The 144,179-nt window shown below is 37.8% G+C and overlaps 2 protein-coding genes and 1 long non-coding RNA gene across 5 annotated transcripts in view; 1 reads left to right on the forward strand and 2 right to left on the reverse strand.

The window, feature by feature from the left end:
• Nucleotides 1–31,239: 31,239 nt before the first annotated feature.
• On the reverse strand, nucleotides 31,240–40,493 carry LOC114044240. Its single transcript, XR_003569196.1, has 3 exons — nucleotides 40,447–40,493; nucleotides 37,147–37,276; nucleotides 31,240–32,716 (listed from the first exon to the last, which is right to left on the reverse strand). It is a non-coding gene; the product is annotated as an uncharacterized LOC114044240 (long non-coding RNA).
• Nucleotides 40,494–40,705: 212 nt separating this feature from the next.
• On the forward strand, nucleotides 40,706–73,823 carry HMGCR (3-hydroxy-3-methylglutaryl-CoA reductase). Of its 2 annotated transcripts, none has more exons than XM_027863442.1 (20): nucleotides 40,706–40,874; nucleotides 51,760–51,947; nucleotides 52,682–52,793; nucleotides 54,274–54,361; nucleotides 54,739–54,823; nucleotides 56,054–56,159; nucleotides 59,018–59,124; nucleotides 59,239–59,355; nucleotides 59,929–60,089; nucleotides 60,485–60,732; nucleotides 60,850–61,016; nucleotides 62,763–62,957; nucleotides 64,422–64,580; nucleotides 64,719–64,876; nucleotides 67,278–67,383; nucleotides 70,105–70,275; nucleotides 70,586–70,726; nucleotides 70,840–70,998; nucleotides 71,456–71,610; nucleotides 71,743–73,823. In XM_027863442.1, exons 1-20 carry the CDS (start codon nucleotides 40,787–40,789, stop codon nucleotides 71,795–71,797), a joined length of 2,766 nt encoding a protein of 921 aa, XP_027719243.1. In that variant the 5' UTR covers nucleotides 40,706–40,786; the 3' UTR covers nucleotides 71,798–73,823. The 2 variants fall into 2 exon arrangements, with proteins under 2 accessions (XP_027719243.1, XP_027719245.1); XM_027863444.1 differs by lacking the exon at nucleotides 40,706–40,874 and adding an exon at nucleotides 46,636–46,743.
• Nucleotides 73,824–94,471: 20,648 nt separating this feature from the next.
• COL4A3BP (collagen type IV alpha 3 binding protein) overlaps nucleotides 94,472–144,179 on the reverse strand; it is a 160,863-nt gene continuing 111,155 nt past the window's right edge. Inside the window, exons 8-18 of one of the 2 annotated variants that reach the window (XM_027863358.1) lie at nucleotides 142,186–142,278; nucleotides 134,369–134,455; nucleotides 130,467–130,562; nucleotides 129,800–129,877; nucleotides 116,426–116,521; nucleotides 109,803–109,935; nucleotides 106,020–106,090; nucleotides 101,995–102,123; nucleotides 101,150–101,279; nucleotides 96,916–97,052; nucleotides 94,472–96,104 (exon numbers count right to left, since the gene is read on the reverse strand). In XM_027863358.1, the coding sequence (XP_027719159.1) occupies nucleotides 96,925–97,052; nucleotides 101,150–101,279; nucleotides 101,995–102,123; nucleotides 106,020–106,090; nucleotides 109,803–109,935; nucleotides 116,426–116,521; nucleotides 129,800–129,877; nucleotides 130,467–130,562; nucleotides 134,369–134,455; nucleotides 142,186–142,278 (1,041 nt within the window). In that variant the 3' untranslated portion in view covers nucleotides 94,472–96,104; nucleotides 96,916–96,924. The remainder of the gene's footprint in view (nucleotides 96,105–96,915; nucleotides 97,053–101,149; nucleotides 101,280–101,994; nucleotides 102,124–106,019; nucleotides 106,091–109,802; nucleotides 109,936–116,425; nucleotides 116,522–129,799; nucleotides 129,878–130,466; nucleotides 130,563–134,368; nucleotides 134,456–142,185; nucleotides 142,279–144,179) is intronic. The other variant, XM_027863357.1, reaches the window with a different exon arrangement.

Below are 144,179 nucleotides of genomic sequence, written 5' to 3' on the forward strand. Positions count from 1 at the left end.
TTAGTTGTGTCCCTCACCAAGCTTTCTTTACACTTCTTTTGTCTTTCCATAGCTTCTTCCTATTTTATGAGGCAATATTGCTCATAATCTCCCACCATCCTTATCCATAAGAATTTTACAAAGAAGTGTCACTCTAAATTTGCTGTTGCTCCCAATTGCTATATCTCTGCTTGGCAAGTAGATCAAATATTTGTTGACTAATGGAGTTTTTAGGTTCTTTGTTCTCCTCTTTATAGTAGTTAATTTATATACATTTAATGTCAATATGAAATTATTGTAATTCATGTCAATGTCCTTTCCTCCTTGGATTTTCCATTTTTTGATGCTAATAACTTGTTTAAATTGGGTAGTGTGGAGTTGCTTTAATTATACACCTTATCTTTTTCTCATTTTTATTCTCCTTTTTTATCTTTTCTCTGACTTTGTCTAACTGTACATGGATGATTCATTCAGGGATATATTCCACAGCAATATCAAGCCTTTTAATAATATCAACCCTCATAGACCTGGTGGTTTCCTTAAAACTCTCCTGAGAGGCAAGTAATACAAATATTACTGTGTTCCCTAAATGGCAAAGAATAGCTTCAAATAGCTTGAGAAATTCTGGATCCTAGAAGGTGAAAGATCTGTCACCCTGTTAGATTAGATATCAATGTCATGATTCCACTCTTCTATCAGATTCTGGAGGTAACTTATCATCTACTACTGGAAGTCAAGGACAGTGACTACAGCAATAAGACGATACATTTGCCTAGAAGAGATGACAGTGGCAGTAGTCAACATGTTCTGAGAGGCAAAGAGAGCTAAAGCAGTGAGAACAGGGAAGAGCAAACTCTGACCTGCCCCTTGCTGGAATCCCTTATAGGGTGGTACTATAAATCAATGGTATCACACCAAATAGAAACACTAAACCATATGCAAGGATCACTTCCTGATGCATAATGATGTAGAAAACTGGTTATTAACATTATCTTTCTAAATATTATCTTGCTAAATATTTCCCAATTGCAGTTTAATCTGGTCTAGGCTGACTTGAGAGTATTCTGGGTCACATGTTGCCACATGCTTGACACCCTTGCCATACATCACAGAGACTATAGAGATCCTGGGGGGGGGAGGAGGAAGTGACTCCTTTGTGGACTATAGTTTGACCTTCTAGAAGCTGGGGTAGGAATCCTTTCTTAGTCTATTGCTTTGTAAATAAAACTGTTTTATATCTTTGGCCTTGTAAGCCTGAGTGCATTTAAGGGGGAACCTGGTAACCTACCCTTGAGGGAGTGCCAGATGCTGAATTCTCAGGTTTTCCTTGGTAGTGGCAATTTTCCAGAGAAGTGAGAAGTCCTAAGAAGGAATTGAGTGTTTCATATCATGAAGGAATCTCTGACACAGGAAATGAACCTTAATACTTCAAGGATCCACGATTTTGTTATTATTATTTACATGAGGTAAGGCCTCCATTGATGTGTAGTACCTCTGCACCCTAGTAGACAGTTCCATGAGTTACTGGGGATGAAAAAACTCCAGTGATCAACTTTTCTATATTTATCTAGGTTAGTCTTTGAACAACAGACACAATCCATCCTAGGCTCACACTTGAAGACTTTCAGCTTGTTAAGGCCTGCTAGAGCTTGAGCTCCACAAGGTTACCTATCCCCACACCATTATAATAGGCTTTAGGGTTTAGTTCTATTAACCCCATTCTTCAGGTAAGGCTCATCAAGGTTAAACGTTCCCAACGTTACACATCTAGTAAGGGATGGAGAAGGTGCTGAAACCCAGGTCTTTTGGCTCCAAGTCTAGTCTTCTTTCCTCTTTACCACATGGCTTAATTCATTTAGTGTCATAAAGATACAGAATAATACATTAAACTGTGAAAATATTCACAAAATAGAATTTTCTTCCCTGATGTTCTCCCCACAGCTATTATTAACCCCACATCATTATTATTATTTTGAGAGGCAAATGGGGTTAATGATTTGCCCAAGGTCACACAGCTAGTAAGTGTCTGAGGCCATATTTGAACTCAGATCCTCCTGCCTCCAGGGCTGGTGCTCTATCCACTGTGCCACCTAGCTGCCCTGGCTCACCTGTATTATTGCAGTTGTTATCTCATTGAGTTCATTGACTCCAGATTCTTGCCTCCTCCCAACTTTTATACACACAACTGCCAGAATAATCTTTCTAAAGCACCCCTTATATTTTGTAATTCCTCTGGTCCACAATATAGTATATTTGTATACTTGGCATAATGGAAAGAGCGCTGGATTTGAAGTCAGAGCAATTAGGTTCAAACTCCGGTTTTGCTACTTACTACCTATGTGATCTTGGGCGAGTTCCTTCTCCATTCTGTGAAATTTAAGAGGTTGGATTAGATGAACTCTAATACTTCCTGCAGTTCTTAATCCTGTTATCTTTTAGTGCCTTTCCTTTGCCCGTAAATAAATTTCAGACTTCTTAGTCTGGCATTCCCAGACGTTCACCATCTTTCCCCAGTCTACAATTTTATCCTTAACATTCTATTCCAGTCTGATTGGTCTCACCATTCACAGTAGATCATCATACATTATTGCTCTTACTGTGTGCAATGGTCTCCTGGGACATGCAAAACAAATCTTAGCAAACAAGATTAGGTGCTTTATAACCCAGAACATACCCCATTTTCTTTAAAAAAAAAAAAAAATGGAAACATGGTAAATGTGCACTACTTTTGTTGCTGAAACAATGAGAATCACAGCCATTCTGGAGAGCAATTTGGAACTATGCCCAAAGGGCTATAAAACCATGCATACCCTCTGACCAAGCAATACCACCACTAGGTCTGTATCCCAAAGAGATAAACAAAAACCAGGTCCTTTGTTGCGGCCTTTTGACTGAGTCCAAGTTCTTTTATTAAGAACCAATTCTTTTATTAAGAGGATGTGTTCCGTGAAGTTTGGATTCAAAGGGCCAAAGCTGAGGACCTAGAGGGCCACATGTGGCCTCGAGGCTGCCCACCCCTGAACAAAAAGGAAAAGGACCTATATATACAAAAATATTTATAGCAGCTCTTTTAGTGGTGGCAAAGAATTGGAAATTGAGGAGATGACCATCAGTTGGGGAATAGCTGAACAAATTGTTGCATATGATTGTTATGGTATTATGCTATAAGAAATGATGAGCAGGATGCTCTCAGGAAAACCTCGAAAGACTTACATGAACTGATGCAAAGTGAAATGAGCAGAACCAGGAGAACATTGCACACAATATGAGCAATAATGTATGATGATCTACTGTGAATAACTCAGCTGTTCTCAGCAATGCAATGATCCAAGACAATTTTGAAAGACTTATGATGAAAGACATTGTTCATCTCCAGAGAAAGAACTGGTGGAGCCTGAATGCAGATCGAGGATACTTTTTCCTTACTTTCCTTATTTGTCTTTGTTTTTTTTTTTTTTGTCTGTGCTTTCTTTCATAGCATGACTTACATGGAAATGTGTTTTGCATGACTACACACGTATAACCTATGACAAATTATTGCCTTCTGAATGAAGAAGGAAGGGGAGGGAGGGAGAAAATTTGGAACTCAAAATTTGAAAAAAGAACGTTAAAATTGTTTTTGCATGTAACTGGGAAAAAATAAAATATTAAACTAAAGAGAAAAAATAAAATAATGAGAATTGGAGAAGAGAGATTTTTTTAAAAAAGGTGGATAGAAACAAAGTTTTGTAATAACAATTATATCAAATGAGATAACATCTACAATGCTTTGCAAACCTTAAAGTGCCATACAAATGCTAGTTACTCCTTCTCATGCTCCTATTGCCATCAGGGCAGCTAGGTGGTACAGTGGATAGAGTGCTGGGCCTAGAAGTCAGGAAGACTCATCTTTCTGAGTTCAAATTTGGCCTCAGGCACCTTCTAGCTGGGTGACCCTGGGCAAGTTACTTCACCCTGTTTGCCTCAGTTTTCTTATCTGCAAAATGAGCTGGAGAAGGAAATAGCAAACCGTACTAGTATCTTTGCCAAGAAAACCCCAAATGGGGTCACAAAGAGGTGGGCATGACTGAACAACACTACTACTACTGCTGCTGCTGCTGCTACTACTACTGCATTGAATAACATATTTTTAAAATACCAGCCAGTAGTAGTAGTAGTAGTAGTAGTAGTACTGCTACTACTACTACTACTACTGCTACTACTAAATTGACTAAGTTTTCTTTAAATCACAGCTAGCAGCCTATTTCTTTTTAAGTTTCATTTAAAAATTTTTAAAAATCCATAATTTGATGCTTTTTACTTTTACCTTACAATTTTTTTCTTTAGATACCACTCCCAATCTTCCTTTATAAAAAAGAAAAAAATAAAATCAAAAAGGAAATCCATCAGCACGATGCCCAGTGACAGCATAAGCAACATTCCATAATCCTAGCTCATAGGGCCATATAATTAGAACTAGATTAAGACCTCAGAAGCCAGCTAGTTCCACCTCATTTTACAGATTAGGAAACTGGAGTACAGAAAGACTAAAAGACTTGCTCACAGTCCCCCAGGTAATAAGTGGGAAAGTCAGGTTTCAAACCCACATCCTGTGCCTCCTTCTCCAGTTCCTTTTCTACTGTGTCATATGGCTTCCTAGACAAGGTCCTCATCTCTTATGAAAGGAGAAAGGTTTATTTCTTTATTTTTTCCCCAAAGATGAAGCTTGGTCATTGTAATTATATAGCATTCAGGTTTGTTGTATTATTCTTTTCATTTACTTCATTATCAACATTGTGTAAATTGATTTCCTGGTTCTCCTTACTATACTGCATCAGTGTATACAAATCCCACCTCCCTCTGAATTCCTCATATTCATCATTTCTTATTCAAAATAATATTTCGACGCATTCATGTACCACGGTTTGTTGAGCCATTCCCCAATCAATAAGCATTCCCTCTGTTTCTTTACTACTACAAAAAATTCTACTATGGATATTTTAAAATTTATGAGATCCAATAATTTCAAACAATATTCTATAGCAAAATTATAATAAATAAATAACAGATCATTTTCTGGAGTGTTTGTTTTTGTTTTGAGTTTGCTTGTTTGTTTCTTTGTATAGGCATACCTCATTTTATTGTGCTTCATAGATACTGTGGTTTTTTTTTTATAAATTGAAGGTTTGTGGCAATCCTGTGTTGAACAAATCTATCTGCACCATTTTTCCAATAACGTGTGCTCACATGTTGTCTCATGTCACATTTTGTTAATTCTCATGATATTTCAGATTTTTTCATTATTATTATACCTGTTATGCTAATGTGCAATCTGTGATCTTTGATGTTACTACTATAATTGTTTTAGGGCGCCATGAACCAGGCTGATATAAAATGGCAAACTTAATCAATAAATATTGTTTGTGTTCTGACTGCTCCACCTATTCACTATTCTCCCATCTCTCTCCCTCTCCTGAGGCCTCCCTATTCCCTGAGACACAACAATATCAAATCAATAACCCAATTAATAACCCTAGAATGACCCGTAAGTGTTCAAGTGAAAGGAAAAGTCAATAGATATGGCAAACTTCATTGTTATCTTATTTTAAGAAATTGCCACAGCCACCCCACCTTCAACAACAACCACCTTGATCAGTCAGCAGTCAGCAAAATTAAGGCAAGACTCTCCACCAAGCAAAAAGATTACAAGTCAATGACAGCTCAGATGATGGTTAGCATTTATAGCAATAAAGTATTTTTTAATCAAGGTATATACTTTTTTTAGATATAATATTATTGTACACTTACTAGACTACAGTATAATACAAATATAATTTATATGCACTGAGAAATTGAAAAATTTATGTGACTCCTTATTGTGATAATCACTGTATAACAGTGGTCTGAAACAGACCGTAATATCCCTGAGGTATGCTTGTAATGAGATTTAGTTTGTAATAGGCTGAAAGAGTGATAGAGCATGGTCTACGGTTAGAGCTATCCAAGATCCAATCTTGAGTCTCCACCTATATGATCCAGGACATCTCATTTTGTCAATCTGGTTTCAGTTTCTTCCTCTGGTCAATGAACTTTTAAGAATACAATCCTCTTCACCAAATAAAGATCATGAGACATTCTTTTAGCCTTTTAGATAAATGTCCTGCCTTATGTCATTCTGTGGGACTCTTGCCAGGTACCTATCTCCCTGCAAAGTAGGTACTACCAGGACCCTCGTTCCTGAAAAAATGTTTTATTTAGTAGGAGTGTTCCTGAAGGCTACATGTAATGATATTTTTATAAGCTATTTTAATCTATTATTTTATTGAGATGATAAAATTAGAGATGATAAAATTATTTTAATTTAAATATTTAATTGGTAGGTCAGAAGAATTAGGTTCCAGTCCCAGGTACTAAAAAACTAATTGTGACCCCTTGGGTAAGTTATTTTATCTATTTTAAGGGAGTACAGCACTGTGGAGAGAGCTCTAGATCCTGTTTCCTCAGTCCTTCCCTTGGGTGGGGCTAGGATCATCTAGTTAAGGGCTGGAAGGGGTTGAGAGAGTTCTATGGTTCTAAACTAATCTTCTGTTGTAGTTTCATGTACAATCATCTTTTTTATTGCATTATGTTATGGAAATACTTGTTTTATTCCATAAATTAAAAATAAAATTATAAAAAGAAGGCTGGGAAGAGTTTTAACTGTGAAGTTAATACCTAGGGAGAGGTATAAAATTGCAATGTAAACAAACCAAGGTCAGTGCCTGGGCATATAAAAATCATGAAACTGAAAGGACCAAAGATGGAAAGGCTTGTCTGGAGAGAAAGCAAAAGAGGCAAAAGCAGAAATTACAAGATTCAAATAGGGGCTAGCAAGTGTTGATGTCTGCAACAAAGGCTGCTTTAGTTTGGTACCAAGGGGGAAGCGCAATGGTGGTGACTATCCACTGAGTGGATGAGTAAGCAGGCAGGGTTGCCTATCAATCACTCTTACCCTATAACCCACTCCTCTCATCTTTTGTGAACTCGATTACCCTTTCTCTTAGAGGTAAGGCTTTATTTCTAGCTTGGCCCTCAGCTAAGCTTTCCCACTGGATGAATAGTTTTTATTTCTAGCCATGCTGCAATAATAGCAAATACTGCCTCAATGCAGTCCAGCCAATTAACTGCTCAATCACCTGCTGCTAACCCATTTGCCCTGGGTCCTTATTAGGAGTATTTCCTCTCTACTAAGAAGCTGCAAACAAACAAATAAGCAAATAAATTAATAGATAGATGAATGAATGAATGAATGAATGAATGAATGAACAAATAAAAAATAAACAACAAATAAATGAATAAATGAATTCTTCTCTTTTTCAGCCTCGGACCACCAGCCAGAAATTTTCCTCTGGAAAATTTAGCAGTTTCAAATCTTTCTCTTCCCTCCTAGGCCATTGGCAAATACCTCACTCAGTGCTATATTCAAGCAATAGAACACATAGTTTAGCAATTCTTTGATTAATAACTTTATTATGTGTGCTGGCAAAGAAAGCAAAATAAGCTTTTAAACACAAAAGGACAACTAAATTTTTCCCCAATTTTTTAACATTTTTATTTAAAGTTTTGAGTTCCAAATTCTATCCTTCCCCAGTCCCTGAGATGGTAAGCAATCAGATATAGGTTATATATGTGCAATTAGGTAAAACATTTCCACATTAGCTATTTTGTACAAGAAGACTTAAATAAAAGAAAAAGAATGAAAGGAAGAAAGTGAAAAATAGCATGCTTCAGTCTATATTCAATCAATATTAGTTCCGTCTCTGGAGATGGATAATATGCTTCATCATTAGTCCTTTGGGATTATCAGATCATTGTATTGGTGAGAAGAGCTAAATCTATCAACATTAGCCACTGCACAATGTGGCTGTTGCTGTGTACAACATTCTCCAGGTTCTGCTCATTTCACTCAGCATCAGACCATACAAGTCTTCCCAGGTTTTTCTGAAGTCCACCTGCTCATCATTTCTTAGAGCACAATAGTATTCCATTACATTCATATACCACAACTTGTTCAGCTATTCCCCAATTGATTGGCATCCCTTTGATTTCCAATTCTTAGCCACCACAAAAAGAGCTGCTATAAATATTTTTCTTTTCCCTTTTTTTGGATGTCTTTGGGATATAGACCTAGCAGTGGTATTGCTAGATCAAAGGGTATGCACAGTATTATAGTCCTTTGGCATAGTTCCAAATTGCCCTCCAGAATGGACAACCAAATTTTTAAGACACGTTGATAACATTTTCTACACCTTAGGTAAACATGAGAATCAGGCACTCACCCACGCAGGAGACAGGGAAATGGAAGGGAAAAAAAATATTTGCTGGCCTTGCTCTGCAGCCCAGACTGATTTGGATAGTATATACTCTGCTCTGATGTGTGATTCATTTACACCTGCTTGTGATCAGAATCCTGGGTCAATCAACCTTCCAAGCCTTCCTCTCCCTGGCTGCTGAGACTCTACTTCACCAGTCCAAAAGTCAGAGGGGAGATCCTGCCAAAGTCAGGCTCTCTGAAGGTCCCAAGGTCAAAGCAAAACTCTTCAGGGTGGTTGAAGATGCTGGGAAATCTCTTCTTTAACTACCATCTTTTTTCTCCACTTAAAAGTATTTTATTTTTTCCAATTACTTGCAAAGACAGTTTTCAACATTCATTTTTACAAGATTTTTAGTTCCAAATTTTGTTCTCTCTCCTTTCCCTCTCCCCTCCCCAAGACAGCATGAAATTTGACATAAGCTGTGCATCTACAATCATGTTAAACATATTTCCATATTAGTCATGTTGTGAAAGAAGAATCAGAACAAAAGGGAAAAACCACAAGAAAGAAAAAAAGAGAGAAAATAGTATGCTTCGATCTACATTCAGACTTCATAGCTCTTTAAGTTCTTTCTCTAGATGTAGACAATATTTTCCATCATGAGTCCCTTGGAATTGTCTTAGACCATTGCATTGCTGAGAAGAGCTAAGTCTATCAAAGTTAGTCATTGCACAATGTTGCTGTTACTGTGTACAATGTTCTCCTAGTTCTGCTCACTTCATTCAGTATCAGTTCACGTAAGTCTTTCCTGGTTTTTCTGAAGTCTGCCTACTCATCGTTTCTTGCAGCACAATAGTATTCCATTACATTCATAAAGCACAACTTGCTTAACTAGAATCTTGATCTCCTTGGTGGCACCCATAGAAAGCATGGCTAAGACATAAATAAGAGTGGACATATTTTGCTTCACTCATTAAGTCTATGGGTATGTATGTGAATCTTTTTGCCTGGCCTGGGGGTAATGGTTTCTTCTGAAGTTCCTTCAGTTGAAGAACTCCTGTCACCAAAGTACACATTCCCATCATTCCTATCAATGGCAAAGGCCAAGTCCACCTACGGATCCCTTTTGGGACCAAAAGTCTTGGTCTAGCATCAGTAAAAGGCCTTCCCTTTTAAGGAGATGAAGGTGGTAGGTTCATTCCTAGATCCTTTTAGTAGCCCAAATCTTTCCATCAAGCACTGGAGGAAACCCTTACATCATATCTTAAGAACTCAATGACTTCCTTCATGAAGAATCTTTCCTGCGCCTCCACCAGCACCAGAGAGGACATGGATCCAGTGCCAGAATTTTTAGTTCTATCTTTGTCCTGTAACCCTCTGGAAGTCCTGTCAAGCCTATGGATCCCTTCTCAAAATAATGTTTCTAAATGTATAAAATAAAATGCATAGTATTACCCCCCCCCAAAAGCCAAATTATATGGAAATAAAGATGTTGTTTTTTTTCCCAACTAAGTTCATAGATCCCCTGAAATCTATCCATGGACCCCTCCAGGACAGAGGGGGGTGTTAAAAACCCCTGACCAATTGGGTATAGATCCAGGTCAGTGTGTTCTTAATCAAGTGGGAGACAGTAAAATCTGGGGTGAATGTTCAGAGATAGGGAATTGTAGTCAGTGGGCCACCGCTGTTACTATCTTGATGTCCTGCTACTAGTGACCCAGATTCTCTGAAGGCCTATTCTTCTAGAAATTATAGATAGCAATCTATATCAATCTATATCAATATATTAATCATACCTAGTCTCCTATTTGTCGAAAAGCAGGCAACTAGCTTATGACTCTATAGTTCTTTAAGTTCTTTCTCTGGATGTGGACAATATTTTCCATCATGAGTCCCTTGGAATTGTCTTAGATCATTGCATTGCTGAAAAGAGCTAAGTCTATCAAAGTTAGTCATTGCACAACGTTGCTATTACTGTGTACAATGTTCTCCTGGTTCTGCTCACTTCATTCAGCATCAGTTCATGTAAGTCTTTCCTGGTTCCAGCTGTGACTGGAATTCAACTCTCTTGACCTACCAATTTAATGTCAACCAGAAATCACAATAAATCATTTCTTAAATTATCATTTCATAAAACCATAAACTATAAGTTTCATAGGACTTTATAGTTGTCTGTATACCTTCTATATACCCATTAACCACAGATGTCCCCCAAGATTGTATACTGGACCCTTTCCATTTTCCTTCCATACCAGGGGTAATTAACTTTTTGTGTGTCATGGGCTCCTTTGTCAATCTGGTGAAGCCTATGAGCCTTTCTCAGGATTATGTATTTAAATGTATAAAATAAAATATATAGGATTACAAAGGAAACCAATTATATTGAAATAGTTATTAAAACATCTTACAAAAACAAGTTCATGAACCCCAGATTAAGAAACACTGCTCTATACTCTCCTTCCTGGAAAGATTATCAGTTCCCATGGATTTACCTTCATATAGATGACTCCCAGATCCACACACCCGGCCCTAATTTCTCTCCTGAGCTCCAATCTCGAATCACTAACTACCTTTTATACAACTCAAATTGGATATTCTGTAGTCATTTCAAACCCAACATATCCAAAACATTGGACTCTTGTTCTCTTTCCCTTCTCCCTTTCTGGACTTCCCTAACACTGTTGAGGGTACTACCATCTTCTTGGTTATCAGGCTCATGACTTCAGTGCTATCCGTAAGTCCACCCTTAGTAACACTGTACATATGCAATTTATTGCCAAGTCTCTTCATTCTTCACATCAAATCACACCTATATCCCTTCTTCTTCATTCACATGGCTACCACTCTAGTACAAGGCCCTTAGCACCATGTGTCTGATCTATTGCAAGGGTCTAATAATTGGCTTCCTTGTTTTTCTTCTCTGTCATTGGCTGTCACTCTACGTCTTTCTATCTCTTTTTCTTTGTGTCTCTGTCTATCTCTCTGTCTCTATTTGTGGCTAGATGGCACAGTGGATAAGGTGCCAGACCTGGAGTCAGGAAAACTTATCTTTATGAGTTCAAATCCAGCCTCAAACACTAGCTGTGTGACCCTGGGCAAGTCACTTAACCCTGTTTGTCTCAGTTTCCTCATCTGTAAAATGAGCTGGAGAAGAAAATGGCAAACCACTCTGATATCTTTGCCAAGAAAACGAAGAGTCAGACAAAACTGAACAACAATTTTGTTTCTCTCTCTCTCCTTCCCTCCCTCTTTCTTCCCTCTCTCACCTCTGGGCTATTTATAGAAATGTTTGCAATAAACAGCAGACCATTCACTGAACTAATGATAAATGGATGGTGATGATGATTCATGATATTTGGACAAACTGACTTAACGGGTTAATGCTCTTACCAGGTCCAGTTACATTTTAAACTCAAGATTGAAGGCTATTTCTGAATGACTAAAAAGGTCTGTAAACAAGAGGGGATTGACTAAATGACCTGTAAGATAATTTTATTTTTTTAACCAAGTCATGTCATTATGTAAAATGGAGATTTTTCCTACTATAGGGAGGCCCTTTTGGGAAGGAAGAGTTTGGGCACATGCAGTGAGTCAGTTAGGTAGGAAGCAGCTGGACTAATGGGGGGTGGGGGCGAGAAGAAGGGGAAAGGGAAAGGACAACCATATCAACCAGGAATTGATAAATGTTACCCTGTCTCAAAAAACAAAACAATCATTAATATTCAGTAAGTCTTTTTCATATTTCAATAGCTTAATGGATACAGGAACTCATTAGTATGGGTAAATCCTCTACCTGTGCAGATTGCAACCTATCCATTAATACTTTATCATAAAGGCAAAAAAAAAAAAAAAAGCAACACCTTATGCCACACCATCAGTCAATTATATTCACAATTCATTACACTTGTCTGGCAAATCTGTTTGTAGATCGAATGTTAGTATTCTCAGGTCTTAGTCAAATACCAGATACCATAGTAGTGGTGTGTTTCAAAAGGGCACTGAGGCAGAAAATCACAGCAGCCTTACCTAAAAATAGTGTTTACACTACTATGACCAATGAAATTAGACTTACCTGATAACAATAAAAGAGTGCATGGCTCAGAAAATCAAAAAGTTTAAGACTGTTTATTTAGCATTTTTATCTGAAATGTACAATGTGGAATACAAAGATGAACAGGAGGCAAAACCTGATCTCGTGGATCTTAAAATCTAGAAGGAGGATGTTCAGTTGTGTCCAACTCTCCGTGACCCCATTTGGAGTTTTCCTGGCAAAGATACAAAAGTGATTTGCCATTTCCCTCCTCGAGCTCATTTTACAGATGAGGAAATTGAGGCAAACAGGGTTAAGTGACTTGCCCTGACAGTAAGCATCTGAGGCTAGATTTGAACTCAGGAAGATGAGTTTTCTTGACTGCAGGCCCACAGCTCTATTTATTGAACCACCTGGCTGCCCCCAGAGAACTATGGTATAAGGCAGAATGTCATGGGAACCATATGAGGGTTGCAATGGAGGTTAAGATATAGGAAGATCACTTCCACTTATATGAACTGATGTGGAGTAAAGTGAGCAGAAACAAGAAATTTATACAATAACAATACTGTAAAGAAAAACAACTCTGAGAGACTAAAGAATTTTGATCCATATAATAACCAACTGCCACTCTGACCTCCTGACAAAAATGTCATAGTCTCAAGTTGTAAAATGAGACATACCCTTTAAGGACATGGCCAATGTGTGGATTTGTTTTGCTTAACTATACTTATTTGTTATAAATGTTTTCTTTTTTCTTTTTCAATTTGAGGAAGGAGGGACTAGCAATAGTATTGTTTTTTTTTAAAAAAAGAGGGTCATTGAAGTTTTTTTTTAATGCACAGAAGAAAGTTCAGAAGGCAACAAAAATAAGCAAGACAACTCTGAAAAGCAAATATTGAATTCATTATTACTTAGAGATGTAAGGTGACTGAAATTGAGATTTACAATTTCATGTCCAATCCTCAGTGCCTACTCCACTCTATACATGAAAATGTTCATTTTATTGTTCTTTTTTTTTTTAGTTCAAAATTTGGATGGAAGGATGGAGGGAGGTAGTCAGTCCTCAATTAACAACTGCCTTTTGGACATCTCTACCTATAGGCGTCTCAAACTCAGCATGTCAAAAGAAAACTCATTATTTTTCCATGAAAACTCTCCTTTCTTCCAAATTTCCCAGTTACTGTTGGGGACACTACAATTTTTTGGCCACTAGCTCCAAACTATGCCTCTTCCACTTTAGACATCATCACAACCTTCTCCTAAGCAGAAACTTGAACCCCTCCTCCCCAATCCCCCAGGGCTTTGATGGGTGAGTTTTCATTTTATCTTGTCCAGAATCAAGCTTCCCCTCACTTCAAGGCTATCAGCTCCAAATCATGCCAAGGACAGAGTAGTCTCCTCTTCTTCCCCCAGCTCCTCTGTATGTGTTGTCTTTCCCATTAGAATGTAAGCTCTTTGAGGGCAGCCAATGCCTTGCATGCTTGCATTCCCCAGAAATTTAACCAAATGGCTGTTACATGGTAAGCACTTAATGATATCTCTGTCTACCTGTCTGTCTCTCCTCATTATCTATCTATTTATCTATCTATCTATCAGTCATTCTCCCAACCTCGGTGTCATCTTTGATAACTCACTCATCCACATCACAAATATAATCCATTGCTAAATCATATCATTTCTATGTTTACAAAAATATTTTATCTATGTTCTCTTCTTTCCATTCACACAGTCACCATCCTAATTCAGATCCTCATAATTCCTTGCCTAGACAATAGTCTTTTTTAAAAATAATTTTATGTATATCTTTTGCTTTTTACATCATCATAATTTCCTCTAGTATCCCTCCCCCTCCCTCTCCCACAGAGCCATCCCATATAACAAATTGTATTTTAAAGACAAAAGAGAAAAAGAAAAAGAGGAAGAGTCAGCATAACTGACCTGTTGGTCTGAAAATATGTGCAATGTGCAACACTTGTAGATTTTCTACTTTTGCCAAGTGGTGGGGATACCTTCTAATATCTCTTCTTTTAAGCCATGCTTATTCTTCATAATTTTGCAACATTCACTTTTCATTTTGTGTGTATATGATTGTTCTGTTTATATTGTTGTAGGCACAGTGTATGTTGTTTTCTTGGCTCTGGCCACTTCACTCTGCATCAGTTCATTTATGTCTTTCCATGCTTCTATGTATTTATCAAACTCATGATTTTTACTTCACAGTAATATTTCATGAGGTAGCTAGGTGGCTCAGTAGATAGAATACTGGACCTGGAGTCAGGAAGACCTGATTTAAAATCCAACCTCACAGACTCACTATCTGTATGGGCAAGTCACTTAACTTCTATTTGCCTTAATCTCCTGGAGAAGGAGATGACAAACCACTCCAATATCTTTGCCAGGAAAATCTCAAAAAGGGTCACAACTGAACAACAACAAGAAGTTGTTTACATGTTGTCTCTCCTATTAGGATGTGAACTCTTTGAAGGTAGAAGCTGTTTTTAACCTTCCTTTTTTGTCCCTACTGCTTAGGAAAGTGCTTGACAGTAGTAAATTCTTAATACTTTCTGTATGATTTGTCAACAAATGGCAGCACAGGGAAAATGTAGCTTAGGCAGAAGGGACGGTAGTGGAAAAAATTCAGAAATGTAAAAGCATGAGGCATGCTCAGGGAACAGTTAAGCTGGAACATAGAGTTTGTGTTAGAAAGCAGTGGCAAATAAGACTAGAAAGACCAGTTGGATACAAGAGAGGGCTTCTTGGGGAGGCTTGGTGGCACAGTGGATAGAGCACTGGCCTTGGAGTCAGGAGGACCTGAGTTCAAATCCAGCCTTGGACACCTGACACTTACTAGCTGTGTGACCCTGGGCAAATCACTTAGCCCCATTGCCTAGCAAAAAAAAAAAAATGAAAAAAAGAGAGGGCTTCTATTTGTAGGGGTAGGAAAGGGTGTTTGTGGGTAGTGATAATGATGAAAAAAAAGAAAGCATTATAAAAATACATATGTAATCAAGTGAATTCTGTCAAACATTTAAAGAATAATTGATTCCAGTATCATATTAAACTGCTTTTAAAAAAAATAGGAAAAGAAAAGGTCCTACCAAATTCTTTCTATGAGAAAAGTATTTTTTTCATACCTAGGCCAGGGACAGTCAAAACAGAGACCTGGTACCTTAGGGGGGTTGGGGAGAGTATAACTCCCTGTCCATGGCTCTAACCCCCATCGATGTTGTTGTTCAGTTATGTCTGACTCTTCATGACCCCATTTGTGGTTTTCTTGGCATGGAGTGATTTGGCACTTTCTTCTCCAGCTCATTTTACAGATGAGGAAACTGAGACAAACAGGGTTAAATGACCTGCCCAGGGTCACATAGCTAGTAAGTACCTGAGGACAGATTTGAACTCAGGAAGATGAGTCTTCCTGACTCCAGGCCCCACTCTCTATCCACTGGGCCACCTTGCTGCCCTCCCCATCAATGATGTTCCCTCACTTGTAAGGGTGGGTCCCCTGGACCTCCTTTCCGTTTAGCTACTTAACAGTCAGATTAGCTTTTACAAAGGAATATTTACTTCAAAGGTATATTGACACATAGATTTACCCCCCAACACAGGAGAGGCTAAACTCTTTTCCTCCTTTGCACCACTTTAGCCTCTAGGGAAGAGGAAGAGCATTAGCTTCATAGTTTAGCTTGCTTTCTATAGAGCACAGTCCCAGTTCCACGTCCCAAACCCCCTCAAGGCTCCAGTCATAGGCATCCTGGTTTTATGCAAATTATTATGGAATAATAATTATGTAAATGTTATGGAATACTATTGTGCTATAAGATGATAAAAGGTTTAGATTCAGAGAAACCTGGGAAGATTTCTATAAACCAATGCAGAGTGAAGTGAGAAGAATCAGGAGATTTTATACAATGACATAACATTACAAAGATTGTGTGGTTTGTCCTCTCTTCTCAAAGAGGACCATGACATCAGGAAGATGATGCCACGACTTGCAAGTGAATTGGATTTGAGTGAGGGAGAGCTGTGCAAAGTCATCAACCTTACTTTCTCTTCCAGAGTCATTAAAAAGATAAACAACTCTGAAAGACTTAGAAACTCTGAATAATGCCATGACCAACCATAGTTCCAGAAGATGCATGATAAAACATGCTAGCCGTCTCCAAATACTAGATAGACTCAGTGTGCAGACTAAACCCTTTTTTTTTTTTTGTCTCCAATTCTGGAATTTGTTTTGCTCACCTATACATGTTTGTTATAGAAGGGTTTGTTTGTTTGTTGCTTTCTCAATTAGAGGGGAGAGAGATATGGAAGGAAGAGAAGGCAGATTTTCAATTAAGCACATATTGGAATCTTTGGGCCAGAGGGTAGACATTTTAGTCACTTTATCATTTTATCATTTATTGCATAATTCCAAATTGCTTTCCAGAATGGTTATACCAATTCATAGCTCCACTAACAATACATTAGTATATCTGTCTTTCTACAACCCCTCCAATATTGACTATTTCCATCCTTGAACACTTGTTAAATATAATGCGAAACTTTAGGGTTGTTTTAATTTTTGCTTCTATTATTGGTAATTTGGAGCATTCTTTCTTTTGGGTTTTAATAGACTGTAATTCTTCTTTTTAGAAGTGTTTGTTCATATCCTCGGACCACTTCTCTACTGGTAAAATGGCTTTTGGAGACCTAAGGTTTTTTTTAATTATTTTGGTTTGTTTTAGTGTTTTATTTGGTTTGGTTTGTTATTTATCAAAAATATTTTTGTTCGGAACTTAAGCATCAAAATGGTTTTGTTCTGAATTTAAACTTGAACTTAAACATCAAAAAAATAATATTTCCATACACATTTCAGAACATAAAAAGAATATCTTTATGAAAATCTTGGATCTTCATTTAATTCCTTTTTTTAAAGTATATAATAAGTTTTGCACATTATTTTCAAACTGTCTTGCTTATCTGTGCTTCCTTCTGAATATCCTTCAGTTTTCTTGTGTGCATTTAAAAAAGTTTCATTAGCCATCTTTTTCTTTTTGGCATCACTCTTGCTATCCCCCTTCAAGCCTTCTTCCCACCATTAAATATTCAGAGACAGAAAGATGAAAAAAACCCTTATAAGGAAAAGTAAAAGAAATAAACACAGTAGCATCCAAAAATATTTGCTGCTCCTTGTGTCCATCACCTCTCTTTCAGGAGATGGTTAACCTGCTTGAAGAACTAAATTCTTAACATAAAATTATTAAAGTTGGTGCTTCTAAGAGCTTAGTTTTCCTTGAGGAGGGTGGATACATGACTTCCATTAGTCCTTGCCTACCATCTTCCAGACACTGCGGAGCCAACAGCTAAGTAGAGATGGCACTGATTAATAATTCAAGGCATCATCTCAAAAACTCTCTTAATACATCAAGTACCTGGAAACACCGGGTTGAATCTTGAGAGAGAGATTGAGAGTGGAGAAATAGAACTGAGTCATCTGCCATGGAGTGATCATTACAGACTAGACAGAATTGTTGAAAGAGAGAAGAAAGCTCAGGGCCAAGCCTTGGGGAACATGAACTTATTAGGAGCAGAAGGATTAGGAACCAGCAAAGAAGAAAAGTAGGGGAAAAATCTCTAGGATATGTAAGGGTAGTAGGCAATCTGTCATCTACCCAGATGGATCAGAAGACAGAAGATTTCATGAATATCTCATTTTAATCCAGGACACCTAGGTGGCACAGTGAATAGAGTGCTGAGTCTGGAGTCAGGAAGACCTGAGTTCAAATCTAGCCTCAGACACTTACTAGCTGTGTGACCTGAAGCAAGTTACTTTACTTCTATTTGCCTCAACTTCCTCAATTGTAACATGTGATAATAATAGCACCTACCTCCCAAGGTTGATATGAGGATCAAATTAGATAATATTTGTTAAGTACCTAGTACATAGTAGTCACTATATAAATACTAGCTATTATTATTATTGTTGGGCAGGTAGTGGATGGAGCACTGGCCTTAGAATCAGAAAGACTCATCTTCTTGAATTCAAATCCAGCCTCAGACACTTACTAGCTGTGTAATCCTGGGCAAGTCACTTAACCCTGTTTGCCTCAGTTTCCTCACCAGGAAAATGAGCTGGAGAAGGAAATGGCAAACTACCCCGGTATCCTTGCCAAGAAAATGGGGTCACAAAGAGTCAGACATGACTAACTGACTAAACTACAAGACACTTAGTAATGCTTGTCTTGTACTCCAGCTCCCAGAGGCTCACTATAAATGCCAGCAATAGTGAGGATATCCAATCGGCTTTGGTTCCTATTGCAGTTCAGAACCTCTGACCTCAAGAGATCCATCATACTCAACCTCCACAGTAGCAGGGATTACAAACATATACCATTTTAATCTAGAACTGAGAAATGGACATGGGGTCCAGGAACAAAGGCATTTTATTCCTCCATTATCAACAAAGCTGCCTAAAGGTTTGGATCTGTTCACTTCCAGGGCCATGCTGGAGCTGCCTTGCACTGGTCAGGGCAGATTGCTAATTTTTCGGTTTGAGCATTTACACTGGTGAAATTGGCAGCACATTGTTGGGAGAATTTTCCCATGGGAGTTCTAGCTTCTCTTGGCAGAAGCTGAGGGTCACAACCTGTTGCATGGCAAAAACAAGGAAGTCTCACAAGACCTCTCCTTTGCTGACACGCAGCTCCCACGGTTGGCTCGGCTCTCCTCTCATTGGGAGAAAAGCCCTACTCATACCCCTGACACGAGGGCTGCAGGTGTCCAGCAGACTTGGTGATTGGCTATCACATGGAGATCATGCTTTGATCAGTGTTACCAGGGATATAAAAGAAAGCTACTAGCACTTAATAAACGGAGCTTCTGCCATCTTGCTGTCTCCCACCTCATCAATGCGCCTCCGGGTTAAGAGTATTGAGCTGGTCTCATGCTCCCACTGCAGCGGCCGCGTCAGCACATAAATCTGGATTTTATTTATTGTTTTGTTGACTGCCTCTATAATTAAGAAAGATATCAAGAAAATAGTAATAGTGAAGATTAAACTTAAAAGCCTGCCATTTTTTTTTCCAGAGACCTAGTTTTTCAACATTTGCCAGCACATCTCTGTAACTAAGATTCTATAAGTATGAGGTGTTACAAAATATAGCTCTGGTATGGCAGCAGATATAAGTAATAGAAACAAAGGAATTGTGAAAGATATAACTCATTGTGTACCCAAAACTTACCTAATATGTACGTAGTCCATAGCTCAAGTTTCCCCATAAAATTTTCCTCATAAAGTAGTTTGTGTAACTGAATTGATGAACTGAACACATAGCACTTTAGTAGAAACAATGGGGGATGGGGTGTAAGAAAAGGCCCATGGTCATAGCATTTAGAGGTGAAACAGGCTTTAGAGATCAGCTAATTCATCACCTCCATTTTACAAATGAGGAAACTAAAGCCCAGAGAAGTTCAATGATTTGTGTAAGGTTACTCAGGTCACAAGGAGCAGGGCTGGGGTCCCCTGTCTCCAAATCCAGTACTCTTCACTGAACCCACACTGCCCTTTTTTTCTTTTTTTAATTTTTTTTTTTTTTTGGTGAGGCAATTGGGGTTAAGTGACTTGCCCAGGGTCACACAGTTAGTAAGTGTCAAGTGTCTGAGGTCATATTTGAACTCAGGTCCTCCTGACTCCAAGGCCAGAGCTCTCTCTACTGCACCACCTAGCTGCACCGACACTGCCCCTTTGTATAATAATAATAAGGTCCTAAAACAGTATCCATGAATAGTGCTGCCATCTATTGAATCCAGCTGCTCTTTCTGGGAAAGGTCCTAGTAAAACCTGTCCAAGCTTATCAACATAAGTTAATCAATGATGCTACTGCAAACACCCAAGTTATCATGACTTTGGTTCAGAAATTCTGTTGTCCTTGAAATTTTCCAAAGTTTCATGGAGACTCTGTTTTCTCAAATTTCAAATGTAGGATATAATATTTCAATGATTAGGGATGAACTCACTTGAAGAAATATAATGTTGTTTTGATACAGTATCAAAGTTTAAAAAAATGAGAAATAAGAAATTAAACATTCTGTCATCTTCTTAGGATTCTATATCAAACCTAACAATGATAAGTTAAGTATGAACAGAATAAATTCCCTAATAAAAGGGAAAAAAATCAATGTCAGGGGGATGGATGCCCCCAGTGAGTCTTCAGTGAAAACTGAAGGACAAAAGACATCTTTAGGGGGCAGCTAGGTGGTGCAGTGGATAGAGCACTGGCCCTGAAGTCAGGAGGACCTGAGTTCAAATCTGGCCTCAGACCAAACACTTGACACTTTACCTGTGTGACCCTGGGCAAGTCACTTAACCCTAATTGCCTAAAAAAAAAAAAAGACATCTTTAGGTGTAAAGAATATTTCCCAGACTAGAAAGGGTGGGAGGCTTGAAAACCTTAATTGCATATGAAGAGACCAGAAAGGCAATGAACATGCTTCTGGAGCACAGACTTCATTCCCATCTTTGTCCCTAGCCGTTCATCTACGTAAGATTTCCAAAGAAATATGTGAAGTGAAAAATTACTGAATTAAAACTAATTATCCTAAGGGAACATGGTGTAGCAAGGGGCTTTTGAGAGAGAAAAAAAATTTCCAAAGGAAAGGCAATGCTTCTCCTGTCTCCTATCAGAAGACGGAAAACAACCTCAAGGCTGAGTCTCTGAAGGAGTCAAAGATGTTCCTATTGATTCTAAGCTAAGAGGAGTTGTCCTAGTTGAAAGAGCTTTGTAGCACTCCTCGTCCATCAAGCCAATGGCTTAAGATGGGGAAAGATTCCAGCTATCTAAGAGTTAGCCCTGAGGACTAGCAAAAAGACCCATCTAGCAGAATTATCATATGCTAAGATGAGCTTGGAAGCTAAGCAATTTGCCTAAACCAACCTGGGAGTAGCTACCCAGCCACAGAACAGACTGCCCTGCCCGATTTGCGGCAACTACTAGGCTAGCCCCAAGCACCTGGAACTGTCCAAAGGGAGAGCGCCTTGTCCAGCCCCATGCCCAAACCTGGAGCCTGGTGAGGGTGCAAAACAGCCACTAAGGCACTGGTTCAACCCAGCCTAGACTGGCCCATCCAAGAAGTCCGGCTGAGACATTGTGCCCTGCAAAAAAGCCAGATGGCCAAACAACAGAAAAACTCATAGGACACCATGGGCAGTTCTGGAGCCGTGAGTTGCCTTGGTCACGTGTGTCCCCTAGGCATCTGCCTCACCACTACTACCACAGTACTTTAACTCCACGGCCACTCTCCTTTCCTATTAGTCCCTGGGCATATTTGTGGGAAAGTCTATCAATGGTTTGGGGAAAATTATTTGTAACTGTTTTGTAACTGTTCTTGTATCATTTGAGTAAATGCCTTTTCTAAAGAACTGGGTCTATTGGCTAATTGCTAAGGTGAAGCACACCAGTGGTGGTTTATGAGCTACTGTTTAGGAGGACAGACACCCACAGTGTTGCCCCTAGAATCCTGGGAGTAATTACATCCATCCCTGTGGGAATTCAACCAGACAGTGGTGGCATGTGTTGGGCAAGTAATTCTAGATGGGGCATTACATTTAAATAAAAAGGAGAATATAACTTTAAATTGTTTAAAAGAAATATTCTTAATCTAGAAATACTTAAATAGATTCAAAATAATATGGTGGCCTAAAATTTACTGGCAATTTAAAAAAATCCATAGTGGCACTAAGCCAGAAAATATTAAAAGAGATAAATAAGGATATTATATAAGGATAAAAGGGTCTGTTAAAATGAGAATACATAAATATATGTGCAATAATTTAAGTATAATTAATAAATGAAAATCTTCTAAGGAGAAATATTTAAAAATCCACAATAGCAGATCATAGCACCTCATTATTAGAATATGATAAATTCAACAAAAAGATAAATAGAGAACTGAATAGAACGTTAAAGTAGATCTTAAATCAAAATGGAGACAACTAAAAAAGATAGGGAAAATATCTGTAGTAAACTTACCACATAAAGGTCTGACAAAATCTGTGAAGAACTTCACAACTATAAAACTAAGAGAGCAGGTAGGAAGAAGGGAACCAGCTCAGATGTCCAAGCATCCACGCAGGAAGTGTAAGGTGCTAAGGTGTGGGTAGATACCTCATGCACCACACAGGCATTATATTTAGACAAAGGTAAAGGAACTTCAAAGATACTTGAAAGTAAATACAAGTAAAGTACATTTTGAGTTATTTATTGTCTGTTCATTACTTAGGTTCTGGGGCAGCTAAATGGCACAGTGGATACAGCACCAGTAAGGAAGTCAGGAAGACCTGAGCAAATCTGGCCTCAGACAGTAGCTGTGTGACCCTGGACAAATCACTTAACCCTGTTTGCCTCAGTTTCCTCATATATAAAAGGAACTGGAGAAGGAAATGGCAAAAAAAAAAACCAAACTCCAGTATTTCTGCCAAGACCCTAAATGAGGTCACAAAGAGTTTGATGTGACTGAAATGACTCAACAACAATTACTTTGGTTCTACTGTGTAAATACAAAGAATTTTATGTACATGTCATTCTTTGTTATGTATGTTTATTACTTTTTGTTGGTTTTAAAGTTTAAAATTTCAAATAATTAAAAATAAAGTACATATAATCCATGATATAAAACCTCAGAGTGGGGAGCTCTTCACAGGTGAAATTACCTCTGAATCCACTGAATACTTAAGAGAAATCTGTAATATCACTGATAAATCATCATCAGATCTAGTCTTGAAAGTGTCCAGGACTTATGAAAAATGTCATATATCTCTAGAGAAAGAACTAGTTGAGTCTGAATGTAGATAGAAGCAAGCCTTTTTTTTTTTTTACTTTATTTTTCTTGGGGGGGTTTTGTGTTTTCTTTCACAACATAACTAACATGGAAATATGTTCTGCGTGACTGCACATGTATGACCTATATCAAATACTCGCCTTCTCAATGAGGGGAGAGGGGAAGAAGAGGGAGAGGGAGAGAATTTGGAACTCAAAAATTTTTTAAAACAAATGTTTAAAATTGTATATACATATATACATATAATTGAGGGGGGGGCAAAGAAAATATTAAATTAAAAAGAAAGAAAGTGTCCAGGGACAAAGAACTCACTGTCTCCTGAGGTGGTTCATTCTGCTTTTGAACACTCTGTGAAGGTTTTTGTCATATAAGAAGAAAACTGACCTCTCTAATTTCCACCATTCTTCTAGTTCCACACTTGGGAATCAATCAGAACAAGTTTAAATCCTCCTGTACATAACATCAGTTCCTATATTTGAAGATAGCTATCAAGTCATCTCTAACCCTTTCCTTTTCCAGTCTAAACATCCTCAGTTCTTTCAACCTATTTTCACATAGCATAGTCTCCAGTCCTATCACCATCTTGCTTGCTCTCTGTGATAGGAACAAAATGTACTAAGGCCCTGACTTGTAGTTTGGGCTAATGTTTCCTTAAAAGGCAAGTAAGGGACTGCGAGATTTAATTGGTCCAAGGGGCTAAGGCTTGAGCTGTTTATGCAGCCTCTTTGACTCATAGAGCATTAAAAGTCCAGACTAAGAGGGATCAGAGCCTCTTAGACTTAGAAGATAGCCCACTTGTATGAGTTAGCATACCCATCTGACCCATCACAGATGCTGGCCAGCCATGCTTCCACATGGAAGTCAAGTGAGGAGCCAGCGTTTACATCAACCAGAGCCAATTCTGTATTCTTGTAGTGTGTCCTTTCCAGGCTGTTATAAACTAAATTTATTTCTGGCAGATGTTGCATGCCTCATTTTGTTCCACACCTGAGCCTGTATCACCTGACACTCAGCACTGATCACAGCATTTCAGAAATTGTCTGACCACAGCAGGCAGTGTAGGAGGTACAAACATCACCTCTCTCCTTCTGGATGCTACTTCTGAGACTGCATTAGCTACTACCTGTAGTTTTTGGTTCACATTGAGCTTAAAAGCTATGAGGAGATACAGAACTTTTTCTCTCCTTCTTTAAGTTTTCTTTTTCATTATGAACTTATCACCAAGTGCAAACATTTCAATATACAAAGAACAAAGTCTTTTCGCACACATTTCTAACCATGTTTCTCCTATGTTGATTTGTACAACTGATTTTTTAACCCCAAATGTTGGATTTTAACATTTTATCCCTATTAAATTTCACCCACTAAAAATGTTCTGGCATAGCAGCTAGGTGGTACAGTGGATAGAGCACTGGGCCTGAAATCAGGAAGATCTGAGTTCAAATCTAGCCTTAGACACCTACTAGCTGTGTGATCCTGGGCAAATCACTTAAACTTTGCCTCAATTTCCACATTTGTAAAACGGGGATATTAACAGTACCTACCTCTCAGGGTTATCGTGAAGATAAATGAAGTAATATTTGTAAAAGTGCCTCAAATATTGAAATTGAAAAAAGATGGGTCTTTGTTTCCAGTATCAAATGAGATAACATTTGTAAAGTGCTTAGCACACTGCCTGGAATATAGTGGATGCTATATAAATGCTGGTTATCATCATCATCATCATCATCATCATCATCACAGACAGAATCCTAGGCTTGAAATCAGGAAGACCTGGATCAACGCCTGCCTCTCACACTTGCCAGCTAAGTTGTCACTCAGCAAGTCACTCAGATTCCATGTCTTTCTGGCAATTTTCTAGGACTCAGCTACTAAGTCACAGAGGATTACAATAATGGAAAGAGTTCTCACAGGACAAGATCTTTGTAATGAAGAAAGGAGAGATCCTTTGCCTAATTGTATAATTTTCATCTTATTAGCATCAGGTGATTATTTTGTTGTCCAATGTGTTAGCTATTCTGGATCTGTGTTATTTGCACATTTAACAAGCATACTACCGATGCCTTCATCAAAGTCACTAATAAAAATGTGGAGCAGCACTGGAACAAGGAGAGTTTTCTGAAACATTCTGCTAAAGACCTCTTCCAGGCTGACGTTGATTGATTAATGATTACTTCTTGTGTCTGGCCGTTCAACCAATTATGAATACATCTAACTGTACTATTATCCAGCCCACAGTCTACATCTTGTTCCCAACAGTCTCAAATGCCTTTCTGAAATCCAGATATAATCTATACGGCCTTGTACTGATCTACCAGTCTGGAAACCTTTCGAATAAAGGAAACGAGGCTAGCATGACTCGTAGTTGAGGAAGCCAGGCTGATTCTTAACGATTACCACTTCCCTTTGTGAATGTTCAAGAATTATCCCTTTCATTGAAGTCAAGATCACTAGCCAATAGTTTAAAGGTCATTTGCCAATCTCTAATCATGCTTTACCTTTCCCATTCTCCATGATTTTTCAGAGATCACCTGCAACAGCTAGATGATCACATCTATCAGTTTTTTGTTTACGCCCTCATTCCTCATCCTTTCCATTACTGAACCAAAAAATAAAGTGAGTAATGATGCCTTCTCCAAGAAAGACTGAAGTTTAGTGTTCAAATTAGTTCTTCTGTCTTCAACCATATATTCTGTAGACATGGGACTTGGTCCCTCAAATATTAGTACTTACACAGTGCTTGAGGTTAGTACGCTCAGGAGTTTTGGCATCAGTAGTTCTGACAACCTTAAGGTTGGTGGGTGTGATGATCTTGGGGCCAGGTAATGTTTGGTGGCAACTTTGGGGTCAGTGCACTTGATGGTGGTCTTCAGTCTGATACATGTGCATACAGTTTTAGGGACAACAGTTTTGTTGATCATGTGTCTAAAAATCTAATCCTAGGGACCTTTGTGCTGAAGACTTTGATGGCCTCTTCCTGGGTGTTGATGGCTATGGTGTTATTGATCTGCATTTTTGTTGGCTATTTATTGTTATTCTTCTTAGCACAGATTGTGTCTTCCTCAGAAACCTGGGGTTAATTCATTTTAGAGACTCCTGTTTCTGCGACTTGGTTTCTTGATATCATTTCTGTGTCACTTGCTCACTCCCACCATGAGCCCTTTCTCCAATGTCCTTTGTGTGGTATTTATTCATTTTCAATTCTTCAGGGACTGTGGGGCCATATTTAGCAATCATACAACACCAGTAGTATATTGACATTTTGAAGAGTCTTTGTTTTCAGGATCAAATGAGATAATATTCCTAAAGTGCTTAGCACGGTACCTAACAGTAGTAGGCATTTAATAAATGCTTATTCCATTACATTCTATTCCAGGAGATTATCAGGGTCATTAAAGGAATTATGCAATTTCATGAAAGCAGTCCAGACAACTCTCCTCCTATTTAATCATGGGTCCAACCCAATGTCAATTTGTACTATCTGTTCCACACACGTGTGTGCATATGTATCTGTGTACATACATATGTGTGTGCATGGTTGTTCATCCAACTGCCTGTCATATTCTGGTAAATAAACATTCTTCATTTGCTTGGTCTTTCAGCTGTGGATAGTTAAGCCAAATTCTTATATTATGGGTTCCAGATATTCATACTGATAGACAAGGTTTATAGGCTGTTTATCCAATTGCATGGCATAACCTAGTAAATAGATATTCTTCATCAGCTTGATCTTTCTTAATGTGAATGGTCAAGCTGAACTCTTGAGTGGTTATGGATTCTTTCAGGAGACTCAACAGCATTTCATGGATTGATTCAACCAGCACAATGGCATTCACAAACAGGAGCATCTGAAGGATCTCACCCTTCACTGGGAATCCCTTTCAACTTGGACCCTGCGCTGAATCTCCTCCATCATGGTGGTAATTATACATCTCGCTATTTAATGCTTTGCCTGATGTTTATGATCACAGAGTTATTGAACAAAGTTATTTCTGCAGTTACAGCTTTCAAGGAATCTTTAATAATTTTGCTGTATGTATGGTAGACACTGTGTTAAAAAGAAAGCCTTTCAGGGAGCATTCTGTTCTACCCAGTCAAATGCTCTTTCAGAATCAACAAAGAAGCATAATAGGATCTATCGTAATTTCAGTGAACTATGAGATGGTAAAGATGTGGCTCACTGCAGAATATCACTTGGAAAAGTCTACCTGTTCCCTACTAATATTCTCATTAAAGATGTCCTCAATGCATATGTTGATGATTCTCATGAAGATTTTGTAGAGATGTCAGCACAGGTTCCTCTATGGTTGTGGCTCAGTTGTTTCAGTTGTGTCTGACTCTTTGTGACCTCATTCTGGGTTTTCTTGGCAAAGATACTGAAACAGTTTGCCATTTCCTTCTCCAGCTCATTTTGCATATATGAAAACTGAGGCAAGCAGGATTAAGTGACTTGCCCAAGGTCACGCAGCTAGTAAGTGTCTGAGGTCACAACTGAACTCATAAGATGAATATTTCTGACTCCAAGCCCAGAGCTGTATCTACTGTGCCACCTAGCTGCCCCATCTAGCTGCTTTCTCCATCTTTGTTCTTTTTAGTGACATTTTTACCACTCTATAAGCCCATCTAGGGCTGATATATCTGAGTTCAAGTGTGATGACTACTGTCCTTGGTGGTTAAAACAGCTCATTACTAAAAATCTTTGAATATCTTTTCTATTTTTCTTCTGTTGGGCTCCTTTCATTTTCATCCTTAAGTGCTCTCAGAATAACTTTACTTAACTGGAAACTTTGTCAAACTTTCTTTAAACTGATTTGACCCTCCACTCCCTCTATTTTATGAGTGGATAGTGATTATTATAATCTATCATCCTTCTAGGAAGCTAGGAGGTGAAGTGAACAGAGAATTGGGCCTGGAATTAAGAAGATCTGAGTTTAAATCCCATCTCAGATACTCATTAGCTATGTGATCCTGGGCAAGTCACTTAACCTCTATTTATATCAGTTTCCTCAAATGTAAAAAAGGGGGGAATAATAGTACCTACCTCCCAAGTTTGTTATGAGGATAAAAGGAGAAAATATCTGTCTCCAAAACAACAATCTCCAAACTTCACAATGGCAAGCTGGCTCACATCTACTCTGTCAACTAACTACCTGTTTTCTTCTCACAATCAATTTAAGACACAGTGGAATAAGTTCCTGCATTAGGATGCTGCTGGCCATGCAATCCTAAGCATTAATCATAACACACAGTTTTAAAGAAGCGACAGGAATTGGACTGGAAATAAGAAGTTCATGAGTTTGTGCCCAAATCTCCCACAGACACGATGTGATCTTAGGCAAGTTCTTTTGCCTAGCATATAGTAGGTGTTTAATAAATGCTTGTTAATTATTTTTCTTCCCTCAGGTATCTCACAAGGGGCCACAGCCTGCCTCACAATGGTAAGAACACTGAGCTAAATCTGATCATCTGTCAGTTAGTGATTTGAGACTAGGGTTGATTATAGGATTTCCCCATACAGATAATTCTTGTTTTATGTAAATTCTCATTACACGAATTCGACTTTACATAAACAATTCTGAAAGAAATCTGCATTCCAAAAAACCACCAATGTTAACTTTACTGTACAGTACTGTGATTAGCTCCCCTCTCCCCCAAAAGAAAAAGACCCTAGAAAAAAATCCTCCAAATAAAAGCAGAAGAATAAACACTCAGAGAGACCACTACCATTGCCACTGCTGGACTGGTGGCTTGGCTTCAGATCTTTGGTACCAAGAGAGGAGATCTCTCCTCCATCTGTGCTTGGGTACCTCATGTGTGTCCCTGGCACCCCCACCCTGGGTTGCCCATCTTCTCCTGCCTGTGTCTATGTCCAGCCCCCAAAGAGTTGGCTCCTGCCTGTGTATTCCTCCTCCTGCCCTCATTTCTCTGTCTCCAGTCCCCACATGTCCTTGAATAGCGTGCCAGTCCCCTACCCCACATCCCTAGGTAAATTAGCATTATATAAAAAATTGCTGCGGAGTGGTCTGCTTACCTAAAGTGAGAACTATCTGTACTGATACATATCTTTCCTGTATCCTATAAGGCAATTAAGAATGTCTGCTAAGGATGTCATATGAATGCTAAGCAGAAAAGGCTATGTAAGTGTAGTACAGAGTAAAAAAAAAAAAAGTAAAATTATTTCCCAGTTTTCAAAAATTTGGCTTTTAAGTAACAATTTAAAATGTTTAAAATTTTTTTTCAATGAACCAAGTATTTTCTCTTCCTTCTACCTTGGAAAAAAAAAGTGAAAGCCTTTTAACAAATATGCATAGTCAAGCAAAACAAATTCCTATATTGGCCATGTCCAAAAATGAGCACCTCATTTTGCACGGAGTTCGTCCTCTGTCAGAGGAGGCGGGCAGCAAGCATCACCATTGTTCCTCTGGAATCACGGTTGGTCCTTGCATCGATCAGTGTCCTTAAGTCTTGAAGATACTACTCATAACACAGGTCCCCATATAATATAATGTGTATGACATGGTAAAAACATGTTAGTGTGGATGAGCCCAAATACTGGACTTGGAGTTAAGAGATATCCTGTTTCAGGCTTTTACTAGCTGAGTGACGACAAGCAAGTCACTTAACTTTTCAGAGTTTCCTCATCTGTAAAACTAGGGCAGCAAGGTGTCAAAGTGGATAGATTCCTGGGCCTGGAATCAGGAAGACCTGAGTTCAAATCAGGCCTCAGACACATACCAGCTGTGTGACCTTGGGCATGCCACTTAACTCTGTCTGCTTCAGTTTCCTCATGTGAAAAATGAGCTAGAAAAGGAAATGGCAAATTACTCCAATATCTTTGCCAAGAAAATCCCAAATGGGGTCACAAAGAGTCAGACACAACTGAGCAACAAAAATACTAGCTATCATTATCATTTTGTTATCATATGTGGGTGATTTATGCTTATTACCTATGTGACCTTGGGCAAGTCCTTTAATCTCTGTGGGCTTCAGTTTCTTCATCTGCAAAATGAGGGGGTTGGACTTCCGTAGCTTCTGAAGTCAGATCTATACCTATGATATAGATATGATATATGAAGTTCTCTATACCAGGTTCCCACCATGTGGGTATGTTCACACCTGAGCCACATGCTAGAGAGGAGAGACAGGCATAATACAATCATGGCTACTATGCACACAATTTTTTCTTTTTAGTACCTGTACCACATATTTAGCTTCTGAAGTCATTTGCCACTAGTCCTAGATCCATTTCTGTTCTGAGACAGTCAGATAATCTGGATGGTCAAAATCCTTTCCACTGGCCAGAAGAATGTATGTCATGCTGGCCGTGGAACAGGGAAGGCAGTTTTCAATCCCACCAGCACCTTCATGCCACAATCAGCAGTCCAGTAGGAGAACATTATTTACTGACCATTCACTAGATGCATTGTACTCTCAGTAAGTCCCACTTGGCCATACAAAAAAGGAGGATGTAAAGTAAATAATCTCCACAGACTTTGCCCTCTGGGAGTTAACATCTCAACTGGAGGAGTACAGCCCCACATGTGAAAAACCATAACACATACTAGCTCCCATTTACAGAACACTTGACCTTCTCTAAATTTCAAAACCACTGCCCAGTGGAGGAAAGGTGGGGGCTAACCCATTCCCTCCTCCAGTAGGGGGCTCCTCAGTTCAGGACTTATGAGTTCAGTCCAAGGGGCTTAGTCCTGGAGAAGCCTGACCCAAAATAGGAGGTGAAGTAGGGTCCCTTTTGTCATACTCTTTGGTTTTTCATGTCCCCATCCCATCTCTATGGGGCAAAATTGCTTAGAGTTTAGATGTGGACTCATGTCTAGGGTCTCCAAAAAAGACAAGAAGTAGAAGGCATACCGTGTACAACAGTAGTCAAGTATGGGACATGTAGTGCAGTGGATAGAGCTCTGGCTTGGAGTCAAGAAGACCTAGGTCAAATCTGGCCTCAGACACTTATTAGCTTGGTAACCCTGGACAAGTCACTTAACCTTGTTTGTCTCAGTTTCCTCATCTGTAAAGTGAGCTGCAGAAGGAAATGGCAAACTACTCCAGTATCTTTACCAAAGAAAACCCCAAATGGCGTCACAGTGACACACAACTAAACAACAAACAACAATGGGACAGGTTTTTATTTCCTTCACACAAGAGAAATGCTAACCGCTGAACATTCACAAGCAGGCATTTGACAGAAGCAAACTCAACAAGTAGTAGTACTAACTAGGGCTGGGAAGGTTAACTGCTGGACAATTAAAACTACCTAAACATGAAGCAGTTTGCAGTGCTGCTGATTTGGCATTTTACATTTCACCACAGTTCTGTATTGCCTCCTTAAGTCCATGTTCTCTAACAAATTAGGCCAGAAATTGAGCTACTTCCCCTTCCTGTGGGTATCTTCCCTGATGCAGAAAATTCTTTTACACTGCTAAAGTAGGTAATCCAATTTAATATCATCCCATTTTTAAGAATGAACAGGATCAGAGAGATAGCATCTTGCCCCAAATCACATAGCACATAATAAATAGGGGTGGGATTTGAACCCCAAGTTCTCTAACTACAGATTTAGTTGCTGTTTCCTCTATACCATAATTGCCACACAAGAAAGAGGTTGCAAACAAATACAAACTAACTTAACATAAACAAATGTAGGAATAGGGTGTTTGTACTGCCTTTGTAGTTTGTCTATGTCCCCATGGAATTATTTAAATGTGGCCCACAGAGAGGCTTAAATGGATATCTCAGAAGTCTCACCCTCTAAAAAAATCTTTGATTCCTGCCTAGAGGGGAGTAGGAGAAGGGACCACCAGGTTTCTCTGCCTCCTTAAGTATTGGTAGGCTAGGAGAAATTAATTTATTTTTAGGTTCAAGCTGTTTTTGAAGTTACTATGCCCTAAAGAGAAAGAGGTATCTGAAGATTTAGCAGCTTTCCACCAAATTTCATTTACACAAAAGACTATCACAAATAGTAAACAGTGAATATACCCATTTATCCAAGTAGATAGCAAACAAAATTAGAGTTATACAGATCAGAATACAGTAAACAATAAAAAAGAGTGAATGAGCTCTCTCACTAAGGTCAACATAACTTGGCTCAGGAGAGAGAAAGAGAGACAGAGATAGGCAGGGAGACAGACAGAGAGACAGACAGAGAAAGAGAAACAGAGACAGAGATAGAGACAATGAAAGACAGAGACAGAGAGAGACAGACAAACTGACTCTGATCTCAGCCAAGGGGAAATGCCCCAAAGGAGAGAAATAATTAGAACATAATGAAGCACCTGCTCCTTAAAGTTCTTTGCACATTTGCCCTCTCTTGGAAAGGAAACAAGAAGAAAATCTCTCTTCTCCCAAACTCTGGTGCCACCTCCACCTTTTTTGCAGGCATTCAGCTTCGAGTAATTCTTCTTTCGACCAATGAGGAGAATCTTAGGCAAATGCACCAGGCCAGAAACTCAGGTTCCACACATAAGTGCTTCCATGAATAACACTAGTAGAGTTTTTCTAGTTAGGCTTTGTGGAGGAAGTAAGTTTTTGGTTGTGATCTGAAGAAGCAAGATGATTTCAGGTCAGTCTTTAGAACTATGTTGCCCCAACGGTTTAATTGCTGTACCGAGAGTAGAGATAAGAAGTCAAATTCTATTTCCTCTGTGAAGTTTTCCTGACTGGCCCAGCCTACAACAATCTTTCCCTTCTCTAGATGCCCATAATAGCTGCAGTCTGTACCTTAACAATCTAGTCCTGAGAGGACACCAAGATATATCCTGCCCTGGGCCCTGGACTCTTCTCTAGTTTTCATGCATGACCATCTTCTGAATTATGTTGTAACCTCCTCAAAAAAAAGGTGGGGTGGGGGGAAGCTGGCCCTCTACTTCTTTGGTTTGCTCTGCAACCTCTGTAACAGTTCTTAATGGGGAGAGGGCATGGGGTGCAACGCTAAATTCCCATCTGTTAACTAGCTCATATCCTCCAGCCTAGAAGTTTTTCTCATCAGGGTATTATCACAAGGCTAGTCTCACCATCATTCAGCCTCATTCATGTGGAAGAAGGAAGTGAAGGAATGAAGGAAGAAAGAAGTAAATTTGATTGCAGTGAGTGACATTCCAAGCATTCAAATAAATTCTTGTATGCCATTAAGCAGCACTAAAGATTGATACTGTCTTTACCAACAAATATATAAAGTGATTGGCAAACCTTAAAGCACTATATAAATGTTAATTGTTATAATTGTTATTATTATTGAGTATTGTTTATTTAAATTGCTTGCAATTTCACTATGTTCTGATCCAGTTCTTCCTTTATTGTCTCAACTGTGTAGTTGATGCAAAAGAGGTTGAAACCCCTACGGGAAGGACTTCTGGGATAGTTTACCATTTCGTTTATTCATTCTTTCAAGAAACATCTGTCAAGCTCTTGTGCACTGTGTTTTGAAGCAACTTAATAAGCTATAGTACCAAATTAAAAAGGACAACATGGCATAGTGAATTCAGTCAGGAAGTTCAAAATCTGCCATCAATACTTATTAACTATGTAAGCTAGGCAATTTACTTAAACTCTTTAAATTTTAATTTCTCCATTTGTAAATTGGAAATGATAACAATAGTATCTATCTCATAGTACAGATGGTTAATAGTTCAATGGACTGAATGAGATGTATGTAAAATCTTTTGCAAACCTTAAAGATCATACATATGTGTATAGTCACTATTTAAGTGTAACAAAAGAGTAAACTGAGGCACATCTCCAAGCAAGGTAACATTAGCAGGGATATGCTGCCTGTCAATAAACAGGTCAACATCTTGCCTCCATTTACGCCACAGACCTTGAACAAGAGAATAGTTCCCCTTTTATAGGTTTTGGGGGGTAGAGAACAAAGAACAGAACAAGGCAAATGAGATCATGGGATTGAGGGCACTGGTTGGTTACAGAGCTGAGCTTCAGGGAATATGACTGGTTAGAAGTGTGGTAATGGGGACTAGCAATGCCCCCCTTCTTTTCTCATGAGACTAGCAAGAGCTTATTATCTGAGTCCAGGTTCGAGATAGCAGGCCAGACATTTGTACAGCAAACCAGACATCCTTGAAGGATAGGTTGGTTGCACATAAAGATATCAGGCCCAAACTCCTTTGTGTTCCCACACATTCTCAAGGTCAGTTAAATTCCTTGAGGTAAGAATAGATCAGTGATTAGCAGGAGAGCTGGATTTCTAAAATTTACTCATTACAAGCCAGCTGAACTCCAAATGAAGTGCAGAGACAACGAACCATGGCTTAAGCAGTTACAGGACAAAATCAATTACTTGTAAGTAGGAGCAATTAGAAAATGATACGGAACTAATCTTAATCCTCTCAATATATGATATGTAAATATATTTCCATATAAATATAAACTATTATTATTATTACTAAATGGAAAAATAGGTTTGGTATTCTCACACAAACGACTGGACTAATTGAGTTGTCTAGGTGAAACAAGTATTTTTGCTTAATACATCTTGAGAATGTAATATTTAATTCTCTTCTTGGCTTTTTCTGAGTGCTAAGGAGTCCCATCAGATACTAGATTTTGTCATGAAATGAAGATTAGTTAAATTATTACTACTCTGGTACAGATTATGAAAGCATTTAATAACTGGTATTTAAAAGTAATGAATGGAGATAAATCCATAGATTAGGAAGTTGAGGCACAGAGGTCAAACTAATTTGCTTATGCTGATACTCTTTGTCCCTGATATGCTATCTGAAACAGAAAAAGAATAACACCAACAATTGGAGTTATCAAAGTTATGGCAACAAGAAAAACTAGGGAAAGCAGACCTGAACAGATAAGCTCATAAACCTGCATGGCCCTTTCGATTTCAAAATACATTTTTTGTATGTTGATTTCTTTTTATTCTTTGAAGTTGCAACTAAAATTTGCCTTTGAAAGCAATGAATAAAAGCCAGATTACTCAGAAACATCTGAGAGGGACCCTACATGGTTTTAGGGCTGAGAGGAAATGCAAACATCACCATGCAAATAAAACAGTCCCAGCCTGCACCAAGTTCACAAATAGGCTACCTAAACTAAGGCAGAAATGGCATGTACAGAACTAACGATAATACAAAATTGTGTGTAAGTGTATAATTCTATCCAAGATCTAAAGGGGTAGGCGGAAGGATTTTTTTTCTCAGCTTTATTACTTTTTAAATTTAGTATTTTATTTTTCCCCAGTTACATGTAAAAACAATTTTAACATTCATTTTTAGAACTTTAAGCTCCAAATTCTCTCCCTTTCTCCCTCCCCACCTCCCTTATTAAGAAGGAAAGCAATCTGATATAGGTTATACATGTGTGATCACGCAAAACATTTTCATAATAGTCATGTTAATGAAAGAAAACATAAACAAACAAAAATAATCCTCTAGAAAAATAAAGTGAAAAAAAGTATGCTTCAATCTGTATTCAGATACCATCAGTTCTTTGGTAATGGATAGCATTTCTCATAAGTCCTTCAGAGTTGTCATTGTATTGCTGAGAATAGCTAAGTCATTCACAGCTGATCATCTTACAACATTGCTGTTACTTTGTACACAGTATATTTCCTTTTTCATCAGCCCAGGTAAGTCTTTCCAGGCTTTTCTGAGAACATTCTGCTCATCATTTCTCATAGTATTGATGTGGTTTAGGGGTTCAGGGGTGCTGGGACCCCAAAATCACAACATAACAGATTCTGCCCAAAAGAATTCGACCCAAGCCTTCTTTCAGCCAAAGACAAGGTTTATTACTACATCCATCATATTGGGCAAGACTCTTATGGAGTCTGAAACCTGGGTAAGCAGTGGTTAGATCAGATAAGAATCTGAGTGGTGGCTAGATTTTAAGAATCTCAGCATCTTAATGGAGACAAGATGGACCTTATATACAGAAAGCCTATGGGAGGGATCTAGGAGTGGTCAAGTAGTCTATGAGGCAATAGAATTCCAGGGACCTGGACCACATGGCCAAGGGAGAATGGAGAAATGGCCTGGGGCCATAGGGAGGTCCACAATGAAAGGACAGTTGATGGGATTATAGCCTCAGGGTACCACCAGAGATTTGGCCATGTGGGAAGGGGCCCAGATCCCACCCCCATCAGTATGACCTAACTTGGGTGATACCAGTTCTACGTCAGAAACATAGAAGGTAACCAATGAGAGGAATTTTGGAGGTACAGTGTCCTCCCAATTTGTTTGACCTTGCCCTCCTTTATGTGTCTATCAATAAATCAACCAGAACTTTAAGCACTGACTAGAATTTTTATCAAAATACTGTAATTCCACCTAGCAAAAACCATGTCCCTGCAAGTAAACTGGAAAAACTAATCTCAAGAAAAAAGAAATTATAGGATGCCTGGCACATAGTAGGCATTTAATGGCTGTTCATTGATTTCATTAATGAATATTAGCATCTTGATTCTTAATTAGGATTACTCAAACAATTTTTAAAAATAATTAACATAGGAACATGTTGCTCTGTTGCCAGATATTTCTTAGGCATAAAATTTATTAGTCTACTTTTTTTTTTTTAAGGCAATTAGGGTTAAGTGACTTGCTCAGGGTCACACAGCTATTAAGTGTCAAGTGTTTGGTCTGAGGCCAAATTTGAATTCAGGTCCTCCTGACTTCAGGGCCGGTGCTCTGTCCACTGCGCCACCTAGCTGCCCCAATTAGTCTACTTTTAAGATGAAAAGTGAGGACCAAACTGAATCAGAAAAGGCCTATCCTATGTGTGTGTGCAAAGAGTACAAGACCTCCGTTATATCTTTCACGACGTAACTAGGGGCATAACTGAGGCAGGTTGATAATACTGTCTCACTTCGTAATCAAGCTTTTTTGCTCACTCAAATGTCAAATAAAAAAATCAACTTTAATTTGAATATTTGTTTTTCTGGTATGAACAAACTTTGAAATAAAAATTATTTCATAATTAAAAAATAAATAAATCAACCAGGTGGTTTGCTACATCCCCCAATTCTCTTTCAATCCCACATCTCCTCCCACCCAGCTTCATTCTCACCAAACCTATGTCCTCCTAGCATCTCAGACACCACACTCTTCCAACTTCTCATGGTCTTCCAGCCTCATGGCCACCTACTATTTCGGTCCCATGCTCCTCTGCTCCTCTGCTCCTCCCTTCAGAGCTACCCCTAGAAAGGGAATTGGGAGAGAAAGAGAATGAGGGAACTTTTTTTTAAATACTGAAAAGAGACAAGGCCCACAAGATTTAATTTATCTTTGCAAAGATAGAGAAATTGAGAGCCAGAGGGGAAACAATTGAATTACACAGCAAATTAACTGAAAAAAAAAAAAAACAACTGAGATCAGAATCTTTATCCTGGGTGTTGGAGATTAAGATTATACAAAGAGGTACACTGGCTTGGGTCAGGTGGGGCTAGGTGTGCCAAGACACACCCAGCCCACAATCTATGCTTGACTCTGGAATTATGGTGTAACACCCCATGAATGGTGTCCTAAAAACATGTTGTTCTTCATAGTGCTGTATACAAGGAGAAGATAAAATTCCTGATTGGCTGAGAGAATGCAGAAACTGATGCTTCAGTTCTGGGTAAGGGACTTACCTAACTAGTTTGCAGAACACTGCTGGGGAAGCAGTTCAGTGAGAGACTTCTGAATGGCAAAGTAGAAGCCTTGGAGCCTTGCATGTGTATGAGAACCAGCCCCTGTCAATATTCCTTGACTTTAAGAACTTCCAGTTCTAGAGACTGCTGAGAGTAGACCTTCTCTGAATCAGATAATTTTCTTTCTCCTGGTTTGAGATGAGATCTTAATTCCCCCCAGGCTGAAGAGCCCAGATACAATTCTAGCCCAGTTCCCTTAGGGGAGGGAGCCTGGAGGAGAGACTGACTAGTTTCCATGGTCCTAGAACTTGCCTGCCCCTCCCCCCAGCTAGGCAGCTGGTGGTGATGAGGTCTTGTCTTCCTCTCAGACCCCCAAACAAAGGAAAAGCCATCCCTTTGAAGATAGAGTGGAAGAGATCAACTCTCAGATCATTTTTTGTTGTTGTTGTTCAGTCGTTTCAGTCATGTCTGACTCTCTGTGATCCCATTTGGGGTTTTCTTGGCAAAGATACTGGAATGGTTCACCATTTCCTTCTCCAGCTCATTTTACAGATGAGGAAACTGAGGCAAATGGGATTAAGTGACTTGCCCAGTGTCACACGGGTAGGAAGAGGCCAGATTTGAACTCAGGTCCTCTGGACTCCACTGCAATACCACCCATTCCCAAAGTCACATGACCCACATGCACATAGTAAACAAAATAAATAAAAATACAGTTGAACATATATAATGTTGATATGTGATTTTACAATATGAGGCCTGCAGGCATCCTTATATCTGGTTTAGTGACCCCCGTTTCTATCTGAGTTTAATACCACTCATCTGGTTCCACTACTTCATTTCTCAAATGGGGTCTCTGAAACCCAGGGAAGTGAAATCACTTGCCAAATAAATGTCTCACGATTCATCAATAGAAGGATCAAGATTAAACCCAGCTCCTCTGACTCAAAAATTCAATAATCTTTCTACTACTCCATACTCCCCTAAAGAACTGGCTCCAATGGTATTTGAACTCACTCCTAGAGACTAGAACCTCAATAGCTACTCTTTCTCATCACCTTTGCTTTCCCCTTCCCTCCTAGACAAACCATCTGTGCTCATCCTTGGGCTAGGGATTTTTTTCCCCAAGTGAGTATACACTAATTCTAATTTAGAGAAGGAGACAGCAGGTGATGATAAAGGGGTCTATAACTTCTATAACAAAAGCTTGAGATCTCAGTTTAAAAAAAAACAGAAATGAGAGATAGAAAAGTCAAACACCAATATTTCACATTTAGGCAACTGGATAAATGGTCAAGTCACTGATGGAAACAGGCAAGTCAGAGGGAGAATACGTTTTGGGGAAAAAATACAAAATTCTGTTTGTTCTACACCTATAGTGTTCACAATTCAGGTGACTACCAACCTGGCCAATGTGGTAAGCATATTTTCCAAAACAAAAATTTGCACACATGTTCTAACAGAGGACATTCCTTGTGCAAAGCCTTGCTTAAAGGGGGAGAAAAGATAAGTACATTTTCTTGTGAAACTGGAATGGGGTGGAGATGATCTTCATTGGTGGAAAGTGTCTCCACAATGGAAGTTCCCTGAACTGCCTAAAACTCAGAGCATTCACAAATATGTCTATATTCATTAGGAATTTCAGGCTCAGCCTGAAGAGAAACAGTAATCCTCCACGGACCCAAGAGTATGTCTCCTAGATGTAAGGTAATAGATTCTTGCTGCATCTGTCTTTTGCTTAGCACTTACAGTGCTAAACATCAATATTTAGCAAGCATTTCTCACAGCAACTCTATGAAGTTAAGTCAGTATTGTTGACCAAGTATCTTATAGATAAGGATAACATCTCCTGTTGCCTTAATTTGAACGTGTTTTCAATATCAAAAAGCTGGTGGGAAATGTGCTGAAATTAGGGTAACAAATACCCCCTGTTCAATGAAATTGTTGAGTATTTGGAACCTTCTCTCCTACCTAGAGGCACCAGGTAGCACAGTAGATAAAGCTCTGAACCTGGATTCAAGAAGACCTGAGTTCAAATCCAGACTCAGACACATGCTTAGCTATGTTACTCCTGGGCAAGTCACTTAAATTCTGTCTGCCTTAATTTCCTCATCTGTAAAATGAGGATGATAAATAATAGCATTTACTTCACAGAATTACTGTAAAGATCAGATAAATTATTATTTGTAAAGCTTTGCAAACCTTAAAAAACTATATAAATGTATGCTACCATCATTATTATTATCTTTAAGGTACCATGAACTTCTGGATATCAGGTAATACAAGGCAAGGCAAGACAGAGCTAGAAAGGCAAAAGCTTCTAGATAGGGGACAGCTGCCCAGTGATTTTGGGAATGGAAGAATAAACAAGCAGAAGGGAGAAAACTGAGTTGTATTCAGGAACTGTACTAGACAGTAGCAAGAGCAACGGCTTACCAAAAAAAATGCCCCAGAAAGAAAAGAGGGTGACTGAATCCCAGAATACCCTGGTGCTTTGTTTATTCTCTAACAGACTTGCACTACTTTGGGTATATTAGTGTAGCAGCTTCCTTGTTTGCTGCTGCTTATGAGGAAAGCCAGGGGCAGGGCAAACAGGCAAAAAAAAGGGAGGAGCAGAAAGAAGAGAAGAACACATAGAAAACTATGACAGAAAGAACGTCACCCCAGTGAACAAGAGGAAAGAGTAGCATGGTGGTACAGTAAGGAGTTCTAGAAATGACTAGCTTTGCTCCTCTTACCGTATGACCATGGCCAAGTCCTTCACCAACCTGTACCTCGGTTTCCTTCTCTGTAAAATGATGGGATAGGACAAGTTGACATCTAAGGTCCCTCCTAGCTCGAAAGCTACCAGCCAATGAAAGAAAAACAACACCCACAGATGTCCTCCCATTTTTCTTGAGACATGTCTTTATCATGATTGGTGTTCTGAACTACTCTACTAGGATTTGCGTGGGTGGAGGGTGTGCCTGTACTTTAAGCAACATCCTTTCTTTCTCTCTCCTGACACTGTGGGATGAGAGCAAGAACTAAGCACTTTCTATCTTGGCTGCCGCTGAGATCCAAGACTAAGAAGGCAACATGGTGCTGTGGAAAGGGCATTGGATCTGGAGTCAGAGGCCCTGGGTGGAAATTCAAACTCTACCACTTACAACTTATCTCACCTTGGGTAAGTCATTTAACCTTTCTTTGCCTTGTTTTCCTCACCTATAAAAGGAATAGGTTGACCACAATGTCAGAGTGAGAACCTTCCAACTCTTAAGTCTATGATTGCATGATCCCATTTCTCTCCCCGCCACCTTCAGATCAATCTGGATCGATGGGTCCCCAGGCTCTGTGCTACCATAGGGCTCATCCTGCTGCTGAAGGAAGGACATGTTATCCTGAAAAAGTACATGGTTTATATCCCTGTACTGTAAGAAGCCTCAATATATCTTGAGCATGTCCCTTGGTTTTTACTGTAACAAGATGTTCCTCTCTGAAAAATTGCGTAAGGACCCTCTAGAGCAGGGCTTCTCAAATTGGGGTGTGAGAAAACTTGGCAAGATAGTGCCATCAATATTTGACAATAATTTATTATCCTATTAAAATATTAGAGAAAGTTCAAATTGATCTTAGTGAGCTGATGGAGAAGAAAATTAATTAATCCATCTGGTTTATTTTGTGCATTTGTATTATAAACTCTAGAATTTGTTTCCTTTCATATTGAATAGGAGTTACAAGAAGGTTTACTGAAAACTCAATGGCTTAGGGGACCAAAAAAGTTGGGGATTTTTGCTATAAAGAAAAGCAGAGACTATCATTTTCCATTAGGGCCATTCATTGATTCACATTACCTAAAAATTACTAAGCAGCTCAAGTTGTAGGTTCACATCAGATTTAAGCCACCAAATGACATAGACAGGGCTTACGCCTTTTGTTAATAATATAGCTGATGCAAATGCTTAAACAAGTCCTACATGCCTGAAGACTGTCAACCTCAAAAGGTAGGGCTGAGATACTTAGATAGTCACCTTTCATTATTCAGATGAAAGCTGCACAACCTAACTTTCCAGCCTTATAGCACCCTATCCCTTGGCCCCCTTCATGTACCTCCTCTACTTCTATGTCTCTGTTAACAACATCTCCCCTATGCATGAAATAGGGATACCCCACCACCCCACCTGACATACATACACCTTTCCTACCTCTTGAAATCATTCTCTTCCATCAATGCCCAGCTTATAGGCTACTTCCTCTAGGAAATCTTCCCTTATCCACCCAAAAGAGAAGTGATCCCCCCCCAAAAAAAACCCAACCCTTCTAGCACTTTGGTTCTTTCCAAAGCAATTATCATATTCTGATTCTCTTGGAGTTAGTTGTGTTTATAAATTACATCTCCTGTTAGATTGTCATCTTCTGAAGAACAAAAATTATACCTGATTTTATCTTTGTATTTGGGTCCAGAATTGAAAAGAAGTGAGGTGGAATGGATTGCTTCTGGGAAATTGCACCGCATTTTTGAGACTCCAAGTTCTTCCCCAAAAAAACAAAGACCCATCTTTTTTTTTAACATCAGTATTTTTATGTCTTTTTTTATTATTTTTTTTAAGGCAATTGGGATTAAGTGACTTGCCCAGGGTCACACAGCCAGTAAGTGTCAAGTGTTGGTCTGAGGCCGCATTTGAACTCAGGTCCTCCTGACCTCAGGGCCAGTGCTCTATCCACTGCGCCACCTAGCTGCCCCAGTGTTCTTATATCTTGCAAGATATGGAATACTTAAGTCTCTAAAGCATTAAATTTGCAGATCACCCAAGGGTATTATAGAGGGGTGTAGAATATTAGCAATGAAGAACTGGGCAGGAAAAACAGCTTAAAGGATGTCATCAGAGAGCAGTAAGACCAGAAAAGAAGATGGTCTCATCATGTACTAGAGGGTTGACCTATGAACAACCCACATGCTCCATTGATATCTACATCTATTCAATGTCAAGAGCTCTAAAGAAAGGCCACCAGTACATTCAGTGAACTCCACCTGGAGGATTTATACAAACAACAATGTCATAGGATGAAAAGGTAAGGATGGGTTGCAATTTGCATTGTTGGAAGAGGTACCCACAGCAGTAACATCAGAGCTTTACTTAAGCTATACCTAGCACAGAACTTTGCACATGGATCGTAGATCCTTTAAACTACTGAATTTATTGAATAGCAGGTATCGAGTGCCAGTATGCATTGGATCCCTCTATGCCCAACCAAGGGGGATTCTGAGTAATCTAAATTTTAGTCCACATGAAACGTCTTTAGTGTTGTTGACTCAAGACCCTTTGTCGACTTGCCCCCAAATTGCTCTATAGCAACTCTGTGAAACTCTCTGGCCTGCTTTTTTGTTCTAATCAAGCTACACTTGCTTCTCCTATATCCACCTCATAGGATCATAGATTTAGAGCTAAAATGAACTTCAGAGGTCCATGAGTCCAACCCCTCCAATTTTAGGAAACTGAGAACTGGAGAGGTTAATCAACTTGCCCCAATTCTCTCTCTCTCTCTCTCTCTCTCTCTCTCACACACACACACACACACACACACACACACACACACACACACAAGGGGCGAGCAGGGACTTGATCCCATATCCTCTGAGTCCAAATCCACCATTATTTTCACTGCTTCCTAATCCCTGGTATCTATCATGCACAAAACTTCCATTCCCTTGGTCAAAATCTACCCAGAAGTTTTAAAAGGATGAAGACAAAGGGAAAAGGAAATATTCAATATCTATTAAAAACTAGGATTTAGAGCTAGAAGGTTCTTAAAAGGCCACGTATTCCTGCCTCTTTACAGATAAGTAAATAGGTATGGAAGGTAAGAATATGAATAAAGTGCATAAGAACAATCCATACAAAGGGAAATTACTTGACCAGGCTCATGCAGTTAGCCAGTACATAGCATAACTGGTACTTGAGTCCAGTCTTCTCTCAGTTCAGTACTCTTTATATACCATATTGCTTCTTGAAATGTGAGAAATCTCACTGACATTGTTAGACAAAAAAAAAAATACCTAAAGAAATAAAAGGATATTTTTACAGGTTAGCAAGAGGTAGAGAAAATTGTGTGAAGGTGGAGGCTATATCTTTGATATTATCTGGTATCTGTGGGTAAGGAAAATATTTTAATATGAAAATAATTGCTGCAAAGCAACATCAAAATATTTGCAGGATTATATAACGCATGCTAATACAGTTGCCCTAGAATTGAGACAGCATTATCTGATCATAGTAAAATGAACAATTTGACCAGTAACATGCCAAGAAATGAGACAAGTAAAGTCAGGACAGCAATTGCATTTAAGGGTAGATTAAGAGATGAAATTTCAGTGTCACTCATTCCTTAGAAAGAACCATACTAAATGAAAACTTTATAAATGCTATGTTCTGAGGCTTTTAGGTCAACAGACACTTTTACTAAATCAAGACGAATATGGTATTAAATTCCAAATGGAGGGGAAAAAAAAACAAAATGAGTAGTGTGCAGTTAATTTTTTCAGAGGTTATGTCTATGTCCACAATTAGAGAGTTATACTATTTTTGAGCTGGAATTTCCAATTAGTTTATCTCCATAATTTGAGAGACAAGGAACCTGGGGCCCAAGGAGGCTGACTTGAACCAGATCAGAGTAGTGGGGCCAGGGCTAGTATTCAAGTCTCCAGCCAGATTCCCCGCAGAATGGATTTTTTTCACTCTACTCCACTACTTCTCAAATATGCTAGTTTCTATGTGGGCTTTTAAAAAATACATGTATATAGTAGTTTCATACATTTCACAAATATTTCATAAATTTCTGCTAAGCGCTAGCGCTAAGCACTGTGCTGGAGGGGAGGCTAGAGACAAAAACAGTCTCTAATCCCAGAGATTACATTCTACTGGTGGTGGTGCAGCGCAAGAGGTAGGATGTAAACACAGGTAACTAAATGCAAAATATCTACACAGTAAATCAAAGTAATTCCAGTGGGGAGGTGGGAGTTGGGAAGAAGCACCAGCAGTGGAGAATAGGCTTTCTGTAGGCCCAGGTGAGGAGGGAATACATTCCAGGGGACAGCTTCGAGCAGAACCACAGAGAAGGGAGATGGAATGCTGTGGATCGGGAATAGCAAGTAGACCAACTGGGCTGAAACACGGAGGGTACGAAGGAAGGTAAAGTGTAATCATTCCATTCTGGAAGGGTAGGATGGGGCATATTCTATCGCACTGGAGCTCCTCGAACAGTGCAATAATGTGGCTGGGCTATGTTAAAGGAATATCCATTTAGTAGCTGTGTGGAAGATGGATTGGAATTACAAGATCACAATTTTAGAGCTAGAAGGGTCCTACCTTACAGGCCACTGCCTCCCACCTCTTCGTATTACAGATGAGGAAGCTGTAGGACAGAAAAGTTAAGTGACTTGCCTAGGGTCCCACAGCAATCAGATGCCTGTAACAGGATGTTGAACCCAGGATCTTTCTGACTCCAAGTCTAGTACACTATATGATAGCATGCTGTTTCTCAGGTAGAGAGGAGAGAGACAGGAGAGGGGACTAATTAGGAAGCTATTAAACTAATCCAGCCCAGACAAGATGAAGGGCCTGACCTAGAGTGGTTGCAGAGTGAAAGGACTTTTCAAATTTGATATGCAGGTCAAGAGGCATTTATTAAGTATCTATTTATGGGCTAGTGAGACAGTGCCTGCCCTCAAGAAGCTCTGCAAGAATATAAGAGACCTAAAAAGTGACTGGATATTGAGGTGAGGGGTGGGGTAAGGAAAAGGACAGAGTCATGGATGACAACTCCAGGTTCTGGAAATCGGTGGTGCCTTCAATATAATGAAAAGTTAATAAGTCGGTAGAAATGGGGGGAAATGAATTCTCTTTTGGATCTGTTGAGTTTGAGATGACTTAGAGTAATAAATGTTAATTAGTTACAACTGAGACTGCAAGGTACTGGACCAGACAGAAAAGTTATTTTAAATGCATAAATCTAGGTAATGATAGCTTACCTATTGATACCTAACTCTAATATATATTGGGGCTCCAACTTAAATACACATAGGAAAAGAGAACTGTAATTTTCAGTTCCTAGTCTATAATATACAATTCACTTTGCTCTCTTGGGTCTCAGTTTCTTCACATACCAAAGGATTGGGGGTTGGGCCAGACGTTCTCTAGGGGCACTTCTGGCTAACATTTCACTGTCTACAACCTAGCTTTAGTTTTAGCATTCATTGTGACAGATGCTCATTATCCCCAATTGTCCTTAAATCAAAGAGTTTGCCAATTCATATAAGTCTGGCTTTCCACTCCTCTTCGGTGACTGGGCCATGTACAAATTATCCAACTGCTTGGCTAAGACCTTCCAGGACAATTCTTTGGATGGAATTTTACCTGTTCCAATACTTTGATCCTTACGTCCCTCCTCTCCTTCATCCCTTTCTCTCCTTCAGTCCCTCCCAGTGCCCTTCAAGTTCCTTCCACCGGTTCTGCAACATAAGCCTTTTTCTCCTCCTCCGTTACAGCCCCTACCTGTATCTTCACATTCCAGACCTGAAATGAGGTCTACGTCACAGTCACCATTCCCCCAGCCAAAGCCCAATTTCCCCAACCCCATCTTCACCTCCGCAAACCCCTCCCGACCTCACCCTTCATATCCTTTATCCCTTTATACTAGGCTCTTTGATGCCTATACTCCCAGGGCCCACTGACCAATGGGCTCCGGCGGCCTCGGGAACCAGGCTCCCCATTGGTTGGCGAGCCATGGTGAGAGATGGTGCGTTCTCCCTTCTCTGAACCGACTCAGGGCTGTGGGCGGTTGTTAAGGCGACCGTCGGTGAGGTAAGGCCGTCAGGCCGGTAGACGCCCCTGTGATTGGCTGGGCGATCGGACGATCCTCTCTGATTGGCCGCGACCTCTTCAGCTCCCTGCGTGCGTAAGTTGGTAGTTCCTTCCGCCCCGCGTCTCCGTTGAAAGGAGACTGCTGTCCGAGCGCCCAAGCCTGGGATCCCGGAGGCTTTCCAGGGCGGCGGTGAGGTGAGGAAGGAGCCTGCCCCGGGTCGGGGGCGGGATGGGCGGAGAGGGAGCCGGATGGAGATCAGGGTCTGCCCCATGGCCGCGCTCAGATGTCTTGGCAGAGCCCAGGAGGCGCCCCGTCCGCGGCGGAGGCGGCGGACAGGAGCCGGATTTGCCGGTGCCGTCCCTCGGGGCCCCGAGGACGCGGAGGGAACCGCCCTCCGTCCTTGAGGCCAGGGCGGTCTGTTCCAACCGCTGGAGCCGACGCGGTGGGTGCGTGCGGCCGAAGGTCCCTGGTCCGAGCGGTCAGTGCCGTCCGTCCCCGCCCTTCTCTCCCTCTCCGGGAGAACTGCACTGGGGCTCGCTGCGGCCCCGAGGAGGGGGCTTGGCCGGCCCGGGGGGAGCCGCGGACGGAGCTGAGCGCGGAGGGGGCTGTGGGAAGGGGGTCCCGGGCGGCGGCGAGGGCGGTCACGCCCTGGACGTCCGTCCGCACCCGCAGCAGCGCCTGCCGGACCGGGGCCGAGGGAGCCCCGAAAACGTCTGACTGACAACGAGCAGTAACCCCCGGGCAGGTGCCGGTGACTCTCCGGGGCAGTGAAGGGGGGATGGGGTGGAAGAGGATGTCTACGGGGCTGCCCGGGGACCCTAAATGATTTTTTCGTAGGGAGACGTGGGGGGGGAGGGAGGTGGGGTTTGAGTAGGCTGTCAACCCCTGCATCTCCAGTTCTGCTGTTGTAGATTTCCTGTAATTGATTAGGCACAGGGGGAAAGGGAAGGCAAATGAAAACTCTTTTAAAAGTCCCAAAAACCGGTGTCACTTCTTTTGGAAGAAAGATTTCTGCACCTGCCTTGTCTTTGCTTTCCTTTGTATCCGTTGTACAGTGCCTGGTGTGGTGTAAGAACTTAACAAATGCTTGTTTGACTTACTGACTTTTACATGTCTAGTTTGGAGCTCTTGATGGGCCGAAAGCCTAGGCAGCATGTTTCGTCCCTAGGTCAGTCCTCATTTCAGCACGGATTGCCTATTAATAAAATTGGAAATGCTGTTATTTAAGTCCTAGTTCTAAAATTAATGTATGCATGCCCATGTCACAAAAATCAGCCTTTTTGTATCATAGTGATACCGATTACATTAAAGATCATTTAATAGGCCAGTATCTTCATATTAAAAGTTAAGGAAGCTGAGGACAAGTGACAACAGCTGACCTCAAGATGATAGGGTTGTCGGCTGAGCGAGTCAGGATGAAAATCTCCATCTTCTGTCTTTCTAGTCTGGTATTCTTTCCATGCATCCAGATTGGCAATCTCAGCAAATAACCAAGTGGAGCCTGCTTTAGTCTCCTATTAGGACTGGTGCATTAATGGAAAGTTTGAAAGATCCATTGTCAAGATAGTAGTATTCAATACATCAAATACTTATTAAGCATCCACAACCTGCTGAAGTAAATCTAGCAATATATGTTAGATGATATGGGGTTACTAAAAAACATAGCCCTCCTTTCCTCAAGGAGACAAGGTACGCACACTTTAAATAATCAGAACAGTAAGTATAGAACTTGTTTGATGGGCAACACTATCATTTTTGTATTTGTAGCGCCATAACCTAGCATAGTCCCTAGCCCCTAGTAGGTGCTTTGGGAGGATGAAGGTTGGAGAGGAAACGGAAGGAAGGCCACTGGAAATGTTTGACTAATAGGGTGGGACACAAGTCAAATAACTTGCCTGTGATACCAATAGTATGCCTTAAAGGAAAGCTTGAACTCAGACCTTTCTGATGCCAAAGGTAGCAGTTTATTCCATATGCATTATGCTCATGCTACTTTTCTTACTATATAAAGCCCTTTACAAAATATTATGTGAATGTAAGCTTTATTATAGGTGCTTAATGAAAATTTATTGAATTTAATGTTTGGTAATAAATGTTAGGAGAGATAAGAGATGGAAGAAATCAATTTTGGCCCAAGTGCTTGGAACTGCATTTCATTATAGCAAAATACAGTTTTATGCTATTGAAAGACCATGCTTCAAGGCTGTTCATCCCTCTGAATGAATAAACCGGGGCATGTACTGTCTTTTGAATAAAATCGCTATTCTGAATTTCCTTGATTCTAGTTTTCTGTAGTTTTGTAGACGTGGTTATTGTAAGTTTGAAGATTAATTCTTTGACATATAAATGCATTAATAGTATTGATAACAAGGAAATAGTAGTAGCTTGTGAGAAGTGGATGCCAAAAAGGTGGTTTTCAAACACACACACACACACACACACACACACACGAATATATCTGGTTAAGTGTTTTACAAGGTTCTATGAGAAGGGGTGGGGAATACAGAGTGTGGGCTGGATCAGGTTTTTTTTTTTTTTCCGTTACATGTTATAAAGACTCTAGCCAGAGAAGACAATATTGCAGGATTATGAAGGATTGAAAACCTTTTTCCATTTTGGAAGGCTCCCATGAAATTTTCTTTGTAATGAGTGTGCCTTAAGAGTACTAAAGAAGTTGTGGCATCAGATGATTTTTCTCTACTGCTTTCTTATAGTTGAACTAATTTTTATTTTTATTTTCTGAGGACTGGGAATCATTTTGATATGCCGATTTCAAAAAAAAAATAGTTAATTCACTTCAAAGAACATTCTTATAAGGTGCTACATTAGGCTAGATCCCCCAGTACATGATTGCAAATACAAAGGAACTTATATAGTGTAGGTATCACGCAGCACACTCTATTGTAAATTAGGCCAGAATCTAAAGCAAAGTTTTCAGATTGATTTTCAACCTATTTCTCTTAGGTCTTGTTCACTGAATAGATTATAAATTTCTAAATCTAACTGATAAGGTGTCTTGCCCAGCATCATTGTGTAGACAAAGTGTTTAACAAATGCTTTTCAGTCATGAAAACAAATGTTACAGTCATTTTTAGAGTCTAAGTTGTAGATACATCATACCTATATGTAGATTACTAGAATCTATTACTTAAAAGCATAAGAAAAGAACTGCCTGCAAAGCAATTTTTAAAGGTGCCTTTCTTAGCATTGATATGATGTAAACAGTATTTCATGATATAAACAATAGGATGTCTAGGATGTCAGAAATTAATGTGGGCTAAAATGCTATGTGTTTCATTGGGTTATATGCACTAGTTGTTTCAAACTCAAATAGAAACAGAGGGGCCACATGTTTACTTAGAAAATCACAAATTAATTTTCTCTGCCTATTGTATTTTAATTTTTTCTGTTAAACATTTCCCAATTCAATTGACATTTGGTTTCAGCTGGAGAGTTTTGGGGCAGTAGTTTGACACTTCTGCTGTAGGGTAACTCCTTGCTTCAAAAGAGTGCTGTGAGATTCAGATGAGAGAGTATATGGCAAAATACTTTGAATCCTGTAAAGGCTTTTAGACATGCTTTCACTTTGTTTGCATTATGAAGTGTGTGACATAAATGTGTGTATATGTGTGTATGTATTTCCATATCCTTGTTTCCTGAGCTATAAGATATGCACATTGTATTCATTGATTTTAGATTGTCCTTGTAGCTTGGTGGATAAATTAGATCTTTATAGCAGTATTTTGTGTTTCTCTGGATCTGTGATTTCATTGGTATAAAGAACTCCTGGTGATTTTTATTAGAGTTGCTAGGACCCGGAGAGTTTAAATAATTTGCCCACAGTAAACAAAGTCAGCATGGGTTAAAGGTGGGAATTGAACTCATGTCTTCCTGATTATGAGGCCTGTTTTGTATCCCCCAAGCTAAGCTGGTTGTGGCAGGTATATTATATGCTCTTTAAAATTCTTTCAGTTGTTGGAGAATTCTAATGTTATTGACCATGTAAATCACTGCCAGCCTTTAAATGGGAAGTAGTTGTATATTTTTGATCCAAGTGACTTTTTTAAAAATTATTTTTTTTGACCAGTATCTAAAGTTGCTGACAGTTCTTCAGGAAACTGCCTCTTTTAACATATTTTAAGCTTTCTTTTTATTTTTCCTTTATTTTAGTTATGGAAAAACTTTATTTCTCTACTGGGACATACTGCCTTTATTTCACTTTTTTCTTATTGATCTGATGACAATTCTATTTGCTGCTACAAATGTCACTGTTTTACATTTAGAATAACAACAGTGAGCCTAGTGGCATTGTAGTTGTTATTTTTTTCCCTGGGGGCATAATTTTTCAACCTTAGTTTTCTCTTAATTCTCATGTGTGATTAATGTGCTCGTAATAAATGTTCATTTTAGCATAGAAAATTTTGTCTCCAAGATTACAAGTCCTAAATTTAGTCAGTCTTGAGATTCTTGACTTGTACAAATCATCGTGATCAGCATTTCTTAGTTTTAAGGTAGTTCTTAAATTCCCTATGAAATATGAGTTAATCTGGGTGGCTGCTTAAGATATTTTTTGTCAGAAAATCTCCACGCACATTGGAGGAAATCCTCTGTGGGAGATTCATAAAGGGAAAAAACTGTATAAAGTTTCTTGGGGATTATGAATTGTGTAGACATATAATATGGCCACCCATGCTTTTTATTCCACTTCTACATGCTACAGTAGCTGTTTGTAAGTAAAATAGAATTTATGTAGTTAGAACAGAAGACAGCCTTCTAGAGGAAGCATTGGTTTCTTCGTCTTTAAAATGAGAATGTTAGACTGAATATAGTAGAGTCTCTAGTAGGGACTAGATGTGTGGAGTCTTTTCTAGCTCCAAACTTCTGTGAGTCTGTGGATAGCAGTCTGGACAAATTATAGTTAAATGAATGTAATGGAATATTATTGCACTCTAAGAAATGGCAGAAATAAAATTCAGAGAAACATGAAAAGAATCGTATGCACTGATAGAGAAGTGTACCAGAGAGGAGTCATTCTTTTTGATTTGTACACTTCCACTTAACTCAGAGATAGTCAGGTAATATTTTATTAATGTTACATATACAAGATACCAGGCTATACTAAATACAAGGCAATTACAGCTTGTTTCCTCCAAATGTATCTATCAATTAGAGCAATGAAAAATAACTAATACTCATTTGATGTCTTTCAGAATCAAAGGACTCAGGGGCTACAATGTTGTCAAGACTCTTCCGAATGCATGGCCTCTTTGTGGCATCCCATCCTTGGGAAGTCATAGTGGGGACTGTGACTCTTACCATCTGTATGATGTCCATGAACATGTTTACTGGTAATGACAAAATCTGTGGCTGGAATTATGAATGTCCAAAGTTTGAAGAAGTAAGTTAAATACATTTTGATACTTTTTTTTTTAGGTTAAAAAAAATATTGTCTAATGGTGTTATTGTTTAGTAGTAACAATCTAAAAATTTAATGAATACAATAGTTTTGCTATTTTTTGAAAAAGTAGACTGAAGTCCTAGACTCCTTAGTGTAGGGAATTAATTACTGATATGGTAATTCCTTATTTCCATTAATGCAAATAGGCAATTTACAGTCAGATAAAATTAACTGAGGCCTTGAAAGGTTACATGATTTCTCTGTGGTCACACGGGTAGTTTGTGGCAAGGGCAGGCCTTGAACTTTGCAAAGTCTTCCTTACCCTAGGGCACTTTCTTTCCATTATGCCATTGTGGCTCACTTTCACTATTGTATGCATGCATTTGTATTGATACTCTGGAAATAGGTAACATTTGGGTGGAGATGAAATTTTCTCCAGTATAAGAAAAGAATAACATTTTTCCTGGAGTATACATAATTTAGTTTCTGTGGCAGAATGACTTGTAATGCTTAGCAGTAACAAATTGCTGCTGCATTATCATAGTTAAACTGATTGAATTACACAAAACAGACCTTTCTTCAACTGGCTTTTTGTGTAATTTTTTTATGTTTTGGAAACTTGATGTATTCATTTGATCATACTAACGTGCAGAATAGTGAGGTGTAAAAATTACCTTTTTTGGCTATTTTTAAAAATAATCAATATTTTCTTTTTTTCTCTACTCCCGTAACAGGATGTTTTAAGCAGTGATATTATCATTCTGACAATCACACGATGCATAGCAATCCTTTATATTTACTTCCAGTTCCAGAATCTGAGGCAGCTTGGATCAAAATATATTTTGGGTAATCTTTTGTTTGTTTTTAGCTTCTCTTTCCTCAAACATCTTCTGATCCTGTCATGTTTTCTACTGTGTTTTACCATGTAGGCATACATAACCTATTACTCTAGTTTCACATATGTTATGTGTGTATTTTACCTGTACATATGAGAAGTATTTGCTATTCTCCTTTTCTTTATTGGAATGAACCAAAGATGTTTATTGATACTTGGAAAAATTGCAATACCAAATTTCCCTTTGTAGCTTTTATTACTGTTGCTACCCCAGCTCTCTCTTCCTTTGGATTCCTTAACACTACTCTGTCTTGGTTCTTTTTGCTAATTACTTCTCTCATTCCTCCCCCCTGTGAAATATGGGTGTCCCCCAAGACTTTGTTCTGAGCACTCTTTCTTTATAGTTTTCCTTGATGATCAGCTTCCCTGGGCTCAGTGATTATCTCTATGCAAGTGTCTTCCAAATCTTTCTGTCTCTCCCTAATCCTTCTCCTCAGTTACAGTCTCACATTACCAATTGCCTGCTGGATGTCACCAGGGCTTCCATTAAGTTTCTGCCTTTTGGTTGAGTACATCATCATCTTTTAGCCACAGGTTAATAAGTCACATCAGTCACGTCATCTTTCAGTCACAGGTTAATGACCCATGGCATGATCCTTGACTCTTCCCTCTCCCTCACACTCATACAACTTTTAATTATAGCTCCATAGCATTTCTTGCATTATTCCTACTTTCTCCATTCATATAATTATTCATTGCCTGGACTATTGCAGTAGCCTCCTGATTGGTCTGTTTCCAGCCTTTTTCCCTCTCCAAATCACCCTCCGTACAGTGGTCAGAGGGTGAAACACAGATCTGACCATGTCACTCTCCTGCTCTTCAGTGACTCCCCTTTGCTTCTGTTATAAAATGCAGACTCCTCAACCAGGCATTTAAAGCCCTTTCATAGTCTGTCTCTCCACTACTTTTGCAGTTCTAATTCATGTAATCCTTTTTGTATACTTCCCTTCCTCTCAGCTGTTCCCCCTACACAAGATTTCATCTTCTGCCTCTGTGTCTTTGCATGAGTGGTACCCTCTCACCCCCGACCTGAATTGCATCCATTATCACCTCTGCCTTTTAAAGTGTGCAGCTTTGAAGAATTCAAAGCCCAGCTGAGGCTCAAACTCCTACCCAAAGCCTCTCCTGATTCCCTCTCCCCAGGTATTAGAACTCCCCTCTTGATGAAATTATTTTTGTATTGCTCTGTATATACTTTGTATTTACTAACCTACATACATTAGGCCTTCCAGTAAAATACCTAATCTCTGTGAGGTCAGATACCATCTCATTTTTGCCTTTGTATCCCCAGTGCCTAGTACAGTGTCTTGCATATAGTAGGTGCTTAAGAAATAGTTATTGAGTAATTGCATATAATACACAACTAGTTTTGTGGATATAATTTTTAAAAAGATGTGTCACTTTCGTTTTGTTCATGATTTTTTATTTTAGGTATCGCTGGCCTTTTTACCATCTTCTCAAGCTTTGTCTTCAGCACAGTTGTTATTCATTTCTTAGATAAAGAGTTGACTGGCCTGAAGTGAGTATTTAATACTTAAACATACTCTGTGTCTAAATATAAGTTAATAATAAGTTAATTAAATAATAAGTTAATATTTTAAAATTCATTTTTTGCTACAATAATCCAAAGATTTGGAAGATGGCATTGGAGGGTAGCACTTCCAGACAACATTTCTCTGAATCTAGAGTCAATCACACATGAATGGGTGACTGCACATATATTCAATAGATGTGAACAGGCACTCACTGTATGCAACTTGAGAAAACTGGATGGAAATAGGACACAACTCTTGCACTTCAGGAACATATGCTTATAATATATTGGTAGCATAGTGTCTTTGAAAAAAAACCGTTTCAACAATGATTTTTTATATATCCAATCATCTTGTTTTTCAGTGAAGCTTTGCCCTTTTTTCTGCTCTTGATCGACCTTTCCCGAGCCAGTGCTTTAGCAAAGTTTGCCCTCAGTTCTAACTCACAGGTAAGTGCTACATAGGACCACAGAGTATGTATTATGATTCTTTGGTTTAGCATGTGAATTAACAGTCAGGGCAGTAGAGCTCCTGAGTAAAGGAACTTTTGGAGTGACTCTGTGATTTCAGTGGTTATAGAAGCCCAGACAGCTCCTATGGATCAGCATTTACTCTGCCACTTAATAGTCTTAGAAAGTTATCTGGCACACTGAGAGATTACATGACTTGCCTAGGGGTAACAGCCAGTATGTGTCAGGTGGGACATGAATTCACTATGCCGTGGTGCTTCTCTACGAAAGGAATAGTAGCTTTAAATTCAGGAATTGCAAAAAGTAACAGCTGTTACTATAAAAATTCAGAGACTGATTTCAATTTGGAGGGTTTAGCTGGTAAAATCACTCTCGTTGCTTTTTATAGTCAGACCATAGATGTCACAACTCATACTTTACTATAATTTGGAATCTTCCACCTTCTCATAATGAAGAATTTGGAATTTGAGAACAGCTTATTGAAAGGAAACCCTTTATGGGGTTGATTCATTTCCAAACTATTTCATTCTTTCCTGTCCAAGTGTAGCATATTGGATACACTAGTGACTTCAGATAATCTGACACTTTAAACCATTTTATGTCAACCTAAACAAAACTTTAATTTACTTAAAAAATAACAAGACTACAAGAAAAACTATTTACTCTCCCAAAATTTAGTTCTGGTGTGATTTATGTATATGGTTGATAGAACCTATACACTCTATCTTGGTGTGTTGACAGGGATATGATTCTGGTTTTATTATAATAATGAATATGATGTCTCAAGTATAAAATTGGAAGTCAAGTCCTACTACTGATAGAGAAAATATAAATCTGCTAATGCTGTATTATCACCTCCAGTTTCCCTCCCATTATCCCCTACCCCCAAAAAAGTAAAAAATAAACTTGGAAGTTGGCTTAAAGGACTAATGCACCTTTAGAAGAAAGATTATACTCAGAAATATGTTACCTCTGCTTTGTTCAGTGGAAAGGAAAGCAGTGTCTGTATCTTTTCCTCTTCCACACAGCATTCTGAATTGTAATTTCAGCAGCCTTATAGTTTTCCATTAGTTCATCATGACTCTATTCTTTTTCTAGAAGCAGTAAAAGACTGGGTTTAGATTTTTTTGTTGTTGGTACCTATATAACACTTAAAACACTCACTTCTTTTGCCTCTAGCTAACATTAATGGGGTATTTTGTATTTTAGGATGAAGTAAGAGAAAACATTGCCCGTGGAATGGCAATCTTAGGCCCAACTTTCACACTTGATGCCCTCGTTGAATGTCTTGTGATTGGTGTTGGTACCATGTCAGGTGAGTAGTTCTTTCAGTATATTTTAGAATAAATGTACATGGAATAAGTTAAGTTCTTAACTTTAGTCTGGCCAAATTTTGTCCCTGTCTGGTGTCTAACATTTAGAATTTGATTGCATATCAGCATGCCTTGAAGTAATAGGTACTTAGTAAATATTCGTTCAGTTTGATAGGAAATAGGACTAGATCTGTTGAAGGATTGGTTCTTTAGAGTTTATATGTGATGAACTCTTGTTTATTCGACCCAATGGAGAATTATTTGCCTTAGAATAGATTGTTTTTAGTAGTTAACTGCTTTTCTCTCCCTTTTCCTTCATCTGTTGCTGTAACCATTGACTATCCAACTAAGTCCTCTTCCTACCACTCTCCTGCCTGAGAACACTAATTGGCATTGATTAGAGAACCATTTGTTGGCTTAAGTTCTTGTGTTAAAAATGTTGACTTGACTGATAAGCTGGCATATATGGTTAGGCTTGGATAGTAGCTATCTATCTTACGCTAAAGATAAATACCTCTGTGGCTGAATTTTGAATGCTATTTGATGAGAATTAAAGAAACATCTTTAAAATTTTGCAAGATTATGCTTTCATAATTTCTGATCCATTGTCATTGGGCCTGAATTTTTTTTTCCCACTTAGTTAACTACTTGGCATTAAAAGTTTCCCTATACCTTCAGAAAACAGAACTAGAACAATTATTATTACTTAATATTCATTGACTGCAATTCACTAGGCACTGTATTAAGCATCAGTTTCTTTTCTTCTTTTGCCTTACTACTTGTATGAACATAGGCTTTTATACATTCACCCACCAAACATCTATTGGTCACAATAAATGTTCTGTCCCAGCCAAAAAGTGCTTGAGTGGATTTTGTTCTGTTAGAAAGGCCTTGAAAGGCCAAGGAAGACTTAAAGGAAATAAAAGTACACCAAGAGAAAATGATAGGGAGTGAAATTGGACAGTTTGGAACAGGGGCTTAGTTGAGTACCTTAACACCAAAGATTGCTTATTTGAATTTGATTTAAAAAAAAAAACTGTGGTAGCTAGTGTAAGAGTTTAAGTTATGTGATCAAAGCAGTGGGCAAGGAAAATAATAGGCATTTTGAACTTAATGGAAGGGAGAACCTGAGAAATGAGGAGAAAGTACTTGTTACCTAAACAGGCTAATCAGGAAAAGACAAATTTTAAAGATGTTAAAACTAGAACCAGCAGGATTTTGTAACTAAAGGTAAAAAAAGAGTGAATGTAGTACTTTCTTCGAAAAATAAGGCATTGGTGGAATATATGGCAGTAATGAAGTGGTGCAGAAAGGCTCAGGACAAGAAAAATGAGCTCATTTTGTTAATAATCACTTTGGAGAAGGAATATTCAAATGAGTAGGATAGGAGAGGCATTTGGTATCAAGAGCAGAAAAATGGCTATGAAAATATAGTAGTGTTTTAAATAGTAAGTGGCACTCTCACTTTCTGATAGTTCTAGTTTTGAAAAATGATGGCTTTTGGGAATGCCACTTTAAAAGAATTGGTTGTGTATGATATTTAAGTTATATCAAAAGCATTCTCTTAAATTTGCCCACAATTCAGGTCAAGATTGCAAGTGAGAGCTTAAATATAGATTTGCCTCAAATTTGTATAAGGTTTTGTTTCGTACAACAAAAATTTTGAGTAGATGAACTAATTCTCAGAATGGTAAGCCGTAAAATTTTGGCATGTAATAATAACATGGACATTTGCAAGCATTCCTTATGATACCTTATATCAGCATCATATTTTTTTTTAACATTTCAAAGTATTTTCACATGCTTCAGTTTGTAAAGGACATCAAAACAAGCTTTTTTACATAACTACAATTTTTTTTTTATTTGAGATTGTCATATATCAAAGCAATTTGTAGCAGAAACTTCATTCTTAATTTTAAGTAGCCATTTACCATGACTTTCCTTGGAGTTTATCACATAATAACTGAAATGGAAAGACTTTTAAAATTACATATACAACATATTGAAATTCAGCTTTTCATAATAATAAACCTCATTTATTTTTATGATGGTGTACATTTCATACGGTTCCTGTAAGTAACTAAGCTGTACTTTTGATTAAATTCAGTAGTAAAGGTTTCTCTAAAATATCTGTTCTTTTCGGTTTGTCATATTATCTTGATTTTTTGTTTTCAGCGACTTATAGGAAGAGTTAGATAAATAATGTTTGTGGGGTTTTATTATCTCAATTGAATGACCCAGAGGCAGAAAGTTTGATAACTCTTGTTGTGAAGGAGAAGATCAAGTGTGCTATTCATTGAAAGGGCTAATGAAGTTCATTAATGAATACAAAAATTATTCATTCCATCTTGCGAACATTGGCATTTAGACTTGAGTGACTAGTTCCTCAGTGAAAAAGCTTATTCTAAGACTTTTATTTATCTTTAGCTGCAAGGAAAGCCTTTATCTTTAGTGTATTATGTAATTTAACTTAAACTTATTAATGTTAAAAGAGGCATTTGTTGCATAGTGATAGAGACCAGACATCCGGAAGACCTACTTTCAAATCCTGCTTTGGACATAGACTATACAATATAGTCTGTGTCCTAGGCCAGTGGTGTCACACTCCTACAGCTACACATGTAATTGGAAAATGTTTAACAAAATAAATAAAAATACAAAAACCATAAATAATGTTAATTTGACTTTGAGTCACCAAAAATGTGCTGATCTGCATTGTTAGAGAGTAAGGACTTATGGCTGACTAAACCAGATGAAATCATAGGTTCAGTTTAAAAAAAAAAAGTCAAAACTCTGAGACCTCAGAATCCATCTAGTATGTTACTTTCTAAATACAAACTTTTCCCTTTTCTCCAAACAGGTGTTCGACAACTTGAAATTATGTGCTGCTTTGGTTGCATGTCAGTCCTTGCCAATTACTTTGTGTTCATGACATTCTTTCCAGCTTGTGTGTCTTTGGTACTGGAGGTAAGAGTGGCTGCTGTGTTGATGGCAGGAAGAGATTTCTTATAGCTTTAGCTGCAAAAATAGAATCTTTTCTGCGTAGTGTGACCTGATGGGTTGTTTTTTTTTTTTTTTAAGCTATCTCGGGAAAGTCGTGAAGGTCGTCCAATATGGCAACTCAGTCATTTTGCCCGTGTTTTAGAAGAAGAAGAAAATAAACCAAATCCTGTAACTCAGAGGGTCAAAATGATTATGGTAAGTTTTTCTTTTTCCTTAAAAGAAAAATGTTCTGTGTTCCATACAGTGTATTTTTTCTTCATCTTCTGCACCATTCCTGTTTTTCTTTCATTTCCCCCCATATACTTGCCCTTTCTTGCTTTTTTTTTCCTCTTTTCTGTTCTGTTTTTTCTCCTTCCTGCATTTATTAATCTTTCTGTGTCACTTCTTTCATCATTCTGTCAATTCTTGTTATATTTCGTATGGCCTTTTTAGTAGCTTGCTGGTACAAATTTTTTAGATAGCATATAGCTGGAGTCAGGATGAGGCCTATTGGTCTGAGGACTATTATTTTCCTTTCATAGGAGAGAGGTGAGATTAGAAACCTTCCTGCTTATTCATTTATTGAACATAGGAAAAATTTAATCTCCATCAGCGTGTAGATAAGTGGGAGAGTATAACATTTTGGCAAAAACTACTTGGAAAAACCTTCTTCGGGGCTCCAGGGACCTCCATTCTGGCAGTGTTCTGGCAAAGAAAATTCTTCTTTAACTTTGCTGCATAGATGAAGCTAATCTCACTATCGAAACAAATTTTTTTTTCCCATTTCAGTCTCTAGGCTTGGTTCTTGTTCATGCTCATAGTCGCTGGATAGCTGATCCATCATCTCAGAACAGTACTGCTGAAAATTCTAAGGTTGCTTTAGGACTGGATGAAAATGTGTCCAAAAGAATTGAACCTAATGTTTCTCTCTGGCAATTTTATCTTTCTAGGTAAGTTAACATTTACTGGAATTATTATATTTCTTTTGTTTTGTCATGTTTGTTCACAGAGGTAGCGTTTATGTTGAATAGAGTCTTGGGCTTGAAGTCAGGAAGGCCTGGGTTCAAATCCTACCTATGACACTTATTAGCTATGTGATTTCGATCAAGTCAGTTAAGTTCTGCGCATTTCAGGTAACTACTTTGAACTCCATAAATATGTTCTAGATGGATTGTAGCTTGTGTTGGTAGAGGGAACTCCCACACTAAGAGTTCTTTCAGGCTGATGCAAATGACAGCTCATATAGCCACTTGTTTTTATCATATCACTACTGTCCTAATATTGCACTATTAGTTGGAACTTTATACTAGTGAAGATTAACACTAATTTTCTTGTTTTTATTTAGGATGATCAGTATGGACATTGAACAAATGATCACCCTTAGTTTAGCTCTCCTTTTGGCTGTCAAGTACATCTTCTTTGAACAGGCAGAAACAGAGTCTACACTCTCTTTAAAAAACCCCATCACATCTCCTGTGATGATTCAAAAGAAGACTCCAGACACCTGTTGCAGACGGGAACCTGTATTGGCCAGAAATAAGCAGAAATTCAGTGAAATGGAAGAGGAATCTGGGCAAAGCAAGGAGAGAAAAGGTATAAAGAAAATTACATTCTCTCAAGTACTAAAAGTAGTTGATAAGTTCTGTATGCTACTAATTTTTGTAAACTAAACTTGAGTTTTGTTGGACTTTTTCTGGTATTTTTAAATAGCTGAGGTTATAAAGCCCTTTTTGGCAGAAACTGAAACATCAAAGGTTACATTTGTTGTGGGTAACTCTGCTGCATATCCAACATCATCAAACACTGAGCCTGAAATTGAACTACCCACTGAGCCCCGTCCTAATGAAGAATGTCTCCAGATACTTGAAAATGCAGAGGTAAGAAAAAATACCACCAGTTTCCAATCTTGTTTTAGGCAGAAATTCCTGATTTCAGGATAGTTGAGTACATACTGTGTGATCATCCTCACACTGTGTTGTTTAGAAGTGTGAGTAAGATCAAACGTTTTTAAAGCCTGAAATGATAAAAATACATTGCTTATTGATAGTGGTGTACTTCTCTCATCCTACTGCCCTTGGAACACAATGTTTTTCCAACGTGATCTGAAGCTGGCCATGCGGAAGAGAGAAGATTGTGTTCTAGCTAAATTGTGGGGCTGATATTCAATATAGTCTTTATTTTTTTGTGTGTTTAGTTGGGGGTGAGTTTCTCTTAAACACAAATCCTTTTTTCTTTAATACATGTGTAAGTTATCTTTCCTATTTTATCTCTAGGCCTAAGAAAAAGCTCAGTGTAAATATTCATTGCAGTTATGGTACTTAAACACACACACATATGTATAAGGTAATAATACCCTACATTTACTGTAATGCTTTAAACTTTTCAATTTTTTTTCCACATTCACAGTCTCATTTGATCCTTTAAATTAAATCAATTCTATTTACACATTTACTCCTTCTTAAGTTATTACATGTGAGAATTTTACCCATTAGCCTGGCATGCATTAATAGTGTGCACCTAACTATCTGGTCTAATTAGTAGAACATGAGTTTCCTTTACTATTTTGATCATATGAAGGGGCACATTTTGAGATTTATGACTTCCATAATATGAATAGTGTGTTGATTGTTTAGCTGCTAGATTTGTTTTCTAACATGCATACATTTTGGTTAAGATGAAAATATGCTGCCTGATGAATATACTTCAACTAGTTGTGTCGCCCATGACGTGTGAAATTGTATTCATTTACATCATTATGAGTCCGAGGTCCAACTCCATTTAATGGCTATCTTGATGTTAGCCAGAAAAATCAGGCTATTAAATCTTGTTAAGATCTGATAGAGGATGTTCTCCTTCATAATTCCTACAGGCATCACCCATACATTTGAAGTGTGCTAATAACTGTATATCTTCAGTGCTACTGATTTAGTGGAAATGTAGATTTCTGTGTTTTCCTTCTGTCTTCTTCCCCAGACCTAACATTAACCAGGTCACCTTGGATTAAGTCTACACTCCAGAACGTACATATGCATTTCTCCACTAAAGTCTTTTTTTCTGGAGCCTTTTCATAGTTGGAGGTGACCCTAAATTCTGGAAGGCTGTGCCAGCAAAAACGGGTAAATTCTGCTGAGCTAGTAGCAGATAGGTCCAGTGATTGACCCTAAAACTTGGCATCTTAGCTAATTTTGAAGAAGGTTATTAGCACGATTTTAGGGTCCAGTGATTGACCCCAAAACTTGGCATCTTGGCTGATTTCAAAGGTTATTAGCAGGATTTTAGACATAGAGCACCTTGCAAAGGCTGAGTTCTCTTAAAGTCTCCCTCAGTGCAGGGAATACACACAAGAATGGCATCACAATCCTTTAAGCATAGCCTCACCTACAACTGCCAAGCCATGAACATTTTTCTTCCTTAAGTATAGTAATATAACCATGGCCAGGTATTTCCAAAATTTCAGTGATATTTTTATGTGTTTTATTATCACTTTTCATTTTGTAAGAACTTTATACGTCAATATCAGATGCCTTGCTATTGATAACATAAGGAAAAAGAGGTTTAAAGTCCTTTAGTGTAACTTAGGAGTTTCACCCCCTCCCTTTTTTTTTTTTTTTTTTTGTTCAAAGAAAGGTGCAAAATTCCTCAGTGATGCTGAGATCATCAGATTAGTCAATGCTAAACATATTCCAGCTTACAAATTGGAAACTTTGATGGAAACTCATGAGCGAGGTGTGTCTATTCGCCGACAAATGCTGTCTAAGAAGCTTCCTGAACCCTCTTCATTAGAGTATTTACCATACAGGGATTATAATTATTCTTTGGTAAGTAGTTTTCACAGAGATTTTCTATACTTTGTAGGTTTAAAAAATGTTTTTCCTTAACTGGACTGCATAATATAAATAATAGGTAGGTCTTTTTGTAAACAGCTAATGTTCTCCAAGTTATTTTTAATGTCATTTGATGCTGTATCTATGATACAACTTGAAAAACTCAGTATTTCTTTTCCCCCAACTATTATATATGGGTATATACATATCTACATATACACACATCCAGCAAATATTTCCCTTTATTGAATAACAGATATGTACCTGTGTGTATATATGCTAACTGATGAGTTGTAATTATCAGTTATGTGTATATATACTGATATTAATATATATGCAAATATTCCCCTTTATTGAGTAACTAGTATGTACATCTATGTTATGTTCCTCAGTTACATGTATGTATCTATTCATTCATACACATTTTCTTCAATAAAGGAGAATATTTACTTATATATGGATATCTATCTATACAAACATACACATATGTATTTTAAATAGAAAAGCTTAATTTTGATCCAAAGATATTTATTTAGCCTTTTCAAAATCCATTCTGATTGTTCTAGCTAGATGGAGCTCTAGGATAATCCTTACTGATTCTGGCTGTCTGACCAGATAAGAGAATCATTGAGCTTTTGTGCTTACACTTCCTAGAAATGTGAGATTGTTAAGGTTTAGAAAAACCCCACATGAATGAACAGCTAACTGTGTGAAGTTTAAGTTGAAAGAGAGTAGTTAGGAGATCACACCTGTAGTAATCCCTTTTTTTTCTTCTCTACCTGTTCTTACATAGTTAAATTTAGAGAGTTAGTTTACGTGTAAAATGGTTTGGAATTGGACAGTGAAGCGTGCATGTGTCATTGACTTATAGATTGATGGTTTAGAGAATTTAAATAGCAGATGACTCAAGAAGTACCTAAATTTGAGAAGTGAGGAGGATTTTTGGTTTATTTGATTACAGTGTATTATTTTGCTCTACAACTGAAAAGAATACTGAATTTGGAATTGGGACCTGGTTTTAAATCTCTGGTTCTGCCACTTATTACTTACAGGACCTTATATAAGTCCCTTAACTAACTTGTCTGGGCCTTATTTTCTTCATCTACATAATGAGGAGACTTTGGAGTTACTAGGGTGCAAATCCTACCTCTGTCATTTACTACTTGTATGTTGAGCAAATCATTGTACTGGACCTCAGTTCATCATCTGTATTTGGAGGGGAGTGCTCCTCTAGATTGCTGAACAGCTTTTTTACTCTCTGGAGCCATCTTATGATATGTAAAAATGAATGTACAAATCCTCTATTTCTGTTTTATATATAGAATAACAAACTAAGAAAATGAATGTAAAGAGTTTAATTGAAAAAAGATGGTATGTATTGAGAAAATAGCAGTAGTATAATTGAATGTGTGTAACTATAATCCCGTTAGTATTTCATTGCATCTTTTGACCTTTTAGGTGATGGGAGCTTGCTGTGAGAATGTTATTGGATACATGCCTGTCCCTGTTGGAGTAGCAGGGCCCCTTTATCTGGATGGAAAAGAATTCCAGGTCCCAATGGCCACCACTGAAGGCTGCCTTGTGGCCAGTACCAACAGGGGTTGTAGAGCGATATGCGTAAGTAGCTTCTTCATTTGTCCCTGGCAAGGCAGTCAGGGCAGTTTGGACACAAGCAGAAGAATTATTTTCCTTATTTAACATGTGAATCTTTAATAATGATAAACTGTCTAATTGGCTTCTTATTTCCTGATTTAGCTTGGTGGAGGAGCAAGTAGCTGTGTTCTAGCAGATGGAATGACTCGAGGACCTGTAGTAAGGTTTCCCAGTGCATGTGACTCTGCAAAGATGAAGACGTGGCTTGAAAGTCCTGAAGGCTTTAAAATAATAAAGGAAGAATTTGACGGTACCAGCAGGTGAATGAGAGAGAGTGGCGGGGGTGGGGGGGGGGCGGGGGGGGGGGCGGCGGCGGTTGAGGGTTGAAGATACTTTCATTAGCTGCCATCATAGCTGCTTTAAGATTGTATGATGTTAATCGTTTTTGGAGATGGATGCTCATATAAACTTGGTAATAGTAATTGAAAGCAAGGGAAAAGAAGGCCAAAGCCTATTTATTTCTCTGGAAGTAGGCAAGCAAGTTTTGGGTTTTTTTTTTTAATTGTTACATGTGATTTGTAAGTGTTGTTTGGATCTATTAATTATTTTGTTCTGGGAGAATCTTGACTTTTAGAATTGTTCTCTTTGGGGGGCACCTACCCTACAAGATTTTATATTAGGTTCTAAAGACAGGTTGGGGCTATAATAATAATAGCTCATGTTTTTATAGTGTTTTAATGTTTACAAAGCACTTTACGTCCTTGGAAGTTGAGTCAGGTATTCCCATTTTGTGTATGAGGAAATTGAAGTTTGCAAGGTGACACATGACATAATATAGACCTTTGAAACATAGGCTGAGGAATTTTGACCTTATCGAATTGGTAACATTGTGAGGATCATGGGAATGGTTTAATGGGGAACAGCACGATGACAGTTGTGCTCAGGAAGATTAATCTTGCAGCTCAGCACGTGATGAATTGGAGGTGTTGGGAGAGACCAGTTAGCTTTTGTACCAGACCAGATGAGAGGGAATGAAGGTCTCGATGATGGCTGTGGCACACTGGGGGTGCCAGGAACAATCAATCAGTAGAATCAGTATTGGTATTTGCAACTAATTAGTGAGGTGCTTCATCATTTCTAAACAGTAGAGCTCTGCTCAAAGAAACTGGGCAGAAGATTTTGAAGTTACACTAATCTCAAATAAGATCGTGAAGCTAGGTGACTCCAGGAAAGGTAAGGAGAAGTCAAGATGAGAAGCTGGTTTGTGAGGAAAGCTAATAGGTTCATAAGGATATTTACCTGGAAGAGACTTTAGAGTTCATCTTGTCTAGCTGCCTTATTTTACAGATAAGGAAATTTAGGCAGAGAGGTAAATTGACATCCGTTGTCACACAGGTGGTAACAGCTTGGTATTCTAAATCAGGTTCTGTAATTCTAAATTTTTTCTTCTATGCCTTAAATACTACAAGCCTCATTAACTCAAGAATGGTGGTGCCATCAGCTTAAATAAATGTTAGGTAGAGAGACGGTTTTGGGAGGGGGGCAGGATTATTTCAGTTTGGGGCATGTTAGAGGGTGTCGCTGATTTGACTAGGTGAAGCTAGCTAACAGACACTAGGAACTATGGATTGGAATTAAGGAAAAAGGTTGGGGAGTCATCTGCATCTTCATGAAAGTGATGTTGAAGTTCTGGGAGAATACCAAGTGAGAAAGGATAGGAAAGAGAAGGAGAACCAAAACAGACCTTGGAGGACACCTATGTTTAAAAGGCAGGAGGATAAGGAGCCAGGAAGTGAGTCAGCAAAGCGCCTCTTAGAGCTAGTAGAAACGTGGAGTACATGAGGGGGTCATATAGGCCCATAAGGGAGCAAAGGGTGGGAAGAATAATCTGAAACGTCTAGCCGCCACCCCTTTGAAGACTTTGACGTTGGAGTGGGAGTAGTCCTACATGGGGGTTGGACCATTGCATATAATGTCAGATTTTTTTCCAATGTATTGATTGCTTTTGTTTAATTTTTTCTCTTCAATTCTTTGTTGCAAGGGATAGTTCTCTGGGAATGTGGAAGAGGCAATGATACAAGGAGAAATTTAGGCAATAGTAAAACAAAGGATATCAGTAAAAAATTGTTTTTTAAAAGCAAAGTATAGTAGTCAGCAGTGTCATGTTGCAAAAGTCAAGGAGGATAAAGAGGGTGGCCAGGGTAGGGTAGGAGGAAGAGTACATCAGATTTGGGAATAAGAAATCCATTCGTGGTCTTCACGAAAGCCAATACCAAAGTCTTACGGTCTTTCTGCAGCATGAATCTTGACATCACCAAGAATGATGGCAGGGAAAGCGCTATTGGAGGTGACGGCTGAATTTGTACCGTTTAGTGTGGGCAGCTTGCTTGCTTTTTAGTACTGAGAATGGAAGTTAGAAAATGAAATCTCTGTACAAGAGCAAATTACCTAGGAACAAAGCAGGCTTGATGCCAGTATGTTTTAGTTTTCATTTTTTTTGTTTGCTTCCTGTTGGTACATCTGCTTCTAGCCCGTGTGTCATCTGTGAATGAGACACAGTTGAGGCAGTCTCTTGGATTTCACTTGGTTACAGAAGAGGAGCTTGTTAATGATTTGAATTTCTCTGGGCCTCAGGTGACTCATCTATAGAATGAGAGTTTGAAGTAGATCAGTCCTCAGACCTCTTTCAACTCTAATGTTCTTTGCTGATTTCATTTATAGATTTGCACGTCTTCAGAAAGTTCACATTAGTCTGGCTGGTCGCAATGCCTACATCCGTTTCCAGTCCAGGACAGGGGATGCCATGGGAATGAACATGATTTCAAAGGTATGTTCTGGAGTTACGTGTTTGACTTCAGTACTGTGTACCCATCACAGAGTGAGGCACATTTCAGTTTGATTTCTTTGCGGTTGTTCAGTTTGACTTGAGTTTTGGTGCTTCATCATTTCTAAACAGTAGAGCTCTGCTCAAAGAAACTGGGCAGAAGATTTTGAAGTTACACTAATCTCAAATACATCATCTTAAGAATGGATCCTTCCTTCTGATGACTACATAGATTCTCTTCAAGACATCACTCAAGCACCATCTTTTGCATGAAATCTCAACAGCTAGTGCCCTTTTTCCCAAATTATCTTGTGTTTAATCACTTTGTTATAGATTTGTATCTAATTTTCTCTATTTTTATAAGTACTTCTCCCCTCCATTAGAATGTAGACTTCTTGCAAGTAGGCTTTATTTCATTTTTTGAAGTATATCCTTATATCCCCAGCACTTAGCACAGTGCTTGGCATAGAAAAAGCTTTTAGCAGATGTTGATTGATTTAGGAGACTTCAAGGGGTGTTTGTAGTGTCATCAGCATGTGTTGCTGTTTGCCCATATTATTCCAAGAAGACTGTATTTGACTAGCGTTTTATTTTCCCAACATATCTTAGCCTACTTAATATTTCCGTATGTGCTGGTTGGGCCAGTGATTGATTTTTCATGGTTGCCTATTTCATAATGAAGTTAAAGAAAGAAAGGAAAAACAGTGCCTAAATTTACATAGGGCTTTAAAAGTGCCAGTGTGTGTATTTACTCTTTAAGAATCAATTGCAATGTAAGGGTTATTATTCCTATAATTCACCAAGTATATTATAAATATATGTTGGACAGGTAAACACACCGACTACACCATTTCTTAGGTAAGAGACAGAGGAGGGCTTCTAGCACTTCTCTCACTAGCAGGTTCACTTTTGATCTGGTCAGACAGGAAGACAGAAATGGAGTCATAATATGGGGTTAAATAAGCTTAATTTATTCTAGTCTAGTCTTCTCAAAGGGAGTTTGCTGATAATGGGGGCACCAACTCCTACAGCATTCCCTAACAGCCCTTCTCGCAGGGGCCGGTGTGAAGGGGAGGGCAATAACCCCTCTGTCTCAGTGGGGTCAATCAAGACCAGCACACCTCTATACTCCCCTAAATCCCCTCAAGCCTCAGTGGGGGCCGGTTGAGGCAAACACACAGATTCCCCCTCCCAAGCCTTGATGGGGGCTGGTCAAGGCTCGCACTGCATTCAGCTTACACATTCACTCCTATGGAGGTCCCTAGTCACTGACCAGTGCCCACTTGCTTTGCAGCAGACAAAGAAGGCACATTGCCAGCAATTGTCTCACAATTTTATGTCACTTCATCCCTATATCTACTGCGCAGGGGTGGTAGAAACTGTTTTGAACCATCATTGTGAGAACTCATATGTAACACCTGGGAAGTAGAGATTGTTATGACTGTGGATCCTGGGAAGAAAACTAAGAAAGAATAACAAAAAATCCCCCTTACACACACTAAAATTCACCTTCCTTGCAATATATTAAAAGATAACTAAAATGTGTCCTTGGGATTTACAGTCATGTAGCACAAAAATTCAAATAACTGTACAAATGAAAATGTGATAAGTCCTTCCTGTAGAGGGCATCAGGGTACGTTTCATGAGGGGAAATGGAAATGAATTTTTAGGCAGTAGGGGACAGCTTGAGAATAGGCATGGAGGCAAGAAATGTTAATCCTAGGCTAGTCTTTTTGGAAAGGCCACCAGGCAGTAGCTTAGTATACTTAAAGAAATAACTTATTCAGTACTTATTAGGTTCAAGTGAGTCATCTGTGATACATATACATACCAATGAAGTATTTTCTGAGAACCACAGCTCAAAGTGTGTTCATAGCTACCCACAGAGAACTGTTTTTACTTGAGTTGGACACATTTGTTCTGCTCAGGGGGAAAAAAAAGGTGACTTAAGCAAAATTGGTGATGGATGCAGGATTTATGTATTTAGTGACTGGAATAGTTCCTAAAAACAGCTGTTTATTCTTTGTAGTTCATATACAGAATACATTTTGTTCAAGTAGTCATATGTACTATTAGAGTTCCACTAAGGTGGTTCCCTGGGTATGGGATGGCTGTAAGTCAGAATATTTATGTCAGTATCCACAACTGAAATCCTACACCAATGACTGTGTTGATGTTGAGGGTTCTTAAAGGTCCAGGCAGCAAAACGCAAGCTTTGGCACATCCTTCCAGGCTCAAAAGGCTTTAGGCATAGCCTGGAAAGGAAGGACTATGACTATATGGTCTGTTAAAGGAGCAACCTAGTAAGTTCTGAAGGTTCGTCCAGAGAAGCTGCAGGTGATGAATTTTGGGGTCCCACCAGTTCTCAAAGACAATCTACTAAGTCTTCATAGAAGGGTTGTGATCTTTGTGAAAGGGCAGGGGCCACCTATGTAAATACACATTTCATCGGTGTGAAGAACTATCTTGTGGGGACTTGACCAATGCAGATTGCAGCCCATCTGTGACTTAGTAGGTAAGCATCCACGGTGGAATTTGGACCCAGTTTTTCTTGACCCAAAGGGTAGCATTCTCTCTCCTATCCATCTTGCCTGTGGAGGGAGCGCCTTACATGATTGAAATGATAGACCCTTGAAGTGTCTAAGTAGCGCTTCATGACAGGTCTGTGTAAGTGAGCTAAGGAGAAGATGACATGTGGTTTAATGTGTCTTTTTTTCATTATAGGGTACGGAGAAAGCTCTTGCAAAACTTCATGATTTTTTTCCTGAAATGCAAATTCTAGCCATTAGTGGTAACTACTGTACAGACAAAAAACCTGCTGCTATAAACTGGATAGAGGGAAGAGGGAAATCTGTTGTTTGTGAAGCTGTCATTCCAGCAAAGGTTGTCAGAGAAGTAAGTAATTGAATCGGATTCAAAGGCTATTTTATTTTAAGAAAAATTCATGCGGATTACTTACATGTGTGGGAAAATAATACCAAAGATGTATAGTTTCTTAATTGTGGCCTTTATGGCAACATGACATGTATTAATGATTTCTGTGAAAGCAGGGATTCCTTAGGGCTAGAATTCTGCTCTACCTACCTCTTAGGTCTGGGCAATATACCCTTTTGACTGGCATTTCCCTCTCCTCCACTCCTGCAAAAAAACAGGCACATATTAAAATCTCTGAGTGAGGATTTTAAAGTACTTGTTTCTTTTCTAGGTATTAAAAACCACTACAGAAGCTTTGGTTGAAGTGAACATAAGCAAGAATTTGGTGGGCTCAGCCATGGCTGGTAGTATAGGAGGTTATAATGCACATGCAGCCAATATTGTAACTGCCATCTTCATTGCTTGTGGGCAGGTAAATTCTCTGAATTGGCTTTCTCTTCTGTTTTACTGCTGAGAATCTCGGCAAAGCATGTATTATATCTCATTCCTGTTGTGTCATTCTTTTTTATTTTTTTCCTTTTAAAGGATGCAGCACAGAATGTGGGCAGCTCTAATTGCATCACTCTTATGGAAGCTACTGGCCCCTTAAATGAAGACCTGTATATCAGTTGTACTATGCCATCCATAGAAATAGGGACTGTTGGTGGAGGAACCAACCTGCTGCCACAGCAGGCCTGTTTGCAGGTATACAAAGCATCAAAAGCACATACATGTGACATTCCCAAGCAGTTTGCCTGCCTTTATTCTGTATCCATACGATAGCCAGGTTCCATCACATTGAACTCGCCTGAACACTTTCATCACGTTTTATTTATTTTGTCCCCTTTTTTTCCTGTAAGTTTAACAAGCATGTTTACAGATGTGTCATGCTAATCAATCAGTCTTCTTCCTGAGGTGTCATCACTTAACACATTCTAAAGATAGATTGGCAGAACTAATGAGAGTAGTTTTAATCCACTTGAATGTATTGCTAGCCACAAAGTGGATTCACATGGTACCTCTGTAGGAGAAATGGTTGCTATCTCTGTGCCATTTGTTCTATTGTAAGGGCTTATATAGACATCCCCCACACCCTTGTAAGCCTGTTCAGTAGCAACCCTTTGGTATGATCTTAAAGGTAAAATATGTTCTCTGGCTATAGATGCTAGGCGTTCAAGGAGCATGCAAAGAGAACCCTGGTGAAAATGCCCGTCAGCTCGCAAAAATAGTGTGTGGTACAGTTATGGCTGGGGAGTTATCACTGATGGCTGCATTGGCTGCAGGACACTTAGTCAAAAGCCACATGATCCACAACAGGTAGGATTGCATGTTCAGTATATTTTTCTCACTTATAAATCATACAGGATTCAGTGTTCAAAATGAATTGAGAATAATCCAGTATGTTACTGCTATCTTGTGTCTCACCATTTTTGTCCTTTGTTTTACTAGGTCAAAAGTAAATCTACACGATCTACAAGGAATCTGCACCAAGAAGGTAGCTTGAGTGTCACGGAAATTCTGGACTCAAACATATTCTCATGAGAATGGGATCTTAAAGAGGACTAATGTAGAAAATCTGTGAATTTATAAAAACAAAACAACAACAGTGCAATGTCTTGTCAAGCGGACAACTAGACATGTTCAGGGAGGCAACTGGCTTCAGTGATTCAAGATTACTTCTCCAAGAAGAGTTTCTTTTCCAGATCTGACAACAGTTTAGTGTTCTGCATACTTGTGTTTTTCTGAAAGATATCAACTTAGGTATTACTGCATCAAAGTACCACAGCTAGTAATACCAGCTCATGTCTGAAAGAATAAGCTGGAAAACTAATTCTTGATTTTGGTGAGATTTGTAAATATGCAATTTTCATGGTGATCAATGGGAGATTTCCCCTCCCCCCCGGGTAGAAAATAGCATTTTTAGCCTAAAGTGATAGTTCAATTACATTATAGTTATCAAAACTTGTAACTGATTTTTATATTCAAATTATTAAGCTCAAGTCTTAGGACCTTAAGAAAGAAGAGTAAAGTTTTCCATTGTGTTCCATTTGGTGCCAGTCTACTTCAATTTTTGGCAGCATTTAGCTATAATTCTTAAGAAGGGGACTCTGCTTTAATTTTTTAAGGAAAAAGCTTTCTGAAGTTTTTTTTTCTTGCCAGAATGTGCTACACATAATACGTAACAATTCTGTGCCAGAAGTACCAAAAATCACTGTGTTTACTCATACAGGCTGTTAAGTTCCTTGTTAGAACTTACTATGTCCAAATGTAGATTGGCTATTACACGCCTGTTTGCATAAAGCTTTAGCAAACACAGGAGAAGCTTTGAGCCACTTACTGAAGAAGGATTTGAATATAACAATTCCAACAGATGTTTCTCTTTAGAACATCAAACCTTTTAAGTATAGTCATTTAGATTAGGGTGTTTGATAGGATCAGGTATGGGAACATGGCGTCTATTTGTGCAACTCAGCCTGAGAAACACAAGTTTGTTGGGGAAAAGATATTCTTTCTCTAAGCCAGTTTTCTTTTCTTAAAAGAAAGTTATTGTAATTTATTTAACTAAAAACAGTTTCTCATAGTTTTTTTGTAAACTATTGTATCAAACTGTATATGTTGTAATAATGCCTCTGATGCTAGGAGTTTATTGAAACTGTTAAATAAATACAAATCAACTTGTACATTGAAAAAATACTGGAGCTTGGACAACGTAAAGTAGTGTTCTTTAATGCTGTCCAGAAAGCCCTGGCCTACTTCCTGTAGCATTTCTAATGAGGGAGAATAAATAGGACTTAACCAGTGAGCCTTCCAGCCCATGAAGGAGCCATAGTGATGAGCACCAGAGGGGAAGGTACTTTTTTTTTTCTTATAGTCAGGAAGTTGGTAATTGCAGAACGCTTGACACAAGACTTTTTGATAGTCCCACAAAAGCACTGAAGCCTGACTGGGGTTGGAGAGAGATGCTGTATTTTTTTTTTTAAACATGCAAGTTTTATATAAATGGAAAAGAACTCCTTATTTTGTATTATGTCCGTTCTAATGTTTTAAGTGTCGGTCTTATAAAGCTGGTGTCTGACGTAGGAGATTGACTGTGCTACATTCCAGTGATGCTGCATTAGCATGTAATACCCATGAATGTTTCTTTCTATGATACTGTTATCAAAGACTCACCTCTCCTTTTGTATGTGGAGTTTGAGCTGCTTCTTGTGACTGACTATTTTCAGCCAGTGACTTATTTCTCTGAACTTTTCATTGGATTGACAGTGAAAGGTTAGTTCAGTGTTCATTTTGGTGAATGTAACTTACCAGCTGTTGTCTTGCAGAATTAACATTTTGTACAATTACTAAGTTGTATACATTTTGGTACAGAATTTTTTTTTCCAGTTTCAGTAAACAATGAAAAATAAGTTAATTCTCATCAAGTGTAAGTAGTGACCTTTATTGATTGGCTTACCTCAGGGTCATAGAACCTGCATCTAGTACAGTGGCTGGAAGAAAGTAGACATTCAATAAACCTTTGTTGAATTGAATTGTATTGTTGTAGTCAGTCAACAAGCATTTATTTCAGCAGGCATTGTTCTAAGTGCTGAGAATACAAATACAAGCTACAAAGACTGCTCCTCCTGCCTTCAATGAGGGAGGAGGCTTACATTGTTTTTTAGAATATATTTTTATGTCATTAAATATTTCCCAATTATGTGTAAAAACATTTTTAACATTAATTTAAAAAAATATTGAGTTTCAAATTGTCTTGTCCTTCATCCCTTGAGAAGGCAAGCAGTATAATATTGATTATTCATGTGAAGTCAGGCAGAACATTTACATATTAGCTATGTTTATTGCAACAGAAAAAAAAAGGCAACCCCCCCCCCCCAAAAAATTAAATTTAAAAAAGTGTGCTTCAGTCTCCACTCAAAGTTCAGTTCTCTCTCTGGAGGTAGATGACATTTTTCATCATGGGTTTTCTGAAACCACCCGCCTTGATATTTCTTATTGCACAATAGTATTCCATCACATTCATATACCACAGTTTGATTAGCCATTCCCCAATTGGTGGGTATCCCTTCAATTTCCAGTTCTTTGTCACCACCAAAAGCTGCTATAAATATTTTTGTACATATAGGTACTTTTACTTTTTCTTTGATCTTTTTGGGATATGGACCTAGTAATGGTATTGCTGGGTCAAAGGGTATACAAAGATTTATAGCCCTTTGGGCATAGTTCTAAATTGCTTTCAAGAATGGTTTAATCAGTTCACAATTCCAACAACAATGCAGTACTGTCCCTATTTTTCCTATACTGTCTAGCATTTGTCATTTTCCTTTTCTGTCATGTTAGCCAGTATGATGTGTGAGGTCATACCTCACAGTTTTAATTTGTATTTCTCTAATCAGTTGTGATTTAGAATACTTTTTCATGTGACTATTGATAGCTTTGATTTCTTCTGAAAACTGCCTGTTCTTATCCTTTGTAACCATTTATCAATTGAGGAATAGCAAATAATTTTATAAATTTCCCTATATATATAAAAATTTCCCTATATATTTGAGAAATACCTTTATTGGAGAAACTCACTAAATTTTCCCCCCAGTTTCCTGTTTTTCACCTAATTTTGGCTGCATTAGGTTTGTGCAAAAACTTTTAAATTTCATGTTATCAAAATTATCCATTTGCCTTTCCATGATCCTCTTTACCTCTTGTTTGATCATAAAATGCCCTTATCCATAGATCTGACAGGTAAGATTTTCCCGTGCAAGGAGCCCACATTCTAAGGGGAAGGGAGAACATGTAAACATCTAGGTATGTAACAAAATGTAAACAGTTTATGAAAGGGGAATTCTCCAGCAACTGACAGAAGAGCTGCAAAGGGTGAGATGGAAAGAGTTCAGAGAGGGCAGCATATTCCAAGGCATAGGGGATGATGTAGTCAGGTTTCTCAGAGCCTCACAGCCACAGACTCTACTACCAGTGCTGAAACTCCAGATACTAAAAATTATTATGATTTTAATATGGTTAGTTGGTTGTTCGTCCTCAGAGAGAACCAAAATGACATCACTGTTGTGGTCGAGGTGTAGTATATCAGACTGGCTGAACAAATTAATACGAGCTCAGGCACAAATGGAGGTGGCTCTAAATTTGTGCATCTCATGTTTCTTTTGCAGTTGGGTCTGTCATGCCTGCCCGACTCTTATCCCTGTTCTCCCCATCTGTTGGAGGCCTTCCTCATTTTCTTCCAGCATCATGAGGGTACCAGTAATACCAGTACTCTGGCTGTGCACCCATGATGCCTCCCTCTTTCCATGCAACCAGGCGTTCTTTTATTCCCATCTTAGAATTCCCTGATGACCTCCTTTACTCCTGCCCTCCTGAGGTCCCTTGATGGTGATAGGTTGCAGCTTGCTCACACCCACCAGGTGTTCAAATTGCCTACCTCACATCTGGGCTGATGTGACTAATGTAACTAAGGTATGTGCCTGGCTGCCTGGTCTTGATTAGTCCACGATTTACTTTGAGGGACTTCAGTTTTACACTTGTCATTTCAGTGAAAGTTTTTTTTGTTTTTTTTAGTGAGGCCATAGGAGTTAAGTGACTTGCCCAAGGTCACACAGCTAGTATGTGTCAAGTGTTTGGTCTGAGGCTGGATTTGAACTCAGGTCCTCCTGACTTCGGGGCCGGTGCTTTATCCACCGTGCCACCTAGCTCCCCTTCAGTGAAAGCTTTGAGCATTGAAGTGAATTGCATGAGTTTTTTTATTTAGACTGTGATTTCATTGGTGTAGAAACTCCTGGTGAAAAAACTTTTTCTTTCTGGAATTTCTAGACTTCCTGACTGAGGCTGGTTCTCTACCTGCTCTTATGCTAAGCTGCCTCTCATAAATTACAAAAAATAAAGAAGGTACCTTGTCCTTTATGTTTTCAAAGATAAAGGCCCTCATTTTGAAATGCCATTCATCCTCTATTCTTCATTAGTTGGCACTCATCAAAAAAATTTTTCTTTTCAGGAGTCCTGATACTATCATTCCTTCTCAGAGAATTTTGGCTGTTATTTGTGGCAAGTTGAACATAAATGAATTGTCAAATTCATCACAAATTCTGCTGCTAAGTCTTGAGTCTGCTTTTGTTGTTACTGAGTTGTGTATGACTTTTCATGACCCAGTTTGGGGTTTTCTTGGCAAAGATACTGGAATAGTTTGCCATTTCCTTCTCCAGCTCATTTTACAGATGAAGAAACTGAGGCAAACAAGGTTAAGAGACTTGTCCAGAGTCACACAGTAAGTATCTGAAGCTGGATTTGAATTCATGAAGAGTCTTCCTGAGTCCAAGCCCAGTGTTCTATCCACTGTTCACGTAGTTGCCCTGAGTTTGACTAGATTACCTATGCTCTGGTCTGTGCATTTGGTTCCAATTATCTCAAATTTCTCTTCCCAGCCCCCTTATATCCACCATTTCTTGAGCCTTATAACAATCCTGTCAGGTAGGTGTTCCAGGTCTTATCTTAAGGATGAGGGAAGAGGTGGCAGTTTAAGTAACTTACCCAAAGTCATACATCTGGGAGATGCCAGAGTCAAGATTCTGTCCTAGGTCTCCCAGCCTCGAAGACCTGCATTTTATCAGCTACATCATGCTGCAGGCATGTGATCAACTTGTTCTTACATTTATTAAAAGAAGAGGCTAACATTTACAGCATTAGCTGAAAAATAGCTATTGATCCCTAATAGACATAGGCATACGGTTTTGGGAGGGAGGGGGAATGGGGTTATGAAAACAGGCCCTGAAGAGCAACCTGACTCTAGAATTAGAACTGGAGAGAACAAAAGCAAATAAACCAGGTTCATTAAAAAAAAAAAATAGAAATGAGTGAATTTTGTTTTCCTCTAAAATGAATTGATGTTCCTACTAATTTGTAATAATAGTTACTATAGCAGTCGTAGTATCCTCCACTCCAAAAGGGGCATCAGTTCTAGTTTTTAAGCCAATGGGAAGGGAGCAAGAGAACTACATTAACTCAGGCCCTTTTGGGTGCAATAAACATCCTGTTTTACTGTTTAGACATACGGGAAAGATAAGCCAGCTAGTGAATCATAATCAGTTTTAATATTAACTGAAATGTTTTGCAGTCAGTGTAGTTTGATCCATTACCTGAGTATTTGAAGAAGACAGACCCATTTAGGTCAACTGTGAACTCACCTAGGTTTGCATTTTCCCCTTCCCTTATTTCTGAGCTTTTCCAAGTTTGGTCTAGTTGTGACTACCAAGAAGCACCATTCCCTAAGTGAATATGTCTTAATGGATGATATTTGAAGAGGGTCATCCCAATATTCAGAACGGTTTTCATATCTGTTCTAATGTCAGAGGCTCAGTTTGAATAGCACAAGGAAGTACCTAAGAGACAATTTTTAAAGTCTGACAGAAAAATTAATAGAGATTAATATTCAGTTTAGTAAGGCTGTAGACGGAATGTGGTTACATTCTAAAACTAGAGGAGAGTCCATAAGGAACCAATAATGGAATACACCTTGATAAAAGATAACTACAACACTGTTAGAAGAGCAATAAAATTACTCGCTTAGAGGCCAGGCATCTCAGAGAAAAAGGAGTGCTCAGAGCTTTGAATATGTTCCTAATGAGTGTTTGAGCCAGGTGCCTGGCTTTGTTAAAAAATATTGAGAATTTTAATTCTAAGGTTGACTTGGATTTATGTATTAGGTTCCATTTAGTCCACATTTCCTCCTTAAGTATTACATGCCTGTAGTCAAGTATTCAGAAGCAGGAGAGATTAGATGAGGTGGTTGGGGCAAGAGTTATAATTAGGAGTAAGATTGAAAAACAAAAAAGGTGAGAATTGACATTCGACTGGAAAAAACACTTCTTTGGGCACGTCCTCTGGCACTTGGATCCAAGCAAGAGGTGACTTTGTCTTCAAAATAATTGTCTTGTAATGGTGCAGTGACTTTCCTCCAGAAATGAATTACCTGTCCCTACTGTCAGGGTCATTCTTCTAGACATCCAAATGTCACCCAAACAAGAACAAAAGATAATCAGATCCCCCTCATCCCATGGAATTATGTCTCAGCATTTGTTTTTGTTTGTTTGTTTTGGGCTAGGCAATAGGGTTAAATGACTTGCCAGAGTCCCACAGCTAGTAAGTATCAAGTGTCTGAGGCAAGATTTGAATCCAGGTCCTTCTGACTACAAATTCAGTTGTGCCACCCAGCTGCCTTGAAATCTAGATAGAGTACATGGGTTGCCATCCACTCAAGTTCAATAGAACAGATTAAGTTAAGAGCTGAATTATCAATTTGGCCTGTAATCATCACAGAACTCCAAATTAGTGCTCTGTATATGGTTGGGATAGCATGAGAGGAGTGGGAGTAGTTTGACCACATGAAGAATCTCCTTGCCTCCATTTCTGAAGTATTGAGTGTGTTGCGTAACAAGAGGATGAATGAATTAGCAGCATGTCATGGGAGTCCAGTCTGCCCAATTAGAAGAGGAATTAGCCCTTGGAAAGGCAAGAAATTAGAAGACAGACAGCAGAACAGGAAGAGGCCTACTTTCTTACTTCTCCACCCCTCTTCCAGAATTAGTACTGGAGCAACAATATTAAGTAGACTTCACAGCCAAGGCGTAGGGTATCAAGGAAAGCAACAGATCCTTGCTTAGTTACCTCCAGATACCTTCCCTGATTAGCTCATTAACTCAGACCCCTGGTTATAGTACAAATTATTGATCCTGGAAAAAGAGATCAATATTGAAGAGGAAACTCTTCCTGTCCCAAACCATCTTCTCCCCTCTACTGCTCCCAACACCCAGCTTTCTGGTCTACCTTTCCAATATCCTACAGGGGGCAGTATCTATGGCAGGGGGGTGCTAGAGACAGTGGTTAAAATTTTCAGTTGGAGCATTTACCTCAGGAACTGGCAAAGGACCACAAATTGTGGCTTTATTTTGAAAGCCAATTAAATATTTACCTAGCATGTCTCTCACCACAAGGAGGTACCTGAGAATTTTCAAAAGCACACACTACCCTTTTTTCTTCCTTTCAATAGTTAATATTTATTTAATTCAATTATTAAGTCAATCTTTTATTTTTCCCTTCATTTTAATTTCTGAATGTATCTCATCTTCTCCCCCCCCCCCCCAATCAAGCTAGTCCTTGTAATAAATAATAAAAGAGGAAAAAAAAATACCTGTATTATTCCCTTCGGGGAAGACTATAAGAGTAGCATAGTGGAAAGAGTACCAGCTCAGGAGACAGAGGATGGGAGTTCAAATCCTGCCTCTGATAAATTGCTTAATCTCCGTGGTCCTCACTTTCCTCATTTGTAAAATGAAGGTATTAGACCAGGCCTCTGAGATCCTTCTAAATCCGTGACCTGTGAATATTGGGAGGGTTTTTCAAGGGAAGGGTTTTGCATGTGGGTAACTTGTTGATTTAGTTCTTGTAGTATGTCTGTATAGAGTGGAAACTCTTAGGGACTGCAGTTACCCTTCTCGATGAAGTTTAGGCCAAGTCATATAATGGTAGCTGGTTAAAGAATGAATGGTCTTTAAATGAGAACTGTCTTGAAATAAGCTGGTCCATGTGAATGCTACCTGTTTTCCATGTTAATGACTAGCCTTCATATTAAAGAAAACCTTCCCAAAAAAGGGTGAATTCAAGGAAGTGAGGCTGAGAACCTTTAAAATGATATTTCTCTTTCTCCTCTTTTTTAGGGAACTTAACTGTAGTAGGTACTAAATAAATGCTTGTTGATTGGCTAATTGGTTCAATCATTCTCCTGTTCTAAGTGGAAAGGGGCTATTTTCAACTAATGCTTCATTCTATTTAGCCCACAAGTGGCCATAAAGAATAGAAAGCACTTGTACTCTCTTCTCAGTGACAAAGGACCATTCTCACCAGAGGTGTCCCAGCCAATCACCTCCCATTTCATCATCTCTCCCCAGCTTGTTCTTAACTCTTTGCAGTCCAATCACACAGGCAACATTGATGTTTGCCTTTCCCTTTTCTCCACAGTACAGCCTTGACTATGGTTATACTAGCGAGTTGTGCTTTCCAAAGAGGGAAGTCCTAGGGGGAAAGACAGTAACAGCTGCCCTTTTCATCCTCCTCTGAAATCTCTTCTCCTTTGTCATTCTGGGAGACACTGTTCCTACACTCCTCCTTTCTGTCTCTGGCAGCTTCTTTACCTACCTTCTGCTTTCACACTCTTTTAAAAAATGTTTTATTGCTACTTTTGCTTTTGCATTGACTGAATTTCCTGCTATATCCCTCACCCTCCTAAAGACCTACCCTTATAGCAAGTAATTTTGAAAAAGAAGAAAAAAAAAAGCAATCAATACATTAGAAAAAAAGTCTATCTTCAATAAACCATTACTCCCACACCTACCCCTGACAAAATATCAAATCTCTCTTTCAGGCCAATCTTGTTCTCTGTAATTTACAACAAGCATTTGATTGTTTTTGTGGTTATTTTTTCCACTTAACATTGTTGTAGTCACAGTGTGAGTTGTTCACCTGGCTCCGCTTACTTCAAGTCATATAAGTCTTTCCAAGCTTCTCTGTATTCATCATATTTGTCATTTCTTATAGCACAGTAATATTCCATTCCATTCATGTACCACAATTTGTTTAGCCATTCCCCAATCAATGGACATCCACTTCATTTTCAATTTTTTGTTATTACCATTACATTCCATGCACAATGTATTTCATGGATATACTACAGTTTCAGAGAATCTTGAAGATCCTTTCCACTGAAAACTCACATCTCCCTGCCCCTTTCAGCTAGCCAGGTGACTGCATATATCTCACCACTTTTTCCCTCCTAAATCTGCTGTCACCTGATTTCTGCCTTTATGACGAGTAAAACTGTTCTCATAAAAATTGTCATAAACACCCTGAAAAAACTAATAACTCTTTCCCCAACCCTTGTTTTCCTCAGACTCTTTGCAAGATTAACATTGTTCAACACCTCCTTGAAATTCAATTCAATGTTCGTTGGGGCACCTTTGCTATAAAGGCTTGTTAATGGAAAAAAAAATTAAATCCAATAAATATTTATTAAGTGCCAATTGTGTGCAGCATTTAAGGGTAGCTAGTGTGGCAAGGTGGATAGAGTATGGGTCCCATAAAAGTCCCCTTAATAAAAGGATTTGTTCTGTGAAGTTTGGATTCACTCAAAGGGCCATACTTGAAGACCTAGAGGGCCACATGTGGCCTGGAGGCTGCAGGTTCCCCACCCCTAGATGGGGCATGGACTCAAGAAGACCTGAGTTCAAATCCAACTTCAGATACTTACTAGCTGTGTGACCCTGGACAAGTCATTTACCACTTTTTGCCTCAGTTTCCTCCATCTGTAAAAGGAGCTGGAGAAGGAAATAGCAGACCATTCCAGTGTCTTTGCCAAAGAAAACCCCAAATGGGGCCACAAAGAGTAGGACATGACTGAAATGACTGAACAAAAGTGTGCAGCACATAATGCTATGGGAAATACAGAAATAAAGTTTTTAAAATCACTGCCCTCAGAGGGTTTATAGTTTAGCTTTGTGAAGGGCTATCAGTGTTACATATAAGAAGGGAAGAGGTAGGAAAGCACTAGGCTGTGGAGGCCTTGAATGCCAGGCTGAAGAGTTTGGACTTCACTCAGTAGGAAATGGGGAGCCTTAAAAGGCAAAGATGTGTCAGTATATAAGCATGAAGAAAATCTGGTTCCCTAATGAGTATTGATGCAAAAATTTTAAATAAAATACTATCAAAGAGATTACTGCAGTACATCACAAAGATCATACATTATGACCAGGTGAGATTTATACCAGGAATTCAGGGCTGAATCAATATTAGGAAAATGATAAGCACTATCCTTTTCTGTCTCCTTCAGAGGACAGTCTTCCTTTTCCTTAACCTTTGATTCTGGTGTTTGTCAAGGTTCTTTGCTCAGCCACTTCAGCTGTATTCTCTCTCCCTTTGTACCCTCCACACACTCAATTATTGCTTCTGTGTGGATAAATACCAAATCAACATGGCAAGACCTGAGCTATCTCTTAGTCCTCAGACTTGGCATTTTCAATCCAATATTTCTGAAAGTACCAGTGTGTAATGCCCAGCATGTCTGAAACTAAACATTCCTTCTCCCTAAACTCACTTCTCCTGATTTCCATATTTTTAACAGGAAGTCACTACCAATTAATCCACCCCTCCTCTGCCATATATTGCTGGGCCAGGGGAATTATTTTAGGTTCAAAATAAAAGTTGCTTCCCTGCTTACTAGCCCTTAAAGTTCTTCCAAACTTATGCTTGCTAGCTTGGCCCCTTCCCAACACACGCTAGGTGCATAAAAGACTATCACAAATAGCGATTAAGCCCATTTATCCAATCATGAAGCAAATGGAAATCAGAAATTCCTTGACCTCTCTAGGTATACAAGCTGGAAATCAGAGACATGGTAAGCAGCTTGCTTCTCCTGCATGCCTGCAGATTCCAAAGTCTCTCTTGTCTGCAATTGGTCTCAAAGAATGTCTGGAAGCACATGTAACTACTGGACATGTCACTACTTTGCCCAGCTGGGCTAGGTCCTTGTAGGATATTGTGTCTCAGCTAATGGGTCAGTATATCACTTTAAGGCTTGCAAAGGACTTTACAAATGTTACCTCATTTAAGTGCTATTATTATCCTCATTTTACAGATGAGGAAAGTGTGACTTGCCCAAGATCACACAGTTAATAAGTGTCTGAAGCTGGATTTGAACTCAGGTCTTCACTCTATCTACTGAATCACTCGGGTGCTTGCTGTAGTTGCTGTGAGGAATCTAATGGTTCTTCCAACTCTTTGAAGCTTGCACGGATGGAACTCAGTCTGTTCTGTCTCCAGATACTCATTTACCCAAGGACAGAAAAGAAAAAAAAAATAAAAGAAACAGGCACCATGATTCAGGGACACATGGCAGCTGGGTGGGAGATAAGAGTAGCCTGCCCTTCGGTCACTCAGAGGCTAACAGCAAACCTTATCCTTTGAAAGCTACCACAGAAGAATGGAGCAAAAAGAACTGAGAGGAATGTACAGATCCTCTGTGTGAACTCATTTCTGGCTCCTCAGCCTATTAAATGACTCTTTGTCACTACAGTACCAACCCCTTAGTGACTCATGGCCAGAAGAAGGCTCATCAATCCTACATGTGTGGGACTGAAACTAGGCAGAGAATGCTGAGCATGATCGATACAACACATCAAGAAGGGAAAATCTAAATCTTAGCATAATCTAAAAACTGGGCCCTCATTGGCCATTTCCCCATTACATTATTATTATTATTATAAAAAATAAACACACAAGTTACTGTAATACACAATAAAATATAACAAGTGTATTACAGAGTTGCAAAATAAAGCACTTTTTAAAGTATGAAGGGAAGAGGTCATAACTAACCAGGGGATCCAGGAAGACTTCATGAAAAAGGTGGTATCTGGGTCAAGCTTGAAAGGATGGGTAGAACTTCAGTGGGTATAGAGGGGGAGAAAGGATGTTTCAAGCATAGGTACTAAAAAAAGGAGTATTGGGTATTATATGTCAAGCACTTTGCTAGGTAATGAAGATACAAGTACCAAGAAAATAATAATCCCTACTCTCAAGGAGCTTACATTGCAATGGGGAAGACCAATACAACTGTAAATTTATACAGCATAAATATAAAATAAATTTAAACAAGCTCTGCTACGTAGTTAGTTGATGTTAAGAAGCAACAGGTATCAAAGAGTATGCCCATACCTCTTTCTGGCCATGTGAGTCAAGAGGTGCGAGAGGAATTGCTTCCAATCAATCAGCATTTATAAAGAGCCTATTTTGTGCCAGGTCCTAGGCTAAGCACTAGAGATACAAAGAGTTAAATGGGATGTGGTGTTGTCAGGCACAACTACAGCTATTTTTCAGGTAAAGCAAAGATATAGAGTCAAGTGGAATAAACAAGGAGTCAAGTTAACTAGGGCGTATGGAATCTGGGGAGAAACTGATGATTAAAATGGGTATGAAGAGAGGTGAAGTCAAAATGGTGGAGTAAAGGCAGGGACTTGCCTGAACCCTCTCCCCAAACCCTCCAAATACCTTTAAAAAATGACTCTAAACAAATTCTAGAGAAGTAGAACCCACAAAAAGATGGTGAAACAAATTTCCAGCCCAAGACAACCAAGACTGCAGGAAAGGTTTGTTGCACCAGAGTGCAAGAGGAGCACAGTCCAGCACAGGCCAAGCCAATGCAGACCCAACCCCTAGCAAACCCAGAGCAGGCTTCGGGGCAAATGAATCGGGGTAGCAGTAGCAGTTTCCAGACCTCTCAGCCCACAGATGCCAAAGACAACTTGGAAGGTCAGCAGGAAAGGTTTGTCACACTTGGGTGAGAGTGGGGTGTAGTCTACAGCAGGCTATGTCAGTACAGCTCTGGCCCCAGCAAGCCAGGAGCAGGCCTTGGGACTGAATCAGCAGCGGCAGTGGGTGCTTCCGGAGCTCTCAGCCCACAGACGGTAAAGGGGTCAAACAACTGGGCAGAAGGAGATTACAGGGGTCTTTTTACTAGCACTGAGGCAGGACTCTTGCTTTGCTCATACTTGGATCCAGGTGGCAGGCCTGGGGGGTAGTCCCAGGGTGAGGGGTATTAGCATAGCAGAGCTTGTGGCTACAGTGGAGCAGGGGCCCTCCTCACAGTTCCAGGACAGAAAAGAGTGCTTGTGGTCGCTCACAGACCAGAGCACAGGCCAGGAGAATAGTAAATACCTCTCCTTAGATCATACCACCTTGGAAGAACTGAAGACTTACAGGTACCTAGAAGTATCTCTGAAAACAGCTGCACAAAACCCCTGAAGCTTGGGATAGTTTGCTCTCCATCCTGGAAGAGAGCCCTATTTAACAAACAGTTAAAAGTCAAGTAATAGACTGGGAAAAGGAGCAAACAGCAGAAAAAAATTCTGACTATAGAAAGTTATTATAATGACAAGGAAGACCAAAATACATACTCAGAAGACAACAAAGTCAAAGCTCCTACATCCAAAGCCTCCAAGAAAAATATGAATCAGTTCCAAGTCATGGAAGAGCTCAAAAAAGGATTTTGAAAATCAAATAAGAGAAGTAGAGGAAAAAATGGGAAGAGAAATGAGAGTGATGCAAGAAAATCATGAAAAATGAGTCAACAGCTTGGTAAAGCAGACACACTCACACACACACACACACACACAGATACACACACACACATACACAAATACTGAAGAAAATAACACCTTTAAAAAACAGACTAGGCCAAATGGTAAAAGAAGTCCAAAAAGCCAATGAGGAGAAGAATGCCTTAAAAAGCAGAACTGGCCAAATGGAAAAGGAGGTCCAAAGGCTCACTGAAAAATATAATTCCTTAAAAATTAGGAGCAAGTGGAAGTTAATGACTTTATGAGAAATCAAGAAACAATAAAACAAAACCAAAAGAATGAAAAAATGTAAGACAATGTGAAATATCTCACTGGAAAAACAACTGACCTAGAAAATAGATCTAGGACAGATAATTTAAAAATCATCAGACTACCTGAAAGCCATGATCAAAAAAAGAGCCTCGACATCATCTTTCAAGAAATTATGAAGGAAAATTGCCCCAATATTCTAGAACCAGAAGTAAAATAGAAATTGAAAGAATCCACCAATTATCACCGGAAAGAGATCCCAAAATGAAAACTGCCAAGAATATTATAGCCAAATTCCAGAGTTCCCAGGTCAAGGAGAAAATATTGCAAGCACCAGAAACAATTCAAATATGGTGGAGCCACAATCAGGATAACACAAGTTTAGCAGCTTCTATGTTAAAGGATTGGAGAGCTTGGAATATGATATTCCAGAGGACAAAGGAGCAAGGATTACAACCAAGAATCACCTACCAAGCAAAACTCAGTATAATCCTTCAGGGGGAAAAATGGATATTCAATGAGATAGAAGATTTTCAAGCATTCTTGATGAAAAGAGCAGAGCTGAATAGAAAATATGACTTTCAAATACCAGTCTCAAGAGAAGCATAACAGGTAAACAGGAAAGAGAAATCATAAGAGACTTAAGGTGAAACTGTTTACATTCCTACATGGGAAGATGATATTTGTAACTCATAAGACCATCATCATTATTAGGGTAGTTAGGAGTATATATAGACAGAGGACACAGGTGTGAGCTGAATATGAAGGGATGATATCTAAAAAACTAAAATTAAGGAGTGAGAGAGGAATGTACTGGGAGAAAGAGAAAGGGAGAGGTAGGATGTGGTAAATTATCTCACATAAAAGAGGCAAGAAAAAGCTTTTACAGTGGAGGGGAAGAGGCAGGACATGAAAGGGAATGAGTGAATCTTACTCTCATCAGAATTGGCTCAAACTGGGAATAGCATACACACTCAATTGGATACAGAAATCTATCTTACCCTACAGGAAAGTAGGAGGGGAAATGGATAAGAGAAGGGGGGAAGGTGATAGAAGGGAGGGCAGATTAGGGAACGGGCAATCAGAAGCAAAACACTTTTGAGGAGGTGAGACAGGGTGAAAGGAGAGAGAGAATAGAATAAACAGGGGAGGGAGAACAGGATGGTGGGAAATACAGTTAGCAATGGTAACTGTGAAAAAAATGTTAAAGCAAGTTTCTCTGATAAAGGTCTCATTTCTCAAACACATAGAAAACTGAGTCAAATTTATAAAAATAAGAGCCATTCTCCAACTGATAAATGATCAAAAGATATGATCAGTTTTCAGGTGATATATCTATAGCCCTATAAAAAAATACTCTCACTACTGATTGGAGAAATGCAAATTAAAACATTTCTGAGGTACTACCTCATACCAATTAGATAGGTTAATAGGGCAGAAAAGGTAAATGACAAATGTTGGAGGGGATGTGGGGAAAATGAGACATTAATGCACTGTTGGTGGAGTTGTGAACTGATTCATTCATTCTGTAGAGCAATTTGGAACTATCCTCAAAGGGCTATAAAACCATAAAATCCTCAAAGGATTATAAAACCATAAAACCCTTTGATTTAGCAATACCACTACTAGGTCTGTATTCTAAAACAGATTTTAAAAAAAAAGTAAAAGGTCCTATATGTACAAAAATATTTATAGCAGCTCATTTCTGGGGGCAAAGAATTTGAAACTGAGGGAATGCCCATCAACTGGGGAATGGCTGAGCAAGTTGTGGTATGTGATTATGATGGAATGCTATTGTAGTATAAGAAATGATGAGCAGGATGCTCTCAGAAAAACCTGGCGTCTTGCATGGTCTAATGCAAAGTGAAATGTACTGTGTACAAAATAACAGCAATATTGTAAGATGACCAGCTGTGAATGACTTAGCTATTCTCAGCAATACAATGATTCAAGACAACTCTGAAGGACTTATGATGAAAAATGCTATCCAACCCCAAAGGAAGAACTGATGGTGTCTGAATACAGTTTGAAGCATACTTTTTAAAATTTTCTTTTTCTTTTTTTTGTCTGTTTTCTTTCACAATGTGACTATTACGGATATATTTTGTATGACTACACATGTATAACCTATACTGAACTGCTTGCCTTCTCAATGAGGGGAGTGGAGAGGGAGAAAGGGAGAGAATTTGGAGCTCAAAGATTTAAAAATGAATGTCAAAAATTGTTTTTACATGTAACTGGGGGAAATTAATTTTAAAAAGAAAAAAGAAAAAAAAAGTAAGCCACAGTAGTAAAGCATAATTTCAAAAAATAAAATGGGTATGAGGGTTCATGAGGAAGTAGTATGGACATGTTATATGACTAGATAGCTAGAATTGAGTCAACTTTATGGTTCTCTTAGGGACTAGTACAGTGCTTTACAGTCAGCGAGTAAGCATTAACATGCTCACTGATTTGAATTTTTGTCTCAACAAGCTAGCTGGTAAGCCCACACAAGACACTGTAAACATACAAGATATCACAATGTTGCACATGACTGATACATAAAAAAAGAAAGGTACTGGTAAGTCCTAAGAGGGAAGAAACAGAAGTAGTAGTACAGGAAGACTTTATAGGGGAGGTGGCACTAAGTTGGACATTTAAGATTTAGATCAGTCCACGAAAAGGTAGGAATGTACAAAGGCCATGACAGTGAATACTTCATTTTGGTTGGAAAAGAAAGAAAAATAGTGGGAGAAAAAGCTAAAAGGTAGATTGGAGCCAGCCTGTGAAAGCCTCAAACGCCAATCATTTTTCTTCACAACCCTACGAGATAGGAATATTATGTCCATTTTACAGATCAAGAAACAGAGATTCTGAAAGATTGAGTGGTATATCTAGCAGTTTATTAAAAATCAAGGAGTTTTTTCCTAGGTAATTTTCATGTTTTCCACTTCATCACTTACCATTACTAAGTTCTGTTGTTTCTGATTTTCCTGTCTAGTCTGTTCCATTGATATTTCTATTCTTTTAACCAATACTAGCTGGTTTCGATGCTTGCTGCTTTATAATATAGTTTGAGATCTGGAAATGCTATTCCCCTTTATCTCAACATATTCCCCCAAAATTTTCCTTGATAATCCACAATATTCTTCCAAATGCAGTTATTATTTTATCAAGTTCCATAAACATCCCCTTGGTAATTTGATTGGCAGAGCATTAAAAGTGTAAATTTACTTTTGTACCATCATGGCCCAGTGAGCACTGAATTATTCTTCCACATATGCAAGTCATTTTTGTTTCTTTAAGGAGCACTTGTATTTTGTGTTATTTTGGAAGATGTATCCCCAGATACATTAATGCATTTTGTAGTTATTTGGAAGGAAATTATTGCTTGTTGGATTTTGTTACGTAGAAATGTAATTGATTTTGAGGACTGATTATGCAGCTTGCAACTTTGCTGAAGCTGTTGTCTCAGTATCTTTGCTGATTCCCAATTTTCCAAGTATGCCATCCATCAGCAGCAAATAGGGATAGTTTTATCTCCTTTTAACTGATCCTTATGCCTTTTCTTTCTCTTGTCTAGTTGCTAGCCTTTCCAGAACTATTTCAAATAATGGTGGGGAGAGTGGGCACCCTTGCTTTACTCTCATTGGAAAATAAACATAGTTTATCTCCATTGCACATGATGCATGCTTTTGGTTTTAGATGGATTCTTTTTATATATTTAAAAAAAAGATTCCTCTGTACATATACTTTGTAGGGTTTTTAGGAAAATAAATGTTGTTGTCAAAGACATTCTGCATCCATAGACATAATCTTGGTTTTGGATATACATACACATATAAATATATATATATATATTTATATATGTGTATATATATATATATTTTAACATTATGTCATTTTCCTAATGTTGAACTATCCTTCTATTCCTGGTACAAATCCCTCGGTCATAATAATTTCTTGGATACATCATTACAGTCTGAAAGGATTTTAAAATTTTTGAATTTTAACTACTTACATGGATTTGTTGTTTATGGTTCATCATGATGTAGTTTCCTTGTTTATTCTTTTTTTATTTTTTGAATGCTTTGCTTTGTCAGATAACATGATTGCAACTCATTTTTTCAGATTAACTTGATGCCTAGAAAATTTTTTTCATTGTTTTGTGTATGCCTTTGTTTTTTAAACATGTTTCTTATAAGCAACAAATTGCAGGGTTTTGTTTCCATATCAATCTTTTTTCAATATATTGGATTGGTTAACCTATTCATATCTAAAGTTATGAGTTAAATTTATGCATTTTTCTTAAAGGTATGATTTCCTGCCCCACCCCCACCCCCTTCTGCTATAAATACTGCTATAAATACTGCTATGTCTCATCAGTTATTTTAGCACAATCTTTTTTAAGGTGGCCCTATTCCCACTGGAATTCCCATGTTTATTTTCCTTCACCCCTCATCCTTCCCTCTCACATTATGTTCCCTTTGGACTTTTGCTTATTAATTTCTTTTTCTTTGCCTTTATCTGGATTCTTCCTCTTCTCAATCAAGTAAATTCCCCTTTCTTTTCCTGCCCTTCTAGTTCTGTTCATTAGGTTTTTTTTTAAGTTTTCATTGGTATTTTGTTTCTTATATCACCCTAGCATTTCATGTATCCTTATCCCTATCTCTTCCCCTCCCAGAGAGTCATCCCATAAGACAAAAAGTATTTTTTGGAGAGGAAAAACTAAGTCAGCACAACTGACAGATCCACTGAAAAAGTCTGAAAACGTGTGCAATGCGTAACTCCTGTGGACCTCCTACCTCCACAAAGACATAGGTCAGGGGTACCTTCTTGTGTCCCTTTAAGTTCATTACTTTTTAAAATGTTATTCTCCAAGCCCCTTTCCTGACAGGATCTCTTTTACTCTCTTCATCATCCATCCTGCTACAGACCTTCATTCCCCTTATATTGTCTCCCCTCTCTATTCCCTGTATTCCTCTTGTATTCATAACTTAGAAGGTCTCTCTCCTCTAGGCAGTTTTTGCCACTATAATGTAGACTGTCCCACAGATTCCCCTTTCCCATTGTGTCTCACTTCCAGAAAAATTTCTGATTCCCACAGGTGAGAGAGGATACTGCCCCGGGGAAGAGCCTCCCCACCACATCCTAGATAATGTAGTCCACCACTACATACATATTTGCCCCTGGTTACCTTCTTTCTCCATCTGCCTCACAAAAATCTCTTCCCCGAGTCCATCCGTGCCTTCCCTCTCCCCCAGGTGCCAGGTGCCCCTGGAGTTCTAATTTCCTCTCTCCAGAGGCAAGAACATGTTTTTTTTCAAACACCAAATTTCCCAGACAACACCCAGCACCAAGTTTCCTATCTCCCTTCATAGAATTTCTTTCCCGATATGAGCATTCATGAGTGGACTCCCCTCTCACCACCAAAACAAGACATCCTTCTTTCACCACCCTCTCCCCCCTTCACTCCTTCCTTTGAAACTTCTCTTCCTCTGGAGACCACAGGGGTCACCTTCCCTTCACTGCCAACCCTCAATTTGACTCAAGCACATCACACTTTTCTTTTCTCTACGTTCCCCTTCCCCTTTCCATGCACCCTCCCATTTTTTTTTAACATTTTACAGAAAAAAAGATGATCCACCTGTAGGCAGGGTGACCAGGTTCTGTCCATATCGCTCCAAGGCTGTCTCTCCACTGTCACCTCCATCTGACTTCTGCCTTCACTGTCTCCTTCCGTATATTTAAGAAATCAGTCTCTTACAGATCTCTGTTGTCACTCCGTTGCTTTTGCCATCCCTGGCTGCTGAATTTGTTCATCACTCTGGCATTTGTTGTCTTGGGGTGTTCCAGAAGTAAATCATCTCTTCCAGTTGGTTTTTTTTCACCCCTAAGAATGTTTCCAGTGCTTCTTCATTACTAAATGTCCATCTTTTTTGATTGATGGTTTAGCTCAATTCTGTAGGGTAGGTAGCCCTGGGTGGCTTTCTGAGCTCCGATGTTCTTCGGAAGACATCATTCCATTCCCTCCTGCACTTTTTGGAGGTTTTCCCAAATTACAATAGTATTGAAGCATTTCCGCAGTTCTTAAAGACCTATATAAATGCCAGCTATGACTATTATTTCTTCTCCTTCATAGTTAGGAAGCTTCAAAAGCACTAACTGAATTTGTGGAAGCATTATTAGCAGTAAGAACCTGGATAACAAGGCAAACTTATTTGGATATTTGCTAATCATATAGGAATAAGTATTACTAAGGATGGCTAAGGCTTCTTCAACTTCTAGAATCTTATGATTCAGTGAAATAGAAGGAAGATGAACACAGGCCAGCATATCCAAGAAGAATTTAGCTTTATATTAAAGTAGGCTTGTTTTAAGCGTGGAAAACTATGAGATTCTCAGAAATTTTGTCAGAGGACAGAAAATGCTAACATTCTAACAAAATGGCCTTGCCAGAAACTTTAAAGTTTAAATAAAGGCACATGTTTTCAAACTGGAGTGAAACAATTCAATCAGTTTACATCAAAGGTGTCAAATATGCAGGCCATACAACACTGCCAACCAGGCCATGAATCAGATTAAAATGTAATTTAGAAATAGTTGACAAAATAAATACAATAAAACATAGATAATGTTATATTTAAAATCTAAGTCAATATGTAGCCCCTACAGATCTTCTGTACAAATCAGTGGCCCAATTCTATTTGAGTTTGATACATCTGGCTTACATTTCCCCCAGAGCTAAATTTATGATTAGAGAACATCCAAAATGTTATATATGTTTAAAAACAGTCATTCAGACTCAAACATTCCTCTATAAAAGTTAACATTTTTGTGGTAAGTTAGCCTCTCTCAAAAGACCTTGCCAGAGAAATGTAGTTTATAAAGAATTCATTTTGACAATGTAATAGTGGGACAAACTGGGTAGATACATGAATATTCCTTCCTAATATTGATCTGTATAAAAACCACAAAACTGGTCATTTTCCTAGCATAGGATCTTCAAAAAATAATCCACAAGGGACATTTCACCATCCCTTTAGAGCACCTGTCCGTCTGAACGTGCTTGAAAATAAAAGTTCTCTCATTTATTTGTATTTATCCAACAAACACAGTGTGCTCCAGGGAAAGAAAAAAGAATGGCTGCAATTTTCTACTGGTTTCTTAAATCCATCTTGGGAGAACATTGGCTCAATTAAAAAACAAAGCAAAACAAAACAGGCAAGGAAACACATTTGTCCATAATATTTTAATACTTTTTCCACTTTTAAATACTGGTTTTAATTTTTGATTGTAACATGGAAGATTCAATTTTTCTTTTAATATCAGGATCATAAAGCTATCATAGAACAGTTACACTCTACACACTCTCAAGGTACTTGAAAATGATTTATGTTTTTGAGACTGTAGATGAACAATGACAATAATCCTAATACATCTTGATCTGTACAACTGTGACAAAATATCAGTGAGAGATTTTTAACTGAATAAACTGATTTAGCTTAAGGAGAACCCATATAGCTTCCAGGAGAACCAGCTCAGCCCAATGGAATAAAGTTGACAAAATAATTATTTCCAAATAATGAAATTTTCCTCAAAAGCAACTGATGCTGATGTATAGGCATACAAATTAGTTGATGGGAACTGACAAAATGGGAAAAGCCACTCCTCCTTCTCATTACTTTGATATGCACATGCGCACACCCACACGCACACGCACGCACACACGCACACCCACAGGCACAGACACAGAGCTCCTCTGTCTGGCTGTCTCTGTTTATCAATCCTAAACAAAGTCCTGCATAGTCGCCTACCCTCTTAAAATTTAAAGTCCCAAGTCCAAGGTGAAATATGGCACCCTCCCGTTCTGGACATTGGCTGTGCTGTATAGGGAGAAAGCTCCTGATTCACCAATATTTTGCACATTTTAGAATGCTGCAGTATCTCTACCACAGCACAAAGTGGTGTTAGAGGAGAGGTGGACGGAGGGGAGAGTAGGAGGATACAAATTTAAAAGTTAATATCTTAGGCATGAGAAGTAAAAATGATCTGGGGAAAAGAGCATCATTGATACTCAGTATGTGGGAATTAGCCTTATGAAAATAATTCTACAGGTTCTGAATATTTACTAAAAAGATCAGTACTTCTTCCGAATTTCGAACTCTTTCCATATTCCCTAAGTCTCATCTAACTCTGATTGGGTAGGGTTAGCACTAGTGAAGTACTAGTGCACTCACTGAAAAGTTACTTATTTATTTAACAAATAGCATCTTTAGTGTAATCATTTTATTTACAGAATAAATTGCAAAAGTACATCACATTTAGTGCAAATGCAACTGATGAATTAAGATTTATATACTGCTTTTGTAAACTTTCCGTATCTTTGTAAAATAAAGCTATCCAATTAAATTACTAAACAGTTATTTGACTGTGTTCATGATAGTTATCAGAAATGGAATATTTATAACTGGGCATAAAGAATTGTTTCCAAGTTCCCATCAGTGGCTATGGTGAATGAAACTTTTTTCCTCCCTCCCCCAACCTGATTGTAAAAGAAGATAGATATTTGAGGTATAAATTTTTCTCTTTGTAACATCACTATATAAAATGTTCACTGGTGATGTAAACAGATATTATCATTTTTGTCTCATTTGCCTTACTAGTATTACCACCATATAGGCACTTTTCCACATATTCAAATCGTGAACAGCATGTTTCTGTAATAAGGCATATTCCATGCAAATAATTTTGAGAAAGGCAAATTAAAAAATAGAAAAATTTTATGGAGCATGAAATCTGCGTGCATGTAACGTAAGCACGTGTTTATATAAGCATTTTCTCTCTTTGTACAGAATAATAAATACTATTATATCTGATGCAAGTAATTCTCTTCCAGGATTGTGGAGATTTAAGTAATCAGCCTCATCCCGTCATTAAATCATCTTGCATTTAACATCAAGATCTCATTATCATGTATGAAATATATACAGGACATGTTTCATACTACATGACTTTACAAAAAAGTATCAGACTTCTATTTCTACTGAGATGCATAAGTCAGCAAACACCCACGAAACGCTTCTGCGTTCTCTCTCAAAGACATCACCACTAGGACGATTCTGAAGTCGGCAGTCATTTCTACTTCTTTAAGTACCATTTTCTGCCTCAACTCCGAGCTTTAAAGTTGTTTACAGTCATCTAAAAAGTTATTTTACATTTACATTTTCACAGTAACTAAGGGGAACTCTGCAATTAAAATTGAGCAGAATCCTGTACTGTTCAATGAAGGTTCTGACCAAGAGGCATTAATAACATAACTCACATTTTCTATGCAAACTTCACAACACAGTTTTGAGACCAGAATCAGAAGGACCAGTAAACATGCCTGTTTTTAAGTACTGGGAATGTTGTCAAATGTCAAACTTGTAAAGTCTGATCTACTTTAATAAGTATTATAGTGCATCCTTTTGCAATTTCAAGAAAACATGAGCTCAGTAACCTTAATCATCTTGCCAGAAAACAGTTCTATCTATACCCAATGAGGGAGAACAGATACTGCTGCTGTTTTCAGGCAGGCAGTCTCTTATAGGTCATAACAGAACCATTCTAGAAATTGCCAAATTGTGTTCATAAAAACAAACCAAAAAAACTATAGCACATAGTACACAACTGAAAAATACAATAGAAATATAAAGATATCTGAGAAAAAAATAAAGCTTTTCACACTTCCTCCATCAGAACCAAAGTTCATCATGAGAGTAAGATAATAGAAAAGGCAAAGTCATTGGTTATTGACAGCCCTCAGTTATTGAGACATTTTACATGACAAGATGATTCATTATCGAAATCAGCAGCAATGGACTCTATGATTATACAAAGCAAAATCAGAAAAACCTGGCCACTCAGAATTGACTGCAGGCCTGAAAAAAAGAACCATACCCTCTATGTTTGGTGCACAGAAAGCACACATGTCCTTACCGTATGTGTCTGCATTATGTGCTTTAAAATTTGCACACAAAAATCCAACACATATGTGAGGCTCTTAAGCAGGGCCATAGTAAAATTAAAAGCTTTGCAAAAATTTCCCCAAATTAAAGCATTAATCCCCAGTTTGTGATTCAAAGTCCTCCCTCCCCCAAAGCAAGCAAATAAAAATATAGCCATATACATGTATTATTACATGTATTTATAGTTACACACCAAGCAAGGAGAGCTAGCAGGAGAGAGCTAGTGTCAGATGTTCAGCGTCACTGTATTGCAGGGTTTCTTCACTTCAGTGCACAAAGCCACGGTCATGGGCCACAGAAAGGACTGTAGATCCTACGTTCCAACTTAGAGCATTCATTTTGGTTAATTCCTCCAACACGGAATGTTCACACAGCCTTGCTTTAATCACTGCAAAAGGAGTTTGAACATAAGCAACATATTAATGACTGACATATTAACAGGAAATCTTCAGATGACCACTTGAATGCGGTGTTCCTAACTACTGAATTCATTAATAACTCTGCTGTGCTACTGAAACTGCTGGGACCCCAGAATTATAACTGCAGAGCTGGAAGGGACCTTACAGGAAATTTAATCATCTTACAGATAGGAGGAAAATACTCAAGAAACTAAATTGGACAAAGCAGAAGAGACAAAGGGGAAGGTCTATGGGCCAGAAATAGAAATGGACTTTTGGATTATTCAATAGATAAACAAGTAGAAATATTACCAACAAGAAATATATCGCCAAGGCTGAGCAAAAATCATTCCAAAGCACAGCACTTTTCAAAATGTTTCAAAATTGATGCTTAGAGGGAACAAAATCTTATTAAAGGTTGGCTATATCTGAAAATGACAAATGTTGTTATGAACCACTTTAACATTTCTAGTCCACTGGTATCCTAGACAATTCAGATAATCTGAGATGTCAAAAATATCTTAACACTTATCAGTGTCTGGCAATAAGCTTCATTTTATTAAAAAAAAAAATCCAGGACAAAAAAAAACCAAGGAGATTCAAACCTAATCACTGTTATCCCTGTAATTTTAGCTCAATTGATCAACTCAACTCCATAAATTCTCTAACACTTATAAAGGCTAGGAATGGTAAGATTTCTAGCAAATGACTTGTTTTAAAATACTTTTTGTATTAATGGCTGAATTTATTTTTTTACACTTACAAAGAGAAACCACTAACCACACACAGAAATATGAATACCTTTTAACACTAGAACAAAATAGGTTTCCCTGCAGTTTTTTCTTGGACATAGGACGTGAAACGCTTTAGAAACTTGGGATACTCTCGTTTTGCCACTGCCCTTAACACTGAGGCTGGTGCCCATCCTCCAGGGTTCACTAAATCAGACAAAGAAAGGGGAAAAAAAAACATTAAAGTCCATACCTAAGATTATTCTCCAATGCATGAGGCTGGCATCAACATTTATATAACCAAGCTTTCAAAATTCTTATGTTGACATTATTCTTTCAATCTAGTCAAGACTTCCTAAGTCTAGGCTCATTAATTCTTTTACAAAGAGCTCAAAATTACAAGATCAATAGTCACACATTACCATTTTAAATACCAATAATGGGCTATTCTATACTTCATAAATATGGACTAACACTTATCTGGAAGTCATTTAGGCTGTAACCCCAACTAGAAAGAACAAGCTTTAGTGTATCGAAAATATGACTTACTGTACAAAAGTATCATTTATGCCTGTAACTTCTTAGGAATTATGGTTTCTGGTGGCAATGGTACTGGACAAGGAATCAAGGGAGATGGGTTTTAGTCCTAGCTCTGCTACTTGCTGAACGTTCCTGGCCAATTCACTGACCTTCTCTGGACTTCACTATGCTCTTCTGTAAAATGAGGGAATTGAATGAGATGATCTGGGGTCTTACACAGTTTTGTAAGATTCTATGAATTTACCTATTGTGTAAAGCAAGATGACTTAGCCCTAGCTCACTGAAAGTAGTTACTTGCCTTCCCCTTCCTGGCTCTAAGAACTATGAATAAATGTACTGTGCAAAACACAGACATACAACAAATATTTAGAGACAGCAAGAGTATCATCAAGGCAAGCTCTTTGGAGACAGTAAAAACAAGGCAGATTTTTTCCTCCTAATCTTACTTACTTACAAGTGCTACTCTCACTCTCACACTCACAGACATGAGAACACAGAAAAGTAACTCACATATTCATAAAGTGACTAGATACTAAAGAAGAAAGTAGTCCACATGTGATTGGTTCCTGGATTATAATTTTAGTTACTATTAAATGATATTTGCTAATTTAGAATAATCATACCAACTGTATAGTATCAGAAATAACTGCCTCTTAAAAATTAACAATAATGAGCACAAGTAGTTTACTGCCCTCAAGTTTGGGTCTTAAAACCAGATTGAGAAAAGCAGCTGCCAAACAACTAGGCAAAATCATATTGGCACAGAATAGTTATTTTCATTTCCCCTTATCCAAATTTAGCACCTGTACTGACATTCTTCTTACTTCTCATATGGGCAAAAAGCTAGCTTTAAACTTCTAATCATGTGGTTATGATAAAACATTGGCAACTATATTTTTACAAGTTGTATGCATATAATATTTGGGTGGCACATGAATATCAACAGGAAACCTATTATTTTCCCCCCTTTTTAAAAATGTTTAATTAATTTATTTTTAGTTTTCAACATTCACCTCCATAAGCTTCTGAGTTCCCAATTTTCTTCCCCTTCCTTCCCACCTCCCTCCCCAAGACGGCATGCAATCTGATATAGGCTATACATACACATTCCTATTAAATATATTTTCAAACTAGTCATGCTGTAAAGAAGAATTAGAACCAACAGAAGAACCGCATGAAAGAAGGAACAAAACAAACAAACAAACAAACAAAAAACAGAAGAAAAAAAAGCAAATAGTATGCTTTGATCTGCATCCACACTCCACAGTTCCTTCTCTGGATGTGAATAGCACTTTCCACCATGAGTTCCTTGGAGGTATCTTAGATCCTTGAATTGCTGAGAAGAGCTAAGTCCATCAAAGTTAGTCATTGCATGTGGCTGTTACTGTGTACAACATTCTCCTGGTTCTGCTCACTTCAATCAGCATCAGTCTATATGAGTCTTTCCAAGTTTTTCTGAAGTCTGCCTGCTCATCATTTCTTATAGCACAATAGTATTCCATTATATTCATATACCACAACTTGTTGAGCCATTTCCCAATTGATGGGCATCCCCTTAATTTCCAATTCTTTGCCATCACAGAAAGAGCTGCTATAAATATTTTTGTACATGTGGGTCCTTTTCCCATTTGTATGATCTCTTTGAGATTGCTGGGTCAAAGGGTATGCACATTTTTATAGCCCTTTGTGCATAGTTAGGAAAACTACTGTTGTTAGAACTTTAATGGATAACTTTACATATGTGTAATTAAGGTGAATACCTGCTCTCATGCTATATTTAGGTGCTTGGCACTGTTGTGATGATGATGATGAAGATAATAATAATAACAACAAGCATCTGTATAGTGATTTAAAGTTTGCAAAGCACTTTAGTATTTCATTTTATTCTCACAACTGCCCTGGAAGTAGGTACTATTATTATCCTCATTTTACAGATCAGGAAACTGAGGGAGACAGAGGTTAAGTGACTTGCCCAGGGTCACACAGGCAGTATGCTTCTGAAGCAGGATATGTATTCAGGTTTTCCTCACTCCAGGTCCACTGCTCTCTCTATTGCTCCACTAAAAGCATAAAAAATATTGAACTGGAGATAAAAAGGATCCTAGATGGTATCAAATCCAATTCCTGTATTTTTTATTCTCTGGTTTTTAACATAGGAGATATTTTTTACCACTGAGGAAACTGAGACTCAGAGGGGGGAAAAATTAATTTCCCATGTCTCAGGTAGTAAATAGCAGCACTAGAATGTGAACCTTAGTTTTGTGACTCTAAATCCAGCATCCTTCCCATTTTAGAGTCGGCTCTTAAAGAGTAGGTTGGAGTGAGATTCTGGCACACTCTGAAAGATAGGCAATGACGTTTACACTTTTTTCTACAGGCAATAGAGACTGTATAAGATTGACAAGATGAAAACATGAAAACTTGGCTGTGCTGCACTGGAAGAACTGGATGCGGAAAGACTGTAGCACAAAATAGTCAGGATCTGAAGAAGCAATAACAGAAATGGGCAAGGAAGGGACTGATGAGATATTTAGAAGGAAAAAGTGACAGGACTTGGTGATTAATGCTTGAGGGGGGAGGGCAAAGATAAAGAGGATTCAAAAGATGACTCCCTGATTATTGGAAGAAAGGTGGCACTACTAACAGAAACAGAGAAGTCAAGAGATAAGTTTTGTTTTAGAAATATCGGTTTGTGTGATGACAAATACCCAGTGGAAAAAGTCAGCCGGTTGCTAGAAACATAGGACTGTAACTCAAGGGAATGCACAGGACGGGGTCAAGGGGCAAGCAACTTGAAGGTAGGTATCTGTGGGGGCAGGTGAGTGTTGAGGGAATGCTACAAGAGGCAAAAAAAAAAGAGATATAAGATGATAGTGGGGATAGAAGGATCAAGTGAGGGTTTTGTGAAGATGGACGAGACATGTTTGCAGGCAATAGGGAAGGAACCAATAGACAAGGTGCAAGTGAAAGTAAGTGACAGAGGGGCAATCTGTTGAAGGAGACAAGATGAAATGGGATTGCTTAAGCAGGTAAAGGGGTTAGATTGAGACATAAAGGAGATTGCTAGAGGTTAAGGAGAGAGCAAGCTGAGGCAACATATAAAGACTACTTGTTAGCAAAAACGAGGAGAGCAACAGCATGCTGTATGGGGAAAGTGGGTCAAATGAAAGTGTTTAAGAAATAGCAAAGCTGACGATATTTGTAGGCAGAGAAGGGGCTAGTGGAGTGGAAGATATTCATAGTGGAGTGGAAGATATTCAAAGTGCTAAAGAGGAAGGATAAGGAAGAAATGGAACGAAGAATACAGGTGAAAGGGTTAAACTAGGTTAAAAAAATATTTTTCTTGAGGCAGGAAGAATGAAAAGCAGGGATAAAGTAAACTCATCAAAAGCACAACTTTTAAAAATTAACATTATCTGATAGGAAGAGAGGGTTATGGGAGTTGGGGTGGAACTGAAACATGGAGAGTAGAAATGGGGTTTAATAATGTTTAATAATGCTTACATTATGTTAGGAAACTTGTGAAGAATTAAACAAATTGTCCGTCAAGCTATCAACAACTGAAATGAGAATATTAATGTGTGGAAGGCTGACAGACTGAAAAACATACTGCAAAATAAAAGGTCCAACAATAATTCTAAATGTATTACATAGTGAAGGGGTCATTTATTTACACCTTTAACATATTTGTCCCTTTCATCCTCTAGTTACTACAAATGCATTATTCAAGCTATAAAGATTAGCAATACTAAAAATTCACATACCATTAGCTACATATGTGATCTTGCATAGAATATTGTCTCTGCTTATTTCCTGGTTTCCCTCTGGTGGGCTTACCAAAGTTTGACATATCAAAGCAATATTTATTTTGGCACGGACACATCGATTGTTTACCTGCAAAAATCCCAAACCAATAGTTTAGTAAATAAAAAATGTTTAATAAAAACCACCATTTAACTATCCTAACATGTCAGATGAGTAAATGTCCACTTTTCTTCTGATTTTCTCTTAAAACATTTAAATCAATCTGACAAAGCAGTTTTGTAAACACAGGGAGCACGTGTAGAAAAACACTATCTCAAATAACGCATGCAAAGCAGAAGTAAATTCTGGAATAGTCATCCTGGAAGAAAGAGGAGTGGCTTTAAGAACCACTGATGCAATTGTGATTACCATGCAGCTCATTATTAACTACTCCCAAAAGACATGGTAAGAAGCTTTTCTGAGAACTTGAAAGCCATAAATGCATCCCTAGGTTAACAAATGAGCTATATCATTAGTTTACTAACTAAAGCCTTCTGCATAACCCTCAGGATATTGTGCTATCACTATCAAATGCTTCCAATAGGTAAGGAAATATACTCCAGTTGGGAGAGAAAGACTACATATTCATCCTATCGTCAAAGGTATCCTTTGATATACCATATTCAGCTAATATCAACCTATAGCTACAAATGAATGAAACAATTTTACTTGAAGAGTTGCTCAGATGAAGCAAGATCAAAGACAAAAAGAATTAATACCTGGTAATTATGCAATCTTTCCCTTTATTTTAATTTTTTATTCAGAATTATGTCATTTTTGGTGATAAATAAGCCTAAGTACTCACGGGTGCACTGTCATGATCCACAGAAAAATTACACACAATCCAAGTTTCAGGGTCATTTTCAGTCAATGCTGGTATCTTCCGAATGGCAGAGAGGTATAACACATCACGTTGGGAAGCAGGCCACACCCTCTGTAGAAAAAGTCAAAGCTTAGTGAAAATCTAGAATATTTTCTATCTAGATGTCTCTGATAATCATCTCACCAAAAAAACAAACTCACTGCTGACACATTATGCACAGTAGAATATGGACGCTTATGAAATGAAAGCTGAGACTTCCCCCTAAAAAGGGCTAAGCATGAGAATGAATTCATGGTTTTACAAAGCTATAAACTGAGTAGCTGAAGAAGACCAGGAGTAAAGGACAACAAGGAATTTATGAAAGGAAGAGAAGATGGGCTGGTCACACGACTGGAGGACAGTGCCACGGCTACTCCTGTAACAACAGAGGAAGGCTTCAAGCACAATGGCCAACTTCTGGAAAGAGTGCGGACCAGAATTACACAGGCAGGTCAAGCAGCAGCAAGTTAGGATCTGCCTCAGAGGAAGAAGCTCCCTGAGTTAATGAGATGACAGATCCATGATGATGACACTGAGGAGGCCCATTCTACTTCTAGGTAGGTAACGCACACTTCAAAAGAAGAGATGCAGCAGAGTTAGTAGACAAAATGCTAGACCTGGAGTCAGGAACATCTGGATTGGAATCCCATATTTAACGTTTACTAGCCATTTGACCATGGGCAAGTTATTCAGCCTTTTTAAACCTCACTTTACTGCTCTGTAAAATAGGGATAATACTAGTAGCACCTACATTATAGTGATGAGGTTCAAGTGAGATAACATACACTAAAAAATTTACAAACCTTAAAGTGCTATATAAAGGTCAGTTATTATTAGTCTAAAGCCTCAAGTTTACTTCCAGGCAGGAATTAAAACCAGGGACAATAGGTTTTAAGAGGAGAGAGTACCTTTTCACAACAAAGGTTATTTAAAGGAATAGCAAAACAGTGAAATCTAAAAAAAATACCTTTAATATATTATTCTGCCATATACTGACTTCTCTATTGCTGGTACAAAAGGTTTAACACTTGGAACTAACAATTTCATGAAGTGGTTGAGGAATGGACTTTGTAAATAAAGTACAAAGCACCTTACAAATGTTCATTATAACATCTCTCTATGCACCTCTATACTTTTCCTTTTACATTCACAAGTATGTATGTATATGTAAATACTTTAAAATTTTTAGCCTTTTCAAATTTTTTTTTAACCTAAGCATCTATCAAAGAGAACAAAGAAATGCATGTTTATTGTTTATTGTCCATTATTTGTAACTCAGGTCCTTCTGGTAAATTTTCTCGACTTAATTAAACTCTCAAATAAAATTTGTGAACTGTTAACAAAAATTCAGACACACTGGGATATTTAATTTCCTTTCATACTAGTAGGGAGCATTACAGTATATGACTAAGAAGTTAGTATATTGTCTTTTATTGTGCCTTTCAGAATTTGAGTTCTGTTATTAAACTTCCCCTTCATTTTAGACCCCATTCTCATGATTTTTCAATCTTTGGGTATTCATGGAAGATCTGGCTTTCCCCTATATGACACTGTTTCTTTTGTTTGTATCCTTATTGCTACTACTTTCTATCATACCTCCCAACAAAGTACTTCTGGAGGGGGAGTGAGAATACTCCTTGCTCTCCATTGCCCCTGCCAGAGCTCTCCTCTGTTGTAAACTTCCTCCCTCTGAGGCTTGTTCTATGCAGGTTTATGACCCAATCCAGATTCTGGTGGTTGTTACCTACTGCCCCCATTACAAATGTATGTTATCTAATTTCAGCTGAACCCAAAATGCACAAAGGTAATCTTTTCACTCTTCTTTAATTGATGCTTTATCCCACCTGCACAGCAAATGTTTGGAACTTTTTCTTCTCTCTTGAAACCTCCTACATTAGTCTCCCTGTTAAACTTTGAGTTTAGGACTTCGTTTCATGCATTACTGAGAAAATAAGAGGGCAATTCTTATTGCTACCACTTCTTAGAGCCACCACTTCTCACCTCTTTATCTCCTACACCCTGTGTATCAATCCTCACTAGCTCCTCCTTTATTCCAGTTTCTGATGAAGGTTTCTTCTTTTTTCTTTTGGGTGAGGCAATTGGGGTTAAATGACTTGCCCGGGGTCACACAGCTTGTAAGTGTTATGTGTCTGAGGCTGGATTTGAACTCAGATCCTCCTGACTCCAAGGTTGGTGCTCTCTCCACTGTGGCACCTAGTTGCCCCAGGTTTCCCTTCTCCTTAAGCCAATCCTTATGTGTCCTTTGACCCATACCCTCACAGCCTACTGCCCCCACTGTATAATTCCTACCCCTCTAATTTCCATTTCTTTCTGTTTGGGTCTTTGCTTGCTGCTTATAATTATGTCCAAGTCTTCCTCATCCTTAAAAAACCTTCACTAGATCTTGTCATCCCCACGATCACTTTCTCTTTTTTTCTTAGCCAAACTCCCTGAAAAAAGGTGTCTATGCTTGTTGTCTCCACTTTTCCTCTCCTCCAACACTCACTCCTCAAACCCTCTGTCATCTCAGTTCTGACCTCATCTCTCAAAGGAGACTGCTCCCTCCAAAGCTAACTGTCATGCCCAATGCACTTTCCTCAATTTGCATCCATTCAGTCCCTTCCTGTAGCATGACTCTGTTTACTACCCTCTCAACTCCTGGTTTTTTCTCTTTTCTGGGATTCACGGCTCTGCTTTTTTAAAATTTTCTGCCTACACGTCTGACTTACTGCTCCTTCTCAGTCTTCTTCTTTGGATCATCATCTATTATTATACCCCCTAACTGTGTGTGTACCCCAAGGTTCTGATGGAGGCCCTCTTCTCTATCTACACTTTCACTTGGTGATCTCATTAGTTCCTACGGGTTTAATTATCATCTCTATACAGATGACTCCCAGATCTGTTTATCTAGTCCCAGCTTCTCCTCTTATCTCTGATCCTATATAATCAACCACTTACAGGATACTATGAATTGAATATTCTGAAGACATCTCAAGGCTCAACATCTCTAAAAACATAACTCTTCGTTTTTCCCTCCAAATCTACTCCTTCTTTGAGTTTCTGAAATTACCATCATTCTTCGAGTCACCTAGATTTGTAATTTTAGTGTTATCCTTGACTCCTCATTTTTCCTCACAAAATTTATTTAATCAAATATTGTTTTTTAAATTTCCACACTATCTACTACATATATGTCCTTCTCTCAACTCATGTAGCCACCACCATCCTAGTTCAGCCTGCCATCATCTCTTCACTTGGACAATAGCCTCCTATTTGGTCAACCAGCTTCAAATCTCTCCCCAGTTACCTATCCTCTTTCTGGTTGCCAAAGTGATTTTCCTAATGTGAAAGTCTTAGCATGTGACTCTCCTACTCAATTAAATGGAGTGGTTCTCTATTATTCCTCAGACCAAACATAAACTCCTTTGGCATTTAAAGTGCTTCAGTAACTGAGTGCACGCTGCCCTTCCAATCTTAAAACACATTACTCCTCTCAGTGCACTCTACCATCCAGACAAATTGGCTTCTTTTCTGTTGCTTTCACAGAACCAGTCACTTTCTGTTCCTGTGTCTTTCTCTGTATTGGCTGTCCTATATGCCTGAAGGCCATTCATTTCCTCTTCCTGGAATGCCTGGTTTTCTTGAAGATACAAATCAAGTACCATATTCTCTCAGAGGCCTTTCCTGGTCTCCCCAGGTGCTACTGCCTTCCCTCTTCCTACATCTTCCCTCAGATTATTTTGTATCTGTTTTAAACATGACTACATTTATGTACCTGTTGTCTTCCATGTTAGAATATAAGATCCTAGGAAATAGGAACCTTTATTTTTGTCTCTGCTATCTCCAGAGTCTAAAGGTGTTTGGCAGGCACTTAATAAATAAATGCTTTTTGACTATCTGATTACATGAATTTTCTAAAGTAAGAATCTGAATGTAAAAAGTGTACAGATGAAAAAAAAAGGCAATACCTTGTGAGTCTGGTAAACGATGACTGCATTTTCAGACAACTTTTCCACGACATGGAAATTTTCTATAGTTGCTGAAATGAAGGAAATTAGATCAATAAATAACAATTTTTTTGGCTCTTAGGATAGAATAACTATTTTACATATGACTGTGAGTGTATTTGAGTGTGTGGGTACCTGATAGCATTTGAATGAGTTTATTCCCTCCTCAGGCCTTAACAGTATTCTAAAAGCCGGAGGCAATCTGCTGGACTAAAGAATGACTCAGCAGGGAACCTTCCTTTCCCAAGACACTATATATACACTTCAAGAACTCACCTGTCTTCAAGATTTGTTTTGTAGAGGAATCTAAGGACTTGCAACTAATGGCTTTGTGGCTAATTTTGTACAAAGTAAGACAACTAAATGAAGCTCCACAAAGACTAAGAGTGTCACTTTGAATTATCTTAGTATATGAACAGGAGACCCTTCATAAGATTATACAAAACCAATGCAATGAGTTCTTACTTCAGCGGAAAAGAAACGCAATATTTCATACTATCATATTAAAAGTAGGTTTCATGGGCAGCCCACTGAACCCAAAATTAAGGGGTTAATTTATTGGTCAAGTAACACTAAACACCCAACATGTACATATTACTAAATATACCAAATACAAATAGAAAGCATTAATAGCTTCCATACTCAGGCAATAAATTATAGCATTGGGCAGTCTTATTTTCTAGTACGCCAAAATCTCCAGCTACTTCTTATTTATTCAGCACCTACTATATATGTATTCCCTGAGACAAGAGAGACCTGAGTTTAGGCCTTGGCTGACTCATGCTGGCTCTGGTATTCCGAGCATGTTATTTAACCTCTCCATGCCCCAGGAAACCATTTAAAATTACATGGAAGAGCAGCCACCCAGCTGCATCCAGAAAAGGAACTTGCCTGCATCATGAGGTGGTCTCTTTACTGATGAAACCACAGGTCTGATTTTTAAAAAGTGTGCAAGGGTCTATGGTAGGTACAAAAAAATAGGCAAAACTCTACCAAGAACAACAAAAACAATGTCCCTGTCCTCAAATGGCTTATAATCTTACAAGAGACTAAGACACACAAAAAAGTATGATAAAAGGGAAATGAAGGGTTTTCTATATGGAAGGATCAGGAAAGGGTTCATGTAAAGAGCTGGCTTCTAAGCTTAGAGTTTATGAAAGAGAATGATTTCCATAGACCAGAATGTAGCCCATGTGAATGAAGGCAAGAGAGGAAAGAACAAAGTCAGGGAATCGCTAATAGTCCAGTGTAGCTGAAATGTAGAATGTGTGAAAGGGAAAAGAGAGAAACAAACTAGAAAGGTAGGGTGAAGCCTGAATTTATAGGGCCTTCAATGCTTGGTTATTCTACAAGAAATGAGAAGCCACTAAAAGTTTTTGAGGAGTGACATGGTTAAGGGTCTAAGAATATATATTATTTTTACAACACTGTGAAGGATGCAAAACAGAAGGGAGATATTAAAGAGAGACCATTTGGGACTATTTCAGGAATTTAGGAACCAAGGAATGAGAGTTTAAATAAGACTAGTGGCAGTTTGAATGGAAAAGAGGCCACAGACATCAGATTACAGAGGCAAAAGTGAGAGGACTTGGTAACTTAATGGATATGCAAGGCTAAAGAAAAGGGAAAAAAACAGTTTTTGAGCCTGAGTGATTAGTGCTAACAACAGGAACAGTGAAGTAGGGCTTATTTTAGGGACAGAGAAAACGTAGTTTTGGTCATAGTGAGTTTCATGTGCTGGCAGGACATTCAGGTAGAGATGCCCTACAGGTTGCCAGAAATGCAAAATGTGAGGTCAAAGAGATCTTGACTAAATATATAAAATTTGGAAGTCATCTAGAAAAAGATGATAACCAAAACCATGGGTGCAGGTGAGAAAATTGTAGAAAATAAGAGGACCAAGGACAGAGTATTGAGGGGTATCTACTTTTACCAGGACATTAAGATGAGATGAACCAGTAAAATAGAATGAGGACTAGTCTTCTGACTACTCTTGACCGTTTAAGAGAGCAAAAAGAAAAAGTATCACGAAAGTCAAAGAAAGAAGGCACTTCAAAAAAAAGGGATAGCCAAAGGAAAGGACGGGGAGAAGGAGGAGGAAGAAGAAGATGATGATATTTGGTAATCAGGAGGTCACCTTGTATTCTTTACATCTGAGACATAATAGGTGCTTAACAAATGCTTGCTAATTGACTTTGGAGAATACAGTGATAGTGAAGTGGTAACAGAAGAAGGCAGAGAGCAGGACTCTGAGGAGTAAATGGATAGTGAGGAAGCAGAGGCAGTGAGTATTAATCTCTTTAGGAGTTCATCACTGAATGGCACAAGACACACAAAATGTATGGCATCATGGAAAGAATCCTGTATTTCGAGTCAAAGAATCAAATCACTTAACATCTCTGGACTATAATTTCTTCATCTGCAAAATGAGATTGGAGCAGATGATCAAAAAATACTGCCCTGCTCTGAATCTACAATCCTGAGACAAGGGGTAATAGGGTCAAGATTAGTAATAAGCTTGTGTTTTTGTTTTTTTTTAAAGGACAGGGGGAGACACAGATGCTGATATTCAGAAGGTAAAGAGCCCCTCGAGAGGGACACACTGAAGATCAGTGGAGGGAATGATTGATGGAGCATGATCCTGGAGGAGCTGGAAGTGTGGAGGGATGAGATCAGAGGCAGAGAGGGAGTTAAGTCTTGGCAAACCTGGGGGCCACCTCAACATCTAACAATGGTACGGAGCCAAAGAGGATGGATAAAGACAAGCTCTAAAGTGTGGAAGAAGAGAAAAAAAGACTGAAAACTCACAACAGACTGCTTCAATCTTCTCGGCAAAGCCAGATCACCTGCTGAAAAAGGACTAGAATCGAGAGCTGTGGAACAGATGGAGAGCCTCACAGGGGTTCAAAAGCACATGAAGAGATGGTGGAAAAGGAACACTGGCCACTGTAACTCAAAACAGTTTCCTGACATTGCACTGATGTAATCCCTTTTCTCTGCCATTGCTCAAGCCTCCACAGGTTGTATTCCTCCCATTTTAGGAACCCAGTGACTAAGTTCCATTTAACCATATCATCAACTGACTTCACATGGTCTATTTACTTCACTGATACAGCAAGAAAAAAATGTACAAACATTTTTTGGAAGTCATCCAGAAAGAGATGATAACATTAATACTTTCTGGTGGAATTGAACAATCACAAACATATAAGGTTAAGATAGGTAAGCTTCTGAAGAAGCCAAATAAATAATTTTGATAGAAATATATAGCCTGCACTAAATTCTTGCTGCAACATTTTTATTTATGAATTTAAGCAAATAGGCACAATAAAGCTTACAAAGACATCAAGATTCACTAAGGTATGGTATTAGGTAGATAAGCACGTTCTAGTGGAAAGAAAGGCTGAAAGATCAAGAAACCTGGGTTCTACTTTCAGCTCTACCATTTACTAGCTATGTGATCTTATTCAATGCAATTCTCTAAGCCTATTTTCTTATCTGTAAAAATGAGGATTCTTCCACCTGTCTTGACTAGCTCATGTCACTGAAGATCAAATGTCAATTTACATGAAAGGATTCTGAAATCTCTAAGTGTTCTACAAATGAAGGCATTTAATTGATCATCCGTAGAATTTTCCAGACATTAATTACTTTGTCTTTCCAAGTTTATTTCAGAGAAAAATTCAAGATTAAGAAAGAACTTTTTAAAAGTGAGACAAAAGTAAATTAATAGTGATATCTTACTTTCCCAGTCATTGCGAACATCAACATTCCAGAAGTAACTGCAGACCTCATGTCCTGTCACTCCTTTAACTGCATGAGTAGCTTTCAGAGGATCCAGAACGATTCCATTTTCCTCTACCTCTCTTCTGTAAACCTAAAGGGAATATACATAAAAATTACTGAGAAAGAAAATCAAGTCCCAAAGACAAGATGCCTTCAAATATAGTCTCCTTTTAAGACCTACTTTCAAATCTATTTTCAACATTAAATTCTCCTAAAATAAATTTGGGGTAAAGACAGGAATCAGATCAAATTCCAATCTATCCTTCAATGATTTAATGAGAAGTTTTTAAAATCACATTTTATATTAACTTTTGTCATGAGAAGTATTAGTAAGCGATCTTTGGACATTTAAATTACGCAGCCCTAACTTAAAATTCTAAGATTTGCTCTGTGAAGTTATCACAACTGAGAAGATATCTGCTGAATGAAGAACTGGGAAAGTTAAGATAGTTCATTAATTCCAATGCAAGTTGGTTAGTCATAAATGAATGTTGCGTATTAGTATAATTCAATAAACATTTACTAAGCACCTATTACGCTAGCTGCCAGGGACACAAAGATAAATTACAGTTTCTACCCTTAAAGTGCTTACATTCTATAAGAAGTAAGTGAAAGTTTGCTTACAAAGCTTGTTGACTGACTGAAAAATATAAAATGAAATTTATGTGATTTCCTAAAGGAAGGCTTCATACAGCTGGTGCTTGAGCTGAGCCTTGAAGGAAGAGGATACTGAAAGGCAAGGGCAAGGAAGGAGGAAACACCAGGCACATTGGGCAGTGTGTATGGAAGTGGAAATGGGAGAAGGTATGCCATTGTGACTGATACAAAGAGTATATGACAAAGAGTAAAGTGAAATAATGCTTTCAACGTAGAGTCTGATCTTGGTGGGCCTTAGTGTCAGGCTGAGGAGTTGGTATTTTATCCAAGTGGCAACAGGGGCCAGTGAAGTTCTTTAGACAGGAGAATAATATGTGAGCAGCCTCTGTGTCTTACACAGATTTCTTTCCCCTTTAAAAATGTTTGCCTTATATGTACCAAAAAAAAAAAAAAAAAATCACCATCACTTTCTCATACCAACCCTCTTTCCCAACAGAACCCTCTCGTGAAAAAGAGCAGCGAAGCAAACAAACTGACACAGTGACCGCAAATGATAGCATATGCCTCAAGGAAGATGATTTTGGCAACTGTAAGGAGACACTGGAGGCTGAGAGGGAAAGAGACTCTCATGTTTATCACCAACTCCTTCCAGATATGTCCACCCTTTGCTTCCCCAAAACTATAATTTCTCAGTTTTTCTACTTCTCCAGCAATGCCTCTTTCCTTTGCTAGCTTCTCATCCTCTCTGACTAAGTAAAGGGAATAGTCCTCACTATTCTGATCTTGTGACTTTTCTCTAGCTTTGATATTGCTTCTGAGTTCTAGAATGGAATGTACAACTATCTACTGGCAACTCAAACAACATATACTAGTTCAAGCTTATTTTCTTTTTCTCCAAACTTACTAGTTCAGTAGGCAGCATACCTGACTGGCTCATACTATTCACCAATCCCCCAAGTTCAAACTTTTGACTTTTCTTTTCATCACTTCTCTTACCTCAATAATCTGTCCACCCTGAAAAATCCCTTGTATTTATCTCCTCCTTCTCTATTCCGACTCTACCCAGTCTAAGTTTTCCCACCTCCAGACTTTCCTTGCCCATCAAGGCATACCACAGCCAGGTGAATTATCCTAATGGTCATGCCACTCCTCTGTTTAAAACTCTTCAGTAGTCTGCCCACCAAAGAGTTCCAACGTCTTAGCTTGGAATCCAAAGTTTTTCATCATCTGGCATCATCCAGTCTTTCTACAATCTCCTTATGCAATTCCCTTCAACATATTCTACCCCTCAAGTAAAAAAGAACTTCCTGCCATCCTCTGTGCCAATCTTATGCTTTCCTATCTCTTTTTATTCATTGGGCTCATGTTCTTCCTCCCTATCCCTACAGGCCCTTTTCCTCTACCACCTCACTGGCTGAAATTCTGTCAGCCTTTCAAAAAACCCAGGTTAAATGCTACCTCTTCCATGAAACCTTTCATAATTCCTCCATTCAATAATGCTTCCTGTACAGAGACTTTACATCGAATTTTGCCTCTCCTTTCTATATGGCTTGTTTGTGTTATAGTAATTCGTATACATAGCATCCCTCTTAAGTTATAATTATAGTTATTTGCATATACAACTTCTCTGTTACTGGGCTATAATTATAGTTCACACACACACACACACCCACCCACCCACCCAACTCTTTTAATAGGCTATAAGCTCCTTAAGGGCAGAGTTTTCCTTTTCTAAGTTTTGTACCTTTGTATCTAAGCTACGTACACAGTAGAAACTTAACAAATGCTGGTAACACCTTTCACATGCTCTGGAAGAATAAAGGATAAATAAAGCATAATTTTATGTAATTATCATTCTGCAAAAATAAGTTTCAAACATTTCCAGAATAAAGTGAAGAAAACTTGAACTTTGTTATCATTTGACCTCAATTCCTGTCAATTAACTTAGATCCCCAAAGATATTATTTTATTGGTAATCTATTTTATGGAATTTTTCCTTACTTGGATGTGCTCAGATCTTAAGTCTGCTTTAAATGAAAAAACAAAAAACAAAAAACATGCCCTCTGTGATTTCATTGTTATAGGACAGTGATGTTAAACTCAAATAGAAAAGGGGGCCAAAAAGTATACTTAAGGATCCCTGATGGCTGCATACTCACTTAGAAAACCACATATTAACATTATCTATGTTCTATCATAGTTTTATTTATTTTGTTAAATATTTCCCAATTACATTTTAATCCTATTCTGTACTCCATCCAGGATATGTTTGACAACTTTGGTGTAGGGAAACTATAGGAAGAAAGCACCTTCTTTCAATGCAGATCTGCATCTATCACGCAGTTTATAGGTTGCATGGAGAAGTTAAATTACTTTCCCTTAGTGACAGAACTAATATGTGTTAACTGGAGGGACCTGGTCTTTCTGATTGTGAGGTTAGTTCCCTATTGATCATTCCTGGTTTAGATTACAGAGGGAGAAGAGATCCATCATATGTTAGAGAAAGGGAACTGACCATGATGGTAAGCATATAAGCATTATTACTCTAAATACCAAAACAGCCAAGTTTTTTGGTTTTTTTTTTTTGGTCTCTCCTTTTTCTAACAAAAGCAATACACTGCAACTATTTTTATTAGAGTTTTAGAAAGCAAGATGCCAAATTGCAACTATGATTTGGTTATCTTGTGGTAGGCTTCTTATGACAAAGAAAATACCTATTCTTTTGCGGAATGAAGTTTGCCTTTTTTGACCTCAAGATGAAGAGAGAGGTCCAAAAAAGATCTGACTAATCTTATTGCAAATAAGACTAAAAATCAACCAGCCTGAATGGAAACAAATTCTATATTCTGGGTTCAGGAAGGCCAGATCATTTGTCTGAATCTCAAATATTTCACAATGGTGATACTGTATTCTTTGTCTTCCTTGAATTAAACAATAAAACTACTCTTCACTGCTGCTCAGCAATCCTTTTATTCATCTCTTACTAATTCTCTGATGCATCTGCCAGAGCAGTTGTTCCAAACCTTGCCTCAAGCCTCAAATATCCATATCCCCTACTTTACTCTCAGCAAATTACTGAGGGGGGAAAATTTGACATAAACTCCCTGACTGAATTTCTAACTTAAAATCTTCATAATTATTACTAACACTTACAGATAAGTAATTTTGGGCTGGCCACTTACTTTCTCAATTATCTCATTTATAAAATCAGAGTTATAATACACATACTACCTATGTCACAAAGTGGTTTTATGGAAAGTATTTTGTAGGCTTTAAAGCATTATATAAATATGAATTTATATAATGCTTTAAATGCTACTTCATCTTCTCTACTTCAAAATACCTCTAACTTTCTTCCTCTTCTGAGACCTCTCTTCTGTCTCAGAGGAAAACATTTAACCTATTCAAGGTTAATCTCTCTACATGTGTTCTTCATTCAGTTAACGAGTAATTGAGTAGAGTGCCTGGTATATACATGAGATTATACAGGGTCAGCTTCACTTTCTGTCTTTACTGATTGTTAACTCCATTTTATTACAAAGATGATTTTTTCTATTTTGTAAAAAAAAAAAACAAAACAAAACAAAACACCTTTCCACCTACCGGGCTGAATATTTTTCTTCCCTCCACCATTTTAGTTAAGTAGCCCATACTTACTGCCTCTATTTGTTCACTTTATTTAACTCTAACCTAATCCAATAAGTATCTATTAAATGTCAATGACTAAGGACATAAAAATGGAAAATGTTTCTTGCCCTCTATGATCTTATATTTGAGGCAGCTTGGTGGCACAATGCATAGAATGGAGTCAGAAATATCTGAGCTGAAATCCAGTCTCAAATATTTACTAGCTGTGTGACCCTGGGTAAGTAAGTTTACCTCTATTTGCCTTAGTTTCCTCCTTTGCAAAACAGGGGTGAAAATAGTACCAACCTCCCAGGGTTGTTGCGAGGATCAAATGAGATAATAATTGTAAAGCACTTAACACAGTACCTACCACACAGCAGGTGCTTAATAAATGCTTCTTCCCTTCCCCTTCCCCACTGTAGAATACAATATATGATCAATTAAGTATATACATGATGATATAAGAGGGAAAGAGCACTAACACAAATGGAGAATCAGGAAAGGTTGCCTGGCACATCAGCTCAGCCTTGAAGGAAAACAAGTATGGTAATAGATTGAAGGAGGGACTGCACTCTAGGTATGGGAGGGAGGGGAGGCCCATTTACACCAAGGTCCTAATGCAGGACACACTGAAGCCAGGGGGATGACAAGAACAGATTTGTGTTTTAGGAGAAGTCTTTTGGAGATTGTAGGCTGGAGAGATGGGATATAAGAATGGAAGCCAACAGCAGTTAGGAGATGCTGCAATAGTTTAGGCCGGAGGCAGGATGGAGCGAACTAAGATGTGACTTTGTGAGTACAGGGAAGGGAGTAGACTGGAGAGGTGTTGCAGAGTATACCTGATAGGATTTGACAATGAACTCAGTATGGAGCATAAGGGAGAGGCAAGAGTTGAGGATGACTCCAAAGTTGCAAAGTTGGGTGAGTAGAAGAATGGGAGTGTCGAGGCAGAAATAAACCTATTAGGAAGGAGCATGATTTGGCGGACTGGAAGACAGTGAACTCTGACTTGGACCTGCTGTGGACCTGCTGAGTTTGAATGATAGGGAACACTCAAGCAAAAGTGGTAGAAGCAGGTATTACAGTGGAAATGGAACTGAATTTGGAGTCAGAGAAATGGGGCTCAAACCCTGACTACTACTGACTACACTGGCTGTAGGAGAGGCATTTAAGCCTTTCTGGCTTCTCATCTGTTCTCATCTGTAAAAGTCTCCAACGTTCCATCCAGCCCTCAGTCTCTGATCTACTTCTAATAGGTGATTGGTGAGGAAGGACTAGAACTGAGGAGACAGAGTAGTCTTGGGATACAGAAATCTACGAGGCATCTGCATAAAGATAAATGAACAAATGGGAAATGATGAGATCACTAACAGAGAAGGTAGAAAGAGACAGAAGAAAACAGACCAGGGTAGAGCCAGCAGGCACTGAAGGTTAGGGAAAGGAATGTGGATTAAGAGATCACTGGTAGCCTTGAAGAAAGCAATTTCAGTTGAGTGCTAAGGTCATCAAGCAGATTGGGTTGAATGGGTTGAGAAATGATAGTAGGAGAGTAAGGGGACCCAAAGAATACACGTAGCTTTTTCTAGGACTTTGGCTGTGAGATATAGGACAATAGCTTTCCTATCCAACAAAGGTTTAAGGACAAGGGTAAACCCTGTCATGTTTGCAGGGAGCATGAAAGAATTCAGCAGAGAGATCGGAGATCAGAGGAAGAGAAGAAATGACTGAAGGGACAAGCTGCTATAAGAGATAGGAGAAAACAGAATCAAGTACACAAGTATAATAGGATCAAGTAGAAGAATTGACCTTTGCAAGGAAAATTTACCTATAATCCTATCAGTATCTCTAAACTGTTCTAAGATCCATAATGGCTTTCTAATTGTCAAACTCAATAATTTTCTTAGTTACAATTTAGTTGCAGAGAGAGATGTGTAGCGGCTAACTATGCAGAGAATGATGGGGCAATACACAACAGAATCACTTGAAAAAAACAACAACAAGAAAAAGAATGTTGTATGTGTAAATTATGAGATTCAATCAGAGGACACTGCTGTCTGCTATCTGGTTTCTTTAAAACCCAAATTTATATTTTTTCCAAATCCTCATAACGTTGGCTTATGGAGATGGGCAGTCTATTTGAGTAGGATATATAAATAACATTACCAAAATCAAAGACTCTAAAAAACCTGCAGTTCCCCATAGATATGTGACAGCAGGGCTGGGACAAAGAATTTTGCACTTTCTAAGCAATGTCTAAACATTATGCCCTAATGTCTATTCTTGTCCTCTATTTTAGTAAAATAATAAACAAGTTATTAATTCTTACATTGATTTATAAATTATGTAATAGGTGTTACCTTCATCTCTCCTTCTTCTACCACCAATTGCCAATTGGCATCTCCACCTACATCCTGTAATGAGTAAGTCATATGGTTCTTCACCATCTCTTCAACCTTTAAATGAAGAAAGAAGTAACATGAAAATCCAAATTCCACTTATAGTTAACTTATAGCCTCACTTAACTTACTAAATTCCAGAAATGGTGCTCTTTCGAAGCTGAGCTCCCGGGTATTACAATTAGTACTTGTATACAATGCTGAAGAGTTAGCCCACATTCCAGATTTTTCAGGTTAATTAAAGAATTGGGGGTCAAGAAGGAGAATGAAAGGAGGAAAAATATTCCAGTCAGGAAAAAATCTTGTATCGCTCAATGTGTACTATGAACGCTTAAACAATACTTTCTTGGAAAAATGAAATCCACATTTTATCTATTCTTCCCTAATAAATGCTTCTGTTCTGACACATTCATAAGGAAAATGAAAATGGAATATAAAGGGTAGAATCCTGAGCTTCCTTCAGGGCTCAGGTGAAGGGCTATTTCTTCTGTAAAGCCCTCCCTGATCTCCACAATTGTGAGTGTTCTCTCCTTCCTCTGATTACCTTGTATCTAGTCCGATGGCCCTATTTTAGGGCAGAACTACAGACAAGATAGCCTAGAGAGAGGATTATATTAGTTAAAGATTTCCAAAGGAGATAACAAAATATTCCTTATTTCTCTAACAATACTCCTAGTTCATTCTTTGTTACACATTATAAAAATTTCTCTTCATGAAATTTAATGCCTTTATGTTTTGATCAAGAGTTAGTTACTCTTACTCGTTTAAAGCCAAAAACCAGTTAAGCCGTTTCATAATCTGCACAAAATGTACATGCCCCATTTCTGCCAGACTGCAGTGGTCAGACAGCATGCAGTATTCACTGACACTGTTTCAGATTTGTGCCAAAGGTGATCCTAGACATATTTGCAATCAGAAAGACAATTTTTCACTCTTGGAAGGTACATCTCACTTCATCTTTTCTGAGAAGAAATCCACTGTGAACTCTTTCCTTTGTATTCAACTGTAAAGTCCTTCATGTCAATCCTCTATTACCTTTCCTTTACTCTTTTTCCTTTACTTTTGATAATGGGGTGGTTCTTATCCTTGCCAAGGCTAATCCTTCTAACATGAGTCCTTAATCAACACACCTCCATCTTCTCTAGTTGATTTCCTGTCCCCCCAGTCATATCTACTTTCTCATCCTGTCTGTCCCATCTATTGGTTCCTCTCTGGCTACCTACAAACACGCCTCATCCTTAAAAATCCTTCAAAATATCCTCTCAAGCTAGGGTCCTCTCTCCTCCCTTTCACAGCCAAATTACTTTTTAAAAAAACCTCTGCATAGTCATCACCTCCACTTCCTCTCTTCTTTCTTCCCAATCCTTGACAGTATAGCTTCTGGCCTCAAAAACAACTGAAATTGCTCTCTCTAAAGTTACTAATGATCTCCTAATCGCCAAATAGGATGGCATTGTCTCAATCCTTATTCTTCTTGATCCCTCTGTAGCACCTGACACTGATGACTATCCTCTCCAGGTCAAAATTTTCTGTTCTGGGCTACACTCTTTTGGGCCTCCTTCTGTCTGATCCCTCCTTGGCCACCTTTTCTGTACCATCATGCATACTGTGCCTGCAAGCTCTAGGCACTCTTTTCTCTTTACTTCTTTATTTGGTGACATCATCTCCTCTATACAGATGATTCCTAAAACCATATATCCAGCCCCAGTTTCTCTCTTGAGCTTCAGGCCCTCTTCATCAACTGCCTATTGGACATTTAAAACTGGATATCTAATAGGCACCTCAAGTTCAACATATCTAAAACAGAACTTGTGGGCTTCCCCCCACCCCAAACCATCCTTCTTCTGAATTTCTTTTTTTGAGGGCACTCCTATACTTCCATTCCCTCAAGTTTGCAACTTTGGTGTTATTATTAACTCCTCACTCTTATTTACTCCACACATCTAATTAGTTGCTAATTTTGATGGATTCCACCTCCACAGCATCTCTTTCATTTTATTCATTCTTAGTACCTCCACCTGGACAGGGAGATCCTTGTCATTCCTTGTTTAGATTATTGCAAAAGTCTCCTAATTTATCTCCCCCCCTCAAGTCTTTCCTACTCCAATCCATCTCCCACATGGTTGCCAAAGTGATTTTCCTCAAGCACATATCTGACCTTACCATTCCCCTACTTGATATGCTCTAGTGACTTTCTCTTGCCTATAGGACCAAATACAAACATTTAAAGCCTTTCACAACCTGACATCCCCACAGCTACTTTTCTAGCTTCATAATTATTCTTCTTGCACTCTATGGTCTAGCCACCTTAGCCTTACTGCTATTTCTCAGATAAGATACTCCATTTGTCTCTGTACTTTTACACTGACCATCCTTCATACCTGGCATAGACTCCTTCCTTATCACTCCTTCTTAGAAATCTTATTGCCTTCAAGATTTAGCTGAAGCATCGCTGTTACACAAAGCATCTTCACACACACACACACACACACACACACACACACACACACACACACACACAGCTAGATGACCAAAATTTTCTTATATTTATTTTGCATACATTCTGAATATATTTATGTATGTACATACTATTTCCACTGAGAGAACACAAGCTCCCTGAAGGCTGGGGACAGTTTCATTTTTTTATGTGCATCTCAAGTACCTAACACAAGTGTCAGGCATACAACAGGTGCTTAATATTTGCTGACTGACTTTTTGCTTTGATAAAGGCTATTAACAATCAAAGTACAGATTTGAGCTCCATAGTCAAATGAGCCAAATCTGTTTACCGTAATCAATCTATGTAAACTGACTAGTTTCTATCTTACTGATCAGAAAAACAGACTTAATTTTCTGTGCATTAGTAAACTTGTATGTGCCCATTTTATACTTACAGTAACTATTCGAAATGCCACCTTCAGACTCAGGCAAGTTGAAGTTGCGACCTTGAGAGAATGAAAGTGTACTAGCACCCTCAGAAAAAAGAGAAATTCAGAAGAAGGATGGTTTGGGGGTGGGGGGGAAGCCCATAAGTTGTTTTAGATATGCTGAACATGAGGTGCCTACTAGATAGCCAATTTTAAAAAGAGTGCCCAGAATGAAGTACAAGCCTCATGAAAATTAAACTTACTTGTGAAATGCAAAATGCGGTCTTTTACCAAAGGTTCTAATTAAGGCAAATGCTATTAAAACTAGTAAGCTCACAAACCTATGCCAAATATATGATTTTCCTAATTCTTTAGTGCAATGGACATTAAAGTTAAGTTTTTAGTTCTGACTGGCTTTTCTATTTGTACCCCCAGTGCTTAGTACAGCATTTAGCAAACAGTACGAGCTCAATAAAAAAGGGTACTACAATCCCTGCAACCCTGCATCCTCATCTTTACTGTTATTTTCTATCCTGCTGCACCTGACTCTCTCCAAACTTGGACCTACCCCTCCTTGTGCCTCTAGAAGAATTTTCATGACTTGAAAATTATGTTACTTCCCTTATTACTGAAATCTGACATTTTAAACAATGCACAACCATAAAACTTAGAACATAGTTAAGATCACATACTTCAGAGAACTTTAAAATATTTGATAATAGTAAATTACATAATTTTATAAGACCTGCCTGAATCTGAATGGCTTTCACATAGTTACTGTAAGTATAAACCATTTTATACAAGTTTACTAATGCATATAAAATTAAGTCTGTTTTTCTGATCAGTAAGATAGAAACTATAGTCAGTTCAAATAGATTATGGTAAACAGATTTGGCTCACTTGACCATATAATCACACAAACTGAAGAAACATTTCTTGTTTTGGGTGCTATGTATGCAAAATGTATTTGCCAGATAAACACTTTTGATTCTAAAAATACACATGTACACACATACACACTCTGAAGACAAGGAAAGAAACTTTACCCAGAAATACATCAAATACCCAAGGGTTATCTTGTAAAGTATTCAGTTAAGAAAGTATTTTATTCTGCTTTGTCTCTCCACTCATCAATCTCCTTTCCACTTCCCAAAGTGCAGATTTGACTAGGTTACTATCCTGCTAAAAATTTTGCAGTAGTTCCTGTCTGCCTCTAACATAAAATACAAACTCTGACATTTAAAGCCCTCCGTTCTGGCTCCAGACTCATTTCATAATATTCCTCTTCATAGAGGTTCCAGTTAGACTGGACCTACTAATTATTCTTTGAACTATACATTCCATCTCCTACCTCCATATCTTGGTGTAAAGCTCCCTCAAACCAGGAAAACCATCCTGCATCCCAACCTCTCAGAGACCTTATGCTTGGCTCAAGCACAATTTTTTTCTCTGATGCCCTCCTCCAATCCCCTCAGTTGTCAGTGCTTTTTTTCTGCTTCAAATTAATTTGTACCTACTTAGACCACAGACACTTTATTTCCTCTTCCAGATGAAGGTCAGTTAAGGGCAGGTTTTGCCTTTCTATTAGAGTACCTAGCACAGTGCCCTTTACAAAAGAAGTACTTAATAAACACTGAATTGAATTCTTTTTTTTTTGTTTGTTTGTTTTTTGCTAGGCAATGGAGTTAAGTGACTTGCCCAGGATCCCACAGCTAGAAAGTGTCAAGTGTCTGAGGTCAGATTTGAACTCAGGTCCTCCTGACTCCAGGGGCGGTGCTCCATCCACTACACTATCTAGCTGCTCCATGAATTGAATTCTGGTAAGCAAAAGAAGTTCTGCTCAAATAATTTTCAGTGAATTTAAAATTTTGTGTGTGTATTTAAAGAGACAGGTACTTTACTTACATCTTTTAGTATTTAAGTTTGAGAAAAGAAACCTTTTGTCTAAAAAAGGGGAATTGATTACATGCCAATGTCCCTTTTATGAGCTACCCAAGAAATTCCATAAACCTTTCATTTTGTTAGGAAAACTGGAAATAACATTTAAAATATAGCATACTAAAACAATACGTATGTCCTACAGATGAAAATAGTTGTCTTTATCTGAAACTACTAGGAATCAACAGTTCCAAGAGGATATTCTGAATTGCTATAGAGCAGTAGTGTCAAACTCAAATAGAAAAAGGCTCCACTAATTCATACATAAGAATCCCTGAGAGCTGCACATTTGGTTTAGTTTTAAAATGTAATATCATCTGTTTTATTGTATTTTTAATTATTTTAGCAAATATTTCCCAATTACATTTTAATGTGGTTCGACCTACATTGGGAAGGGTTGCAGGCCACATGTTTGACACCTCTGCTATACAGCATTTAAAAACCACCTATACAGTTAGTACAGGGTGAGGAACTGACTGTGATTTCATTTATGTAAGGAATTCCTAAATAAGGATACCCTTTCTAACAAGGCAGATTGGCATCTTTTCCAAAACTTATACCATCTTACAATCAGGGGTGGGGAACCTGCATTCTCCAGGCCACATGTGCCCTTCTAGAACAATTTCTTTTATTAAGAGGATTTGTTGTGTGAACTTTGGATTCAGTCAAAGGGCTGCACTTGAGGACCTAGAGGGCCTCGAGGTCACAGGTTCCCCGCCCTGTCTTAGATAGTTGCTTAGAACACTGGAGGGCTAAATGCCTTGCATTGGGTCACAGAGCCAGTATGCTGCAGAGACAGAACTTGAACCTAGGTCCTTCCTGGATTTGAGGCCAGCTCACTAGCCACCACACAATGCTGCCTCTCATGTAAGTACAACATGTCATTTATACATAGTTAATAATTATAAAAAGATCAATCTGGTATTGGTCCTCAAATTGACAATACTTTAAATCTGACTGGTATAAAAGCTGAGCATAGCTAGTAGTTTCTTATTTTTTAGTATACACACAACATACATCTTTTCAAGGAAATCTAATTGTTAGTGTATACTATATCTATCTATCTATTTATCTATATACACACACACACACACATATATATATGTACACACACACACACATATATATATTCCCACTGAGAGTGACCTATATTTGGTCCCAAATATGGTAATATGGTAGGCAGTTTACCCACATCAGAGACATATAAAAAACAAACATAATAAATATAATTACTACGCCATAAGAAAAAGATTAATACATAGACCTATTGGAAGACATATAAACTGAACTCAGATTAAAGGCAGTGAGCAATGGTGCATCTAAGGAAAAGGTGACAAAACAAATCCTTCTTCTTAGTAGGGGAGGGTATATCAGGATGCTGGTGATATAAAAAAAAAAAATCATCAACGAAGCTAAAACACAGAGTAATCTCACACATGCCAGTATCCAATTGTGGCAAACCAGAAGGCACTTCTTTTTTATAAATGAAATTACTCTTTTCTCATCAACTTCCCTGACTTCTTTGGAGGCCTTTGGAGTTATGTTTAAGACAAAGTAGAACTTGTTTAGGAATACCAAAGAGTTTTTAAAAGTTACCAAGTGCTATAACAGCACCTATAACAGCACAACAACAACTATAACCTATAATAGCACAACAACAAACATTTATCAAGTTCCTACTACATACATGCCAGATACCAAATGCTGGGGCTACAAAGACAAAATAAAAGTGTTCCTCGTAAAGGAGTTTATCTTCTACTATGAGTGAGAGTAGGTGGATGGGAGAAGAGAATGAGGGGTTCCAAAAGGCAGAAGTAAGGGGGGGGGGGGGCACAACAGGCACAGAGGGCCAGTGTACCTAAATACAAAGAAGCGAGAGATGGCGAAACTTCCACGGGAAAAAGCAAGCAGGTCAGTGTTGGAAAAGAAGGTGTAGACAGGGAATAATGTGTAATCAGCCTGGAACCAGATTATAAAGGACTTTCAATACCAGAGGAGTACTTTATCTTAGAATCAATAGGCAGCCATCAAAGTCAACATCTGTGAACAATGGAATGGCAGGGTCAGATTTGTACTTTCAGTAAATCAACTGGACAGCTTTGCACAAGATAGAAACAAGAGGGGTTGGATTCAGGAGCCTAATTAGGAGGCTATTTCAGTAGTTCAGCTGAGAGGTAGCTATATGAGAAGAGAGAAGGGGGCAGTTTTAAGTAATGTTCTCTAAGTAGAAGTGGTAAGTGCTCAACTGACTGGCTGTTGGTGTGTGTTGGGGTAAGGGACAAATAAGAATTGAGGATGACTCCTAGGTTTCAAACCCAGGTGCCTAGGAGAATGGTGACACATTCAACAAAAACAGGGAAGGCAGGGAGAGGGGGGAAGTTTAGTGGGAAAAGATGATGTCTGATTTTGAATATGTTGGATCTGAGATGCCTGTAGGCTACCTAGGTATAGCTGTTGGATATGCAGGACTAAGATCAGAATTGAGGACTGATTATGTAGATTTGGGAACCATCTACCTAGAGATGATGACTGAATTTACAGGAGAGGAGACTATCAAGAGAGAAAAGGGCCCAGAAGAGTACCCTGGGATATACTCAGATAAAGGGCAAGAGATACAAGACAATCCTTCAAAGGAGACAGAGAAGAATCAGTAGGACAGATATGGATTATAAAGAGTGGTGAACAGTTTCATGAAACCCCAGGGAGTAGAGTCTCTCCAGAAGGAAAGTCAAGTCAGCTGTGTCATATGCTACAGAGGTCAAGAAGGGCAAGGACTGAGAAAGGGCCATTACATTTATCAATAAATAGATCACTGGTAGAAAAGATAGAAGTCATATGCAAGGAAGGGAACAGAAAAGTGAGGGGAGGGGCAGCCAGATGGCACAGTGGATAGAGCACCGGCCATGGAGTCAAGAGGACCTGAGTTCAAATCCGGCCTCAAACACTTGACGCTTACTAGCTGTGTGACCTTGGGCAAGTCACTTAACCCCACTGCCTAGCCAAAAAAAAAAAAAGTGAGTGGGAGTGAGAAAGTAGAGACAATGAAAAGCTTTTTCTTCACTGAGTCATATCAAACAGGTACTTAGAGATGATCAAGGCCAAAAGTAATGCATAAGTAAAATCTACATAAATGAACTAAATTATTTCCTATCTATAAGACTGTTATACTCTATTGGCTCATGCCTATTAACAATTAACACCTGGACATGCTTACATTTCAACTATTGATGATTCTGTCTTTGATTTTAACTGTCTGAACTGGCAACTCAGCATTATCTAATGGGTGTTAAGAACCAATCAATTGAAGCTCACTCCTACAAAAGAGATGAGAAAATATATCTCCAAACTTTCTTTGTAGAGGTGGGGTATAGGAATATGGGGTATAGGACACTGCACATACTAAAGATTCAAGTGGTTCTGTTGAACTGTCTTCTTACTGCCTTGTTTTAAAATTCTTTATTAGACTGGGATGGCTCTCTGGGCTGGAGAGGGACAATTATAAAAATGATGGCAATGTAAAACCTAATGGCACCATTCACATCAAGAGTCAACAATTTTAATTTGCTGGTAGTCAACACATATTTGTTACAATGAGCATAACTTTAGAAATCATAATTCTAGTTGGTCTGACTTGAAACACAGCTGACAGCAAGTGATGTGAACCCTGCATGGAGGTAAGAGGTAGCTAAAAAAAATTATTTCATTCCTGATAGTCACATGTCAGATTAGTTTATCTGCTGTTGCTTTTCCCACAGCAGCCTATATGCACACATTATTCAAAATTCTTCTTACTGCATCCTTTGAGTGTTGCTTCTGCTGTCTTTGCTTCCTACTCTTTTGTTATCCTTACTCAGGTACCCTATGAGTCACTTTTTACACATTGTCCATTTCAGAAGAACTGTGTTTACTATTTGTCAGCACTGAAATGGTGTTAACTGGCTACTGTCCAGGATCCGAGTGCTAGTAATTTTGTGGTTTCACCTCAACTTCAGTAGAGCTTATTGAGGACATTGATGAAAAACAACTCAAGAAACTAATTATTTGCAGTGGGAGCCGATCTTACAACTTAATAAATTAGAGAGGTAATATTCATTTTTATTTATTTTGAACTTAACTTGATTCTGCACCAAATGGAGATGAAATCCCCCCCAAAACAGTCTTCTTGATTTGGTTGTCAATTTATTCAATGGACCACTGTACACCTCCGCTCTATAAGTAGTAGAATTTTGTGGCAGTTTTCAGGTCTTTTTGTTAACAAAATGTTTTGTTACTTTAAGAACTTTCTTGGGATGACATGACTTTTAGACTTAGAAAAAAGAGTAATCATTAATGGCTTAATGTCAAAATTTGTAGGGAAGTCTTAAACGAAATATCTGGATGAAGACGTAAATGGAATGCTTATCAAATTTAGAAATAACAAAACTAAGAAAGATGAGAAAGTTGTCATGACAGTACACAGAAAGAGCCTGACTAGCCAAAACATTTAGCTACATCTAATAAGAAGAAATTTTAAAAGGCAAGGGTAAAAAGTTCTAGACTTGTGTTAACGAAAAAAAAAAAATCTTCCCAAGAATAAGATGGGATAAGTATGGCTAGACAGAAATTCATCTGAAAAAGCAGTAGATTACAAGTTGAATATGAGTTAACAGTTCACCATAGTAGCCAAAAGGCTAATGAGCTCTTTGGCTACATTAAGGGAGGCCCAGTATTCAGAAAATAAGTAGTGACAATCCTTTTATATTCTGCTCTAGTGAAGTGATATCTTGAGGAGTATGCTTATTTCTGATTATTTTGAAAGAAGACAATGTGAAAAACATCTAAAGAGTGACTAGAATGGTGAGAGTATTAGGGATCATGTCCTGTAAGGATACATGAACTTGGGGATGACAAGCCTGGAGAAGATGATACATGACTGCTTCTTTCAAATATCTGAAGGACCGTCAACTAGAAAGATTAAACGTCTTCTACTTAGACTTAGAGAGCCAAATGGCTCGGCATAAATCAATCGCCAGTAAAGTATCTAACTTATTAATTATGTGGGTTGATAGCAATGGATAGAATGTGATATATTTATGCTCAATTTAAGGGGAAAAAAATCTTTCTAAAAATGAGAGCTATACCAAAGTTTAATAGGCTTTATGGTCTTGATGTGAAAGTTGGATGACTACTTCGGGGGATGTTGTGAATAAGAATGACAAGTGTAACTAAAATGAAATGGCATTTGGGGTCCCTTTTAACTAAGATTCAGTTTCTCGGTCATAACTGTCATGACTTGCGAACAAGTAAACATTAACTGAGTTTACAGCTTCTTGTTTCCTTCAGTAAGTCATTAGCAAAACTTTCATAATCATATAATGTTGAATTAGAAGTTTCCCTAGAGAATAATTTCAACAACTGTAATAATCAACAATACTAAAACTCAAGATATTGATGAACTTCATGGGGCAGCCAAATTCACTTAGGAGCTTGTTAGCCACAACACACATAGTTGAGGTCAACAAGTTAGTGCTATTCTCTATTATTTTTTTTCTTTATCAGGCACATAGCAAACTCCTAAGAGACTTTCAGAAACCAAAACAAGATCTTAACAGTTACGAACAAATAGAAGCTTACTTAATCTAAGGCATAATCAAGCAGATAATCATCTATGGAATATTAACTTTTCTCTAGTACTACATAATATTAAATAAGGAAGCAATGCACTTAATGCATAGGTTTAGCCTTCTAAAAAGTTGAATGCCTGCCACAGGAATGCTGGTCCTTGTGTGTAAAGGCTCTTAGCTCCTGGCTAATCTCTGACCCATCCTGCACACGGCTACCAACACAAGAAAAGGAAACATTCCAGCAGACCTCTAATTTGTCACACCCCAACCTTAAGCATACTACCTTCATATGCTCAGACAAACACCTCTATACCCTCCATCTCTTCTTCACACCTTCTGCTTTCACACTTTTAAAGGGAAGAGGGTAAAGAGAAAGATAATGAACCGTAAAGACTTTTAGCTGTTTTTTTATTAACATAAGGTAGGCTAAGGATACTAAGAGTAATATTTCTTGAGTTCTAGCTTTGTCACCGATTTGTTATGGATATGGAAAATCTACTAATTCACTTTTTTTAATATGTATACATGGAAAATATAGAAGACATAGAAACAAGTTTGAAATACCAGGATAGGTAGGAATGTAGGTGATTTACGATTAGATTTATTTATGCTTTTCTATATGAGCTACATAGAACAAAATTTATCCTAGCAAACACTGAGAAGTTCTGGGGGACCAAAATGTTAATATGTTGAAATAAAAAAAAAAAGCTTAAAGTTTTTTTTCAAAAAGCTATCAGTTTTAAATTTCTCTTCCTGCTCCAATTCCACAGAGGAAAAACTGACATAAATGTGACTTAAGTGTGAAATTATAACTAAATGGAAAATCTATTTCATACTATGGCAAAAGTTTAAGTTTTCTTGAATACTAAATTTACAAAATATGTATACAGATATCTTCCATTAGTGTTATCTCCCCAAAATTATTTCATTGGCCCATAAAAAGAAATATTTATGCAGTACTATATGATATTATAAATGAGAAATTTTAACTGTAGTATAGATATAACAGTGCATACACCAAAAAAAGTTATAAAAACTCTGAGAGAACTGCCATCAAATATCTAAGATAATTTTACCAACTACATATTTATTAGAGTAGATAACAAAATTTTTCTAGTAGTGGTATTGGATTCACAATGGAAATTTGCAATAGAAATTGCTCATTCTACATTTACTGATTATTTTCCATGTCTCACTATGTGTTGTGCATATACTAAGTGCTTAATATGCTTGCTGCCTCGTTAGGCCCAGTGTTTTACAAAACAACTGGCCATGAATAGAGACATGGTCTATGGTGGTTATAAGAAAGCACAAAGCTAATGGACTTACTTAGGTATTGGAGCCACAACAGTAACAGCAGCTAGTTCACCAGAATCACTTGGTGTTGCCAGTCAGGTGAGACATATCATGAGTATGCCATTTTATCACTTTTTCCCAGTTTCCTGATTGCTCAATGCTCACCATATATCCAATGCTTTGGACCTTTTCAACAGCTATCCATCTCAGATAGTTAATCAACGCTCATTAATGCTGTTGTATATGGCTACTAATAGGTTATCAATCATTATAATTTTTCTATAATTGAAGGAAGGAAGGAAGGAAGGAAGGAAGGAAGGAAGGAAGGAAGAAAACATACCCTCTCCTTGTGTTTGCAGAGGTTAGTGTATGAGACAGGGGACTGAATAAGGAATAATGAACTGTTAAACTTGGTTGGTATGTTGGGTTACTTTTTCCTAAACTTCTTTTCTCCTTTTTTTAATTCTTTGTTAAAAGGCAACACTCTCTGGTAAGGGAGAAGAGAGGGATGTATTTGGAAATTAAGTAAAAAAAAATATAATTGATCTTCTCAATGTTCTTTTCCTTGGAGTTTTCTCCATCCCTCCCACTTCACCCTGTTCCCCTCCAAAAGGGAGAAGGAAAAGCAGTTGTTTATAAACTTGTCAGTGAGTACACGCATAAAAGAAATGTAATCTGTTAGAAAATTTATTTTGGACCATATCTGTCCATATTTGATGACAACTGGCAATATTTTAGTGTTATAATAATGACATACTCAAATCCCAGCAGCTAACTGTGGTCTCTGTCTCTTTGTAAATCTACACCATCACTACTAAGTATCAACTGACTGACAGTATGGAGTGAGGCCTTTTTAAAAATGGTTAAGATATACGAACCCTTGAATAAAGACAAAAAAAAAAATATCAAATGTATTTAAAGCAATTATACTTCAGGTATACATATTTAAGCTACTAGCTCTTCTTAAATTCCCAACTTCAAAAGTCACTATTTTCAAACATATTGGAAAAAACCTATAGATACATGAGTCTCAGTTGGCTTTATTTGTAAAATGAAAGGCTCGGACTAGATAATCTCCAAGATTCCTTTGAACTCTAACTCTAATCCCATGATTACATATATTAGAATGTCAATTTATTGATTTAGTATTTAAAAATAACTAGTATAAATAAAATGTAAACTATCGTAAGAGTTGTATGTGAGAAGCTGAAGAAACAGAGATAGCAAAAAAGTCACTACTTTCTTCAAAATATAGTTTTGAAGTTATTATAGCAGCTACAATTCAACTGTACTACTGTAGACTCTTTTTTACGAAATCTGTATCATTTAGTCCTGTGTAACACCTCCTCCATTAGAAATGTGGTGTCCTATCTGAAGGTATAGCTATCACATAACATATTAAAAGAAAAACATTCAAATTCTTTGCTCGTGGAGTTCCAAGAGGTCAAAAAAGTACAAGCATGCATGGAAGAACAACTGTTTAGTAGACAAAGAATGCCTTTTTATTGCTTCTTGTTAATGATTTAGAACTAAAAAAATCAAGTGACCTAACCCAAAGAATTCCAGGAACTAGAAAAGTAGGACGAAACACAGCATATAACTCAAGTTCACTCCATGCATTTGTACAGTACCTGTGCGCTGAATCTGTGAACATCATCAGAGGCACTGACTAGATCAATGGAAGACATGGAGGAAGAGCGACTATAGGGCTACCAGAGACAGACAAAGAAAAAACCAAGTAATCAGAACAAAGGCACAATAGAGCATTCAGTACCAACTTCCAAACACAAGATAAAGAAAAGGAAAAACAAAGCACCATATGAAATAAGCACAGCAAAAAGTGCTGACTTCATGCACCTATTATGTATTTTGCTCAAATATTGTTTTAAAAAGAAAGTAACTTTTCCAGTACATAGAAAAATGTCACTTAACCCTGATAATGATGAGCACTGATAAAGTTTGCCTGTTTTATATTTCTGATTAATTTGGCCAACCTCTTATTTTTTTTAATTAAAAAAAAAAGAAAAATATGTTTAGAAGATTTTTTATTTGTTTGTTTGGTTACAGGGAAAGAACAGAGAGATGAAAATGGCAAAGATATAGAGTACAACAAATGCAAATAACTTTCTTAAGTAATTTTGGAAATGAAGAAAATAGGTGATAAATTGGCTTTGCTTATTTAGGAAGATTTGCAAATCAAAGAATAAAATCTATACAATTTTCAAAAGCTATTTCTGTAAACAACAACAAAATTATATGGTATAGCTTTCTGTAAATTCTAAAGTCAGCCTTTCTTACCTGTTGGGCAAATCTATGAGTACCCACAGAAGAATAAACATCACTAGATGGTGGTAGGGATGTAGGCCAGTGCAATCGGCTCTTTTCACTCTGTGACTGGTGGGAGAAAGATGAGAATATTTTAAAAATATTTTACATCTCAAGAATAGATTCAATCTATAATTACTAGTTATTGAATACTCAGTATTTATAAATACATAAAATATGGGAAAAATTATCAATGTCCCTGTTCTGTTTGCCAAATCCTAACATTTCATACCAGCTTTTTCTGCCACTAACTCACCAACTCGTACAGCCATCAATGCCTTAATCCATGGGAAGGTCATTTTCTTTTCACTACCTTAATTTTCTCTCTGATTTGCTCAGCATCTTCTACTTAACCCTTCTGAGTCTTAGTTTTCTGATAATGATACTTACACTACCTATATCATCAGAGATTATGTGATCAAACATGAGTGAATATTAATTGCTTTTTAACTGTAGGCTTGTATTTTATAGTGATAAAATGTATAATGAAAAGAACACTGGACTGAAGGGATGAAAGATCTAGGGTAGAGTCCTCAGTTTGCTACTTTTGACCAAGGCACAGCAAGTCACATTACTTTTCTGGACCTCAGTTTCCTCATTAGTAAAAAAGAGCATGATGTGGTGGACAAAGAGCTGGCCTCGGAGTAAGGAAGACCAGGGTTTTAAGTCCTTCCTCTGCTACACATTGGCTATGTGACCCCTGGGAGGTCACTTAACCTTTAAGTGCCCCCATGCAACCATCTCAACCTAAAATATATGGGTTTGGGCTACAAAAACACCATTCAGAAGAGAAACACAGGCCAATTTTAAATTGCAAGGGTATCAAAGAGTATAGTGACATCAGCCTTTTAATAAAAGGACTACTTATATACAGTAACACTTGGTAGTAGTACAAATATGTTCCTCTTACAGATAAGGGCCATTATTGATCTACATACGTTAACTAAAATAACAGATGTGTACTTGCCAAATATCTTACACTTTTAACTGAAGCAGTTAAAATAGGTGCATAAAATTGTACCTCAAAGTGGCATACGTATGCCCTCTAGTGGTGAAAGAGGACAGCTGCACTACTACTGGATTGAGGCAGCATGAGATCAGGCACGGTAAAAAGAAATGTTTCATTTCAGATTTCATTGATGGAAATAAAGCTAATGAATGCATATAAAAAGTAAAAATCAACAAGCATTTGTTCATTGTCAACTGTGTGCCAGGCAGTGTGCTAGGAACTGGGATACAGCTACAAGTGAGCAGTTTCTGCCTCTTAAGGAGCTTATAATCTAGTGAGAGAGATGACATGGTCACAGATAAGTGAATAAGTTTCATCTACTATGATAACGGGGCTGGTTTAGGTGATTATAGCTCTAAACCAAGTAAGATCCTACAAAATGGTTTAATTAAATCATTTCCATTCTATATCTCAGGGAACTGAGGCTCAGAGTAACTTGCCTAAGGTCATACATAGGAAATAAATGACTATACTTTCTGAGGGAAGGTACCCTACCTTGTTTTACTAATTCAGTAATGTATGTTAGCATGTAGCCTTGTGGACACTAAATATTAAATAAATTGGAAAAAAAAGTAAATATAAGACATAGACAAAATGTACAGTGATGGAGGTTGTGGGACAAGCTGGGTACAGCAGTAACATCTGAGGAATTCTAAAAAGGACTCTGAAAGAACTTGGCATTTGAGCTAAGCCTTGAAGGGAACTAGGGTTTCAAGAAGTGGAAATAAGAGAGGCAGCTAGATGGCGCAGTGGATAGAGCACCCAGCCCTGAAGTTAGGAGGACCTGAGTTCAAATACGGCCTCAGACCAAACACTTGGCACTTACTAGCTGTGTGAACCTGGGCAAGTCACTTAACCCCAATTGCCTTAAAATAAAAAAAAAAGTGGAAATAAGGAAAACGTTCCAGGTCTGATTTTAAGGTCTATGCAAAGACATGGAGGTAAGAGATTGAATGCCAGGAACAGGGAAGAGCACATAGTCTGGTTTGGCTCAAGTACAGAGTAGGACAGTGAGTGATATCTAATATCTCCATTATATGGAGCTAAACTGTGAAGGTCTTTGAATGATAAAGGTTTCTGTATTTTATCCTAGAGGAAATGGAGAGAAAAGTGACATGGTAACAACATCTGTGCTTTAGGAATTATAATTTGTGTAAAGGATAAATTAGAGAACAAAGAATGAAAGGTAGGCAGATCAATTAAGACACTATTGCAATGGTTAGAACTAATGGAGAGAGTAATGGTAAGGAAAAGCTGAAGGGAATGGAAAGAATGACAATGACTGAAATAAGATATTCAGTATAAAAACAGAAAGACTTTAGTAATACAGTATACAAGAAATAGACTTATGTGATTATTACAAAACTATAAAAATTTTTTTGGAGGGGGAAAGGGGAGTGCTGCTTATTTTAAAATGAGGGCTATTTTTCTATCAGATTATTACTAAGTAAAAGACAGAGTCAATATTATTTGTTTTGATTTTGAAACTAAATGCATAATACTGACAAGAATGGACTAGAATATGTTTAAAGGAGAAGTAGAATAATCCTATTTCTATTTACTCTGATGTTAATTATGCATATCATACATACATGCATACACACAGAACACATTCCAAACAGACTTGTGATTTCCTTGGTATAGGAAACTCCCAGTAAGGAAATTCCTTCTAGGAAAAACGAGTAGCCATTCTTTTGCAGCTTTTCATGTTTCACAATTGCTAGAGATCACTAAGAAGTTAAGTGACTTGTCCAGGTTCAACAATGCCAAATGTGTCAGAGGCAATCCTTGAATCCAGGCCTCCTAACTCTGAGGCTAGCTCTTTATATCCATTATACCACAATGCCTATCAATAATTATATAGGACTTAATGAAAGTAATTTTATATTCCCTGGCTGTATTTTTCTTTTTTGTCTAGGCAATGGGGTTAAGCGACTTGAACCAGGGTCACACAGCTAGTAAGTGTCAAGTGTTTGGTCTGAGGCCAAATTTGAACTCAGGTCCTCCTGACTCCGGGGCCAGTGCTCTATCCACTGCGCCACCTAGCTGCCCCTTCTGGCTGTATTTTTCAAAAATACTACAGATCAAATTCCATTATGATAAATAGCATTATGATGAAATGATACCAAAAAATTCTGAAGCCTGATACTATTTTAAGTAATATTCAATATAAAATACTCGATGAAACAAACAAAAAAAGAACTCCACAACAACTTAGATTCTCTAGTTTTCTTTTACTAATGGATATGACCTACTACTTTGTTTTCACCCAAACACATTTTAACAAAAGATAAAGTATCCAAAATTCTCATTTGTTATCATATCAATATCTCTTAAAAATTAGGATGAAAGCAAATTACTATCTATGAAATAAGATTTTTTTGCATATTTAGTCCTTCTTTCCTACAGTTTCCTGTGAATCACCAGGGAAATGGAAATCTTATCAACTATAATGGATCTAAATGTGCTGTGTTTGTCTGTTTCCTGTGAGGACTGGGAAGGTAGAAGGAAATTAACAGTATAGGGTTACAGTAAAATTACCCATTGTGACAGACTATGCTTGGCTGTAGTAGAGAAAGAAAATCAGACTCTGCCTCTCACCCCATCCCCAATATGCTGTTTCAGTCACAACCTGGCCTTGTAAAGAAAGATCCCAGTTTTTTCTTATCTGCTATATTGGAACTGAAATGAAAACAAGGACATTTTTCTGAAAGATTTTTAAGTTCAAATCATTAATGCAGGCCAAGTTCATTCTTGACTTGAACAGAACCACTGGCTTCAAATAATAATACTGTAACAAACTTTCTGCATATAGGAAAGCATGCTCGTAATATTAATATTCATTTTAAAATTATATTAAAAATACCTGTTCTTCTATTTTATCTTGTCTGTCAAGAGCAGCTTCAACAGCATCAAAGAATTCTTCCTCATTTATCAGACTATTTGGACCTTCCTATTTCCAACACACAGGAAAAAGAAAGAGCACAATTAAGCATACATTAGAAACATTCTGTGCTGCAGAGCTTCAACTCCAATCTTACTCTACTGAGATCTGACTTATGCCATCAATTACATTTAAAGAACAATTTCTTACAATGTACCATATGTAAAAGTTGTAATTCTACAGTCGTTCATTCAAGAATTTATTAGAGACCAGTAAGTACTACTCACAATGCTCACAAATTGTGGGGGATATTAAATTATACACACTAAATTCTTTGCCTTCAAGAAGCTTATAACTTGGTTGAAAATTAAAAAAAAACTTTACAGAGTTAAAAACTCTATTTGATTAAATGCTAAATAATACAAATAGTTATGTGCTTTGGGGGTTCAGAGAGAAGATGAAGAGAAAATGACTGTGTGCTAGACCAGGAAGGTCACATGGGAGAAGAATAAGGCAGTCTGAGTTAATCCTGAAAGAATACAGGAGAATTAGCATGAACAAAAGCGACTGTGTTATGAAGCATATATAAAGGTGTCTATGGGCCACCTGGACAGAAAGTAGAAAAAGGATAGGCAACACTTCATAATCTAGGCACAAAATCATGATAAAGTAGCTGCGGGGAACTTCAACTACCAGGCCAATTACTGTAACTAGTGCTTCCTCTGCCAAAACCACAGCAGCTAATAATTTCTTGACTAGCCTAAATAATAACCACATCCTTCAAAAGGTGGACCAACCAAAAAGGGGGAAATCTATTACTGGTCATTTTTAGCAACAGGAAGAAAATGGATGCTGGGGTAGAAATGACATGAATCATAGGAGTCAATGAGCACTCCATTACAGAATCTGTAATGTAGAGGAAAGCCTAGCATAGCTTGATATGTCTGCAAAATTTGGGGAATACAGATGTCTAAAGGTGGAGAGGTAGGGAGGGTTCCATGTGAATAAAAATTTATAGAAAAGTCAGTCCAGAAATAATTTAAGGTTCTCTTTTTGTCAGAATTTCGTTTAAAATATTTGAATCTATGTATTAATGACATCTCTCTATAGTTCTTTCTTAGCTTTATCCTTCTCTATTTTATTTGCCTTATGAAGGGAGCTTAGCAGAATGTTTTCCTTTTCAATTTTTGAGAATGTATAGTATATGTTGTCAATTCTTTTAAGCTCTATTAAAGGTCAGAGAATTCTCCTGGGGGCAGGATAGAACACCAGCCCCGAACTCAGGAGGATCTGAGTTCAAATCCGGCCTCAGACCAAACACTTGGCACTTACTAGCTGTGTGACCCTGGACAAATCACTTAACCCCAATTGCCTTAAAAAAAAAAAAAAAAAAAAGAATTCTCCTGTAAATCCATTTACGTTAAGAATTGTTTATTTTTCATTAATTCTTTACAGCTAGTTTTCTGGGGTTTTTTTTAATGTGTGTATTTTATCTTTTGGGTAGATAAAGCACCACTTATTTTGAATCATGAGTTTTATAGGCATTTTGCTGTGTATTGTAGATTCTGATAATATATTTCTTTCATGTTATTTTACCTTTGTTTTTCATATTTTCAATTTTATTTTCTACTTTTTTCTTTTAAATTAAGGTTAGCTAAAGGTTTACCAATTCTGTTAGTTTTTTCAAGAAAATATCTTTCAGTTTCATTTGTTATGTCTAACCTTGAGAGTAAGTTCTTAAGAATCAAATTCGGAAGACATAAAGAGAAATCATGGTATGAGGGGAATTGTATAAAGAGACCAATGTGGGTGCATAAGGAACTTATCAACCTACTGAGGTTTTAAAAGCATACAAAAGCAGGTGAAGGAAACAGGATTAATTTTTTTTTAAAATCACGATATGTTCTGTAACAATGTCAAAAGAGATAAGCTCAGAATGAACTAAAGTTAGTGTGAAAGCTAAGGAAAACAAAAATGATTTTATAAGCCAAAGAAGGAATAGCATGACCATGCAGAAGAGCACAAGGAATAACTGATAAGAGAAGAAAGAAATGCTCAACTCTTACTTAGCTTCTATTTTCTCTGCCGAGAGGAATGTGATCTTTGCACCTGAAAATACTGAACAAAAAAAACCTAAAAGACAGCAGGTTAAGACGTTAAGAGAATACCACTTAGCTACTACCCTTGGTGAGTTCAAGTCACTCAGCCCAGCTGAATTTCATCTTTATATATTTACAGAACTAGTAAACAACAGCTGAACCACTGGCAATGGTGTCTGAAAGATCACAGGGAATGGACGTGGTACCACACAACTGGAGAAAGGCAAATGCGGTCCAAATTTTCAAAAAGAAGGAGAGGATGGAAACTGTGAACTAAAGCACACTCAGCTTGATCTAAATTCCTGGCAATGTTTAAATTCTAGAATGTATTATTAAATAGATGAGTGAACACGAAGAAAAGAAAGTAATCACAAGGAACTAGCATGGCTTCTTTAAGAACACAACACTCTGCATTTAAGCTTATTTCCTTTCTGAGTAAGATGACCAGCATGGTAGATCAGGAAAATGCTACAGACACAGTCTACCAGGACTTCAGCAGTTCGTCTGACATAGAACCGCACATGGACAAGATGAAGACGCACAGGTAATAGTACACTTAAATAGATTTGTAACTGGATGAATGAGTAACCATTAAGGACAGATTAACCTGGAAGAAGGTTATGCAGTAAAATGCACCAACGATCTGTGCTTGGCCTTCTGCTGGTTAACTTTTTCATCAATGATTTAAGTAAGATGCCATATTTTATCAAATTTTCTGGTGACACAAAGATAGCAGAGATGGGTAATTACCTGGATGATGCAATCAAGATTAAAAAAAGATTGATGGGTGACAAGACTGAGTCAAATCTAATAAAATTAAATGTATAGTCTTACATTTTTGTAAAAAAAAAAAAAAAAAAAAGAACTCACAAATGTAAGATGGAGGAGCCATGGTTAGATATCAGTTTATCTGAAAAAGATCTAAGAGGTTTAGTGGAATCCAAATTCAATTGAGTTGAATTATATAAGACAGACATTTTAGGTATAAAAAATGGGACTTCCCCTGAAGTCTTACTCTGGTAGTTTTCAGTTTTGAAAATTACAGGTTAAGAAAAACTTTGATAAGCTGTATAAATACTAGAGGAAGGCAATCAGAATGGCAAAAGGCCTGAAAATTTGTGCTGTATGAGAGGTGAAGGGATATTTAGCTTGCAGATGCTACAACTATGGTTGTATGTCAGGGAGAAAAAGCAGGTGAAAGAAACAGATGACACACTTGAGGATCAGCCTCAAGTACCTGAAGGGCTGGATGCAGAAGAGGGATTGATTTGCCTAATGTGGCCCCTGGGGCAGAACCAGGAGAAATTTGCTTGAAAGTAGATGTATTCTATAACTAAATGAGTATCATCACATAAGACCCAAAACAGAATTGGGAAAGAAGAAAATCTAGGCTAACCAGGAAGTTTCCAAATAACTATAGCTATTCAAAAATGGAAGCATGTGGGAAGCAGTACATTCCCACACTTTGGAAGACAATCCTTCAATAGCTTAATTACCACTTGTTGGATATATCATAGAGAGGATTCTTCTTCAGGTCTGGCTTTGACTAGATGACCACTGAAATATCTTTGAAATCTGGAATTCTGTGATTATGAGATAGTAAATAAGATTAATAAGAACTGAAGAAATTTTAGATTATAGAAATTTAATTATGGTTGTGGAATGATGCCTTCATTCTTCATTATATGTTTCATCAATCCAGATAATTAAATGTATGGAACGTGTTTCAATATTTCTATAATTAAATACCTATAATCTAAAATCTAATCCAAGCCATATTTGAACTTTTGGCAGCAAAAGAGAAATAAACTGATATTTAAATAGCATTTTTAAGATTTGCAAAGTACTATAACACATTATCTCACTCACTCCTAATAATAGCACTGTGAAGTAGGCACAACAGGCATTATCACCATTTGATAGTTGAGGAAATAGACTCAGAGAGCTTATATATGCCCATGGCCACACAGCCAGTAAGGGTAAAAGGCAGCATTTGAAACCAGGTCTTTACTGACTTCAAATCCAGAGCTCATTTCCCTAAACCATGATATCTCCAAGAAAGATAGGAAAATATACAGGTTGGTATATAGAAAAACAAGTAAAACTTTCCAAGTCTGAAAAGACATGATATCTTTAAAAAAAAATTTTTTTAAAAAGTCAAGAGGCAGAAAGCCAAAAAAAAAAAAAATTGAGAAGAAATTGAAGCTGCTTAAGAAAAGAAGCAAGGTCCTAAATGTCTTTACATAATTCAAGTAGTCTGAGAGACATTAATGTGAAGCAGAATCTAAGACTGACTGGAGAGGACGTAAGAAAAGAATCTAGTGGGCAGACAATTGAAAAAATCTGGGTATGAGATTAGGGTCTGGACTACAATGAAGATAAAGTCAGGATGGAGGGGAGGGATGAAAAGAGTGAGAGATCACAAATAAGTAAAAAAAAAAATATGGGACTGAGAAGCTAAATAAGAGGTCATTTGAGCTTAAAAATGTGTGGGACATCACTTTCCATGGGATTTGGAGAAAACTTAGAAATAGGTAAAGGCTACAGACTGGAACTGTGATTTCATTAGTACAGAAAGCCCCTCTATCAGTGCAGGCTAGCCGCTTCTCTGCAATTTAGAGTCTTAATTTTCTAGAACACTGAGACATTAAATAACTTCCCCAGTATCACACAGCTAGTATGTATCAAACGCAGGAGCTGAATCAAGGTCTTCCTGGCTCCAAGGTCAACTCTCTATAAATAATTAAATTCCAAAATTTACTAAGTATTTGCTATATGCAGAATCTTAGTTTTGGGGAGAAAGAGGAAGTTTTGATGAAACACAATTTGTGTCCTCATAGAGCTTAGAGTTTAAAATTAGGTTAAGGTAGAGATAATTATGAAACACTAATACATGATAATTGCATCAGAGGAAGTACAAAACCAAGTACTACATGAGACCTAAGAGGCAAAGGTTATTAACTGACATAAAGAAGGAAGATTCATGAAAGGCTTCCCAAAGATGGCATCAGAGATGAATAAAGAAACAGAATTTCACAAGCAAAGGAACAACGGGAGTAACATGAACAAAGGCAAAACACGCTGTTAACGAAAATAACAGGCCAAAAACAGGACTTTGGTTGAAAAAAATAGATACTGGGAAAGAGAAAAGATAAGGAAGGTTACATTAGTGATATTTTCAATATAGAAGCAGAATTATCTTCTTTTAATGAAGCTGGGGGGTGGGGGAGGAATGGGGGAAAGGAGGACTGGGCCTTGAAGGTAGTTGAGAAATTCTAGATACATTGAGATTAGACCCAGGTAATCAGATGAATTAAAGTATTTTTTAAGAAGTATCAAAGCCTTATTCACATTATACAGAACCAATTTGTTATGGGCTAATTTTAATAGACAACTTCCCTTTTAGCTTTGATAATTTTTCAAAACTTCTTAAAACTATAAAATACCGGGGCAGCTACAGGTGGCGCAGTGGAGAGAGCACCAGCCCTGGAATCAGGAGAACCTGAGTTCAAACTTGACCTCAGACACATAACACTCACTAGCTGTGTGACCCAAGGCAAGTCATTTAACCCCAACTGCTCTCACCAAAAAAATAAAAACAAAAACAAAAACAAACAAAAAAACCTATAAAATACCAAATAGTGATGAGTCCTGGGTCTATATCTAGGATAGCTCATTTAGGCAGCTGTCTAAATTCTTTTATCAGTACATTAAAAAAGCTGCTAAGATTCTCATTAGGCAGTTATTTTCCTCAAGGGCTATAACAACAATGAAGAGGTGAGGAGTTGGGGGTGGGAGTGGGGGTAGGGTGGGAGAAGAGAAGGAAAAATAGTCTGCTACACTATCAATGTAAAATGGCACCATAATGAGGTCATTAACAGTGACATCTTTCTACTTCACTGTCATGATGCTGGCAATGACCCAGACACAACTTTTTTTGCGCCCACTGTGAACAAGGCCAAGGACTTGATAGGTTCATTTGCTTCTGAGCAGACTATGTACACTGTATGCTTTTCCCACTTAAAAATCAATTAAAGGAAAAAAAAATCACAGATCAAGGTCAGTCTATGTATAACTATTTGTGCTAAAAGGGACCTTAAAAAACAGACTTTAAGTCAGAAAGAAGCTTCTTTAACTCCAAAACACAGGACTATATTTGTTCTAGGTCTATACTACTAAAAAATCTGTGAATGCTTTATAAGGGCTAAAAATCAAAGTGCAGGTACTTAAATTAATATAATAATCTACTTAAGTCATGAGAACCTATGATAAAATGATCTTCAGAATACAAGCACTGAAATTGCTCAAGTGTGGAAAAAGTGTTACTACTGAATTAGCAAACAACATAACTAATAGTTACTACACATTTCAGAAGGAACCAATTGGAAACGTTTTACAAATTTTGTGAAATCATGGTTGAAGTCAAATCATCTCAGTGGGTACCACAGTACAATTTTAAAAATAAAAATAAAGTTAATATAGTAGAAAAAAATTTTGAATTGTAAAGACAGCAATTAGTTTTGTTTCTTCTATAATAAAAACACAGCTGTAGGTTAAATTTGCCAATAATTATTTTATCTTAAGGGCTAATTTAGTTCCTTTTGATCTTTTTTATAATTATCAAGTATGCTTTTTTTCTCTCAAAATTTTTCCAATTTAGGAAATTAACATTTATTGAGCATTAGTTATTTCCAGGTACATAGGAGTTTAAGTCACATACTTCTAATTTTACCAGAAGAATACACACTTTGGCTACTAACATTCTATAAATTAATTTCTGAAGACAATGTAGTGAGTCAATTTGGTAATTGTTTGAGGACAAAATGAGATTATATTGATTTGCATAATTTTCAAACATGAGTACTTGTGTAACAGCAAATTGTGGTGCATTATGAACAATCTCTCATTATTACTTGGTAAATACCTTAAAATTCAGATCAAGTTAAAAATCCTTACTCTACATCTATTAAAAAAAAAACAAAACAATGGTTAATGAGCTAAAAGAAGATTAATCTTTCCAATGGCAAGTTCCTTCATAAATTTGTTTTTTTGTTTTTGTTTTCTTTTTTTGGCAAAAGGATGAACTCTTGCTATACCATGCAAACTAACCTATGTTAGAAAGCACATTTAGTTAACCCTATCTGAAATTAAAGAAATAGCTAATATAAAGAAAAAATCCCACTAACTTTATCTGTTTCTGAGATCTATTTTTACTAAAACTACAAATTCTCAAATGGACTAGGTCAGTCTATTAATACTCTGAGGTTTTGTTGTGAGAGTTTTTTCCACTGACAAATTGCAGTAAGTCTAATTTAGTATATTATGTCCTGGGGAGCTGTTAAGAGTCTCACAGGAGCCAAATCACTTGCCACTACCACAAAGCTATGAAATGTCTGTGGTAGAATTTGAACCCAGGTCCTTCTGACTACAAATACAGCACTGAGCCATGCTATCTCTCTGAAGGAAGTGAAAAATTAAGTTAGAAAATCTTCCTAGGCAGTTAGAGAACATTAATCGTGCACTGGTTCCTTAAAATAAGTTATCAATTTGGAAGGCTAAGATTTAATTTAATAATTTGATATTCCCTCTTAATGTTCTCATGTAAGAGCAACAGTCTATCCGGTAGGAAATGAAGTTTCCAAGTTAATAGTTTCAGGGAGACTTTGTTTTTTCTGTATAAAAAAAGAATGAAATTCCTACCTCATAATCTGGTCCTCCAAAATGGGATTTTTTCTTCAGTTCAGTCACAGCATTTTTGTAGGCTTCTTCTATCCTTCTCTTTTTCTCAATTTCCTGTTTAAAAAAATAGGCAATTAAAAAAAAACCTCATCTTTTGAAATACATGGTTCAGTTTTTTAAAAAAATATTACTATGAGTAATATTGTTTTACTTTACATGGGGGCTTCAATGAATCTGGAATTTGATCAAGTGGTATCTAGGAATATGTGAATAAACAGTGAGTTTCTATCAAAAGAAAGTATGTGTTGTACTTTAGACTCACTTTTCAAGAATGTTATCATTTATTATATAAACGTAAGACTAAAATTCTTCCTAGATAAAATGATGTAATCCATCAATTGGATTTAACTGTCAAAATATCTAAACACAATAGTTAGAAGCAATAAAAAGGCCTAAAATACCTTCCTGTAATTTCTTCACTGGTAATTGTACATGTTTGTTTGTTCTCAGAGAGGATGGAGAGATTACAAAATCAAAGCAAAGAAGAATTAATTGATTCAAAGAATGCTGAAAAGATGTCTTGAAACCAGCAGAAGCTCTGTTTTTACTTTTGATATTATTGATTTAATGAAATTCTACATGTTACAACACTTAAGATCAGTGCTTGTTTCTAGCAATTTCTATATATGTAACTACTGATAAATCACTTGTTTCATATGCTAGGTTTATTCATTTCTAAGATGAAGAGAAGCCACTTGACCTGCGTTGACTCCCTTAGGTTGAACTACCCTTTGTGACAAAGAATACAATCCAACAACAAAAATTCAAAATAGAAACAACATATATATGACGAGTACACAAAATTCTATCTTATTCTGCTCTTCTTGGTTATGACAGAAAAAAAATTTCATTTTTCTTCTACAGGAGTTGTTGGGTTTTTTCCATTACTTAATTACATACAAACTATATGCTCCAAGCAGTAGAATACTTAAGAGTTCAAATTTCTTTTGGTAATCTTTTCATTTACATGGTTGTAGTTACTATGCATATTTGTCTTCCTGAGTTTGCTTATTTCACTTGATAAATCTTCCAACTTTTAAGTTATTCATATTCAGCTTTTCTTACTAGATAAAAACACTCTACTACATTCACATACCATGTTTTTTTCTTCCTCCATAAATTCCATACATCATGGACACCACCTACTTTGTTGCCAGTTATTTGGTATCAAAAAGAGGACTGGCATGAACATTTTGGTATACTAGACCTTTGTTTCTATGGGGATTCTGGGGTCAATGGGTATGTACAATTCAGTTCCCTTTCCAAACCAAAATCCAGAAATGCTGTGATGCTTCATAGCTCCAACATGACTTTTTCTACTGTCTATCCAACTCTGTTCCCATTCTGGCAGTATTCCCAGTTTGCATGGTATTAAGTGAAAACTCAAATATTTTAGTTCGCATTTCTCTTAGTATTAGTGACTTGTAAAATATCTCATATGGTCATTTACAGTTATACTTATTCTAAAACTTTGTTCTTTAACTGCTTATCGATTTACTTGAGAATGCCTCTTGGTTTTACTACTTAGTGTCAACACAATTTATTAGATTTTTATCAGCTATTTTAAATATTTTCTCACAATTTATCATCCCTTCTAATTCTATTTTCACTGATTTATTTCTAGAGAAACCCTTTATTTTATATGGCCAAACTGATTTTATATATTATAAAATTTATCCATCATCTGGTTAAGTATTATCTCCCTAGCAATTGCTATGAACAAAACCCCTGATCTTGTTCTCTTCTCATTTTTTTTAATGGTCTGACATTTTATAATAGTCAGGTTGCATAATTTTTGAAGTTATTTGGCACAGCTTGTAAGATGAGATCTAACCCTAATTTTTACCAGATTTGTTAGCGGTTAGTCCCCTGCCCCTCTCTACCCATAAAGGGAGTCCTTTACCCAGGAATTTATGTTCTTGGATTTATAAAACACTGACCTGTTTTGAATTGCA

Source organism: Vombatus ursinus, unplaced genomic scaffold (assembly GCF_900497805.2).
Source record: "Vombatus ursinus unplaced genomic scaffold, bare-nosed wombat genome assembly UNPS02014772.1, whole genome shotgun sequence".
Taxonomy (NCBI): Eukaryota; Metazoa; Chordata; class Mammalia; order Diprotodontia; family Vombatidae; genus Vombatus; species Vombatus ursinus.

Bases quoted from the DNA above. Each gene is read 5' to 3' on its own strand.
- HMGCR (XM_027863442.1), top strand. From the start codon at position 40,787: ATGGTGCTGTGGAAAGGGCATTGGATCTGGAGTCAGAGGCCCTGGGTG. The intron at 62,958-64,421 runs GTAAGTAGTTTT...TTGACCTTTTAG, and splicing joins GGGATTATAATTATTCTTTG to GTGATGGGAGCTTGCTGTGA. The intron at 67,384-70,104 runs GTATGTTCTGGA...TTTTCATTATAG, and splicing joins GAATGAACATGATTTCAAAG to GGTACGGAGAAAGCTCTTGC.